General features: G+C 36.0%; 1 protein-coding gene and 1 pseudogene across 1 annotated transcript; one reads left to right on the top strand and one right to left on the bottom strand.

Moving 5' to 3' along the window:
* Nucleotides 1-26,524: 26,524 nt before the first annotated feature.
* LNPK (lunapark, ER junction formation factor) lies at nt 26,525-120,209 on the bottom strand. Its single transcript, XM_036879426.2, has 13 exons — nt 120,062-120,209; nt 114,741-114,829; nt 113,175-113,216; nt 112,175-112,362; nt 95,861-95,919; nt 88,938-88,978; nt 82,468-82,551; nt 82,336-82,387; nt 48,158-48,370; nt 37,661-37,766; nt 36,342-36,412; nt 35,303-35,467; nt 26,525-27,537 (listed from the first exon to the last, which is right to left on the bottom strand). The coding sequence occupies exons 2-13, from the start codon at nt 114,765-114,767 to the stop codon at nt 27,302-27,304; spliced, it is 1,284 nt and encodes a 427-aa protein (XP_036735321.1). The 5' UTR covers nt 114,768-114,829; nt 120,062-120,209; the 3' UTR covers nt 26,525-27,301.
* Nucleotides 85,115-87,315, top strand: LOC118909191 (U6 snRNA-associated Sm-like protein LSm3; annotated as a pseudogene).
* Nucleotides 120,210-144,179: the final 23,970 nt, after the last annotated feature.

Here is a 144,179-nt window from a genome sequence, read left to right as displayed (position 1 = left end):
CTAAAAAGAAACTAAGCTGATATTTGTAAAAGCAGGGTTAGTTACATATACTCTGCCTATAAGCAAAGAGGCACATTTATTTGACTATGTAAATTTTTTTATGCAACTGTAAGAACAAAACCTCTATGTCCCATTTATTTTTAGGAGAGCCAATATATACAATACAAAACAGTGTCGTGTTGCTGAGGAAGGGTGCAAGGAGATTGCAGACACCTGGCTGGCTGGTCAGGGAGTGTCTGACCAGAAATACAGCATTCGAACTGCACTTTGAAAGGTCAGCAGGATTTCAATAACACCAGGACTGAAAGAAGAAATGCCAGGTAGGATGGCAGAGGCAATACCAACAAGAGAAAACTGAGGTGTGCATGTTTTCAGTCATCTCCCCAAAAGTGATATTCTCTGTTCTGCTAAACTCTAAAAACATGGAAACAGAGCAGCCACACCTAGTGCTCACAGGACATGGGGAGAGCAGCCACAGCACCCTGACCGACACAGGGTGTCAGTGTTTTCTGCCTGGGCTGCAGTAAGCAGGCAGAGGAGCAAGCCTGGGTGTCTGGCAGAGCTGGGGGCTTGCCTGCTGAGAGAGTAAAAGGGCCAGCCAGCAGAAGGAGAAGCATATACAGAGACACACAGATTCTTCCCGTAGAGTTTCTTTTTCCGATATAAGTATGAGAATAATAATAATAATAATAATAATAATAATAATAATAATAATAATAATAATAATAATAATAATAATAATAATAGTGGACTGTCTTGCCAACAGGTTTCAGCCCCAGACAAGCTCACTACGGATTCAATGAGACCGAAAAATGAAAATGGAACTTTCGTGGGGTGAAAGAGTTTATACCCAACTTTATTCCCACGGTGGCAGGTCAGTCTCTAGAACCCTATACACTCAGAGCGAGTCTGCATGCAGCAAGCCCATCTCTACCTCTGAGCCTCTTGGCCCTGCAGCTGTCTCAGTCTCTGTCCTCGACACTGCCACTACTCCAGCCTCTGCTCCCCTGCAGCCATGCAGCCCAGAGCACTGGGCAGAGCTCTTTATATAGAGTCAATACCAACATATTGCCCACACATGGGCAGTGAACAAGCCAACCAGGGCCAGGTGAGAATCCTGGAACCTTCACTTTCTCCACATGGACATTTGTTAAGCTCTTAACTACTTTCAGGTGCAGGTCAGAAACTTTGTTGAATCCTCAGATATCCTTTGAGGCAGGTACTACCCACATTTAACAGATGAGAAAGGTTAAGCAACTTGGGTCACGTGGCCAGAAGGTTGGATTTCCAGTAGGGGGGTCCTGCTCCAGGGCTCACATCCTTAACTGCAGTTTCACCACAGATGACCTAGGTGGTAAAGTCAAGGAAATGTAAATTTGCTCTTACCAATTCTATAGTTTAGGGAACAGTTGTATGTTTCAAGCCCTAAAAGTTATCTGGGAAGCAGTCAGTCTCAAACATGGATTGAGAATTCAGAACATGCTACTTAAGACACTACTTACTACCTCTATCCCCGGGGCACTTGTATTTCTGGTCGGAAATTGTGGTGAACTGCCACCATGTTTCCCACCTAAGACCTCCCTTCTCTTGAGAACTTCTGTCTCCCTCGACTTTCTTCTTCAACCCAGCATCCCAGGAGCCAAGTTCTTGTATGGCCTCCCCAGCCGTAGTTGTTGGGTCTAGAGGTGTGCCCATCTGGGCTTGACTGGCCTAGAACTGGGAAGTGACAGCTGCTGAAATGAGTGGCAGGAGCTGTGGATGCGAGGCTTGGCGTTGTTGGCCATGGGCTCTGCCATGTAGAGGACACTGCGCCACAGCGGCCGAGGGCAAAGTCAGATAGGCAGAGAAGAGCTCCAGATGTCTAGATCCTGTGGTCCCTAAGGTCTAGCCACATGCCTCCCCTGCCTGGATTTAGGTCATGCAAGATAGACCTGTAGACTTCCAAAATATTCCCCTCTTTCTTAAGCCAGTTGAGTTTGGCACTTACAGTCAAAAAGGTCCTAACACAAGCATAAAGAATTAATGTACATAAAAATACTAAAAAGACTTTTATAAAATAACCTGCAAGCAAGGCTGCTGTATCACTGGTCAAAATAGCACATAAATATACTTAGCAGAGAGAGATCAGGGAACATGCTCCTGAAGGTAGTGGTCAGGAACAAACAACTCAGTGAATGCTGCCAAGTGGCTCGGCTTCATCCACAGTTCTTGAGACCATCCCTATTCTCTGATTCCAGAAATTTTAGGTGATCCTATGTACTTTAACCCATGGCAGCTTCCAACAGTTTCCTAGGTTCTTAAGGGTTCTGGAAGAGGTGAGTTTCTGAGTCAAAACAGTATAGAAGATAAGACTCCACTGTAAAGTAACTGATTTTAAAGTAAATATGCCAGAGTTGAACCAGTAAGGATGGCTACCAGCCAAAAGACAAACAACAACAAATGTTGGCGAGGTTGTGGAGAAAGGGGAACCCTCCTACACTGCTGGTGGGAATGTAAATTAGTTCAACCATTATGGAAAGCAGTATGGAGGTTCCTCAAAAAGCTCAAAATAGAAATACCATTTGACCCAGGAATTCCACTCCTAGGAATTTACCCCAAGAATGCAGCACTCCAGTTTGAAAAAGACAGATGCACCCCTATGTTTATCACTGCACTATTTACAATAGCCAAGATATGGAAGCAACCTAAATGTCCATCAGTAGATGAATGGATAAAGAAGATGTGGTACATATACACAATGGAATATTACTCAGCCATAAGAAAAAAAACAAATCCTACCATTCACAACAACATGGATGGAGCTAGAGGGTATTATGCTCAGTGAAATAAGCCAGGCAGAGAAAGACAAGTACCAAATGATTTCACTCATATGTGGAGTATAAGAACAAAAGAAAACTGAAGGAACAAAACAGCAGCAGAAGCACAGAACCCAGAATGGACTAATAGTTACCAAAGGGAAAGGGACTGGGGAGGATGGGTGGGAAGGGAGGGATAAGGGCGGGGAAAAAAGAAAGGGGGCATTATGATTAGCATGTATAGTGGGGGGGTCATGGGGAGGGCTGTGCAACACAGAGAAGACAAGTAGTGATTTTACAGCATCTTACTATGTTGATGGACAGTGACTGTGAACGGGGATGTGGGGGGGACTTGGTGAAGGGGGGAGCCTAGTAAACATAATGTCCTTCATGTAATTGTAGATTAATGATACCAAAATAAAATTTAAAAAAAAAAGAGAGAGAGAGAAAAATGCCAGAGTTGAAAGCCTGAATATGTGTTTTTTTCCTTCAAAGCCATCAGCCTAGCAGTTGGTCTATGAGGCTACCATTTCTCAAAACAGCGTTGGTACTCCGGTTTGGGGATGGCCTTCAGAGCTTACCACCTGTGCCTCTGAATATTCTTCACCACTGAACACAAGCCTAGACTTCTGGAATGAGCCAAGGTTGTTGATTAAAGCAAGTAATCAAGCTTAGGAAACTACTTGGCATCAGAAATAATATTTGGATATAAATAAAGAGATAGAGTTTTCTGTCATTTACAAACTGCCTCTGACAGGCTCTTTTGTTCAGCTATGTACTGTTATAATTTATAATAGAGCTCACCTACAAAATAAAATTTAAAAATCTTATTTATATATTTATCTAATCAGATTCATAAACAAGGAGAAGGAAAACCTCTCCTCCCTAAGTCCAAGATCTTACAGTAAGAGCAAGAGATATGCCACCAGAAGTGTTTGGACTATTGTGTAAACTTGTTTGTTTTTTTAAAAAAATTACTTTGGATTTTATAGAATCTTTCATTCTATCCTCAACAATCTTGAGTTATCTGGATTATCATCTAGCCACTAAGGGGACATTGATTACTTTGAGGGATGAGAAGTGACAATATGCAGAAATTCTTTACTCTAAATGTGATCATTTTCTGTTTGAAAAACCTAGCAGTTGAAATATAAACAATGTTTCTCATTTTCTGCCTTTTAGAAAGTTTTTTTCTCTATAAGCTATTCTTTTCACCTGCCCTATGAGGTCAGTGAGTCTACTGAGGACTCCCTAAAGGTCCAGGAGACAAGGACATCAAAGGATTCTCTTCACATCTTCAGAAATGTTGCCCTCCACAACATTTCCAGAATCTTCTTTTTTACATTATTTCTCTGTGAAATTATAGAACAATAAGCATTATGAAACAATCTCTCACATTTCCCAGTAAATAAATACGTCTGATTTGGAAACTCTTACATCAGTGAGATTGTGCAAATATTATTTGTACTGGTTATTTATTGAATAAATAAATTAATAAAAGCCCAGAAAATCTTTTTAAGACATCATCTCAAATGATACAAATAGAAATGTGTCACGCATGGCACGGCTGTCTGTTTTACTGGTACTGTTTTACTATTTCATATTCTGAGCCAACAGAGAGGCTATTTTCCCCCAAGGGTTCAGGAGGGCAGACGATTTCATTTCTTCAGAAAATTGTTTCTCAAGATTTCAATCTTCTTAGCTGGAGATGACAAAACATAACATCAGAAACACTTATGCTTTTTATCTACTATATTTTCAAAGCATAAATAAAAGCTCAGTATACATTTAAGAAGGGTAGAGGCAAACAGGGACAGATCATATACATATTGTAAAATAATTTTATAATGTAAGAACATTTTAACTTTAAAATGTTTAAGAAAAGAGCTAAAAAAAACCTAAGCCCTTTAACAATATTTTTCATTGTCACTCTTATTTTACTTAGGTAGCATTCAATTTTCTAAATCTTGGGGTTAATGAGACAAGTAATAAAAAGTTAAATTGGATTTTTAGAAAAAGGGATTCAAATGGGCAGCATTCAGCCAACACTTCTCTTTTCTATTTCTATGCACATTGGCAAGCACTGTTTTGGTTTTCAACCTCATTACACTTCTATTCATAAAGCATGGTATAAAAACTTGAAACCTCAAATGTTTTAAGAATAAAACAAATCAGGCATCTATGAAAAGATGAGCATAATGGCTTTTTTGTAGCATGTCTAGTGCACTTCCCAACTGGTCTTGCACAGCATTAGCTGAGCAATTCCCATTAGCATTAGTATGCTCTTAAGTTTCTACCCTCCTATCATTTAAGCAATAATTTGAGGATCAACTCAATTTCATGGGAATTTCACTATTCCAGGCCAGCTTTGTGGCTTTGTGACATAGAGAAATTTAGTTGTTGAAACATCAAAGCTTTCATGGTCTTTTGCAGAGTAACTGAACACACACATGTCATTAAACTAGTGTCATGGATAAAACCAGTTATAAAGTAAGGTAGCTTCTGAGAGGCGGATTCCCATATGCCTCCCAAGCCCCCTTCCCTCAGCTCCCTGCTTGTTTGTAGGCACTATAGTGAATAGGTCATACAGCGAAATATGAGGATCGGTCCCTTAAGAGATTTAAGAGAAACTTAAAAAATACTCAAGTCTGTATTCCATTCCATTGCTGTCATGGGGTGAGGCATTGCCTCTAAGAGGTCTCTGGTAAGACACCGATTTCTGACAGCAACTCACTGGCAGAGCTCCCTACGTGTAGTAGGTGTTCAATATATGCTTATTGAATTGAAAGAGCACCTATGAAATCAGCCCATGTGACTTTTCCAATTAGTAATGGGCAGAAGCATCAGAGGACAGAACAAGAGACCTGGGTGGAGGACAAAGGAAAGAGCAAACAATACAAATCCCACTGGGGAATTCAGAATTCTTATGTAACTGAGAAAGGTTTAAAAGGCCGCTTCATTGTGTGCTGATCAAACTGTATTCTTGACACCAAAAATAGTTTCTAGTAGTTGCAAGAAAGTTCAGAGAAGTCACCATTATAAGCTCAGTGACTTTTATCTTCTCTCATTCACTGGAAGTAGGAGAGGTCTGAGGAATAAGAGCATTGCGCTAAGACTGATAAGTTCTAAGACCTACTGAACTTTGACACTAATGAACTTACAAAAATTTCAGCAAGTGTCCTGTCTCATCTTTGCACCTCTTACTGTTAATGCTCTTTATAGATAATCCTGCTTCAACCTTGGTTTAGCTTCCTAGGACACGCCTGGATGGGATCACTTATAACAGCCACATGACATGCATTAAGGAAGTGAACAAGGCTCTTCGGCTGTAAGAGAGACGCATTTCAGAAATGGCTTGCATTCTGCAAAATCACAGGACTTAACAGGAAAAAATTGTGTTAGAAGCAGATTCTCAAACCCAAACAACTTTGTAACAGAAACACTGACAAAAAATAATAAACATAATAAAAATATTGTCACAGTTAAAAAAAATCAGGTTAACTTCCTGATTTAAAAAGGACTACTGTAAACACAGGAATTTATTCCTTTAAAAAAGAAGGTATATTTTTACCACAATAAAGAAAAGATAAATAAATATAGAGAAGATAGCTTAAAGGAAGGGATAAAATGAAGGACTGAGGCTGCTGGTTTGTGTAGACAAGAGCGAAAGACCCAAAGCTTGGAGAGGACGACACAACAAGCAACCAAAACAGGGCACAAGTCTGCACTGTTCCTACACAGTCTCCTCCTTAACTTGGTTTGCCTGTGGGGTCTAGAGCCATGTTCTTCCCAAGCTTGCTGCATTCAGCACCTGTTGTTCAGGGGTGCAAAGCCTTAATGATCTGAGAAAAATCAAACATGGCCAACATGACTCCTAAGTGCTACTGGACTCATTCTCCTATTTACCAGTTGCATACCAGCCAATTCATGTTATAGAAGCAGACTACAGACTATAGGAAAAGTTGTTGCCTCAATGTTGATATGGTATTTTTTGAGAAAATAGAAGACATCTAAGTGTCCTGTATGCATTACTCTTTTAACACTCTAAAGGCAGAAGCCAACACTAAATCACCTCCAAGACCCATCTAGCTCTTCCATTTTAGGAATATTATTCAGTTCTACAGACTCAAGAGCAATTTAATTTTTTTAATGAAAGGTAAGTGACAATAACTGTAGATGATACAGATACAGATGTAGATATCTACAATAAATGTGGATACTAACTGGCAGGAGGCCATTGCCTAGTATCTCAAGTAGAAGAGAGATTTTTCATAGAGAGTTAGTGATTTTGATATTCCATCAGAACAAAGGAGCTCAGTCAAACAGGACAGTTAATCAAATCATCCATCAGGCAATACTCATGCCTTGGGAAAGTGCCCAAGGTCGATCAGGGTTTTCAGATCCGGGAAGGATGTCTTCATTTCCAGCCCTTTGAAGACACACTCATGAAGTCTTTCTCCACCCTTTGAGCCTGTTCAGTTAATGAGTGGCCAACATGCTGTATTCTATTGCTTTTCACCAAAAAAATTTACCCGGATCTCTTTCTTTAGGCCCTTCTTGATGCTAAGAAGCTTGCCCTTCTAATCTGCTTTATTCAGCACAAAATATGAAACAAAATAAAAGTTATGGTTGACTTCTAGAACTGTCTTTTGCTTTCCCTTTTTGGCCCTCCTTTGCCCTATTTGAATAGCACTGTATCTCCTTCACATTCCATTCTTAATGAGGTTATTTACCTTGCATCTCCAATGAGATTGTACCTTATATAATAAATTTTCTTCTTTGAGATATGTCTTAGAGGGCAGCCTATTCAACTATTAAAAGATTAACCTTTTAACTGAGAGTCGTCTTAAGGCTGGACACAACTTTCATACTGAGCTTTCAATTACTTAAAGATGTCACCATAGCATACAGAGGTGTTTACATTTACATACTAGATCAGCCTTAAAAATAGCCACTCACTAACTTTGCAAAATAATTTGCAAATAAAGCTCATTTGCCACTATGTGTGTATTGTTCTTATTTATATGTGTTAATGAAATACATGTGTGCTAATAATGTAAGCTGGGAAGTTAAGAATATCATTTTTAATGCATTAGTATTGCTATCAATTATGTGCGCTCCTGAAATACATGGAGGTACAGTCCACATGGACCCTTCAAATTTCCTTTTAGCCGATAATTGTTCTTTTTACCATAAGAGATAACATTGACTACCTTACTTGCATCTTTTTATATTACCATCCGAGGTGGAAAACATACAGAGAAATGGCCAAAAATCTAGAAACAGAAAAAGGAATGAGGAAAAAGCAAATAGCTTGAATAATCCACTCTGTGGGCAATGAATTCAGCTTTCCCTCATCAGTGGGGTGGTGGGAGAGGTGACAGGGGAAGTGGCTGGAGGCTAGAGGTTAGGGAAAATAAGAAAAATTTTTTTCAATTATCTAGGCTTATATACGTCATTGCATTCAAAGGTGATATTTAAAAGAATTTTCATAAATCTTTTCCTCCAAAATCCAGTGGACGTCTGCATTACAGGATATCTCACTCTCAGATTCTCATGACCATCACCACCTGGTCTGCTTGCTTTGGTGCTGTGCTGACCTAAAAATTATCTTGTTAGAGTGGTGTCCAAGGTGCTGAGAGAGCAACTCTCTTAAGTCAAAACAATTTTATCTCTATTCTCAGGAAAGGAGTAACTGAAGGGAGAATCTCCTCTTGAACATAAACTACCATGTCCAGCTCTCTGAAAAAGTCCTGGGAAGATCTAGCCAATTACTAATGTTCTGGGGCTCATGGAGATTTCAAATGTGAGTGATAATCTACCAACTGCCAGGCACTAGGAATACAGCAGGGAACAAAACATTCAGAAATTTCTGGCAACATGAATTACTTTCTACTGCAGGGAGGGGTATAACAAACAAAGATGCAAAATATTCGGTATGTTAGATGGTGATAATATTGCTGTTGAATGTTGGTAATAATAGAGAAGTTTCAGACAATTTTAATGGAGAAAAAAATCAGGAAAGGGAAATGGAGGGATATTTTAAGGAAGGTGTTGTTAGGTCAGGGAAAACAAGCTGATATTTGAGTAAATACCAGGGGTGGGTCCAACTAAGCAAATGTGTTTAAGGCAGAGAGACCATTAAGAGAAAAGGTTCCCACGCAGGAACATAGCTGGGAATGCCAAGGAGGCCAGGGAGGCTGAGGAGAGATGGGGTAACAAGATCAGGAGCACCACACAGGGGCTGAGGGTGGGTAGTGTGGGCCATTGAATGATGTGGGCTTCTACTCTAATCAGGATGGGCAACTGTGGAACTATGTGTCTGTCAGTGGGTGTATGACTAAAGAAGATGTGGTACATATACACAATGAAATATTATTCTGCCAAAAAAAGAAAGAAACCCTGACATTTGTGACAACACGGATGGACCTAATTGAAATTGATGTTGAACTAAGTGAAATAAGTCAAAGAAAGACAAATAATGTATGATCTCACATAAGTGAGATTTTTAAAATCTGGAATTTCACTTTTAAAATGTGGAATTTAAAAAATACAAACTCAGAAACAGAGAGCAGAGTGGTAGTTACCAAGGGTTGTGGGATGGTGGAAATGAGATATTGGTCAAAGAGTACAAACTTCCAGTTATAAGATTAACAGTTTTGGAGATCTAATATATAGCATGTTGATTATGGCTCATAATACTGTGTCATGAACTTGAAGGTTGTAAAGAGAGTGGATCTTAATACACACAAAAAAAATGGTAACTATGTGTGGGATGGAGGTAATATTAATACTAGGGTGGAAATCACTTCACAGTTTATAAATGGACCCAATCAACATACTGTGCACATTAAACTTAACACAATGTTATATGTCAATTGTATCTCCATGGAGCTGGGGGAAGAACAAAAAACAAAACAACAAAAAGAAGGAGAAATGACAGGGAACCATGTGGAAAGCATATGAGGAGTGATGAGACCCTAGGAGCAGGCTCACTCTGGCAGCTGCTGGGAGTGGGTGGTGAGACAGAGGGTGCAGGCCCGCAACAGTGACCAGGCGAGAGATGAAAGGGGCTTGGCTCTGACAGAAGAGCGGGCAGTGCCTGGACAGCATGGGTGAGGATAGAGGCTGCCTTCAGAGACAGTCAACATCTAGGTAACAAATGAATTTATTTTACAAATTCTAATCATAACAATTATTAGGAAATCAAGCCATCAGTGAGAACACAAATTAGTGGCCTCCAGCGTTAAAGCATGTTACAAAATACGTTTGTGTGGCATTCTTTAAAGTCACTACATATACTTTTAAAAAACTGAGTCAAATATTTGGGAATGACAGAAGGACCCTTGTGGCATCTAGGGCTTCTATGGAGCCCAGCAGGAAAACTAGAGCTCCAGGGGCTGCTGGGAAAGATGCCACCGGCACCTGTGGGGACGGATGAAGGGGGCCCGGTACTGCTCTTGGGAGGCATCGGCAGCGGTGGGGGCTGTCACAACACCTGGAAGCAATAGGACAGCCCCACTCACCATCGCTCTCCTGGGGGCCTGAGCCTCACAGCCCTGAAGCACTTCCCTACCTACCTTCCCAAATGTCTGGCAATAATGTTTGACAGAGAAATGCGTTAGTAGAAGTTTATAGAAAGTGTCACCTTTGTAAATAAGACCATCACGATGCATGAATTGCATATATATAAACAGGAGTCATGAAAACTACATGGACAAGCCATAAAGGACTAACAGGAAGGTTGACACCCAACCCAGTTCAATAGAAGGACATGTAAAGTACCTGGGATGCTGGTGCTGGGTGGGCCCAAGATGATCACAGGGAAAGGATGTGAGAGGAAGAAGGGGGACGAGAGGCCAAACAAAGCTGCTGACTAGTATGAGGTCCTTCATGGGGCCAGTGCCTCTAACCAAAGGTTAAGTGGAGAAAGGCAGCCAGTTCCCATGTCTGAACCACTAGGTACAGCCCAAGGGGTGGAGAGCAGCAGTCCACACCCTTCCCTCCCTGGCTTCCATGGACCTAGAGGCACAAGGAACTCCAGAATCAAGGTTTCTTCAGCCTGTGTAAGAATCCCAAATTTCAGAGAAGGTAAGCATCTGTATCAGAGCCACAGTGCCCTGCTAAAAAACAATTCGATTCCACGAACGTACATGGAGACCTACTGTTTGCCAAGCACTGTCCTAAGTGGAGAGTTGAAGGTATCTAAGAGACAGTCCCTTCAGCGAATGGCAGTCCAGGAAGAAGTCTGCATCCTTTGTACAAATCAAACCAGCACTTGACATGTGCTCAGAAAAACACTGTGACAGACAAGATATAGATATTTCTCAGTGCTTTCAGTGAAAATCTCATCGGAAAGACAGTTTTTTAAATGGCTCAGAATCAAAGAATTTAGATGCTTGTTTTATAAATTCACTTAGTACAAAGAAAGGTAATTTCTATATGCAACAACTTACAATAATCTTTTCTGCTATTGTCACAAATCAACTCAACACTACGTGGTGTCACGGAAGAGACACAGCCAACAGTGGAAGTGGAAAGGATGCACCCTTCTCCTTCCTAAGTGAAGAATGAGCCAGCAAACAGTATGATATTCTTTTTCAGCTTCTAAAATAACAGTAACATCTCCAGTGGGGTTCCACAAAATCAGGACAACCTAAGGAGTGGTCATCTGGCTGAAGGGATTCTTTAAGACATTCCTCAGAATTTTGAACAAAAATATTACTATGAAACATTTTAACAGGATATTTTAATATTTAATATTTAATATTTAATCACTTTATATAAGGAAAGAGAGTGTTGCTGATAAAGAGCCAACCTTAACAAACAGATAAGATTCAAGGTGGTGTGCTGCACTGAAGCATTTATGGACCAGGCTAAGTTCAAGCCCTGCCTTTGCCACTTACAGCTGTGTGATCTTAGATGAACTACTGCATTTTTTCAAATTTCAGTTTCCTTATCTATAGGATGGAGATGAAAATTACCTGCTTCAAAGAACCCTAAGGATCAAATGACACTGTGTGTGATGTGAGATGTCTTCTAGCAGGTTGGGTATGAGTAAGCATTCAATTACAGTTTCCCCAACAGGACACCAGCCCATGGAAGTGTCTCCAAGGACACTGTTGTATGTAACTAGATATTTAAAATAACCACCCCAAAGCTAAACATTTCTAGAAAGCCTTACATGGACTCTGCATTTACCTATCTAATCTTCTAAATCATGTAATTCATTCTCATCTCTATCACAAGTCATCACACGCTTTCCATTTGGGAAGCCCAAATCAGATTCTACTGTATTTGCCATCACAAGACAACCACAGACAAAACCGCACTGAAGCAGTTCTGCATATTGTACTGTGATTATTTCCAGATGTTTTTCAGAACCCAGGTTTAGGAAATTATTTGAATATCCATAAGAAGCAGTCTTGATAGGAACTTAATTGTGAGATTCCAAAGAAATATATTAAGAGAAGATCAAAGATTATGGCACCATATTGCATATAACAAAGCAACTACTTACTAGAAAAAAAAAACCCTTTGATTCATTCCTCTTGATTAAAGAAATCAATGAGCTGTGTATGTCTATATATGTGCACATAAAGGGAGGTGGAGAAAATATGTAAATGTGTGCAGGGGCTTTCAGACCATTCTACAAGCTGAGAGCACTTAAGCTGCCGGAAGAAAAAAATATCTGAGCTTCTCAGGTTCCTTCTTCATTTTTAAGTTCATTATAATTAGTAAAGCATTCATTTCTCTTCTTTATTCCAAGGTAACCAAGGTCTTTCTATTTGTACTGCTCAGATAAACTCACTTTTTTCTCTTCCTTCCCAAATTAAACTTAAGTCAACTCTTTCCCAAGACTAATTTGGCAATAACTGAACTACTAACTTAGAAATATTTCTGTAACACAGTCATTAATTGTAAATCATTCTTCTAGATTTATAATTTTTTACCTTAAAAACTAGAATTTCTAAAAGTAATACACATTCTTAATATTCAATTCAGAAAATTCAGGGGGGAAAGGTAAAGAAAACAAGTAATCCACATCCTATAATCCAAATATAATTGGTTAAAATTTATTGTATTTCTTTCAGTCTCTTTTATATATATACATATGTGTATATCCTTGCATAGAAGACCCAACTATGTATACTGTATAAATTAATATTCACCTTGCTCTTAATATTAAGTCATGAGCATTTTCTCACACTATTAAAAATACTTCAAAAATGTTTAATATTTAAACACTCCTCATTCCTGAACTTTTTGATCATGTATTTTTATGCTACCATAAATAATTATGTGATGAACCTCATTTTACAACACAACAGGTTTAGACCCACAATGTACCAACTCAAACTCTAGATATATGTATGCTAAAGGAGAAATGAGGAGGAGATATGCAGAGAAGGACTGAGGAGACTGGGAATCCAGGTCCTCAGCCCAAATTTACCAGAGTGTGAAGGGAAACACCCATTACCACCTGGACAGCTGCTCAGGGGTCTGTAAAAAGTGCAGGGTCTGACCCTTTCCAGCGAGCGGATGTCCATGGCTTCAGGTACTATGGAACGGTCAGTAATTGACTCCTAATTTTGACAGCGACAGTTCACGTGAGAGAAGCTACAGGAGGCAAGTGGGACCCTGCACAGAGCACCTCTCAGACACACTTTGGTTTAAGAATACAGCTGCATACGTATCAATTTTTAAAGCATATAAACTAGGGGGATTAGGCTAAAAGTAGCCTAAGGAAGAGAAAAGTTAATGCACTTAATGATAGAATTCAGCGAAATAATTTTTAAAAATCTGTCATTATACTTTGCATTTCTTATACTGCGTTAGGAAAGGAGAGAGAGAAAAACAGGTATTTGTGAAAAATACTCATTGTATGACATTGTCACATGGGCAGGACGTTCCGGGGCAGGGGAGGGAGGTGGCAGGCAGGCAGCGACAAATAAAGAACAAGCTGGAAGTGGGGAATGGAACTGTAATATCTGTAGTATCTGAGTTTGGATATTGTGATTCCTTACAATACTACCATCTTATTTTCAAAATTCAGCTTCACAAACCTGACAAGTGTTAATTAATTCTCATGTCTCAAAGTGATCATTGATAAAGCTCTCAGTCTAAAAACACACAAGATCCACACAATGAACTATAGTTCCAGTTTTATACTGATTTTGTCACTGGCGTGGCCTTGCTACTCTACACTGGCATATAGCTTCTGGTCATTAGATAATTTGAAGGCTTTTTCTAATGCCCAAAGAAAAGATACTTTTTTTATACCATTACACACAAATATTAAAGTAGTATTAAGTAATATATTTGACAATTAGCTATTCTCCTAGAAGACAGCCACAGAATTCCTGTTCTACTGACTCATAGTCCCCTTTGAAATATAGGTGAGAGCTGTGTATTCTCTCCCTGAAGAAATCTGCACACACACATACAAAATTCTGCAGCAAATTGCTGGAGGCCCTGGGAATTCCTGAATCCCTATCAACCTCTACACCAGAGAAAGAGGAATGTGTAGGGAGAGAGCAAACTGGCTGGCTGGGAGGTGTAGAGGCTGCTAAATGATGGGAAGTAGAGAAGAAAGTTCCCAGTTCTAGAGATGGCATGGATGCCCCTTATTCTCCACTCTCCTTAGCATCTATGTGTGCTACATAATATTTTTCCATAGTCGAGAAAACTAAGGTTAGAGAGGTTCTGTAACTTCCCCACAAAGTCACACTGCTGGGAAGTGGCAAAGTCAGAATGCAACCTGGTCCCTGAGATTTTTAGTCCAATGTGCATTTTACTTAGCACTTACTAAGTCAACCTACTGCTTTTTCATCTTAGGACTTCCCAAGATAGAACCAAACTATTGGACTAAACACATCAACTAGACTGTGAACTCCCTGAGAAAAGGATCCGTGTTTCATCCTTTTTATATTTCTTGTGCTTGACACATAGAATGCACTCTCTGAAGGAGAAATTAATGCATAAATTAACACACAAGGGCAACAGTCCCATAGACAGCGGCAGAAGCTCTATGCAGCTGCATGTTGCCACAACATAAAGGTCCTTGTCATCACTAAATATTCCTTTAGATGACCATTGGGAACAGTTTTTAACATATTTTAAAAAGCACAGGTAAGTCTGCTGTGCAGAAACAGCACTTAATCCTTTTGAAAAATAACCTGTTCATAAGACATGAAGTAGCTTTAGAACAATTTGCCCAATAATATGAACATTTTTTGGTAGCAAACTACTGCAGCTTATGAAAACAAACTCATGTTGAAAATAATTGCTTAAATTAGGACTATTTCTAAAGATACTTGATTTTACCAATTTGAAAGTAAGAACTTAAATGCATTTTTGTTTTGGCAATAAATGTTCTGAATATGAAAACTAAAGCACCATTTCAATGTAGAAAAGGTAATTGCTGCACTTATTGCTCATGTCATGCTGATGTATGACTGTGTATCAAAGGTCATCCTTCAGTACTCGTACATTATCAAATTTGAAAGCACAATGTTTGATTCTGACCAACCTTTAAACTGCCCACAATGTGTGTAAAAAATAGATGGAGTTCTACCTTGGGTTTAAAAAAAAAATGAACCCATGTTTCGGAAGCAGAAGGGTCAAGAAGCCAGTGGCAAGGTGAGATGTCAGCACTATGAATCTCATACAGTCTTAGCTTATCAATGAGGTCTAGTACAATGATCACAAGCTAAAATTGCTCTACTAATGAAGACAAAAGTCTAAAAAATTAGGTAGCACAGGCCTTCTGACAGAGGGCAGTACCTTGTAGACAATAATGCAGAAATAAGAACATAAATCACTCTTTTTTTTTTTTTTTTTTTTATTGAAGGGTAGTTGACACACAGTATTACATTACATTAGTTTCAGGTGTACAACACAGTGATTCAACATTTATATACATGATAATTCTAGGTACCAGCTATCACCATACCAAGTTGTTACACTATTTTGACTATATTCCTTATGCTATATATTACATCCCGGTTACTTATTTATTTTACAATTGGAAGTCTGTATATATATATATATATATATATATATATATATATATATATATATATATATTGTGAGGGCATCTCTCATATTTATTGATCAAATAGTTGTTAACAACAATAAAATTCTGTATAGGGGAGTCAATGCTCAATGCACAATCATTAATCCACCCCAAGCCTAATTTTCGTCAGTCTCCAATCTTCTGATGCGTAACGAACAAGTTCTTACATGGAGAACAAATTCTTACATAGTGAATAAGTTACATGGTGAACAGTGCAAGGGCAGTCATCACAGAAGCTTTTGGTTTTGTTCATGCATTATGAACTATAAACAGTCAGTTCAAATATGAATATTCATTTGATTTTTAAACTTGATTTATATGTGGATACCACATTTCTCTATTATTATTATTTTTAATAAAATGCTGAAGTGGTAGGTAGATACGAGATAAAGGTAGAAAACAGAGTTTAGTGTTGTAAGAGAGCAAATGTAGATGATCAGGTGTGTGCCTGTAGACTATGTGTTAATCCGAGCTAGACGAGGGCAATAAACATCCATGTATGCAGAAGATTTCTCTCAGAACAGGGGGGTGAGGTTCTAAGCCTCACCTCTGTTGATCCCCATTTTCTCACCAGATGGCCCCCCTGCGACTGTGCCTGTCTTAGGTTGTTCCTCCCTTGAGGAATCTTACCCGTCTCTGGCTAACCAGTCATCTTCCGGGGCCATACAGGGAAATGTTAAGTTGGTAAGTGAGAGAGAAGCCTTATTGTTTGAAAAGGTTAGCTTTTTACTTCTTTGCATCATAAATCACTCTTTAGAGACAATAAAACCTATAATGCACAAACTGAATTGTTTACATGTCTATTGGAGGCATTGTTAAAACAGAAGCCGCCATACCTCTTGTTACTCATCTGAAACACAGCCACCCTCAATTCAGCTTCTTTACTAGAAGGCAAGTCATCTGTTTCCCAGTTGTCCTCTTGCAACATCAAATACACAGCACTACTGTCTGATACACAGTTTAGTATTCTTGTGGGCCCTGACCTAAAAGGAGTGCTGGACATTCCCACTGGCTTCAAATTATCACTTACAGTTGTTCGCTGGGTGGATGAATTGGTCTTATCAAAACCTACTAAAACCTGAACATCAGCTGCTCTGCCCTTTGATGGTCAGTGAGTGTAAGGTGGGTAGCATGGCGAGACAGGAAGAAGGAAAGAGAAAATCCTCACTCTTCAGTAATGATGTGGTTGTCTTGAAAGAAGTAAAATACCACTTCATTTCATCAAGTCCCGCTATAGGAGATTGCCTTCTTGAAGAAAAGGAAGACCATATAAACATGCAAAAAGAATCCACAAACATACCAATTTTATTTCAGCCTCTACTCAGTTTATTCTATAAAATTTACAACATCCTATCCTGAAAATTCATATGTTTTTTAGCTGTGTGACCACTCATAATTGAGAATACAAGTTCATTTTAAAATTTGATTCCTTCTTGTTCCTAGGAAAAAGATGTTTTAAAAAGCAAACGACTATAATTTAATAAAATGTGTCAACTCTTGGCAGGTAGGCAAAGCCTTTAGAATTCTTGCTGCAGATAGTAAGGATCAAGTAGCCTGTTTCAATTTTAGAAAAGAATAATGAATTACTTTCCTGTAATTCATAAAATAGACCACACTTGTGCAAGTTTTAATTATACTTGCTATGTATAGTAACACTTTGACTTTTAAGGATTTTTTTGAGGCAAGTACTTGCCTATAAGGTCTGAATTCCTATATTCTGGAAGAGGAAATAGTCTTAAATTGTATTGCATACATGTATGTGTATGAATATCCAGGATCCATCAGATACAGTCTCAAAAAATAAGCAATTTAATCCATAAAATCCCTAAATTAAGGTCAGTTGTAACATTAAACAGTTCAGAAATGAGATAATGAACAAAAATAGACAAAAACAAAAAAAGATATTTTTGAATATCCCATTTCAAAGGTAAGTAAAACATGAGATCAGGAGTAGGAGGTGTAGGGGTCTTCAAGAATGGGAGTTTGTTACACCAACTCAAATTATTTTATACAATTTAGAGACCTTACCTGTGTAATGGATGCATGTGGATCACGGAAGAGCTCTGACACTGGCATCCCACCTCAGCCCATCGGCTCTTAAGTCACCTCCAGTTCAGTTCCTCTGGTGACTGAGCTCTCTGTCGGGCACTAAGAATACAAAAATTAATGAAACCTCCCTACCCTCGATGTCTTGGTTTCCATATTCTCCTGCCTCGAGCTACTCCTCCTTTTCCAGCCCCCATCACTTCACTTGCAGGCGTTTCAGATACAAGTAGTGCAGCACCCACCAGTGCTACCAAGTCAGGCCCATCACTCGGTTACTGTAGGAATCCACTCTCTATACACACACATGTAGCAGACACCATGCCAGGCTTGAGTTTTATTTATTTTGTGTTGTTTTGTTGGAGGAAAGCAAGAGGGAGAAAATTGAGAAACATAGCTTATCTTCAGTGTTTGTGCGGGAGGCAGACAATAACAAAAGGTCAGGAGACTACAAGGTACATGTAGTGTGTAAAGGACAGTGGGAACAAAAAGCAAGTAACTGCTTAGGAGAGGTGAGGAAGGCATCACTCAGAGTGTTACAGAGAAGGCTGGGTCTTAAACGAAAGAGAGTTCAAAGAGAACAGCATCATGAAAGATCAGCGCAGCACATCTCTCAGAAGTATGAAGTCCTCGTGTGGTCAGGGCAGAAGGGAGAGTTGTCAGAGAGAAGGCTGGAAAGGTGACTTGATTCTGAAGAGCATCCTTATGAGTCACCTAAGGAGTCAACCATATGCATATGAGCCTTGGTGGATATTTTAAATTTTGTGTTTTACAAAGCTCCAACAGCAATATAGACTATGAATTTAAAAAAAAAAAAAGGAGTCAATTGGAATTTGCCTAAATTGTAAGAAACAAGTTACCTGGCCTCTTCCATACTCAATAATACATATAAATTGAGATTTGCAAAATTCTCACTGTAGAATCTGCCCTAAGACTACAGCAGTCTGCCCGTTCTGTGTGTGTGTGGTGTGTGCATGTATGGTGTGTGCACTCATTAACAGATAATTTATTGTGTCTTCTGTACACCAGACACTAGAAATAGAAGCACAAACAGGCATGGCCCTGCCTTCAAGGAGTTCATAATATGGTGTGGGGAATATTATGAAAGAATTTCCAGGGGAGAGTGTGTATGAGGAGTCTGACAAGTGTTAGTCTAAGACAAAACTTCCGTGTAGTAACACAAGTTACCACAAAAATGAGAAACCCAAAAGAGCATTAGTCTACTTCTTTTAGTCACCAAAGCAGAGGGCACATAGGTAACAAAAACAACAAGGACTTAATGATCCTAGGTTCCAATTCCATTTACAACATCCATAAACTAAGTGGTCTTGGAAATTTAGTTCCTGCTCAATAGGATTTCATCTACACAGTTGTGAGAACTGTGAGTGTGTGTAAAAGTGCCTAGACCACAATGCCTGACCAAGTGTAGGTATTCAAAAAATGCTCATTTAATTCCCCACTTTCTTCACCCCTCAAAATCAGACAGATAGAAATATTTATTTTTGCAAATAAATGATTTTTCCCAGGTTTCCTAAATCATGTGCCAGTGATCTGGTCTTTGGCAGCTGAGAATTTGGCTTATTCCCATATAACCCTGGAATAAAAATTTAAACTAATTTATGAGGGAGGTGTTTGAGGACACTTTTTAATCTTCTCAGAGTGCTTCCAACTTCAATCAATTTTGCTGCCAAATAAAAATGGAGGGTATGTATGTATTTTTTAACTGAACAAAAATGCAAAAAGCAGAAACCTAGGTCTTAGAAAACACCAGTATAGAACCATGTAAGTGGGTAGTGTTTTCTTCTCTTAAAGCCCATGAGTAATATAAATTAAATGACATGTAACAGGACCTCTGGAAAAGAAAGGATGGAAAATTAAAGGGAATCTGTTTCACACAAAAGGCAAACATAAAGGGAAAAGGGGCGGACACCTACTATCCAGGGAATTCAACAACTTTTTAAAAGACACTTTAAAGTAGTATTAAAGGGGAAAACATAGATTTGTTTCTGAGAAAGAAAGATACTAGGCTGAGACAAATTAATACTTTATGGTTTTACAATAAGGTTTTAATTTTGTGCTCACTTTAATTTTTGTTTGTATCCTAATAAATGTACTTTTCTATATTTATATATTTGTCTAAAGTCACAGCCTGAATGTAATTTACTTATTAACTTGGTAGAGTTAATATATTTCATCTTTATTTTGGAACAAGTCAAAGTACAAACTATAAGATTTACTATATCATTGATTCGCAACCATCTCTATTTTGATTCACCTTTATTTAAATACTTAAAAAAATTTTTTTAATTTATTATTTTATTTTAGTATCATTAATATACAATTACATGAGCAACTCTGTGGTTACTAGATTCCCATTATCAAGTCCCCAACACATACCCCATTACAGTCACTGTCCATCAGTGTAGTAAGATGCTATAGAGTCACTATAGAGTCACTACTTGTTTTCTCTGTGCTATACTGCCTTCCTTGTACCCCCCCACACACATTATGTGTGCTAACCGTAAATGTCCCTTATTTCCCTTCTCCCTACTCCCCAGTCCCTCTCCCTTCGGCAACTGTTAGTCCATTCTTGCTTGGGTTCTGTGAGTCTGCTACTGTTTTGTTCCTTCAGTTTTTACTTTGTTCTTATGCTCCACAGATGAGTGAAATCATTTGGTACTTGTCTTTCTCTGTCTGGCTTATTTCACTGAGCATAATAGCCTCTAATTCCATCCATGTTGTTGCAAATGGTAAGATTTGTTTTCTTCTATTGACTGAATAATATTCCATTGTGTATATGTACCACATCTTCTTTATCCATTCATCTACTGATGGACACTTAGGTTTTTGATTTCTTGGCTATTGTAAATAGTGCTGCGATAAATATATGGGTGCTTATGTCTTTCAAAACTGGGCTCCTGCATTCTTAGGGTAAAGTCCTAGAAGAGGAATTCCTGGGTCAAATGGTATTTCTATTTTTAGTTTTTTGTGGAACCTCCATACTGCTTTCCACAATGGTTGAACTAGTTTACATGCCCACCAGCAGTGTAGGAGGGTTCCCCTTTCTCCGCATCCTGGCCAACATTTGTTGTTCCTATTCTTTTCTGTTGGCCATCCTAACTGGTGTGGGGTGATATCTCATTGTGTTTTTAATTTGCATTTCACTGATACTAGCAATGTGGAGCATCTTTTTATGTGCCTGTTGGCCATCTGAATTTCTTCTTCGGAAAATTGTTCATATCCTCTGTCCCTTTTTTAATAGGGTTTTTTGCTTTTTGGGTGTTGAGGCATGTGAGTTCTTTATATATTTTGGATGTTAACGCCTTGTTGGTTATGTTATTTATACATATATTCTCCCATACTGTAGGATGCCTTTTGATAGTGTCCTTTGCTGTATAGAAGCTTTTTAGCATGATGTATCCCATTTGTTCATTTTTTATTTTGTTTAAAGAGATTTTCACCTCTATTTTCTTCTAAGTTTTATGGTTTCATGACTTACATTCAGGTCTTTGATCCATTTCGAGTTTACTTTTGTGTATGGGGTTAGACAATAATAGTTTCATTCTCTTGCATGTAGCTGTCCAGTTTTGCCAACACCAGCTGTTGAAGAGGCTGTCATTTCCCCATTGTATATCCATGGCTCCTTTATCGTATATTCATTGACCATATATGCTTGGGTTTATATCTGGGCTTTCTAGTCTGTTCCATTGGTCTATGGGTCTGTTCTTGTGCCAGTACCAAATTGTCTTGATTACTGTGGCTTGGTAGTAGAGTTTAAAGTCAGGGAGTGTAATTCCCCCCGCTTTATTCTTCCTTCTCAGGATTGCTTCAGGTATTCAGGGTCTTTTGTGGTTCCATATGAATTTTAGAACTATTTGATCTAGTTCATTGAAGAATGCTGTTGGTATTTTGATAGGGATTGCATCAAATCTGTAGTTTGCTTTAGGCAGGATGGCCATTTTGATAATATTAATTCTTCCTATCCATGAGCACAGGATGCATTTCCATTTATTGGTTTTTCTTTAATTTCTCTCATGAGTGTCTTGTAGTTTTCAGAGAATAAGTCTTTCACTTCCTTTGTTAGGTTTATTCCTAGGTATTTTATTGTTTTTGGTGCAATTGTGAATGGAATTGTTTTCCTGATTTCTCCTTCTGCTAGTTCACCATTAGTATATGGAATGCAACAGATTTCTGTGCATTAATTTTGTATCCTGCAACATTGCTGAATTCAGATATTAGGTCTAGTAGTTTTGGAGTGGATTCTTTAGGGTTTTTTATGTACAATATCATGTCATCTGCAAACAGAGACAGTTTAACTTCTTCCTTGCCAATCTGGATGCCTTTTTTCTTTGTGTTGTCTGATTGCCGTGGCTAGGACCTCCACAACTATGTTGAATAAAAGCGGGGGGAGTGAGCATCCTTGTCTTGTTCCCAATCTTAAAGGAAAAGCTTTCAGCATCTCGCTGTTAAGTATTATGTTCTCTTTGGGTTTGTCATATATGGCCTTTATTATGTTGAGTTACTTGCCTATTACACCTATTTTGTTAAGAGTTTTTATCATGGATGCATGTTAAATTTTGTCAAATGCTTTTTCAGCATCTATGGAGATGTTCATGTGGCTTTTGTCCTTCTTTTTGTTGATGTGGTGGATGATGATGGATTTTCAAATGTAGTACCATCCTTGCATCCCTGGATAAATCCTACTTGATCATCATGGATGGTATTTTTTATGTATTTTTGAATTTGTTTTGCTAATATTTTATTGTGTATTTTTGCATCTATGTTCATCAGGGATACTGGTCTGTAATTTTTTTTGTGTGGTGTCTTTGCCTGCTTTTGGTATTATAGTGATGCTGACCTCTTAGAATGAGTTTGGGAGTATTTCCTCCTCTTCTACTTTTTGGAAAACTTTAAGGAGGATGGGTATTAGGTTTTCACTAAATGTCTGATAAAATTCAGTGGTGAAACCATCTGGCCCAGGAGTTTTGTTCTTAGGTAGTGTTTTGATTACCAATTCAATTTCCTTGCTGGTAATTGGTGTATTCAGATTTTCTGTTTCTTCCTGGGTCAGCCTTGGAAGGTTGTATTTTTCTAGAAAGTTGTCCATTTCTTCTAGGTTATCCAGTTTGTTAGCATATAATTTTTCATAGTATTCTCTCATCACTCTGTATTTCTGTGGTGTCCTTTCTCATTTCTGATTCTGTTTGTGTGTAGACTCTTTTTTTCTTGATAAGTCTGTCTAAGGGTTTATCTATTTTTTTATTTTCTCAAAGAACAACTCCTGGTTTCATTGATTCTTTCGTTTTATTCTTCTTGATTTTATTTATTTCTGCTCTATTATGTCCATCCTTCTACTGACTTTGGGCCTCATTTGTTCTTCTTTTTCTAGTTTCATTAATTCTGAGTTTATACTGGTCATTTGGGACTGTTCTTCTTTCCTGAGGTTCGCCTGTATTGCAATATACTTCCCTCTTAGCACGGCCTTAGCTGTATCCCACAGGTTTTGTGGTAAGTACTTATTACTTTTAATAGTTCTTTGGGAGTTCATAAACTGTATCTAAGTCTCTTGCATAATTTTTTTAATGAATTGAAGTTATAGTAGATAATAATGTAATACATTTTCTTCCAGTGTTCTAAGGAGCTCCATTTGCAGTGATTATTTCAATTTCCATAATTCCATAAATTATCCCCATTGTTTGACCCTTTGACTAATTTGTATATAATAAAACAGGTAATATTGTAGAGTAATATTAAAAGAAAAAAAGCTTTAAGAGTTAAGTAGTTGCTACCAGCTGGACATTGAATATGTTACATTTTTAAAGTAATCTTAAACTCTTAACACCAAAATTGTTTGGCAGTGTAGAACTTTGGTGGTTCAATATAAAGCACCCTGAATTAAGAGTTGAGATCTGAGTTCTGACATGGCTCAGATGTCAGCTATCCCTATGAACTTGTATAAATCATTTAGCTTTCCTGACACTCAGCAGTAAGTTAATGATAATCACTGTATAATTAGAATCTCCCCCTCATGCTCTCTCACATACACACACACACACACACATGAAGCTATAAGCTGTCCTAATGCAATTATGTTCTCCATAACAATAATGATTATGTGACTACTGCAAAAAATGAGAAAGACCTTATCAAGAATAAAAGTCATAGCTTAACAACTTGCAAAATTTCTGACTTGAATAGTGGCACTATTTGTACAATGACAAATACAGGTCTGAAGGTCTTGAAGGTTTGAAGGGAAAGACGTGTCCTTTTTAAGTATGTTGATTGTGACACATTCCAGCAGGCAGGTGACTCTTGCTCTGAAGTAAATGAAACACACCAAGGCTGAAGATTTGAGAACCAGAGAGACAGATAGTAAGTAAATCCACGAAGGTTGATGGGAGCCTCTAGAGAGAGAATATGCAAAGTGAAGAAATGCTGGCACTAGTTAGAAGCTATGGACACTGTCACTTAAAGAATGCACAGGGGAAGAGAAGCTTCCCAGGCACACTGAGAGAAAGGTACCAGAGAAGAGAACAACAGTGTAAGAACTCAAAAGAAAAAAGAACCCAGGAAAAAAGAGGGGGTTCAATGAAAAGAGAGCACTCAACCAGTGAGAAATAAGCCAAGGACTGAGTTTTCATTGGATTTAGCAACAAAGTTATCATTCACATAATATGTGTCATGCATTGTGGGAGGCCCTGGAGGCACAGAGGTAAATAAGACAAGAGCCTTGCAAACATAGACTTTATGTTGTAAAGACAGACAGTAAACTGGCAAATAAATACAATACTTATAAATTGTGGGAAGGACTTTTAGTAGAGGTGAAGTGACAATGATAGATAGGTCAGCTTTAGCTAGGGAGTTTGGGAGGGCATCTCTGAGGCAACACTGGAGTTGAGACCTAAGGCAAGAAAGGATTAGCATGATCAGAGAAGTCAGAGGCTCTTGAGGCTACAGCATAACAAGAGACAGAAGTTGGACCATGCTTGTAATCACACCTAGCGCATAGTAAGAAAAGTTTAGATGATAACCTATTGAACATTAGTAAGTAGAGAAGTTAAGATCACTCCAGCTAATAGCATTTAGTAGTTTGCTTTTTCATTTACACTAGTCTTAATCATCAGAGTGGAACATTTTACATTCTTTCAACCATCAACTTTTATATTGTATATTGTGTATTACAATATCAGAATAATCTTTCCTAGTTTAAAGGGTACTACATAATTACAGCACGTTACCTGTTCCATTAATTTTACTAATCCCTGTTAACCTTCTTTCATATTTCTTGCAAAGATATTTCTCTTAATATCTGCTTGATTCTATTATTAAATTACATTTCTCCGAGGTACTCTTCCAAGCAAAACTGTAGCAGATTTGAATGTTTTATTATAAGAAGACTCAACAAGGTTTTATTAATTGTTTATGGGCCAATAACACATAAAAACCTGGTGGGATTCATCCCTCTAAAAAAGATCATATTCTGTAGAGATTGTATTCCATTGTTTCAGGTCCCTATTTCCTTATCTATGTCTTTATATATATGTCTATGATAGAGAAAAGTTGATACAGAAAACTTTGGCTTGATTCTGGCCAGCTGAATTATATTACATATAATTCATTTTTTCATTTCCTTTCTCAAGAGGAAGAATTTATAGCACTTTCATATTTTGTAAAGACATTAGTAATATAAAATGCTATTTACATAATATCTATTCATTATCAGGCAGTGAGCTGGGCACATTAAATTTTTTTCATCATCCTCATACCCCAAAAGGTATTATTACTCCCATTTTACAGATGAAACTCTCTCAGTGAGGTCAGGTGACTTGCCCATGACTGCAGAGCTAGAATTTAAGTTCCATTCTATAATCTCAGAAACTGAAGTTACTATACAATGATGCCACAGACTATTAACAGGTTGGGTTCTTTAAAAATACCTATCAGATATAAGATATCAAATTATAAAGATGAATTTTTAAGTAACAAATGTTATTTTATTAAAATTTTAATAAACTATGTACAAGCTTAGAAATATTTGCCATATACACCATTCCTATATATTCTTCCCCTTTGCATAACTTGATATACAATTTTTTAATAATGGAGAAGACACATAAAAGAAAAGATGACACCACACTGAAGGTCTTTTGTAAGGTGTATAGATGTAGGATCACTCTGTCGTACACCTGAGACTTGTATATTATGTTACGTATGCTTCAATTTTAAAAGTTAATTAATTAAATTAAAAATAAAAGTATCATCTGGGTCAAAAATCTTCCCAGTTAATCCTTAATACATGTGTTAACTCCAATACTACCAGTAACTGCCTATTCTCACGAAACTTATTTGTCCCTCAAAATGTAAAATTACAAATGGCCTAAGGTTTCCCTGAGTCAGAAAAATGTAATCTCTGATGCAAACCTCTAAATATCATTATTTCTCTGAATTTCAAAGCCAACAATTCTGAATAAAAGCATCATAATTTGCTCTCAGCAGAATCCATAGATTAATTGTACTGTGAACTCTTTCTACTAGGGTTTTTCAGGTAGACAAGTAATCCACGAAGATACAGTCTGAAGAAGTTTAGGTTTTTAACAAAAACAAACTATGGCCAGATCACTTTATTTTCCTTAACAAAATACACACAAGAGCACAAAATTCACTTATAATATCATCATTATTTTACAAATAAATAATGCTCAGAATTCAAGCACAGTCAAGTGCAGAGATATTTCCTATGTTTTAATATGTAAACATATTCTAATTATGACATCTTGTGCCTTTGGCCCAGCTTCAAAATAGAGACAGCAAAAAGAAACACTGCACCTGGCTGTCCAATTGCATTCTGACTGAGAAGTTGTACCAATGCCTGTATAGTTACAGTCACAACTTTTATACTGCTTAATGTAAATGGCTAAGCAGACATTTTTCCCCTAGCAAGTATATTAAAAATTAAATTCTATCCATTTTTAATAAGTACTAAAAATCTTAATTGAGTTTCATTCCTTAAAACAAACACTATTAGAACTTACTCCTAACCAAAGTTCTTCCTATGTCAAAATATATATTATTTACAGGTCACACATATAGAAAATAAGAAGGCTATCATGTTTGTTTACTTTCAGAATGGGAAAAAAACATCTAAAAGCTAAACAGTGTGGGTCTTTATACATACAAAAAGATCCTACTTTACCGATATCACTTGCTTTTAATTTTAATAGCCAGTAGATATAACTTTGACATACTGAAATAGCTAGGCAGTCTGAATTCACATGGTATCAAGCATATCCTTAGAGGGGGAAAAAAAAGAAAGCACCACCTAAAAAGCATTAACTGACACCAATAGGACTACAAATATCCAGTTGAAGGCACATGGAAGAATTTACTACATTGTCATCACAGGTTCCCCACTTAGTTCAGGATGAGGAGCAGAATCACCCTTGGGAACTGCTGATTTGGCTTCAGTCACTGGGGTTTCCTCACGCTCGGTCTCCTCTTGTTTCTCCTCTGGTTCCTTAGGGCCAGATGCTTTTTCAATCACTTGGTTTGTCTGCTCTGTATCTGCTATTTTGTCATCTATCTGCTCTGTATTGTTATCAAGAACATCTTGTTCTAAAGATTCTGAAAAGATAAAGAGTCAAGACTTTAGGAATACCCAAGCATTAAAACTGCTAAATAAGGTAAGCAAAAGATAGGCACACACATATATGGACTAAGAAACAGCATTAACCTTAAAATCTTTCAAAATATGTACTTAACTCCCTATAGCCTACCATATATGAATCGGTATGAATGAAGTACAGAAAAACGATTTGGGGGGAGCAAACCCACAAATTCATTTTTTTGAAAGCTCCATATTTTCATAAACTTTAGAAACTTTCATAAAATTTAGGAACTTTACTAAAGATGTATTTGAAAGTTGAATGTCCAAATATATCAAAGTCACAACAGAATTATGCGCTTTATATAAGATAACAGTCCAGCAAACAAAGCAAATGTATTAACTCCTAGCTTACGTTTCCTAAAGGGATTGTCTCCCTTTGCACCCGGGAACGCTGTGAGCTGTGGGTAAATGTGCACCGTGTGTGCAGGCAGCACTGGTTCCCACACTGACTCACATCTCTGTTAACCAAGGACTGGGGGGGCCTGGATCCACCTTTTCTAAAAGACATGACAAATCGCCCCTCACCACTCTGCAAGACAAGTCCTCCGGATTTCAGACTCCGGGACAGAATAAGCTACGTAATAAGAACGTTAGGGAGAGAAAAAGAAGAGGCTCTTCTCCAGCTCCCAGCAAAAGCATTAAATAAGGGTCTTGGTCACTTCCTGAAAATTTACTCCCTTTAAATTCACCTTTGCTTTTCACTAAATTTAAATGCCTTAATTAATAGTTTAATTGTAACAATAATTTTATTAAATAAAGTCCCTTCAAGTCTTTAAAGTTGAAAAACTGTGATGGGGGAGAGAATGACAGGAGCAGGAAACTCTGGACCACCTAAGTTTCAAGTTAAAGATAAAAAACTAGCTTTGAAGTGTTTCTTTGCTTTGTTTTTGTAATAAATAGCAACTGATACTCTTGCTAGAAGAAATGTGGTTAAACCACATCAGGTAAACAAATAAGCAGACCTTCCTACCCTCACAGAAGATCCCTTATAATCCACTATGTTATTGATTCAAAAAACATGGAGGAAAGACCAGTCTACATTAGTAAAAGTTCTACTTTAGTTTCTTGTATAATACAGGCCAGAGTTCTGCTAAATAAATAAAAATTAATGGCTTTGCAAAGAAATTATGTGCTATTGTACACATATGTGACATGGAGGTCTTACAAATTCATGGTTTTACCAGATTAGTCTTAATAAATAAAAATTATCTGTATCTACACTCTATGCCAAGACTTTAAAAATATTTTAAAATAATTATTTCTTTAAACAGTTACCTTAAACTCTAGTTTACAGAATTAGTTACAACTTCTTTATTTTATATCTAGAATGAAAAGCTAAAATTCTGCAGTTAGGAACATCAAGGTTAATGAGGTTTTACTGTATGAAAAATTTTTCAGGATCACAAAAAGTAGGAAGGAATGTTCACAAAACATATTTGTGCCAAATGTCACAAAAATGCTATTTTTTATCTTAACAGGAACTTAAAAATGGCACTGCTGTACTACTGGGAATCCTACAGAAATCAAGGTAGAAGAGCAGTGTAGTAGGTCACCTCAGTTTTGTTATTTGAATGCATCAGTGCACAAAGGAAAAGCAGAAAGTGCAAGTGAAACTCTATGGACACACAGATCATTTCTGCTATTAACGGCAAGTTCTTCAGTGAAAAACTTGAGGTATCACCAACCATTTGCAATTCTACTCTCACAGAATTTATCCATGGCAGATTTTAAGAGTAATGGTTTTCTACACTCTCTGGCCATAGAGAGATACTTAACTTGCCAAGGGATTTATAATTTGTTTAATTTATAAGCCTTCTAAAAAATACCAAGAAAGCAAAGAACTCAGGATCCAGAACTGAACTCACAATAAACGTGTAACAGTGAACACAGGCCCAAAGAGTCTGCCATATTCTGTCTAACAGGTTTCTCCACTACTGAACTTAAACCAGTGAGGTATCAAAGTTCATGGTTCATCATATTGAAGTTTTGTGATATAACTATTTTAAAAAATAGACACATCACTAGTCAAATCCAATTTTAAAATTCTGGGTTCCTAGCGAAGCAGTTAATGCAAAGAGGAGAACTACATACAGCACTACAACTAAATGTTTAATGTCTGTAAAGGTGAATTCTAAGAAATACCATGTGTTGTCATAATTAGAAAACAACATCATACCCAAAGCTTGTCAATACTGTATTGTATTTCAGAGGATGTATGGAAGAATAAAAATTGGTATAATGATGAGTAGGGCTTTAAAACAACCAAAAAACCTATTAATGACTACTTTTCCAACCCCAGGTTAATTTGCAAATTTGCATTAAAGTAGTAACAGTAGCAGTAACACTACAAAACACCAGTATGTGTCATGGTGCCCGAAACACAGACACCTGCTAGTCTAAGTGATGTGGGTTGTCAATGCTTAGGTGCCAAGGCCATTCTGTGAGTTAAGTCATCCAAACAAGACTTAAATTAACTAGGTGTGCAAGATTAAGAGAGAATTATATATCAGTTTAATAACTACTGAAGATTATAAAATGCATTTGAAAGTATACTTTATTTCTATGAGGGAGAATCAGCTGCCTATTCTAATAAAAACAATAAATTCTTTCTGAGAAGTTGTAGATTAAAATAGCTTGATAGTATAAAAATACATTAGAAAAGATGTCAATACTTGGGCATAAAATACTAAAAGAGAAACCAGCCTTTGCGTTCACACTAATTACACAGGCCTACTCTCCCTGGTGCAGCACCAGTTTAAGACTAAAATTGAAACAAAGTTTCATGAATGACCTAATTCCATCTGTAAGATAATTCTAAAAATCAACTTTGGCATCTGTAATGGCAAGAAAATAATGTATCACAATATAATATAACAGAAATGACCCATGGAATTTGTTCCTTTCCCCACTCCTGCCCCCAGCCACACTCCCATCCAAATATTCTTGAGAAAAAAGCTTTTTACCAAATGTAACAAGCGAGTGTAATTGTATAATGAATACCACTGCCTCACCTATAAACCACATGCATGCAAAAATATGTAAGAACATCACCTTACCTTTAGGTTTTATTCGCTCTCTTGGAAGAATAATTTTCTAATTAAATAATAGTCTAGCAAAACAATTTCATGTATTTCCAAAGAGAATACATAATTTCCATGTAAAATACATGATTCTATTTAGATTATGCCTTTGAAAACCCCTGGTATTTTTGGTGAATTCACTTATAGTCTTACTTTTTATTCCTCTTTACAATAAAAATAACAACAAAAATTTTTCGTTGCTAACATATCAGTACCTGCAATGTGTGTAGACTATAAAACTTACCCAAAAGAAATTGTTAAATTAAAATTGACAATTTGTCTTTGAACACACAGCATTTTTTTAAAGATTTATTTGTTTGTTTGTTTGTTATTATTTTTTGATATCGTTAATGTACAATTACTTGAACATTATGGTTACTAGACTCCCCCTATTATCAAGTCACCCCCACATACCCCATTACAGTCACTGTCCACCAGCATAGTAAGATGCTACAGAATCATTACTTGTCTTCTCTGTATATACTGCCTTCCCCATGTTCCCCCCCTACATTATGTGTGCTAATCGTAATGCCCCATTTTCCCCCTTATCCCTCCCTCCCCACCTATCCTCCCCATGAACTCACAGGTTTTAAATAAAGCAGTTTTAACAAGATTTTTCTGGCTTAAATAAAATGGCCAACTTAAGGAACAAAGCCATGATTTTATCCCCAAACTCAACTCAATGACTCAAATAAAACTCAAATAAATACTAACCACCTATGAGAAGATAGGTCATAGTCAACACACAGAATACTGCTTATTTATCTATCACTGGTGAACAAATCTATTAGATGAGTAAGAATGTCATTATTAAGCAATGATATAAAACTATTATTAGGTGAAGGTGTTTTAGAAAAGGGAATAAGAAGGCCAAAAGATCTCTATGCGTAAAACAAACATGCAAACACATTCTACAGGCAAGTTTACATCTTGAGGAAGCTTTACATAATCAAACATAAACAAAGGCATAAGCTTTTTGGATGTGGTAAACACAGAATTCAACAAAATTTACATTATCAAATAGTTCCATTTCCTAAATCATCATTACAAACAATACTAAAAATAGAATTTTGCCTAATACAACATAACCTAATGGTGACTGTACATTGCTTCAAAGAAAGGAGAAGAGCTAAAATTACATTACCAAGATTTGATAATATTGATTAGATGCCATGCATTTTACTATTAGCAAGTTATTTCCAGTTAAATAAGAGCTATTTTCTACTAAAATAATTACATAAGATCTAGACAAATACAACTGAGCACCAAAAACAATATTAACCTTTCTCAAACATGCTAGCCCAAAATCACCATACTGGTATACTAACTATGTAGAAACCTCATACACTAATTATCATCATATCTAACAAAAAGAATGTTATATATCAAGTATTTTGGAAAGCACATTTTTAAAAATGCAGAACTGATAAACTTCTTTAATGTGGCTTAGCAGAGATTCAAGTACTAGTCTATTACTCATTTAACCATAAAAGAAACTGAGAAACCTAATTTCTTGGGTTTCTCTAATACTCTATTACCAAAGTATCTACATACACGGTTCTTTAAAAATCCTAGCAATTCAAATGAACAATAAATAGGAGAAATTTCTTCTAGGTCTCCTCCTTTGATAAAAACTTTCCAATATTTCTGTGTTGTTCTAAAGAATGGTCCAAATATTTCAAAAGCCTTATGCCTCATCCAACATGCAAAATCTTCCAGTAGCAGAATCAAGACAAAACTTAATTTCAAAGTCTTGCATCACAGATTGAAAAAAAGGTTTCTTCTACTGATTCTAGATTGTTTCATATAAATGGTTATAGGATATTCATTGAAAGATAGATTCAGATGGAAGAAAGTTACCTTTTGGTTCCACCTGTATATTCAATAACCTAATCTCTGCAGTTTCTGCTGCTAGCAAGGAGCTATTTCAATACTTTAAAAAATATAAAAATTCATGAGGAAAATTTTTTCAGATCTCAAGTTTCTGTATCAAGAATGTAGAACTCAGTATTCACAATAGCCAAGAAATGGAAGTAACCTAAGTGTCCGTCAGTAGATGAATGGATAAAGAAGATGTAGTATATATACACAATGGAATATTATTCAGCCATAAGAAGAAAACAAATCCTACCATTTGCAACAACATGGATGGAGCTAGAGGGTATTATGCTCAGTGAAGTAAGCCAGGCAGAGAAAGACAAGTATCAAATGATTTCACTCATCTGTGGAGTATAAGAACAAAGCAAAAACTGAAGGAACAAAACAGCAGCAGACTCACAGAACCCAGGAATGGACTAACAGTTACCAAAGGGAAAGGGACTGGGGAGGGTGGGTGGGAAGGGAGGGATAAGGGGGAAAAAGGGGCATTACGATTAGCACACATAATATAGTGGCAGGGGGACACGGGAAAGGCAGTATAACACAGAGAAGACAAGTAATGATTCTATAGCATCTTACTATGCTGATGGATGGTGACTGTAATGAAGTATATTATGGGGACTTGATAATAGGGGGAGTCTAGTAACTATACTGTTGTTCAAGTAATTGAACATTAACTATACCGAAATTTAAAAATTTTTAAATAAAAATAAACAAAGAAAAAGAATGTAGAACTCAGAAATCTAAGCCCTCAATTACATTGGTTATCAGCATAGAGAATAGATGATTGAGAGGATATAATGTTATTTAATAGTACAATTTAATCATAAAGGTATGCCAAGCATTCAAAACAAATGCAGCTTCATCTGTTCATCAAAAATATTTCCAGTCCTTTACTAAATGAATCCAGCTTGGAATTGAAAACTGTATGTCACAGTGTTGAGTTGAGACAGTAGTCTTGGAGAAAAGTTTCAGTCTTCTGATAAGCCAAAGAATTAAAAAGTGCTCATAGCCATTTTGATGAATCCAATGAGAAGTATGAAAAAGTTACTACTCTAGAGACTTTATCTTAACCCAATGGAAATACCGTTTCAGTTTCTAGCACTATAGAGGTATCAGACACTGCCTCAAAGTTTGTCTTCACCTGTTAACATTACCTTATTAGGGTTGAGTTTGAGTCAGTTAGACTTCATTCCAGAGATCTCAGACATAAAATGAGACATCTGGATATTGCTCCTCCTAGATTTGATGAGAAGGAAAGGTATGGCTGGGTGGTGTTTGCTAACTATCCATCTTGACTAGCAGAAGATATAAAAGCATGGACTCATCATCAAGCTTTTTACTTTGTTGGCTGTTTTTCTTTTCTTTTTTCTTTTTTTTTTTGTCCCTACCATTGATTTCCCAATATTCACTTTAGCTTTCATAAACAAGGCTACTATAGAAAGAACTCAGTTTTTCCTCTAGGCATCTTCAGTATGCAATTCTTTAACTTTCAATTCCAAGAGGCTGCAACGGCCTGGCGCATGATTTGCATGTGGCAGCATGCAGCTCAGAGCATGACTTCAGCCAAACAGAAAACTTTATACTGTGTTTGGAGTTGATGTTGCACAGTTGGAGAAGATGAATGCACTGATTCAGTGTTGGAAGTATACAGGCCTCTTATCATGGCTGTCTGTATTCAAACTCATTTTGATATTTGTTAGTAAGCCTAAAGCCAAGTCATTACACATATTTTAGGTTCACTTTTCAAAGTTAAAAAAAAAAAAACTTAAATGCTCATACTAAACTTCTGATAGCTGAAAATTCATTACCTCTATATTATTCGTAAAAGCAATTTTTTTCACTAAATACTTTTTAAAGAAGAAATCTAATTTATGTACATACTTCCTAGAAATTAAAAGGATGAATGCTGATTAAACTATATGAACTAAACTTCCAATGTGGATTTTTTTCTTTCTCAAGTATAGCACAAAAATATCATGGCCTGTGTCATAATTTTAGCAATCTTCACACTTCGGAGCTGCTTAACAAGCAGCTCCTCACCTACTATTAACAGCAAGAAATAGCTGGCAATTAATAGTCAGGTCTTCCATCTCATTTTTTCCATGAAACTTCCTCAAGAATTCCTAAAACAGAACTGCAAGACGAGTTCTAAAACCCAATGAATTCTGATAAATTCTGTTTCTCTAAAGTAAGGTTACATCAAGGCATACATCAGCAAGATTAGTCTCATGGACCTCAATAAAGTGTTTGTTTCAAAGGAACACCAGTCCTACCAACATAGTCACCTAAAGAAAGGATGACTTTCCAATACCAAAGTTTTCCCACTTTCTAGTAACTTCTATCAATTCAAGTGATAGGACAAATCTATTTTATCAATATTAATTTTAAATCTTATAAGAATTTTACCCTTATAAGTAGCTGTTTCATAATTCTCACAGTCTGCTTCATTCAAATAAATTGAAAAAATGATTCTATAAAAACATTACTAGTCAAATCTCCAAACAGTTATTAGAAGAGGTCACTCCATAAACAATGTTTACCTAGCTGTTGCTAGATGCTGCTTAACACAATATAATCTGCATTTTAAAACTGAAACACATCATACCAATCACAAAGGAGGCTATATATCAGAGCAATAGCTGATATATGCATGCTTTAAAATCTGATAGACTAATCCATTCTTATCTAAAATCATTACACTTTTATTGTTGAATAGCAAACATTATTAAAATACAAGACTTTTTAATTAACATAGTCCTACCTTCACTGTTCTCTGATGAAATCACGTTTCCGGAGGGCAAGGAGCCAGCCGAACTCGAGTCTTCCACCACCTGCCTCTTCTCAAAACTAAACTCTGGAAGCCTTGGAGCCTGGGGTCTGGTTTTTCTTGCAGGATTCAAGAAAAAACAGTAGGCACATCGAAAAGCTGCAGGAAATTTAAAAAATATATAAAACCACAAAGAAAATTCAAAGACTAATCATATAACTCTCAAGATTACTTTTGCAAATAATCAAACAATCCTTCAAAAGTTTTATCCCTTGTATAATTACATGAGGTTTTAATAATATTTTGGAAGGTGTTCCAATAAAGCATACTTTCTAATTATTATTAGAATTAGAGTATTAATTTGAAAGCAAAAAAGAGTAAGTCACATAGCAAGTTAATAGCAAAACAATATTAATAATGGTCTAATATATTACAGAAATTACATTTCTGGTACCAGAATCATTAGGTCTTTAAAAATTCAGATCCTCACTCATTTGCCCAAGAAAATGTTATATTTGAGAAGGATAATTAATTTAGTATTGTATTTTTTTCATTAGTGACTGCACATGAGAATCACCAGAGGAGCTTTAAAAAACATGCTGATGCCTGGACGACCCCACCCCAGATCAACTAAAGCAGACTCTGTAAGTGGGTCCTGGGCTCATTTTTTTTCCACTTAATTTTTTTTTTGAAATATTGTTACTATACAATCTTACATTAGTCTCAAATATATAACACAGTGGTTCAACAGTTACCCCTTTAGCGCAGTAACGAGCTGTCAACACAGAAGATGTTACAAAACATTGACTATATTCTCCATGCTGTACTACTATCCCCTGGGCTCATAATTTTTAAAAGCTTTTCAGGTGATTCTGATGCATAGTGAAGTCTGAGAACAACTGGCCCAGAGGTTGTATATTATGTGAGGGACAACACACGCCTGTTAACAATAAAATAACATTACATGGGGATTAGCATAGAATTAAGTATTTAAGTGTGAAGTATTAAAATTTAACTGCCCAACAATTCTTACCAATATATTCAAATTCTTCTTTCAAAGCCATGCCATTATGAGAAAAACACTGCTGACATATAAGGGCATACCTTCACCAAAAGAAAAAGTAAGCAGGTCAGTTACAAATACAGACAATGCCTGCATGGGAAAGGCTACTTAGCCATTACAGCTAATTTATATTTTACCATAGCTAAATGTTGTAACAAACTGGATGTTACTTAGTAAACAATGAACAACACTCTTTACATAACAACAAAAATTTCAACGATTTTAAAGTATAATTCATATGTCAAGTTAAAAATAAACTAAGCAACAGTCAAATGAATATATCCTTACTAAGTTAGTAGAAATAATTTGATAACAAAACACTTAAAGTTCAATGTTTCCTAACATATACTCCTGGGGATGATAGACCCCAAATCTGCCATCACATAAGAGATGGAATCTTTTAGAGATTCATGATTAATATTAAACTTCTGAGAAGTCTTGCAGTAAAAAAATTAATTTAGTTTTGTTTAGTCCACTCCAAAGGTTTATTTCTGTACATTGTGATTACTTTATCTATACTAGTTATATTTAAACATCTTATTTATATACTTCCTGTTAATATAAATGTATATAAACATTTTATATTTATATACTGTCCTGTTTATGTACTTAATACTTAGTCATATCAAACACCACTGTTTTGAATAACATACAATTTATTATATAAACATTAAATTCTAGTCCCATTATTAAAATGATATTAAGCAATAATCTGTCAAATATCTACTATCTTAAGAATTTTTTTAAAGTTTATACTATGACAATTGTTCTCTTAAGCCATACTTACCTTCCTACAGTTACTGTAAGGATAAAATAAGATAATTGGCAAAGCATTCTGAGAACTGTTAAATGCCAAACACATGTAAATTGTTCTCATTGTTACTAAAATTATCACCACCACCAAGTCCACTACTGACATCTATAAAACTCCATTTCTTACAATCTACCAAGTTTTTACTATTTCTCTACTCTTGAAATTTTAAGTTTCAATGTAATGATTGTTTTTCTAAAAATAATTTTATAGTAGGGTTATAATATAGTCGGGTTACAATATTTTTTGTTATAAATATATAAATATATTTTTTCTATGTTTTATCTAGATGCTTTATCCACTCCTACTGAAAAACAATTGAATATGTACTTTTGCAGGGCTATAAAATACTCCATTATATTCTAAAATCAGAAGCTACAAATATAAAGTATCTAGTGCATACATGCACACACACACAAATTCTGACTAATAAACTCTTTCCTCACTTTCATTTATCTAACACCTGAATAAATATTACCTGTTCTGGGGACCATCACCAACTAAATATTCAACAATTCTATCCAGAGCACCTCGTTCTCGGGGGAGAATGGGTCTTGCTAAAGGTGGACCTGGAGGGTGAAGACCTAGTAAATAAACAAATACATATAAAATTTATATGTATAAAATATCATTGAAATTAAATTTTAATTCAGTCACTAAGAACAACCTTTGTTTGTCAGAACTTTTTAAAGATTTTAACAAAAGTAAATACTAATTCTTATAAATCTCTGTAGAACATTCAAATTTTCATTAAAAATGCTTCACTACAAAAAATGTTTAAATATGTGCTATATCAGAACCACCAACATGCTCTATTAAGAAATGAAACAATGTTGGGTTCTATACAAACTAATTTTTAAAATGCCCAGACTCTTAAAAGCTTATCATAAATTAGGGAGCTTCCACTTTCAACATAGCTTATAATAAATTAGGAAAGTTCTGCTTTTCAACATAACAGAGCAACAGGGATCAAACTTACCTTCCCACCGAAAACAACTAAAATATTATGCAAAATATATGATGCAAAACAGTTTTAAGACACTGGATATCAGGTAACATAGGGCAAAGATCTCTGAAAAATAAAAAGCAAGTAAGATGAGCCCTCCAACTGCTCCCCACCTGCTGCCCTCAGAGTTCCCAGGCAGCAGCTCGTGGGGAAGCCCTAGTGAAGTGCATCAGTCTCCTAAGCTGAGGAGATATAGCTGGAATTCTGGGTAGGGACTCAAGGCAGCTTAAGTTCACAGGATAGAGTGGATGGAATGCACAGAACAAGAACACTAAAGATCTACAGAGGATCTCCAAGACTGTTCCGCAGAGTACCGACTGGTGCATGCATGTGAAGAAACTACATGAGGACATAGAGAGAACAACCCTAGAAATATTAAAGGTCACAGTGCTCACATGGGGCCAAAAATATTGCATGTTTGCACCAACTAGAGTGGAAAACTGCATAACTCACAGTTGTTGGCTAAGTATTCAGAGGAGTTTTGTACAGGAATATAAAAATACCCAGCATCCAATAAGGTAAAATTCACAATGTCTGACATCTGATTAAGAGAATATCTGACATGCAAACAAGCATGAAAAATACAACCCATAATGAGAAAAATCAATCAAAAGTGACCCAGAAATGACAGAGATGATAGAATTAGTAGACAAATATATTTAAACACTCATTATGACTGTATACTGTTATGCTTGAGAATTAAGAGTAAAGATCCAACATGTTAAGAGAAATGGATAAATGTTAAAAGAACCAAATTAAACTTCTACAGATGGTAACTACAATGTCTTGGATGAAAAATCCACAATGGGAACATCAGCAATTAGGTCATTACAGAAAAAAATGAGTAAACTTGAGTATATAGCAAGAGATGCCCTACAAAATAAAACAAATAAAACACAGAAAAGACCAAAGATTTTTTAAATGAACATTTCGTTAGCCAGCTGTAAAACAACCTCAGGTAGCCTAATGTATGTATAACTGGAGTCTAAAAGAAGAGAGAAGAGAAAATATTTGAAGAAATATGGCATAAATTTTTTCCAAAATTGATGAAAGCTATAAACACATAGATTCAAGAATATCAATAAACCCTAAACACAAGAAACATAATTTTATATGACGACACAGCATAATCAAATTGCTTAAAACCAATGATAGAAAAACCTCAGAAATAGAAAAAGATACATATATACAGAGAAACAGAGATAAGAATGACAGCAGATTTCTCATCAGAAAATAGCAAGCCAGAAGACAGTGAAACAGTATCTTTAAAATTCTGAAAGAAAGACTATCAAATAGAATTCTGTATTAGTGTAAAGATGTTTTAAAAATGAATGCAGAGATTCAAAATGGCAGCGTGAGAGGTAAGATGGAGAATTCCTGCCAAAACCATAGATAGTATGAAAATGTAGTTAACTGATACAACTAACCCTAAAACAACAATAAGAAAGAAGGCTGAACCGGACTCCACACAGACCTCACTAACAGAGCAGACCTCACGAAACAGGGTAATGTACAAAAGCCTTTATCAGGCGGGACCCAAGCCCTTCCCCCACCCCAGCTCACTGGTGGGAGGAAGAGAAACGGAGCCAGGTGGGGGTGGAAGCCTGAGACTGCTGAACACCCAGCCCTGGAGGTCTGCTTTGGGAGCAGAAAACTACACTGTGTGGTGTGCTCTGGACGTTGGGGAGCTCACACAGGTGGAGTGCTTGAGACACAGATTCCGGCCATTTGTGGAGGATGGGATCCACACCCAGCTGCTCTGGAAGAAGGGAAAGGCAGGCGGTCTGACAGGCTTCCTAGCAGCAAGAGGACTGCTGAAGGGGCGGGGTTTGCACGGAGCTTGCTACGCGGGGGAGGGGAGAGCTGGACAAGGTTGTCTGGGTGCCCTCTGCCCAGCTGGTTGGGAACTTTGTGGAGCTCTAGGCAGGCACTCCATCCCCGTGGCTGCCTGCACAGTTCCAAAGTTCCCCACTGTGACTCGCAGCCTACTGCACCTTCCTTCAGGCCTGCCAACACCTGTTCACAAACCGGAAGTCACTGTGCTGGCATCAGGCCAGCCAGAGGGAAGCCACGCCTACAACATCTAGAGATGCAAAGCACAGAGGCTTACACCTGTGTGCTTGGCCAACTGGCTGTAACACCGGAGACAAGCACCGCAGATCTTTCCTCCCCCCAAGCACCAGCGCTGCTCCCCTACGAACCCCAACTTCACTCTAGGGGCTGAGCAGCTCCACAGACTGAAGCTTCTGGGCACTAGTGGGCACCACACATAAATATGAAATGTCAAAGAACATGGTTCAGACCAAAGTCTCACAAACCCCAGAAAAAGGGTCAAATGAAACTGAACTCACCAATCTGCCTGAAGCAGAGTTCAAAATAAAAATCATAAACATGCTTATGGAGGTACAGAAATATATTCAAGAAGTCAGGAAGGAATTTAAGTTGGAGATTCAATTATTAAGAAATTCCATAGCTGAAATGAAACATACAATGGAGGCAGTTAAAAGCACATTAGAAATAGTACAGGAGAGAGCAAATGGAATAGAAATTAGAGAAGAGGAATACAAAGAAGCTGAGGCACAAAGAGGAAAAAGAATCTCTAAAACTGAAAGAATATTGAGAGAATTGTGTGATGAATCCAAATGGAATGATATTCGTATTATAGGGGTGCCAGAAGAAGAAGAGAAAAGAAAGAGGGATAGAAAGTGTCATTGAGGAAATACTTGCTGAAAACTTCCCCACTCTGCGGAAGGAGATAGTCTCTCAGGCCATGGAGGTGCACAGATCTCCCAACACAAGGGACCCAAGGAAGACAACATCAAGACATATAATAATGAAAATGGCAAAGACTAAGGATAAAGACAGACTTTTAAAAGCAGCTAGAGAGAGAAAAAAGATCACATATAAAGGAAAACCCATCAGGTTATCATCAGACTTCTCAACAGAAACCTTACAGACCAGAAGGAAGTGGCAAGATATGTTTAATGCAATGAAGCACAGGGGTCTTGAACAAAGAATACTATACATGGCAAGGATATCATTTAATTTCAAGGAGGGATTAAACAATTTTAAGATTTAAAAAAGTTGAGAGAATTTACCTCCCACAAACCACCTCGACCGTGCATTTCGGAGGGACTCCTACAGATGGAAGTGTACCTAAGGCTAAATAGATGTCACCCAAGGGATAGACAAAGAGTACAGAATATGATTCATAACATACAAAGAATGGAGAAGGAAGAAAAAGGAGGAGGAAAAAAAGAACCTTTAGGTTGTGTTTGTAATAGCACACAAAGTGAGTTAAATCAGACTGTTAGATAGTAAGGGAATTACCCTTGAACCTTTAGTAACCACGAATCTAAAGCCTGCAATGGCAATAAGTACATACCTATCAATAATCCCATTAAATGTAAATGGGCTGAATGCACCAATCAAAAGACAAAGAGTCACTGAATAGATTAAAAAACAAGACCCATCAATATGCTGCCTATAAGAGACTCACTTCAAACCCAAAGACATACACAGACTGAAAGCAAAGGAATGGAAAAAGATATTTCATGCAACTAACAGGGAGAAAAAAGCAGGAGTTACAGTACTTGTATCAGACAAAATAGACTTCAAAACAAAGAAAGTAACAAGAGACAAAGGACATTACATAATGATAAACGGGTCAGTCAAACAAGAGCATTTGACTGTTATAAATACCTGTGCACCCAACACAGGATCACCTACACATGTGAAACAAATACTAACAGAAGTAAAGGGGGTAATACAATGCAATGCATTCATTTTAGGAGACTTCAACACACCACTCACTCCAAAGGACAGAGCAACCAGACAGAAAATAAGTAAAGAGACAGAGGCACTGAACAATGTATGAAAAAAGATGGACCGAACGGACATCTACAGAACACTCCACCCAAAAGCAACAGGATACACATTCTTCTCAAGTGCACATGGAACATTTTCAAGAATAGATCATATACTAGGCCACAAAAAGAACCTCAGAAAATTCAAAAAGACTGAAATTGTACCAACCAGCTTCTCAGATCGCAAAGGTATGAAACTAGAAATAAATTACACAAAGAAAATGAAAAAGCCCACAAACACATGGAGGCTTAATAACATGCTCCTAAATAATCAATGGATCAATGACCAAATAAAAACAGAGATCAAGCAATATATGGAGACAAATGACAACAATGATTCAACAACATAAAAAAATCTGTGGGATGCAGTGAAGGCCATGCTAAAAGGGAAATATATTGCAATACAGGTGTACCTCAGGAAAGAAGAACAATCCCAAATGAACAGTCTAAACTCACAATTAATGAAACTAGAAAAGGAAGAACAAATGAGGCCCAAAGTCAGTAGAAGGAGGGACATAATAAAGATTAAAGCAGAAATTTAAAAAATTGAGAAGAATAACACAATAGAATTAAAGAAAGCAGGAGCTGGTTCTTCAAGAAAATAAACAAAATAGATAAACATCTAACCAGACTTATCAAAAAAAAAAGAGAGTCTACACAGATAAACAGAATAAGAAATGAGAAAGGGATAAACAGTACAGACACCACAGAAAAACAAATAATTATGAGAGAATACTATGAAAAATTATATGCTAACAAACTGGATAAACTAGAAGAAATGGACAACTTTCTAGAAAAATACAACCTTCCAAGGCTGACCCTGCAAGAAACAGAAAATCTGAAGAGACCAATTACCAGCAAAGAAATTGAATTGGTAATCAAAAAACTACCTAAAAACAAAACACCTGGCCAGATGGTTTCACGGCTGAATTTTATCAAATATTTAGTGAAGACCTAACACCCATCCTCCTTAAAGTTTTCCAAAAAGTAGAAGAAGAGGGAATACTTCCAAATTCATTCTATAAGGCCAACATCACGGTAATACCAAAACCAGGCAAAGACACCACAAAAAAAGAAAATTACAAACCAGTATCTCTGATGAACATAGATGCAAAAATACACAACAAAATATTAGCAAACCAAATTCAAAAATACATCAAAAATATCATCCATCACAATCAAGTGGGATTCATACCAGGGTTGCAAGGATGGTACAACATTAAAAAATCCATCAACTTCATCCACTACATCAACAAAAAGAAGGACAAAAACCACATGATCATTTCCATAGATGCTGAAAAAGAACTTGACAAAATTCAACATCCATTCATGATAAAACCTCTCAACAAAATGGGGATAGAGGGTAAGTACCTCAACATAATAAAGGCCATATATGACAAACCCACAGCCACCATTACACTTAACAGTGAGAAGCTGAAAGCTATTCCTTTAAGATCGGGAACAAGGCAATGATGCCCACTCTCCCCACTTTTATTCAACATAGTTCTGGAGGTCCTAGCCATGGCAATCAGACAACACAAAGAAATAAAAGGCATCCAGATTGCAAGGAAGAAGTCAAACTGTTTCTGTTTGCAGCTGACATGATATTGTACATAAAAAACCCTAAAGAATCCCCTCCAAAACTACTAGATCTAATATCTGAATTCAGCAAAGTTGTGGGACACAAATTAATACACAGAAATCTGTTGCATTCCTATACACTAATGATGAACTAACAGAAAAATCAATCAAGAAAACAATTCCATTCACAATTGCATCAAAAAGAATAAAATACCTAGGAATAAACCTAACCAAGGAAGTGAAAGACCTATACCCTCAAAACTACGGGACACTCTTACAAGAAATTAAAGAGGACACTAATAAATAGAAATTCATCCCATGATCTTGGCTAGGAAGAATTCATATTGTCAAAATGGCCAACCTGCCTAAAGCAATCTACAGATTCAATGCAATCCCTATCCAAATACCTACAGCATTCTTCAACCAACTAGAGCAAATAGTTCTAAAATTCATATGGAATGACGAAAGACCTCAAATAGCCAAAGCAATCCTGAGAAGGAAGAATAAAGCAGGCTGAATTACACTCCCTGACTTCAAGCTCTACTACAAAGCCACAGTAATCAAGACAATTTGTTACTGGCACAAGAACAGACCCATAGACCTGTGGAAAAGAATAGAGAGTCCAGATATAACCTCAAGCATATGTGGTCAATGAATATATGAAAAAGGAGCCATGGATATACAATGGGGAAATGACAGCCTCTTTGACAACTGGTGTTGGCAAAACTGGACAGTTACATGTAAGAGAATGAATCTGGATTATTGTTTAATCCTGTACACAAAGGTAAAATCAAAATGGATCAAAGACCTGAATGCAAGTCATGAAACCATAAAACTCTTAGGAAAAAAAACAGGCAAAAATCTCTTGGACATAAACATGAGCAACTTCTTCATGAAAATATCTCCCTGGGCAAGGGAAACAAAAGCAAAAATGAACAAGTGGGACTGTATCAAACTAAAAGACTTCTGTACAGCAAAGGACACCATCAGTAGAACAAAAAGACATCCTATGGTATGGGAGAATATATTCATAAATGACATATCCAATAAGGGGTTGACATCCAAATTATATAAAGAGCTCATGCACCTCAACAAACAAAAAGCAAATAAACCAATTAAAAAATGGGCAGAGGATATGAACAGACACTTCTCCAAAGAAGAAATTCAGATGGCCAACAGGCACATGAAAAGATGCTCCACCTCTCTAATCATCAGAATGCAAATTAAAACCACAATGAGATATCTATCACCTCACACCCATTAGGATGGCCACCATCCAAAAGAGAAACAAAAACAAATGTTGCCAAGGATGTGGAGAAAGGGGAACCCTCCTACACTGCTGGTGGAATTGTAGACTAGTTCAACCATTGTGGAAAGCAGTGTGGAGGTTCCATAAAAACTCAATATAGAAATACCATTTGACCCAGGAATTCCATTCCTAGGAATTTACCCTAAAAATGCAGCAGCCCAGTTTGAAAAAGACATATGCACCCCTATGTTGATCACAGCACTATTTACAATAGCCAAGAAATGGAAGCGACCTAAGTGTCCATCAGTAGATGAATGGATAAAGATGTGGTACACATACACAATGGAATATTATTCAGCCATAAGAAGAAAGCAAATCCTACCATTTGCAACAACATGGATGGAGCTAGAGGGTATTATGCTCAGTGAAATAAGCCAGGTGGAGAAAGACAAGTACCAAATGATTTCACTCATATGTGGAGTATAAGAACAAAGGAAAACTGTAGGAACAAAACAGCAGCAGAATCACAGAACCCAAGAATGGACTAACAGTTACCAAGGGGAAAGGGACTGGGGAGGATGGGTGGGAAGGAAGGATAAGGGGGAAAATGGGGCATTACAATTAGTACACATAATGTGGAGGGGGGACATGGGAAAGGCAGTATATACAGAGAAGACAAGTAATGATTCTATAGCATCTTACTACGCTGATGGACAGTGACTGTAATGGGGTATGTGGGGGGGAATTGATAATGGGGGGTGTCTAGTAACCATAATGTTCAAGTAATTGTACATTAATGATATCAAAGTAAGTAAATACATAAATGCAAAATGAAGACATATCGAACTGAAAAAAGTCATCAATAGCAAAACAATCTCTGAAAACTGAAAAAGAACTACTTGATAGTGATACTGTAATTTGAGAGACAACACACAGATGGCACTAAGAAAGCGAGAAAATAAAATAAATAAGATGTGGTATTTGGCTTTGTAAAACAAAGCAGGATTAATGTAAGAAGAAGATGGGCCACAGTGGAGGTTTACATAGAAACCTCATAGAAGATTTTTAAGCAAAATGAGGCCTTGTTGAAACAAACCCTGCAATACAAGAATACAAGGTTTCAAAACAACTTTGACAAAAACTTAAGGGCTTTAGTGTATCAATACTATATTCATACTTTATAGGATAAAAAAAGAGATTTGCTTTGTAAATCAACACAATCCTAAAGGCTGTTACATCTAATAAAGGTCAAATTATGTCAAAATTACAATTATTATTAAATGAAATTTGGTTCTAGAATAAGTTCTTAGTATTATAAATCCAGTACATCTTTCAGATTTCATCAACTAAGTTATTGGCTTACTTGTGTCAACAACATTCAATCATTATCATAAAAAATATAAACTTGAATGCAGACATTAAGTGTCATCCTTCATTTTCAAGTTTTCAACTTAAACAAGCATGCCAAATTAGATTTCAAAAGCGTTTAAGCCAACTTAACTTTTGCTGGAGCATTTTACGTCTACATGTTTAAAATTAAAGTGTCTATAAAGGAATTTGAATACATAAAATAACAGATTTCATAAAAATATCTTAAACTCTTTAAATACTATAACTTTTGGTAACAGCAATTAATACAAACATCAAGAGCCATCATTGTAGGCAAACTGGTCATTTTTGCACACCTTGGCAAATTATCAAGTACCTGCTGATTATTAATTTTCAAACATATGGGAGCCCTGTGGTAATACACATTAAATTACCTTCCACAAATATGGCATAATGAAAAATGAATTATTAATCTTCTCTGTAAGAAATCACTTAACTCATTCATATTTTTTGGCAATGCATAACTTAAATACAGTCTTTTACACAGAAACAAAAGAAAAACTTTAGTAAAATATGTTTTATTTATATGATCATGAAATTTAAGTCATTGTTCCTCTATAACCCTATTCTTACATGTACAATACAATTTTTATTACTTTATGTAATAAAAGTTACTAAACTTTTATTTCTTTAAAATTAGATAAGTACACAAATGTATGTAACTGATGCACTCAGAAAAAAAATTCTTTCATTAAACAACTAAGAATTTTACATTACAAATCACTGGTATATCAAATCAACCAGATAACAACTGAAAGATGAATAATTTTCAATTTAATTTTTCTCAATTTCACAAAATATACGGCTGCCTTAAGTGACACCATTGTATGCCAAGTTTAAAAGTATTTTTTCAATAAGTATTTTAAAAGTTAAGATTTGTATACAGTTCATTTGTAACCAGCTTTCTTAAGTAGTTTATAAATTACAGATTTCTAGTTTTCTAAAACCTTATGCTGCTTTTTCTGAAGGAAAAGCAGGAAAAATTCTATTGCAATAGTAACATTTAGATTGCTTATTGATTTTGCTACGCCCTGAATACCTGTTATCAAAATCATGATAAATTATATGTTAATAATTAGTCATGAAAAACCAAAGTAATCTAAATTAGAATTAAATACCCTAAAATAGGATAAATAACTATCATACTCAAGAATCTGACGTGGAAATCTACATAAAATGTGACCTGCTGAAGTAGTGGACACTTATGTCCCAATCACACTCCAAAAGTAAGTTGCAGAGTGATATAATCTATTACAGTCCAAAAATGGGATCTTCACCTAGAGATTTACCACACTAAAAAAAGAAAATCCAAAGAAATGAAAGAGTAATAAAGGCAGTATGTTAACTTAATAGGACTTTATGCTAAAGTATCTGTCAGAAAATACTAAAATTTTATGGCTTAGAAAGACAAATTTACCAGCTCATATTAACAATAGTAGTATTGTATACCACAATGCAGGAATATTCTTCCTGGAATATGTTAAGTAATTGTCGTTTAAAAATATATGTGAAGGGTTTAACAAAAAGCATGAATATATTCCAAAAGTGTTCTCTTCTATCCTCATTTTATATAAATCTGGAGCCACTCAAGATGAATATAAAAAGATATGCTACACTGTTGACTACAAAATACTACAAAGTTTTATTGCCATTTAAACAAAGAAGCCATAACAGTTAAATGAGCTCAAGAAATAGGTTTCAGTATCACAAGGTGCCAGCTGTAAAGAGTTATGGCTAATTGAATATGGAAATCCTGCTTAATCAGATAAATGCTCTGCTATTTCCAAATGAAATGCCATTTCCATACTGTCTGAAAATGGCCCATTTTATTGGTAACCAGAGAAAACAATATAAACTGTAAATAACATTAAGTGCTCTGTTTACCCATTCCAGACACTGAAGTAGCAGGGGACCCAAGACGTCTTGATAACACATTTGATGTTAGGGCTGGAGCAACAGCTCTCTCTGGGGGCCCACCAGGGGCTGAAGTGTCCTTCGGTGTTCCAGGAGATACTGGAACTTGTGGAGCAGGGCCTGGGCTAGAGCTTGCTGGTGTTGGAGAGAGGTTTCTTTGAGCTGCAGTTCGCTGACGAATCTCTGAGAATAAGAATAAAAAGTATATATTAGATTTAATATCAAATATACCATACTAGCCAACCGCAATTATATACATTTAATAAAGTTTTGTGGCACAAGGGTGCATCTGTATGGTCAAAACTGCCTGTAATAAGAAATCTATAAAATGTAATATTGAAAACTGACTTAACAGAGTACTCCATTTCTGCACCTATAATTCAACTGCATATATTTATACAAGTCCTGATCTAAGTCTACGGATATCATTTTCCAAAATATTCAAATAAAATAAAATCATCACCCAATTATGTGTCATGTCTTTTTACAGTAATCCTTCCTAAATTATGATAAAGGAAAGAAAGCGTATCAGAGTTAGTGAATACTCTAGTGAAAACTGCAGATTTGTTTTTTCAAGATTTAAAAAACATGGTAACTTGAAGAAATGAGTGAATTAAGTACCTTCTGGAATTATTAAATAATTTATGAGGTTATTAACCTAAGTTGTCATAAAAATGTTGAAAAAGTAATCTTTACTATTAGATACCATTCCCATTCTCCTTTATACTACTGATATATCTTTCGTACATTCCTTTTGCCAGTATATTCAATAAAGAAAACTTTCCACTTGGCATAAACAGTGTAATAAGTAAATCTTGTATTTCAGTTGCAGAAATAACAAGATACTCTGTAATGGCAGTTCGCAAATGTGCCAAATCCAGGCTGCCACCTCTTTTTGTAGATTTATTGAAAGAAGACACTCTTGTTTACATATTGTCTATGGCTGCTTTAGAAGAATTGAGTAGTTGCAAAAGAAATCATATGGCTCCCAAAGCCATTTACTATATATACTAAATGGCGCTTTACATAAAGTTTCCTGATTCCCTACTTACTAACATACAATTCAAATTTTTTTTTTGTAGATAATTATTTTTTATTGAAGGGTAGTTGACACACAGTATTACATTAGTTTCAGGTGTACAACACAGTGATTCAAAACTTATATACATGATAATTCTAGGAACCAGCTATCACCATACCAAGTTGTTACAATATTTTGACTATATTCCTTATGCTATACATTACATCCTGGTTACTTATTTATTTTACAATTGGAAGTCTGTACTTTTTTGTTGTTGTTGTTGTTGCGAGGGCATCTCTCATATTTATTGATCAAATGGTTGTTAACAACAATAAAATTCTGTATAGGGGAGTCAATGCTCAATGCACAATCATTACTCCACCACAAGCCTAATTTTCATCAGTCTCCAATCTTCTGAAGCATAACGAACAAGTTCTTACATGGAGAACAAATTCTTACATAGTGAATAAGTTACATGGTGAACAGTACAAGGGCAGTCATCACAGAAACTTTTGGTTTTGCTCATGCATTATGAACTATAAACAGTCAGTTCAAATATGAATACTCATTTGATTTTTATACTTGATTTATATGTGGATACCACATTTCTCTCTTTATTATTATTATTTTTAATAAAATGCTGAAGTGGTAGGTAGATACAAGATAAAGGTAGAAAACATAGTTTAGTGTTGTAAGAGAGCAAATGTAGATGATCAGGTGTGTGCCTGTAGGCTACGTGTTAATCCAAGCTAGACAAGGGCAATAAAACATCCACGTATGCAGAAGATTTCTCTCAGAACAGGGGGGTGAGGTTCTAAGCCTCACCTCTGTTGATCCCCAATTTCTCACCTGATGGCCCCCCTGCGACTGTGCCTGTCTTAGGTTGTTCCTCCCTTGAGGAATCTTACCCGTCTCTGGCTAACCAGTCATCTTCCGGGGCCATACAGGGAAATGTAAAGTTGGTAAGTGAGAGAGAAGCCTTATTGTTTGAAAAGGTTAGCTTTTTACTTCTTTGCATATTTATGCCCTGTGGCTTCTATGCCCAGCATTTGTCTTGAGGTATCTTTACCAGTTGGAAGAATTATGATACTCGGTAAATTTGATATGAGGCACGAATTCTATTTAAGGGTTGTAATTAGGAAGGAAGAAGAAAAGCTATAGAAGTAGCAGGCAGAAGAAAACATGGGAAGATTGATTATTTTTTGACATATCTTCTTGTAGAGTAACTTCAGCATGTATAGGTTTTAAACTACTAATGAAATTGCGCACACACATTAACATAATAGGAGTATAGTTACATGACCAAAGCATACCTGTAATTACCAGCCATCTCCAGTGAAACCAAGAAAACCAGTTAGGCACCTTAGGCATTTGTGAAAACTTATCTATGATATGGTGGATATTGTCCAACTGAACTTGAACAGTCTGAGAGAAATCAGACAAATTAAAACAACCCATTCCTGGGGTATGTTCACATCCCATATGTTCTTTTAACAGTAAATAGTCGGTAGTTGTAAGATTTTGGAGCGCTACAATTTGCACTTCTCCTAATTCTTGTTTGAGTTCCAACTGTATAGATCCAGTCAAACTTATTGTTTTACTGTATGCACAGGCCAGTTTAGATATCTCCTTCTTCATTCCCATGGCAAGTCCAGGAACTGGTGGGATGAGTGCATCTACAGCTGTAGCAGTGCATGGATCTTTGTTGGGGTTTTTTGATGATCAACTTCTGCCATGAGTCTTTCAGAGAGTGCTGATGTTGGAAGTTCTTTTTCATATCGTATCTTAGTTCATTTTCGCGGTAGCCCAATTAGGCTTTGATCCTCTGTATAAACACAAACAGACCCTTTGCCTACACTTTTATATGCCCTTTATACCCTTGTATAGGACTCATTGGAGGTCTCCACACAGGAACTGCCTTTTTTTTTTCTTTTTTTTTGTTTCATTAATCTACACTTACATGACGAATATTATGTTTACTAGGCTCTCCCCTATACCAGGTCCCCCCTATAAACCCCTTTATAGTCACTGTCCATCAGCATAGCAAATGTTGTAGAATCACTACTTGCCTTCTCTGTGTTGTACAGCCCTCTCCTTTCTCCCACCCCCCCATGCATGCTAATCTTAATACCCCCCTTCTTCTCCCCCGCCTTATCCCTCCCTACCCACCCATCCTCCCCAGTCCCTTTCCCTTTGGTACCTGTTAGTCCATTCTTGAGTTGTGTGATTCTGCTGCTGTTTTGTTCCTTCAGTTTTTCCTTTGTACTTATATTCCACAGATGAGTGAAATCATTTGGTATTTCTCTTTCTCCGCTTGGCTTGTTTCAATGAGCATAATACCCTCCAGCTCCATCCATGTTGCTGCAAATGGTAGGATTTGCCCTTTTCTTATGGCTGAGTAGTATTCCATTGTGTATATGTACCACATCTTCTTTATCCATTCATCTATCGATGGACATTCAGGTTGCTTCCAATTCTTGGCTATTGTAAATAGTGCTGCGATAAACATAGGGGTGCATTGGTCTTTCTCAAACTTGATTGCTGCATTCTTAGGGTAAATTCCTAGGAGTGCAATTCCTGGGTCAAATGGTAAGTCTGTTTTGAGCATTTTGATGTACCTCCATACTGCTTTCCACAGTGGCTGAACTAATTTACATTCCCACCAGCAGTGTAGGAGGGTTCCCCTTTCTCCAAAGCCTCACCAACATTTGTTGTTGTTTGTCTTTTGGATGGCAGCCATCCTTACTGGTGTGAGGTGATACCTCATTGTAGTTTTAATTTGCATTTCTCTGATAATTAGTGATGTGGAGCATCTTTTCATGTGTCTGTTGGCCATCTGTATTTCTGTTTTGGAGAACTGTCTGTTCAGTTCCTCTGCCCATTTTTTAATTGGGTTATTTGTTTTTTGTTTGCTGAAGCGCGTGAGCACTTTATACATTCTGGACGTCAAGCCTTTATCGGACCTGTCATTTTCAAATATATTCTCCCATACTGTAGGGATCCTTTTTGTTCTATTGATGGTGTCTTTTGCTGTACAGAAGCTTTTCAGCTTAATATAGTCCCACTTGTTCATTTTTGCTGTTGTTTTCGCCCATGTTTTCTTCCAAGAGTTTAAAGGTTTCATGGCTTACATTCAGGTCTTTGATCCATTTTGAGTTTACTTTTGTATATGGGGTTAGACAATGGTCCAGTTTCATTCTCCTACATGTAGCTCTCCAGTTTTGCCAGCACCATCTGTTGAAGAAACTGTCATTTTGCCATTGTATGTCCATGGCTCCTTTATCAAATATTAATTGACCATATATGTCTGGGTTAATGTCTGGATTCTCTAGTCTGTTCCATTGGTCTGTGGCTCTGTTCTTGTGCCAGTACCAAATTGTCTTGATTACTATGGCTCCATAGTAGAGCTTGAAGTTGGGGAGTGAGATCCCCCCTACTTTATTCTTCTTTCTCAGGATTGCTTTGGCTATTCGGGGTTTTTGGTGTTTCCATATGAATTTTTGAATTATTTGTTCCAGTTCATTGAAGAATGTTGCCGGTAGTTTCATAGGGATTGCATCAAATCTGTATATTGCTTTGGGCAGGATGGCCATTTTGACGATATTAATTCTTCCTAGCCACGAGCATGGGATGAGTTTCCATCTGTTAGTGTCCCCTTTAATTTCTCTTAAGAGTGACTTGTAGTTTTCAGAGTATAAGTCTTTCACTTCATTGGTTAGGTTTATTCCTAGGTTTTTTTTTTTTGATGCAATTGTGAATGGAGTTGTTTTCCTGATTTCTCTTTCTGTTGGTTCATTGTTAGTGTATAGAAAAGCCACAGATTCCTGTGTGTTGATTTTGTATCCTGCAACTTTGCTGTATTCCGATATCAGTTCTAGTAGTTTTGGGGTAGAGTCTTTAGGGTTTTTTATGTACAGTATCATGTCATCTGCAAATAGTGACAGTTTAACTTTTCTTTACCAATCTGGATTCCTTGTATGTTTTTGTTTTGTCTGATTGCCGTGGCTAGGATCTCCAGTACTATGTTAAATAACAGTGGGGAGAGTGGGCATCCCTGTCTAGTTCCCGATCTCAGAGGAAATGCTTTCAGCTTCTCGCTGTTCGATATAATGTTGGTTGTGGGTTTATCATAGATGGCCTTTATTATGTTGAGGTACTTGCCCTCTATTCCCATTTTGCTGAGAGTTTTTATCATGAATGGATGTTGAACTTTGTCAAATGCTTTTTCAGCATCTATGGAGATGATCATGTGGTTTTTGTCTTTCTTTTTGTTGATGTGGTGGATGATGTTGATGGACTTTCGAATGCTGTACCATCCTTGCATCCCTGGGATGAATCCCACTTGGTCATGGTGTATGATCCTTTTGATATATTTTTGAATTCGGTTTGCTAATATTTTGTTGAGTATTTTTGCATCTACGTTCATCAGGGATATTGGTCTGTAGTTTTCTTTTTTGGTGGGGTCTTTGCCTGGTTTTGGTATTAGGGTGATGTTCGCTTCATAGAGTGAGTTTGGGAGTATTCCCTCCTCCTCTATTTTTTGGAAAACTTTAAGGAGAATGGGTATTATGTCTTCCCTGTATGTCTGATAAAATTCCGAGGTAAATCCATCTGGCCCGGGGGTTTTGTTCTTTGGGTTGTTCTTTGGTGGTTTTTTGATTACTGCTTCAATTTTGTTGCTGGTAATTGGTCTGTTTAGATTTTCTGTTTCTTTCTCGGTCAGTCTTGGAAGGTTGTATTTTTCTAGGAAATTGTCCATTTCTCCTAGGTTTCCCAGCTTGTTAGCATATAGGTTTTCATAGTATTCTCTAATAATTCTTTGTATTTCTGTGGGGTCCGTCGTGATTTTTCCTTTCTCCTTTCTGATACTGTTGATTTGTGTTGACTCTCTTTTCCTCTTAATAAGTCTGGCTAGAGGCTTATCTATTTTGTTTATTTTCTCGAAGAACCAGCTCTTGGTTTCATTGATTTTTGCTATTGTTTTATTCTTCTCAATTTTATTTATTTCTTCTCTGATCTTTATTATGTCCTTCCTTCTGCTGACCTTAGGCCTCATTTGTTCTTCTTTTTCCAATTTTGATAATTGTGACATTAGACCATTCATTTGGGATTGTTCTTCCTTTATTAAATATGCTTGGATTGCTATATACTTTCCTCTTAAGACTGCTTTTGCTGTGTCCCACAGAAGTTGGGGCTTAGTGTTGCTGTCATTTGTTTCCATATATTGCTGGATCTCCATTTTGATTTGGTCATTGATCCATTGCTTATTTAGGAGCGTGTTGTTAAGCCTCCATGTGTTTGTGAGCCTCTTTGCTTTCTTTGTACAGTTTATTTCTAGTTTTATGCCTTTGTGGTCTGAAAAGTTGGTTGGCAGGATTTCAATCTTTTGGAATTTACTGAAGCTCTTTTTGTGGCCTAGTATGTGGTCTATTCTGGAGAATGTTCCATGTGCACTTGAGAAGAATGTGTATCCTCTTGCTTTTGCATGTAGAGTTCTATAGATGTCTATTAGGTCCATCTGCTCTACTGTGTTGTTCAGTGCTTCCATGTCCTTACTTATTTTCTGCCCAGTGGATCTATCCTCTGGGGTGAGTGGTGTGTTGAAATCTCCTAGGATGAATGCATTGCAGTCTATTTCCACCTTTAGTTCTGTTAGTATTTGTTTCACATATGCTGGTGCTCCTGTGTTGGGTGCATATATACTTAGAATGGTTATATCCTCTTGTTGGACTTAGCCCTTTATCATTATGTAGTGTCCTCCTTTATCTCTTGTTACTTTCTTTGTTTTGAAGTCTATTTTGTCTGATATTAGTACTGCAACCCCTGCTTTCTTCTTGCTATTGTTTGCCTGAAATATGTTTTTCCACCCCTTGACTTTTAGTCTGTACATGTCTTTGGGTTTGAGGTGAGTTTCTTGTAAGCAGCATATAGATGGGTCTTGCTTTTTTATCCATTCTATTACTCTGTGTCTTTTGATTGGTGCATTCAGTCCATTAACATTTAGGGTGACTATTGAAAGATATGTACTTATTGCCATTGCAGGCTTTAAATTCGTGGTTACCATAGGTTCAAGGTTAGCGTCTTTAGTATCTTACTGCCTAACTTAGCTCGCTTATTGAGCTGTTATATACACTGTCTGGAGATTCTTTTCTTCTCTCCCTTCTTATTCTTCCTCCTCGATTCTTCATATGTTGGGTGTTTTGTGCTGTGCTCTTTCTAGGAGTGCTCCCATCTAGAGCAGTCCCTGTAAGACGTCCTGTAGAGGTGGTTTGTGGGAAGTAAATTCCCTCAGCTTTTGTTTGTCTGGGAATTGTTTAATCCCACCATCATATTTGAATGACAGTCATGCTGGATACAGTATCCTTGGTTCAAGGCCCTTCTGTTTCACTGCATTTAATATATCATGCCATTCTCTTCTGGCCTGTAGGGTTTCTGTCGAGAAGTCTGATGTGAGCCTGATGGGTTTCCCTTTATAGGTGACCTTTTTCTCTCTAGCTGCCTTTAAAACTCTTTCCTTGTCCTTGATCTTTGCCATTTTAATTATTCTGTGTCTTGGTGTTGTCTTCCTTGGATCCTTTCTGTTGGGGGTTCTGTGTATTTCCGTGGTCTGTTCGATTATTTCCTCCCCCAGTTTGGGGAAGTTTTCAGCAATTATTTCTTCCAAGATACTTTCCATCCCTTTTCCTCTCTCTTCTTCTTCTGGTACCCCTATGATACGGATATTGTTCTTTTTGCATTGGTCACACAGTTCTCTTAACATTGTTTCATTCCTATAGATCCTTTTATCTCTCTCTATGTCAGCTTCTATGCGTTCCTGTTCTCTGATTTCAATTCCATCAATGGCCTCTTGCATTCTATCCATTCTGCTTATAAACCCTTCCAGAGTTTGTTTCATTTCTGCGATCTCCTTTCTGGCATCTGTGATCTCCCTCTGGACTTCATCCCATATCTCTTGCGTATTTCTCTGCATCTCTGTCAGCATGTTTATGATTCTTATTTTGAATTCTTTTTCAGGAAGACTGGTTAGGTCTGTCTCCTTCTCTGGTGTTGTCTCTGTGATCTTTGTCTGCCTGTAGTTTTGCCTTTTCATGGTGATAGGAATAGTTTGCAGAGCTGGAACAAGTGACGGCTGGAAGAACTTCTCTTCTTGTTGATTTGTGGCCCTCCTCTCCTGGGAGAACAGCGACCTCTAGTGGCTTGTGCTGGGTAGCTGCGCGCAGACCGGGCTTCTGCTTCCTGCCCGGCTGCTCTGGATTTTATCTCCGCTGTTGCTGTGGGCGTGGCCTGGTTCGGGCCTCTGCTCCAAAGTGGTGGAGTTGCGTTGGAGGGGGAGCGGCCTGGAGGCTATTTATCTCTGTAAGGGGCCTCCAAGCTCCCTGCAGCCCAGGGGATTAGCTTGCCCAGAGATCCCCGGATTCTCTACCTCTGGAATACGTGTCCCGGCCTGCCCGTTTAAGACTTCCAAAAAGCACCCGCCAAAACAAAACAACGACCACAAAAAAAGAAAAGGAAAAAAAAATTTTTTTTAATTAAATAAATAAATAAATAAATAATGGCCGCTCGTTTTTCTTTATTCTCCGGCGCCAGCCTCAGGCATCTGCTCACCAGTCTTGCTGCCCTGTTTCCCTAGTATTGGGGTCCCTATCCCTTTAAGACTTCCATAAAGTGCTCGCCAAAACAAAACAAAACAAAAAAATGGCTGCTCGCTTTTCTTATGTCCTCCGGCGCCAGGCCTCCGGTACCAGCTCACTGTTCTTGCTGCCCTGTTTCCCTAGTATCCAGGGCCCTCCGTGCACACTCTGTGTCTGCGTTATGGCCCGGATGGCTGGGGCTGGGTGTTCAGCAGTCCTGGGCTCCGTCTCCCTCCCGCTCTGCCTGCTCTTCTCCTGCCGGGAGCTGGGGGGAGGGGCGCTCAAGTCCCGCGGGGCCGGGGCTTGTATCTTACCCCCTTTACGAGGCACTGGGTTCTCGCAGGTGTGGATGTGGTCTGGATGGTGTCCTGTGTCTTCTGGTCTTTATTCTAGGAAGAGTTGTCTTTGTTATATTTTCATAGATATATGTGGTTTTGGGAGGAGATTTCCGCTGATCTACTCACGCCGCCATCTTCAATAGATCTCCATACAATTCAATTTTATCATTCCCCATTCCCACCAATATCTTACTTGAATGTCAATGGTTAGATCTCAAGTAAATAAATGCTTATAGTTTTTTAGTTCTATATATCACATTAAATTATTACAGATCCTGAAATAGTAGGCTGAAACAAGTTAAATTTTAATTGGCATGACTGGTAAAAATGCATACTTCTACAAGCAAAATCTTTTTAGATTTGAACTCTGTTTAACAGTTAAAGATTTTCATGAAAAGGTCATTGTAATAAAAAATACAGTTCTGGCATCAGATTTAGTTTACTACAATCTACTCTACTGGTTAAGAATCTGGGCCCTGTGGTCAAAAAGGTTTGGTTAGAATCCTGGCTATACCTGTAGCTACATGACCTCAGATGGATTAACTTCACTAAGTCTGTTTCTTTATCTGCAATATTAGGATAATAATATTCTTGACTCATGGAATTATTATGAGGATTAAATAAGATAATTTCCAGAAATTGATAGCTCAACATTTATTGAATACATATTATTTCAGAAGACAGTGTTTTCACACAAGTATTTTCAAATGACCATTTAGCTAAAATTACTGGAACCAGCTAATTTTCCACTGTTTCTTAACTGAGTCCCTAACCTAGGCACTGCAATAATAAATGACAAGCAGGTCATCGTTATATAAAGAATTGTCTCCATAAGTGGCTATTTTCCATGCAGTGTGAGTAAAATTGTAATATTTCCAGAATATCTTGCCTGACTTTAGTGCATTTGCATATCAACAGGCATTCCTCAGGGGTGGATAGTGCAGTTCATCTCCATATCAATGGGTAATCCGCAACCAAGGGCTTATCTGAACCTGAGAGGTTTGGGGGAGGTCCTGATTGCTTCTGCTGTAGCAGGAAAGAGAGGAGGCCCCAGACTGTAGTTTGTAAGCAACAAACAGGTTTTAAACTTTACTTCTCCCTTTGACTGATTTTGGTTTTAGAGGTATTTTGCCTTGGGATTTCCTCTCCACGGAGATGCAGCAGTTATATAGAAAATTTCATAGGTTACCTGGACTAACTGTATCCTAATATTGCATGCAAATTAAAGGGTCACTTAATTATCTTTTTCCCACAAGGAACACCTTAAAAGGTGGTTTCACATTGGGGAAGCCATTAAATGCTGCAAAAGGCATTGAGATCAATGAAATTAAGTTTGGTCATTTAAATAAATTTTTAAAAACAAGGCATCAAATACTGTAAGCCATTTTTTATCTGGTAAAAACATAACTCAAAAATGACATTTTTCTTCCAGATAAATAAAAGTTTAACATTTATTAGACTATATAAAAAGTAGCTATTATCCTTTCACTTCTTGAGCAAAGATGAGACCACTTCCTCTAAATGTGCAGTTACCCCCTGTCCATGACAATTAACTAAAGCACTCTTGACTATCACTCATGTGCTATTGAAAGGTGAGGTCTATAACTAATGAATTAACAAAGGCTACCATATCTAGCATTCCATGAAAGAGACCTGATTTTATAATTTCTAAATCTTAACTTAGGCAGACAAAAGGGAAAAGTGATATAGAAGAGTCAGGAAAGAGAAAAAACATAGTTAAGTTTTCAAACGAAAAGAAGGTAACAAAGAGTTACAATAGCAATGAAAAGAGCTATCAATATAATACCAAATCTATATGTAGTGATGTAGTATGAATTCTGGTAGTCTCAATTTAAAATACCTAACACTTATTTATTTTTAGTCATTTGCTATTCACAAATGCTTTGTATTATGATTGCTCTAGAAAAGTTTCTAGTAAGCAACAAAGTAATAATATTGGTTATAGTCAACATTTCCTGCATTTAAATGTAAAAATACCATCCCTCAAAAAAATTTACCAAGCATTCTACATCAGTCTGGTAAAGTATCATCAGGAGTGTTCCATAAGGTCAATTCTTGACTGAAGGATGTTTTAACATTCTCATCAGTGATCAATCACTGATTCAATAAAAATCACACTAAGCAAGTATGAGGACATGTTTATATTTTTTAATTCAAAATGAAGCAAGTAAAATCAAAATGAGATTGGTTACTAGATGTACATGTAAGTCTTTTCCAAGTTGATGACATCTCTCAGTTCATCTTTCTCATAAGAATATTTACCTCTTACAGTTGTTATAAAGATTAAAAGAGATAATCAATGCAGTAGCTTAGCCAGAGCCCAGGAAAATAAGCAATTACTACTAGTATACATCTATATGTTTGAGATAACAATAAATCAAAAGCATTCTAGAATTTTTAAAGAAATTTTTAAAATGGATATTTTACAAATTAAATTTTTTCCTAAGGTTGTTTGTGAACTTGTTTACACAATTCAAAATTAATGTAAAAACTTAAATCTATAATTCTAGCTTGCTATTAAATAATTCTTGAGGGGCATGCATAGACTATGATAAAAATGATTCTCTCTTAATTTAACATATTTTTAAATACTGATTCTTTACATACTGATGGTAGCTTCTGTCTTTGTTTTGGTATTAAGCTGTAGTAGAAAGAACACCATATAATAGTACAGAAACCTGAATTTTCATCCTCACTAATACCACCAGTTCCTTATGTGAACTTTTATGTGAACTAAAAAAGTTTTTTATTCAGTCTGGGTTTCAAATTTCCTTATAGAATGTTGGCAGAACTACAAAGACAATCCTCATATTTTCCCTAGCACAAGTCAAAGTTTTTCTGAATATTGTGTACAGTTAGTTCTAAGCCTCATAAGAAAAAATTTCAGTAACTAGGATTTTAGTAATGAGGAGAAAAAAATATTTAAATCTATGGATGACTCACATATGCAGATTGTGGAGACTTAAATTTAGGACGTATTGGGCTCTTTATGTATGAAATGTACTTAGGTGGAACATGAGGATATATCTTCAGAAGAGTTTCTATTTTTGAATCTGCATAAATTCAGGTCTCTAAACAATAGTTTATATAAATATGATTCCTTTAAATAATCAAAATAATAATAAAAATAAATAAAAATAAAGTAATTTTTTAAATACTATGACATATCTTCCTTTTACTGGAAAAATTTTTTAAAGTCTACATTCACTGTATCTTCTTCTTCACATCTTACCCATACTAAGCACCTTTAAATTCAGCTCCTGTCCTACTTCTCTGTTAAAATTGTTTTCTCAATAGGTCAGTGGCTTTTTATTAACAATAATTACTCCCTAACTTCTTCCTTCCCATAGAGGCAACACTCTTTGGGAAAAAAAAAAAAAGGTTGAAAAACTTCTCCACAATTCCACTCAACCCAATGCAATCTGGTTTTTGTCCTCCCTTAGCTACACCACAGGATCACTCACTACTGAAAGTATCATTCCTTTGGTTACCAACAAACTTAGAGCACCACCACTATTGTTATTACCATAGCTACTCTTTATAACATTGCTATTATCTGCTAGGAACAACACTTGGCGCTCCAGGTGATTTTACTAACTTCATCTAATATACAACACTTTGAGGTAACTCCTATTCTTAGTTTTCAAAAGAAGAAACCAAAGCTCAGAAACCAGTTTAACTTGCCAAAAGTCACACAGTAAAATAGGAGCTGGGGCCAGGATTCCCAATGCAGCTGGAGCCAGGATTCTGTTTTTATTACAATGCCCTAATGTTGTTACACAACCTGTCAGATTCAATGGCCTCATCTGTTTTCTACTTACTTTTCCTCTGCAGACAAGGACAGTACATGCTATCCCCGCTACACTTCAATTTTCTAGATACCAGTTTAGTTCTGCTTTTAAACTCTGTGATCATTTTTTCTTTTTCACAGGCTTTTCTTTCTCCATCCATCCTTAAATGTTAATGTTCCCTGGGGTTCTCCATAGGTCCTCTTTTTACTCTATTTACTTTCCCCGGGAATTTTCACTGAATCCTGAGGTTCAATAATCCTGAGAATCGCCTGTATTCCCCAATGATTCCTAAACTGTATCTATAACCTCAACTTTTTTCCTGAGCTCCATATGAAATAATCAACTACCTATTAACTGTACCACCTGGATATAACTTCCACTCACCAAATCCAAAAGCAAATTCATCATCTTCTATTTTACACAAGTCTACTACTCCAATTCTTACGTTCCTTATCTTGCTTGAAACACTAACATCTAATCAGTTACCCAAGCCAAAAACCTAGGCAATATCTTGACCCCTCCTCTCACTAAATCTAATTGCCATCAAATCCTGGCAATCTACTCTTAAATCTGAATTATCTCTTAAATCTCTTCCATTTTTAACTGTTTTACCACAACTTTATCTAGTGTAGGCCTTTTCTCTTACCTATTAGATAATATCCTAAATGATCTCCATGTCTTCAGCCTGCTCTAATCCATTCTCCATGTTACAAAAAAAAAAAATGTTCTTTCTAAAATTCAAATAATCAAAATGCAAAGACTCCAGTGGCTTTCCATGTTGTATACTGTAAGATAAAGTTCCAAACTCCACAATGCTGCCTACAAAATCCTTCATAATTTCCCCTCCCGCACATAAACCCTCTCTCCTTTTTCAGGCTTGTGGCACTGTTGGCAGTCCCTCAAGATACCAGGTTGTTTCTCTTCTTGTCTTTGCATGTGAAGTGGACCTGAAGAGTCCTTTCCCATCATATTTTCAAAACAAGTTGTTATTAAAAATTTTAATGCACTGTGATTCATGCCTACCTTCATTATGGTCCTTAGTATGTTAAGATTATTTACATGTGCATATCATTTTTAACCAAAAACTGATAGCCAGGAACTGCATCTTTGTAGCTCGAGGACATGGGAAGGTAACTGGCACAGAGTATGAGCTTAGTAACAGTCTGTGAAATGAATTTACTTTCCTCCTGCATTTCAGTATCCGATTTCCAACAGCCTATCCCCCAACCTAGTATAGTAAGCAGAGTAATGGCCTCCCAAACATGTCCGCATCCTCATCCCAGAACCTATAAAGGTTATGTTACAAAAAGGTATTAAAGTTGCAGATGGAATTATTAAGATCATTAATCGGCTAATTTATGTTACCTGAAGCATTGAGAATTCCAGCCTAACTTCAGGAGACCACCAAAAAAGCTACCTTCAAGCAGAAAATGTGCTAATAGTATATACCACTTGCCAACCTTTTGTTGAGTTTACTTTTTTTTGTTGCTCTGCTTTTTAAATTAATACACTTTGTTTTACAGTTCTTTATCTCAACATTTACTTTTTCCATCACCTTCATGATTTATTTCTACTGTACTCAATCAACTTAAAGAACCTGTACCTTGTAGTTCACCAAAGTACCATTTGGTAAATTACTGTTTTATATTTAAATAAAACTCATGAATTCTTTGAAAAGTCTCCTTTTATTTCCTTCAACTCAGCACACTTACATAAGCAACCTCTATGAGTAAGGCTGCACTAAATGGGATTCACATTTCATACAGAAGTGACAAGCAAAGATAACACAAAATTATGAAATACACTAATGCAACGTAAGCGCCATAAAAAAAGGAACCAATAAAATAGCATGGAGGGTCCACGAAGGGGGAGATTAAATTCAGTGATGGGATGAAGAAAGGGTTCATGGTAATGGTGGCATTTAGGATGCACACTTAAAAATGGATAGAGACAGAAATGCCCTTGTTACCTACATTGAGATATGTGTGGCAGTTTTAAAAGAGTCCAAAATTCTTAGATTTGCCTCCCATCAAATGGGGAAGGGAGGATATCTATGCACCTTTGAATCTGTGCTCTCTTATTGTTTGACCAAGAGAATATAGGGGTGCCAGTTTTCAGGATTACTTCCTGTCTCTTGGACTGCTTGCTCTTAGAACCAAGCCACCAAATTAGGAGCAAGCCCAAGTGACCCCATTAGAAAGGTCCATGTGAAGAGGAACCAAAAGCCAGCATCATCAGCCATGTGCATAACCATCCTGGTTGCAAACCCTCTAGTACCAACCAGGTAGCTCCAACCAGTGTGAGGCAGAGATGAGCTGTCTCCACCAAACCTTGCTGAAATTGCAAATACATGAGCAAAACAAATGAATGTTGTTTTAAGCCACTAAGTTTGGGTGGTTTGTTACACAATAGATAGCTGTAACAGTATAGGTATGACACCTCAGTACATTTAAGAAAAAAAAAGTGAATTTACTAATTTATAAGGTGTTATCCAGATTTTCTTAATCAAATGTACATAGAGAAAAAAACAGTAAAATATGAGGTATTGTTCCATTTGCAATCAAGATAAAAAATGATTAACAATTTCTACTTTAATCTTCCATATATACCATGGAACGCAAGTGAGCAAACTCTAAAAACATACTTAAATAAGAAGTTGTAATCCATTTGCTAGAGCCTCTAAATTTTTCTACAACAGTGATTGATTTCAAATTTAGCTGCAGCAGGATACAACTGACTTTTCTTTTGTTAATTGCATTACTAGAGATACAGGGTTATGTACAAAAGTAAGAGAGAATGTACAGATGGCTTCTGTTATTTTTAGTTATCAGATGGTATCCTCCAATAATCTTATCAGCCTCCCTACTTCAGTCATTCACTTCTGTGGTCATAACCTAGTTCTAAAATCTTGCCATTAAGGATAACTGCACCCTGTCAAATTTAAGCACCCTACTTCTCAAACCACACCTACTTTTCCAGCTTACTTCCTCTATTATTATTTTCAACTCCAAGGGGATCTACAATACATTAATTATTAAAGAGGCCAGCAAACTTATCTTTGTAAAGGGTCAGACTGTAAATATTTTAAGCTGTGTGGACATTTCTGCTGCATAATCATATTCTTTATTATTTTTTAGAACACTTTGAAAATGTAAAACCACTTCTAATTTCAATAGCCATAAAAAGCAATCTTAGCCCAGATTTGCAAGCTGTACTTTGCAGACCTCTATTATTAATACTACCAACACCTTTTAACTGACTATTAATCCCCCCTCATGTCCTTATGTCCTTCATGATCATCTTAGATACCATAATATATTGTTACAATCACCCTCTTGTGAACAACTTCACCTCCCTTCATCTAATCCATTAGGCAAAATCCCAACCTTAGTTAAAACTAACTGTCCGCCTACTCTCGAAACACAGCTGGAAATCACACACACAACCATGCTTTAAATTCATGACCGGTAACTTCAGGCGGACGTTAGTGTTAGCCACAATGCTTCCCTAGCTTGTGCAACAGCTTCCTAAGTAGTCAGTCTCCCTGCTTCCACCTTTGCTCCCTTTGCAGCCTCAGCACAGTAACCTTCCTTTTAAAACATAAATTAGATCATGTCAAGCCTCTGCTCTAAACAAAAAAAACAATTTTTTAAAAAAATCATTGAAAATTTAAGTTCTCACAATGGTCTATGTTCTACAAGGCTCTATACCGCACTCTCTGTTGTTCAATACAGTCCAGCCATACTGGCCTTGCTATTTCCAGAGCAGTCTGGGCATGCTCTCTAACCAGACTTGTACTTGCTAATTCCTAGGTCTGTTCTTCCCTCAGATATCTGCATGGCTCATCCCTTCACTTCTTCCATGTCCTTGGTCAAATGTCACCCTATCAATGTGGTCTTCCCTTGACAGCCCTATTTAAAAATTCAACCCACCTTCACTTGAGGGTTTCTTATTCACCATCTTTTATTTATTTTCCTCCACCTAACAAACTTTTATTATCTATTCCACCACAACAAACAAAAAGGGAAAGATTTTCTATTATCTATTTTATTCACTACTATGACCCCAGGCCCTAAAACAATGCCTGGCAGACAGCATACACTCAAGTAAACATTTGTTGAAAAAAGAAACAAATTAGAGAGATTCAGGATGGCAGCATGAGAAGTGAGACGGAGAACACCCAAAACCACAAACCGTATGAAAATATAGTTAATTAATACAACTAACCCTGAAACAGCAACGGGAGGGAGGGCTGAACCAGACTGCATACAGACGTCACAAACAGAGCAGACCTCACAAAACAGGGTAGCGTGCAAAGGCCTTGATCTGGTGGGACCCAGGCCCGTCCCCCACCCCCTCTCACTGGCTGGAAGAAGAGAAACAGAGCGGGGGAGGGGGTGGAAGCCTGGGACAGCTGAACACCTGGCCCTGGAGATCTGCTTTGTGAGCAGAAACCTGTATTATGTGGTGCTCTGGAGGATGGGGAGCTGGGACAGGCGGAGTGCTCGAGAGACTGAGATTCTGGCCATTTGTGGAGGAGGGGATCCACACCCGGCCGCTCTCTGTCAGAGGAAAGGCAGGCGGTCTGAGAGGCTTCCTAGCAGGGAGAGGGCTGCTGAAGGGGTGGAGTTTGCACGGAGCTTGCTGCACCAGGGAGGGGAGAGCTGGACAAGGCTGTCTGGGTGGCTCTGCCCAGCTGGTTGGGAACTTTGAGGAGCTTCAGGCGCCCTATCCCCCTGGCTACCTACTCAGCTCCGAGGATACCCACTGTGACATGTAGCCTGCTGCACCTTCCTCCTGGCCTGCTGGTACCAGTTCGCAAACCGGCAGTCACTGTGCTGGTGTCAGTCCAGCCACAGGGCAGCCCCACCCACAACAGCCAGAGACGAGATGCTGAGCACAGAGGCTTACACCTGTGTGCTGGGCCCACTAGCTCTGACACTGGAGACAGGCATGGCAGATGGGAATCGGGGAACAGATATTTCCTCCCCCAGGCACCAGCATAGCTCCCCTACAACTCCCAACCTCACTCAAGGGGCTGCGCATCTCCACACTGGAGCTTCTGGGCACTGGTGAGTGCCTCATGGAGGTGTGAAAAATCAAAAGAACATGGCTCAGACCAAAATTTCACAAACCTCAGAAAAAGGTCCAAATGAAACTGAACTCACCAATCTTCCTGAAAGAGAGTTCAAAATGAAAATTGTAAAAATGCATATGGAGGTACAGAAAAATATTCAAGAACTCAGGAATGAATTTAGGTCGGTGATTCAATCATTAAGAAATTTGTCATCTGAAATGAAATATAAAATGGAGGCATTTAAAAGCACATTAGACATAGCAGAAGAGACAGTAAATGGAACAGAAATTAGACAAGAGAAATACAAAGAAGCAGAGGCACAAACAGAAAAAAGAATTTCTAAGAATGAAAGAATGTTGAGAGAACAGTGTGACCAATCCAAACGGAACAATATTCGCATTACAGGGGTACCAGAAGAAGAAGAAGAGAAAAGGGGATAGAAAGTGTATTTGAGGAGGTAATTGCTGAAAACTTCCCCACTCTGCGGAAGGAGATAGTCTCTCAGGCCATAGAGGTGCACAGATCTCCCAACACAAGGGTCCCAAGGAAGACAACATCAAGACATATAATAATTAAAATGGCAAAGATCAAGGACAAAGACAGACTTTTAAAAGCAGCTACATAAAGAAAAAAGATCACATACAAAGAAAAACCAATCAGGCTATCATCAGACTTCTCAGCAGAAACCTTACAGGCCAGAAGGGAGTGGCATGATGTATTTAATGCAATGAAGCAGAAGGGCCTTGAACCAAGAACACTATACCTGGAAAGGTTATCACTGAAATTGGAAGGAGGGATGAAAAAATTCTCTGATAGGCAAAAGCAGAGAGAATTTACCTCCCACAACCCCCTCTACAATGCATTTTGAGGGACTCCTACAGATGGAAGTATTCCTAATGCAAAAGAGATGTCACCCAAGGATTGACAAAGAGTACAGAATATGATTCATAACATACAAAGAATAGAGAAGGAAGAAAAAGGAGGAAAAAAAAGAACCTTTAGGTTGTGTTTGTAATAGCATACAAACTGAGATAAATTAGACTGTTAGATAGTAAGAGAATTACCCTTGAACCTTTGGTAAACGTGAATCTAAAGTCTGCAATGGTAATAAGTACATACTTATTGATAATCACCCTAAATGTAAATGGTCTGAATGCACCAATTAAAAGACATAGGAGGGGCGGAAGATGGCGGCGTGAGTAGAGCAGCGGAAATCTCCTCCCAAAACAACATATATCTATGAAAATATAACAAAGACAACCCTTCCTAGAATAAAGACCAGAGGACACAGGACAATATCCAGACCACATCCGCACCTGAGAGAACCCAGCGCCTCGCGAAGGGGGTAAGATACAAGCCCCGGCCCCGCGGGAGCCGAGCGCCCCTCCCCCCAGCTCCCGGCGGGAGAAGAGCAGGCAGAGCGGGAGGGAGACGGAGCCCAGGGCTGCTGAACACCCAGCCCCAGCCATCCGGGCCAGAGTGCAGGGCCCCCGATCCTGGGAAAACAGGGCAGCAAGAACAGTGAGCAGGCACTGGAGGCTGGGCGACAGAGGACATAAGAAAAGCGCGCGACCATTTTTTTTTTTTTTTGCTTTTTTGCTGCTTTGTTTTGGCGAGCGCTTTTTGGAAGTCTTAAAGGGACAGGGACCCCAATACTAGGGAAACAGGGCAGAAAGACCGGTGAGCAGAGGCCTGAGGCTGGCACCGGAGAATAAAGAAAAACGAAAGACCACCTTTTTTTTTAATTAAAAAAAATTTGTTTTTTTTAATTAAAAAAAAAAAAAAAAAAATTTTTTTTCTTTGTTTTTTTTTTGGTCGTTGTTTTGTTTTGGCGGGTGCTTTTTGGAAGTCTTAAAGGGGCAGGGCGGGTCACTTAATCCAGAGGTAGGGAATCCGGGATATCTGGGCACCCTAACCCCTGGGCTGCAGGGAGCAGGGAGGCCCCTTACAGAGATAAATAGCCTCCCAGCAGCTCCTGCTCCAACGCGACTCCACCATTTTGGAGTAGCTGCCCGAGCCAGGCCACGCCCACAGCAACAGCGGAGATTAACTCCATAGCAGCCGGGCAGGAAGCAGAAGCCCTGTCTGCGCGCAGCTGCGCAGCACAAGCCACTAGAGGCCGCTGTTCTCCCAGGAGAGGAGGGCCACAAACCAACAAGAAAGGAAGTCTTTCCAGCCGTCACTCGTCCCAGTTCTGCAGACTATTCCTATCACCATGAAAAGGCAAAGCTACAGGCAGACAAAGATCACAGAGACAACACCAGAGAAGGAGACAGACCTAACCAGTCTTCCTGACAAAGAATTCAAAATAAGAATCATAAACATGCTGACAGAGATGCAGAGAAACACGCAAGAAAAATGGGATGAAGTCCGGAAAGAGATCACAGATGCCAGAAAGGAGATCGCAGAAATGAAACAAACTCTGGAAGGGTTTATAAGCAGAATGGATAGAATGCAAGAGGCCATTGATGGAATTGAAATCAGAGAACAGGAACACATAGAAGCTGACATAGAGAGAGACAAAAGGATCTCCAGGAATGAAACAATATTAAGAGAACTGTGTGACCAATCTAAAAGGAGCAATATCCGTATTATAGGGGTCCCAGAAGAAGAAGAGAGAGGCAAAGAGATGGAAAGTATCTTAGAAGAAATAATTGCTGAAAACTTCCCCACACTGGGGGAGGAAGTAATCAAACAGACCACGGAAATACACAGAACCCCCAACAGAAAGGATCCAAGAAGGGCAACACCAAGACACATAATAATTAAAATGGCAAAGATCAAGGACAAGGAAAGAGTTTTAAAGGCAGCTAGAGAGAAAAAGGTCACCTATAAAGGAAAACCCATCAGGCTCACATCAGACTTCTCGACAGAAACCCTACAGGCCAGAAGAGAATGGCATGATATATTAAATGCAGTGAAACAGAAGGGCCTTGAACCAAGGATACTGTATCCAGCACGACTATCATTCAAATATGACGGTGGGATTAAACAATTCCCAGACAAACAAAAGCTGAGGGAATTTGCTTTCCACAAACCACCTCTACAGAACATCTTACAGGGACTGCTCTAGATGGGAGCACTCCTAGAAGGAGCACAGCACAAAACACCCAACATATGAAGAATCGAGGAGGAGGAACAAGAAGGGAGAGAAGAAAAGAATCTCCAGACAGTGTATATAACAGCTCAATAAGCGAGCTAAGTTAGGCAGTAAGATACTAAAGAGGCTAACCTTGAACCTTTGGTAACCACGAATTGAAAGCCTGCAATGGCAATAAGTACATATCTTTCAATAGTCACCCTAAATGTTAATGGGTTGAATGCACCAATCAAAAGACACAGAGTAACAGAATGGATAAAAAAGCAAGACCCATCTATATGCTGCTTACAAGAAACTCACCTCAAACCCAAAGACATGTACAGACTAAAAGTCAAGGGATGGAAAAACATATTTCAAGCAAACAACAGTGAGAAGAAAGCAGGGGTTGCAGTACTAATATCAGACAAAATAGACTTCAAAACAAAGAAAGTAACAAGAGATAAAGAAGGACACTACATAATGATAAAGGGCTCAGTCCAACAAGAGGATATAACCATTCTAAATATATATGCACCCAACACAGGAGCACCAGCATATGTGAAACAAATACTAACAGAACTAAAGGGGGATATAGACTGCAATGCATTCATTCTAGGAGACTTCAACACACCACTCACCCCAAAGGATAGATCCACTGGGCAGAAAATAAGTAAGGACACGGAAGCACTGAACAACACAGTAGAGCAGATGGACCTAATAGACATCTATAGAACTCTACATCCAAAAGCAGCGGGATATACATTCTTCTCAAGTGCACATGGAACATTCTCCAGAATAGACCACATACTAGGCCACAAAAAGAGCCTCAGAAAATTCCAAAAGATTGAAATCCTACCAACCAACTTTTCAGACCACAAAGGCATAAAACTAGAAATGAACTGTACAAAGAAAGCAAAGAGGCTCACAAACACATGGAGGCTTAACAACACGCTCCTAAATAATCAATGGATCAATGACCAAATCAAAATGGAGATCCAGCAATATATGGAAACAAATGACAACAACAACACTAAGCCCCAACTTCTGTGGGACACAGCAAAAGCAGTCTTAAGAGGAAAGTATATAGCAATCCAAGCATATTTAAAAAAGGAAGAGCAATCCCAAATGAATGGTCTAATGTCACAATTATCGAAATTGGAAAAAGAAGAACAGATGAGGCCTAAGGTCAGCAGAAGGAGGGACATAATAAAGATCAGAGAAGAAATAAATAAAATTGAGAAGAATAAAACAATAGCAAAAATCAATGAAACCAAGAGCTGGTTCTTCGAGAAAATAAACAAAATAGATAAGCCTCTAGCCAGACTTATTAAGAAGAAAAGAGAGTCAACACAAATCAACAGTATCAGAAACGAGAAAGGAAAAATCACGACGGACCCCACGGAAATGCAAAGAATTATTGGAGAATACTATGAAAACCTATATGCTAACAAGCTGGGAAACCTAGGAGAAATGGACAACTTCCTAGAAAAATATAACCTTCCAAGATTGACCCAGGAAGAAACAGAAAATCTAAACAGACCAATTACCAGCAACGAAATTGAAGCGGTAATCAAAAAACTACCAAAGAACAAAACCCCCGGGCCAGATGGATTTACCTCGGAATTTTATCAGACATACAGGGAAGACATAATACCCATTCTCCTTAGAGTTTTCCAAAAAATAGAGGAGGAGGGGATACTCCCAAACTCATTCTATGAAGCTAACATCACCCTAATACCAAAACCAGGCAAAGACCCCACCAAAAAAGAAAACTACAGACCAATATCCCTGATGAACGTAGATGCAAAAATACTCAACAAAATATTAGCAAACCGAATTCAAAATTACATCAAAAGGATCATACACCATGACCAAGTGGGACTCATTCCAGGGATGCAAGGATGGTACAACATTCGAAAGTCCATCAACATCATCCACCACATCAACAAAAAGAAAGACAAAAACCACATGATCATCTCCATAGATGCTGAAAAAGCATTTGACAAAGTTCAACATCCATTCATGTTAAAAACTCTCAGCAAAATGGGAATAGAGGGCAAGTACCTCAACATAATAAAGGCCATCTATGATAAACCCACAGCCAACATTATATTGAACAGCGAGAAGCTGAAAGCATTTCCGCTGAGATCGGGAACTAGACAGGGATGCCCACTCTCTCCACTGTTATTTAACATAGTACTGGAGGTCCTAGCTACGGCAATCAGACAAAATAAAGAAATACAAGGAATCCAGATTGGTAAAGAAGAAGTTAAACTGTCACTATTTGCAGATGACATGATACTGTACATAAAAAACCCTAAAGACTCCACCCCAAAACTACTAGAACTGATATCGGAATACAGCAAAGTTGCAGGATACAAAATCAACACACAGAAATCTGTGGCTTTCCTATACACTAACAATGAACCAACAGAAAGAGAAATCAGGAAAACAACTCCATTCACAATTGCATCAAAAAAAATAAAATACCTAGGAATAAACCTAAACAAGGAAGTGAAAGACTTATACTCTGAAAACTACAAGTCACTCTTAAGAGAAATTAAAGGGGACACTAACAGATGGAAACTCATCCCATGCTCGTGGCTAGGAAGAATTAATATCGTTAAAATGGCCATCCTGCCCAAAGCAATATACAGATTTGATGCAATCCCTATGAAACTACCAGCAACATTCTTCAATGAACTGGAACAAATAATTCAAAAATTCATATGGAAACACCAAAGACCCCGAATAGCCAAAGCAATCCTGAGAAAGAAGAATAAAGTAGGGGGGATCTCACTCCCCAACTTCAAGCTCTACTATAAAGCCATAGTAATCAAGACAATTTGGTACTGGCACAAGAGCAGAGCCACAGACCAATGGAACAGACTAGAGAATCCAGACATTAACCCAGACATATATGGTCAATTAATATTTGATAAAGGAGCCATGGACATACAATGGCAAAACGACAGTCTCTTCAACAGGTGGTGCTGGCAAAACTGGACAGCTACATGTAGGAGAATGAAACTGGACCATTGTCTAACCCCATATACAAAAGTAAACTCAAAATGGATCAAAGACCTGAATGTAAGCCATGAAACCATTAAACTCTTGGAAGAAAACATAGGCACAAACCTCTTAGACATAAACATGAGTGACCTCTTCTTGAACATATCTCCCCGGGCAAGGAAAACAACAGCAAAAATGAGTAAGTGGGACTATATTAAGCTGAAAAGCTTCTGTACAGCAAAAGACACCATCAATAGAACAAGAAGGATCCCTACAGTATGGGAGAATATATTTGAAAATGACACATCCGATAAAGGCTTGACGTCCAGAATATATAAGGAGCTCTCACGCCTCAACAAACAAAAAACAAATAACCCAATTAAAAAATGGGCAGAGGAACTGAAGAGACAGTTCTCCAAAAAAGAAATACAGATGGCCAACAGACACATGAAAAGATGCTCCACATCGCTAATTATCAGAGAAATGCAAATTAAAACTACAATGAGGTATCACCTCACACCAGTAAGGATGGCTGCCATCCAAAAGACAAACAACAACAAATGTTGGCGAGGCTGTGGAGAAAGGGGAACCCTCCTACACTGCTGGTGGGAATGTAAGTTAGTTCAACCATTGTGGAAAGCAGTATGGAGGTACATCAAAATGCTCAAAACAGACTTACCATTTGACCCAGGAATTCCACTCCTAGGAATTTACCCTAAGAACGCAGCAATCAAGTTTGAGAAAGACAGATGCACCCCTATGTTTATTGCAGCTCTATTTACAATAGCCAAGAATTGGAAGCAACCTAAATGTCCATCAATAGATGAATGGATAAAGAAGATGTGGTACATATACACAATGGAATACTACTCAGCCATAAGAAAAGGGCAAATCCAATCATTTGCAGCAACATGGATGGAGCTGGAGGGTATTATGCTCAGTGAAACAAGCCAAGCGGAGAAAGAGAAATACCAAATGATTTCACTTATCTGTGGAATATAAGAACAAAGGAAAAACTGAAGGAACAAAACAGCAGCAGAATCACAGAACTCAAGAATGGACTAACAGGTACCAAAGGGAAAGGGACTGGGGAGGATGGGTGGGTAGGGAGGGATAAGGGGGGGAGAAGTAGGGGGGTATTAAGATTAACATGCATGGGGGGTAGGAGAAAAGGGAGGGCTGTACAACACAGAGAAGGCAAGTAGTGATTCTACAACATTTTGCTATGCTGATCGACAGTGACTGTAAAGGGGTTTATAGGGGAGAGCCTAGTAAACATAATATTCGTCATGTAAGTGTAGATTAGTGATAGAAAAAAAAAAAAGGGCAGTTCCTGTGTGGTAACCTCCAACGAGTTCTACACAAGGGTATAAAGGGCATATAAAAGTGTAGGCAAAGGGTCTGTTTGTGTTTATACAGAGGATCAAAGCCTAATTGGGCTACCCCGAAAATGAACTAAGATACGATATGAAAAACAACTTCCAACATCTGCACTCTCTGGAAGACTCATGCCAGAAGATGAACATCAAAAAACCCCAACAAAGATCCACGCACTGCTACAGCTGTAGATGCACTCATCCCACCAGTTCCTGGACTTGCCATGGGAATGAGGAAGGAGATATCTAAGCTGGCCTGTGCATACAGTAAAACAACAAAATTGGACTGGATCTATACTGTTGGAACTCAACCAAGAATTTGGAGAAGTGCAAATTGTAGCACTCCAAAGTCTTACAACTACAAACTATTTACTGTTAAAAGAACATATGGCATGTGAACAGTCCCCAGGAATGGGTTGTTTTAATTTGTCTGATTTCTCTCATACTGTTCAAGTTCAGTTGGACAATATCCACCATATCATAGATAAGTTTTCACAAATGCCTAAGGTGCCTAACTGGTTTTCTTGGTTTCACTGCAGACGGCTGGTAATTACAGATATGCTTTGGTTATGTAACTATACTCCTATTATGTTAATGTGTGTGTGCAATTTAAGTAGTAGCTTAAAACCTGTACATGCTGAAGTTACTCTACAAAAAGATATATCAAAGAAATAATCAATCTTCCCATGTTTTCTTCCGCCTGCTACTTCTATAGCTTTTCTTCTTCCTTCCTAATTACAACCCTTAAATAGAATTCGTGCCTCATATCAAATTTACCGAGTATCATAATTCTTCCAAGTGGTAAAGATACCTCAAGACAAATGCTGGGCATAGAAGCCACAGGGCATAAATATGCAAAGAAGTAAAAAGCTAACTTTTTCAAACAATAAGGCTTCTCTCTCACTTACCAACTTCACATTTCCCTGTATGGCCCCGGAAGATGACTGGTTAGCCAGAGACGGGTAAGATTCCTCAAGGGAGGAACAACCTAAGACAGGCACAGTCACAGGGGGGCCATCAGGTGAGAAATTGGGGATCAACAGAGGTGAGGCTTAGAACCTCACCCCCCCTGTTCTGTGAGAAATCTTCTGCATACGTGGATGTTTTATTGCCCTTGTCTAGCTTGGATTAACACATAGTCTACAGGCACACACCTGATCATCTACATTTGCTCTCTTACAACACTAAACTATGTTTTCTACCTTTATCTTGTATCTACCTACCACTTCAGCATTTTATTAAAAATAATAATAATAAAGAGAGAAATGTGGTATCCACATATAAATCAAGTATAAAAACCAAATGAGTATTCATATTTGAACTGACTGTTTAGAGTTCATAATGCATGAGCAAAACCGAAAGTTTCTGTGATGACTGCCCTTGTACTGTTCACTATGTAACTTATTCATTATGTAAGAATTTGTTCTACATGTAAAAACTTGTTTGTTATGCCTCAGAAGATTGGAGACTGAGAAAAATTAGGCTTGGGGTGGATAAATGATTGTGCATTGAGCATTGACTCCCCTATACAGAATTTTATTGTCGTTAACAACCATTTGATCAATAAATATGAGAGATGCCCTCACAAAAAAAAAAAAAAAAAAAGGACAGAGTTCCAATGGTAAAATAAATAAGTAACCGGGATGTAATGTATAGCATAAGGAATAAAGTCAAGATATTGTAACAGCCTGGTAGGGTGATAGCTGGAACCTAGAATTATGTATATAAATGTTCTACCACTGTGTTGTACACTTGAAACTCATGTAATGTAATACTGTGTGTCAACTACCCTTCAATAAAAAATAATTATTTAAAAAAAAAAAAAAAAAAATTAAAAGACATAGAGTCATTGAATGGATTAAAAAACAAGATCCATCAATATGCTGCCTGCAAGAGACTCACTTCAAACCCAAAGACATACACAGAATGAAAGTAAAGGAATGGAAAAAGATACTGCATGCAACTAATAGGGAGAAAAAAGCAGGAGTTGCAGTACATGTATCAGACAAAATAGACTTCAAAACAAAGAAAGTAACAAGAGACAAAGAAGGACATTACATAATAATAAAAGGGTCAGTCCAAGAGGACATAACTATTAAATATCTATCCACCCAACACAGGATCACCAACATGTGAAACAAATACTAACAGAATTAAAGGGAGAAATACAATGCAATGCATTCATTTTAGGAGACTTCAACACACCACTCACTCCAAAGGACAGATCACCAGACAGAAAATAAGTAGAGACAGAGGCACTGAACAACGTATTAAAACAGATGGACCTAACAGACATCTACAGAACACTCCACCCAAAAGCAACAGGATACATATTCTTCTCAAGTGCACATGGAACATTTTCAAGAATAGATCATATACTAGGACACAAAAAGAACCTCAGTAAATTCAAAAAGACTGAAATTGTACCAATCAGCTTCTCAGATCACAAAGGTATGAAACTAGAAATAAATTACACAAAGAAAAAGAAAGAGCCCACAAATACATGGAGGCTTGATAACATGCTCCTAAATAATCAATGGATCAATGACCAAATAAAAACAGAGATCAAGCAATATATGGAGACAAATGACAACAATAATTCAACAACACAAAATCTGCGGGACGCAGCAAAGGCCGGGTTAAGAGGGAAATGTATTGCAAAACAGGCGAACCTCAGGAAAGAAGAACAATTCCAAATGAACAGTCTAAACTCACAATTAATGAAACTAGAAAAGGAAGAACAAATGAGGCCCAAAGTCAGTAGAAGGAGGGACATAATAAAGATTAAAGCAGAAATTTAAAAAATTGAGAAGAATAAAACAATAGAATCAATGAAAGCAGGAGCTGGTTCTTCAAAAAAATTAACAAAATAGATAAACCACTAGCCAGACTTATCAAGAAAAAAACAGAGTGCACACAAATAAACAGAATAAGAAATGAGAAAGGAAAAATCACTACGGACACCAAAGAAATACAAAGAATTTTGAGAGAATACTATGAAAAATTATATACTAACAAACTGGATAAACTAGAAGAAATGGACAACTTTCTAGAAAAATACAACCTTCCAAGGCTGACCCAGCAAGAAACAGAAAATCTGAATAGACCAATTACCAACACAGAAAGAATTAGTAACCAAAAAAATTCCTAAGAACAAAACTCCTGGCTAGATGGTTTCACTGCTGAATTTTATCAAACATTCAATGAAGACCCAATACCCATCCTCCTTAAAGTTTTACAAAAAGTAGAAGAGGAGGGAATACTCCCAAACTCATTCTACGAGGTCAGCATCACTCTAATACCAAAAGCAGGCAAAGACACCACAAAAAAAGAAAATTACAGACCAATACAGAACATAGATGCAAAAATACACAACAAAATATTAACAAACCGAATTCAAAAATATCATCCATCATGATCAAGTGGGGTTCATCCCAGGGATGCAAGGATGGTACAACATTCAAAAATCCATCAACACCATTCACTACATCAACAAAAAGAAGGACAAAAACCACAGGATTATCGCCACAGACGCTGAAAAAGCATTTGACAAAATTCAACATCAATTCATGATAAAAACTCTCAACAAAATGGGTATAGAGGGCAAGTACCTCAACATAAAAAAGGCCATATATGACAAACCCACAGCCACCATTACACTTAACAGTGAGAAGCTGAAAGCTTTTCCTTTAAGACTGGAAACAAGACAAGGATGCCCACTCTCCCCGCTTTTATTCAACATAGTTCTGGAGGTCCTAGCCATGGCAATCAGAAACACAAAGAAATAAAAGGCATCCAGATTGGCAAGGAAGAAGTCAAACTGTTCCTGTTTGCAGATGACATGATATTGTACACATAAAACCCTAAAGAATCCCCTCCAAAACTACTATATCTAATATCTGAATTCAGCAAAGTTGCGGGATACAAAAATAACACACAGAAATCTGTTGCATTCCTATACACTAACAATGAACTAGCCAAAAGAGAAATCAGGAACACAATTCCATTTATAATTGCATCAAGAAGAATAAAATACCTACGAATAAACCTAACCAAGGAAATGAAAGATCTATACCCTGAAAACTACAAAACACTCTTAAAGAAATTAAAGAGGACACTAATAAATGGAAATTCATCCCATGCTCTTATCTAGGAAGAATTTATATTGTCAAAATGGCCATCCTGCCTAAAGCAATCTACAGATTCAATGCAATCCCTATCAAAATACCTACAGCATTCTTCAATGAACTAGAGAAAATAGTTCTAAAATTCATATGGAACCACAAAAGACCCCAAAAAGCCAAAGCAATCCTGAGAAGGAAGAATAAAGCTGGGGGGATTATGCTCCCTGACTCCAAGCTGTACTACAAAGCCACAGTAATCAAGACAATTTGGTACTGGCACAAGAACAGACTCATAGACCAGTGGAACAGAATAGAGAGCCCAGATATAAACCCAAGAATATATGGTCAATTAATACACAATAAAGGAGCCATGGATTTATAATGGGGAAATAACAGCCTCTTCATCAGCTGTTGTTGGGAAAACTGGACAGTTACATGTAAAAGAATGAAACTGGATTTTTGTCTAACCCCACACACAAAGATAAACTCAAAATGGATCAAAGGCCTGAATGTAAATCATGAAACCATAAAACTCTTAGAAAAAAATATAGGCAAAAATCTCTTGGACATAAACATGAGCAACTTCTTCATAAACATATCTCCCCGAGCAAGGGAAACAAAAGCAAAAATGAACAAGTGGGACTATATCAAACTAAAAAGCTTCTGTACAGCAAAGGACACCATCAGTAGAACAAAAAGACATCCTACGGTATGGGAGAATATATTCATAAATGACATATCTGATAAGGGGTTGACATCCAAATTATATAAAGAGCTCACACACCTCAACAAACAAAAAGTAAATAATCCAATTAAAAAATGGGCAGAGTTGCTGAACAGACACTTCTCCAAAGAAGAAATTCAGATGGCCAACAGGCACATGAAAAGATGCTCCACATCGCTAATCATCAGAGAAATGCAAATTAAAACCACAATGAGATATCACCTCACACCAGTTAGGACGGCCACCATCCAAGAGACAAACAACAAGAAATGTTGGTGAGGATGTGGAGAAAGGGGAACCCTCCTACTTGGCTGGTGGGAATGTAAAATAGTTCAACCATTGTGGAAAGCAGTATGGAGGTTCCTCAAAAATCTCAATATAGAAATACCACTTGACCCCGGAATTCCACTCTTAGGAATTTACCCCAAGAATGCAGGAGCCCAGTTTGAAAAAGACATATGCACCCCTATGTTTATCGCAGCACTATTTACAGTAGCCAAGAAATGGAAGCGACCTAAGTGTCCATCAGTAGATGAATGGATAAAGAAGATGTGGTACATATACACAATGGAATATTATTCAGCCATAAGAAGAAAATAAATCCTACCATTTGCAACAACATGGATGGAGCTAGAGGGTATTATGCTCAGTGAAATAAGCCAGGCAGAGAAAGACAAGTATCAAATGATTTAACTCATCTGTGGAGTATAAGATCAAAGAAAAAACTGAAGTAACAAAACAGCAGCAGACTCACAGAACCCAAAAATGGACTAACAGTTACCAAAGGGGAAGGGACTGGGAGGATAGGTGGGGAGGGATAAGGGGGAAAAAGGAGCATTACGATTAGCACACATAATGTAGCAGGGGTGTGGGACACGGAAAAGGCAGTATATACAGAGAAGTCAAGTAATGATTCTATAGCACCTTACTACGCTGATGGACAGTAACTGTAATGGGGTATGTTGAGGGCACTTGATAATAGGGGGAGTCTAATAACCATAATGTTCAAGTAATTGTACATTAATGATAGCAAAATAAAAAATAAAAATAAATAAAACAAATTAATAAACCAGAAATAAGCGCACAGTAGTCAAATTTATTCCTATTGCTAATTAGAACTCTGAAAATAATTGAATTTTTCACCATCCCCAAATATCAAGTGTTTTTATTCTACAGAAGCTATTCAGGAATTTATACTGTGGCAAATTCCATTTTTCACTAAATCCAAGGTTTATTACTTTGTAATCCAGTAATAATATATAAAGTCTTTCCATCTCTCAATCCATGATTTCTACAAAACCAGAATGCTAATCATCTAACACCATATGATTCTATTCAGTGTATGTATGTATAACATATACATCAATATTTTATGTTCATTTACTCCTTCATATCAAATGATGATACTGATTCCCTAGGATTAAGCACTCACTGATAAAAATTCCTTATAAAAAGGAGTCAGGACTACGCTGTCAAGATTATCAAAAACAAGGAAAGTATGAGAAACTGGCACAGCCATAAGTTTGAAGTTTATGCAATTGAACTAAATGCAATATGGTATCCTGCATGAGACAGAACAGAAAAAGGACATTAGTTAAAAACTAAGGAAATCTTAGTTTAACTAAGATTAAACTATGGACTTTAAGTTAATAATAGCCACTATTGGTTCATTAATCCTGACAATAGTACTACTATGTTAACGTAAAGGGTGTATGGGAACGCTGTACTAGCTTTGCAATTTTTTTATAAATCTAAAAACATTCTAAAAGATTAAGTCTGTTAAGAAAGGGGGAGAGAGCCAGGTTAATATCATGTCTGGTAAATATTATACTCCTTTTCAGTGCTAAAACTAAACAAATCAAAGAACACAATTTTCATATTTTACAAGCAAATAAAATTAGGAACTAAGTAATAAAAAAATGAAAGAAAGATATCTACTACATATGAAAGTTCTGACTCAATCATGCAAGAAAGCAAGTAAAATAAGGACACCACAATTAGAAGAGCAGATCTACTCAAGCACATATGTACATAAATATTTAGTACTTTTTTCCACTTTCTATTATACATTCAGAATCAGGTGAAAGAAAGAGGAGGGAGGGAGGATGGAGAGAGACAGAGAGGAAGGAAGGATAAAACAAATGAAATGTATGACTAAGTCACCTATGAAATGATAAGAACCTAACATATTTGAAAGGATTAGATTAAACAGCAAAACTAAATTGTAATTGTCAAAAAGTAGATTCATACTGAGATATAGTTTAGAATTTTTTAAAATAAGGAAAAAATTCCAAACAGCTGTTAATTACTACAGACCTGGAAGAGCTAGAATTACTAGAATAGTACACGTCAAAACAAACATTTTTTAAAAGAAAAAAAAAATAGGTTATAAACTTCTTAAGGTCAAAAACCATGTTATATTCATCTCTTTATTCCCCATAGTGTCTGCACAGAAGAGTTATTTAACACATTCTTTTAAATGAATGATTCATTTATATTACAGCTAAGGGTTAATTCTTCCTAAAAGAATATTCAAAGCAGTACCACAGGAATCCAAAGCAGATAGACCAGCAATGGTTTTTTTATGATTGTGATATGACATCAGAAGGAAAAAATTCATTTGGGTTTCATGCTTCCAAGAAAAGATAAGTTTAGTTTCTTGAAGGAATTTATATTACCTAAATATTAATAAATACTTAAAGTGTCAGTAAAAGGGACCATACATCTATTCTTTATTAATGAGAGTACATAATAATTTTTAAAAAGTAACAACAGCTTTCTATAAAATATCACATTTAAAAAATATATTCACTAGTTATTTTTAACATATTTTTGAAAAGTTAGTAATCAGTTATACAAAATACTATAAAAATTATCATATCAAAACCTGACCTATAAGACAAACAACTTTTTAATAATTACTAGAAAGAAGTATAAGTTGTAGAAAAATTTAAACTATGAATAAGAGTTTCATTTCAAGTGTCTATGCCTAATTTTTTTAAATCATCTGTAAACTTTTAAATTTATCAAAAGAGCAGGCTAATATTTCTGTAAACCAAAATCTTACTTATAGGAGAATGGGGAAGGGTGGCATTCCTCCCACAGAGCTAACTTAAAAAAAAAGCTAAAACTATGATGGCTTATTTAGTATCCATGGTCTTTAGATATTTGTAAAAGAATTGACTTCTTAAAGTTCTAAATGTCACACTAACTTTATAAACCAGGCTACAAATCACTGTAAGAATAGAGGCTAATTTTTTTAATAGTTTATTCTATATACACTGCAACAAAAGCTTTACAAACTATATTATTATATTCTAGAGAAGAGAACAAAGAGAGAAACCAATTCAAACTCAAAAGTATCTTTTCACATGTGCCTTGGGAAAGTTTTATGTAACCACTTAAAATAATGAATTTTTAAATTTGCATAATATTTGCATATGTAATATGATAGTAATGGTTTCACTAATAATCTGGCAATATAACCTCAAAAAGAGTTAATGTGTTACATAGCAGTAATTCAATTTTTTTCCTATTTAATGAATTATTTTCTCTTGCAAAATATGTTATTCTAGAAGAAACTTCAAGTTTGACAAAAATCTTTATTGAATTCCTCAAAAATAAAACTTAAAAATTTAGGAATTTTCATAATAACAGATATTCTAAGAGATTATTATTTGAAAGGGGAAAACATAAAATGTAGGTGAAAATACTTAAGTCAAATGATTACAATCAATTATATATTTAATCTCAACAGATAATATCTTATCAACATATTCCTATAAAATCAAAATGAAATAAATGTATTGCCATCTACTCCAAGTCATATCCCAAATTACCAAAGATAAATTAACATGAAAGTATTACATAAGTTTTTACACACCTCTATCACACTTTTGAACTCACTTGGGTGATCTTCCCAACAGCAGCAGCAGTTTCTACAAAGTTATTTACCTTGTCCAGGTCTTGCAGTTACAGCTGCTCCAGCAGATGGCGGCTCAAACTCCTGTCAATTACAAGAATGTTATTGCAGTAACCTATTACAATGTGCAATTTATAATAAAATAGTAGTGATATCAGTCTTACCTTTGCTTTCTTTGAGTCTGGATCAAATCTTTCAAGAATCAATTTAGCCGTTTTATAAGTTTCTTTTTCCATGACCTCCTCAAGCTGTGAACAAAAATTTTTACAAATTGTCACATTTTAAAACACATGCTACTTATTTCTCTAAGTCCTATTCAAGAAGTGCTCCAAGTACAATGTTTAAAATAAACAGCACACAATATGTCCAGATCACATTAAAGACTTCCTACATTCAAATAATTAAAATCCAGATTTCAAAATGGCTTCTAACATCTAATATGTTACTTGTATTTAACAGCTTTACTGCAAGGAAATACCAAATACTGCTAATTGTTTACATATAATGAGGAGAATAATTACATGCACCAACTTCAATAATGGAATGTGCAAAAATCTATCAGCCACCATTATTGGAAGTTATTAGACATGACAAGCAAATGACAGGCAATTCCTCAGATTTATTTCCTCATAGCACTTAACGCTATTAATTTAAAGAAGGTCGTTAGCCAAGAGCTTTACAAACTAAAATCTCTGTGCCAATTAACTGCTGTCAGCATCGATTTTAGATTATTTATTAGCAGAAGCAATTAGCTTGCTGCAAATGCAGTGAAAACTCACTAACTGGGAGACCAGCCATGGAATTTACTCAAATGACTTTAAAAGCTGAAGCTCCCCCTTTTATATAAATTCAAACAACTTTAAAGGGAGAAAAACTGAACATAGTAAGAATTTAAGTAAAAATTTTACTGAGTTCTATGCTCATACTAGGGACTGTATGTAATTAAAACTTCATTAATTATAGCATTTTATTTGCAATGCACTCCCATCACTTTATAGCTTAATACAGGGGTTTAATTTTAAAACTAATCACTAGTGAAGTATCATTTTAGCAGTTACAGCCCAATATCAGAAAAAGTGTAACTTTAGTACAAGACAGTCACAGTTACAACAAATAGCTAATGTGTAGAATAAAATACATTTACAAAAAAAAAATGAAAAGAAGCATTTCCCTTCTGAGCAAGCACAAATAACCAATTAGATGTATTAAACGTCTTATTTATTCCAAAGGGCGTTTATTTTAAAATTCAATGCAGAGCACATTTACCAAGTTAAAATTCCAGTTAAAAATATGCTGCCACAAAAGTAAGTCAATGGATTCCTCATTAAAAACAATTCAACATTTAAGAAGCTAAGCACTTAGATGAATTACTTATTAACCTTGGTTTAGTGAAACTAAAACATTTTCCTATTTCAAAATTATGATAAATTTTCAAAATAAGCAAGTTTAATTTTCTGATGTAAAGAAAATGTTCATAATATTACTGTAGAGTTGGGGAAAAACTGGGAATGGAGGTAGAGAGAGAACATGACAGAACATATCCTCAAACTAACATAATCTACATGGAACACCAAAAAACTGAATCCCTGATCTCTAAAAATTAATTTTTGATGTTTTAGACCAGTGTTGTGGCAATAGAGCTTTATGTAATGATGGAAATAGTTTATACCTGCACAACACAGTACCCAAGCCATATGTGAAAAATGAGCGCTTTAAATGTTGCTTGTGCAACTGAGGAACTGAATTGTAATTTTATTCCATTTTAAGTAATACAAATTTTAAAAGCTACATGGAGCTAGTGGCTACTTGATTTAGACAGCAAAGTTCTACACTAAGACTATTGCTAGGCTTAAAAAGAAAATTAGATATAACTGTAATCTTTAAAACAACACACAAAACTCAAAACCAAAATGCCACTTCATCAGATGAATGCAATTCCTGGTACACCATTCAGTGAATATCCATGTTTGTATCTATGTACATATAAAAATCTTAAATGAAATCATGTTTAAAAGCACTAAAAAGCACAACCCATTCTCCTTTTTACATTTATTTAAAAATTTTTTTTCACATAAGAGCTTAGTTAACACACTTATCCATACAACATTTTAAGTGAGTAACTTGTTTTTAACAGACTTTCTAATCAGTGGAAAGATCACGAACTTGAAATGTTGAAGTCAGAAAAAGTCTGGGTTCAAAGCAAACCCTCATTCTTAATTTGCTAGAAAGACTTTGAGCAAGTCTGTAACGCTAGCTTTTCCTTTTGTAGACTCATTAATACTTTCTTCACAGCACTGTTGTGTAATTTAAATATAATAATATAGGGGAAAGGGCCAGAACAGTACCTAACACAGTAACACATAATATTCAGTGATACCTCAATTATTCAAAATGGGTCCAAAACAAGTATTTCCAAATAACCAATACATTAATCCCAAGATTTGGAAATGAGAAATTGGATTCTCAGAATTCCCTAAATTATAAGTTACTCTGTATTTTTCATAATATTTTATATATTTTAAATAATAAATAACAGTGAACTGTTTTTCTGTGATGTGATTTTACTGTTTCAGAATTTTTTTATTAAAAAGAGAAAAACATTTATTGTGAGTCAATATTAATGAGGTGTATTTCAGTAACATGTAAAAATTATTTCTACCTGATAGACATTTCATCATAGAGAATACTAAAACACTAACACAAAATAAATGTCAATTTTTTTAATTTTGAAAGATAATTCTACAAATATTAAATATTTAAACTATCATTCTTGAATTAAAAATTTAAAACACACAATGCATAATTGTCCCATCCAATATTCTTGACCTTTGTTTCATGACAAGTATTTCAAATATAGAAAAATTTCTTTCATTTTGCTTTAACATTGCTCAAATTAAGAGTAACAAAAAGTATCTTCAATTCAGAACATTAGGGTACATCTTGCATCATTTAAACTCATCCTTTTACAGTGTGAAAATATTGCCTCTTATCCTAATTTTGGTTTTGCTGTTGAAATCAATATTGTTTTTACTAGTTCAGATTTTATATCACTTTCTGATCTCATACAGGAGTATCCCACAATGAAGTCACACCTTTTCTCTTTGCATTTCTTCTGTTAAAATATTTAGAAAAACATGTAGCCTACAGTGAATATTCAAAGACTTGAAAACATCAACAAACATTATTTGATAATATAAAACATGTAACATTTGAAACTTCTAGTGAGGTTGACAGCCCTACACAGAATCCCATACTGAAACTTCCAATGTAAAGACTTCTTTCGCCTCCAAACTTTATTTCATGGAATAGCATTCATAGAATTTCATATACTATGTGTGTAAGCTTATTAATATTTATTTGTAAGAAGAGCTCACCATTAAAAGACAGGACCAAAAGAGCGGAGGGTTTGAAACATGGCTGACGACATAGAGCAGCAACAAACTACCTACACCGTAGAAGAGCCCCTGGATCTAATTGGGCTCAGCCTAGATGAGCGAATTTATGTGAAAATGAGAAATGACAGGGAGCTTCGAGGCAGATTACATGCTTAGGATCAACATTTAAATATGATATTGGGCAATGTGTTAGAAACTGTGACTACTATAGAAACTGATGAAGAATCATATGAAGAGATATATAAATCTACAAAACAGAATATTCCGATGCTCTTTGTTCAGGAAAATGGTGTTGTACTAGTTGCACCTCCATTGAGAGTTGGCTGAAACAAAGAATTTGCCCTGTGTGGAATATAGGACACTTTGTATGATTGCCTCTTTAAATGTAGAAGATACTCAAAAAGAGAAACCTGCATAAATTTTGATATTAAGAAATGACCAAGGATCCCTCCACTCCTGAAAGGAGTTGATTTGCATATAACTTACAAATTTCTTTAGATGTTATTTTAATTTTTCTCCAACCCTTTCAAGAAATATGATCAACAAGATGCAAAAAAATAAATAAAAGACATGGGCCCTAAAACACACCTAAACATGACCACAACAGCAAGACTATTAGACTGTGCCTTCTCTTTTACATGTTCCTGGCCTGTTACCCATTAACCTACTGCTCAACATACTAGCACTTCTTGCTCTTGCTTTAAACTGACAATAGTGGATTCCTCTGAACCAGTAACATTTATAGTTGATTGTTAAGCTTTAATTCTCAGAGAATTATAGCACCTCTTCCCATGTTCCCAATTTCTCAACTGATTTTTCTCATAATTTAGAAAACATGAATTTCCTGAGAAATGCCAGAAAGGAATTACTGCATAGAAATACTATTCTGGAAAAAGCACAGCAGTCATGAAGTCACTTAAAGAGGTCATTCTGATTCATGTTTTAATGGATCTTAATTTTGAACTGTTTTGATGGGATGTTCATGGATGCAGAGAGATTATGAACAGTGATTTTTTTTTTAACTGAAAAAATTTTTTTGAGACCACAAAACATATGTGAGGGCAGAATGCATCATATGAAGACTTGGGAATTCTTTAGCTAACTGAAGATTAATTCCTTGCTTTATTTTAATGAGTAAATACTTACATTAAGATCTTACATTTAAAACATTGGTCCTTTCTAAGTAATTTAACTTTTAAATCAATTGATAATTCATGTTCATTGTTACAAATTACACTTTTACAAATAATATTACAAATCTATATAGATTAGAGAGATGCATCCTTAAGGAAACCACCTTTAATAAAATGTTGGGTAGTAAATATAACTTGTATTAATTTTGTTAATGGAAGGGTTACAAGTTGGATAATATTAGTTTGTTATTTTTCCTGCCAGCATTTCAACTATAAAAGTATTTTTAAAGCTATAACTGTATAATTTAAACTTAAACATCAATGAACAAGATCATTTTTTATTACATTTAGCTTTTGCTCAAAAGCAACATCATGACTTTTCCTCTCTTAACCAGCATAATCACTAGCTAGCACTGTGCTCCTTACTAATTCGCCCTTAACACCTATTGTTCTAAACAAAGTGCAAAGGTACTCAAACTAAACAGCTGCATAAAGGCCCACAGAAGAGTTCCCAGTAACAACAGTATTATAACAAGTCAGTGCAAATTGTGTTCCCCGATCAATTAGTTACAGTAGCCAACTTATTTTTCTTTAATCATACTACAAGATAAATGCCATACTGAACTACTCTGTAACATTGAAGCCTCATGAACCATTTGTATACTACAACTATTGAACCCTGAACTGAATTTCCCAATGGTCAGGCCTACATAGAGGAGCATCTTTTATACTGTGATTCCTTTAAGGGCTATTAAATAGCTTGGCTTGTCCTTTCACAGAACTTGAAAAGTCTGCTCTGTTACTCTACTGATACAGTTTTTCCCCAATCATATGTTCTCCAAGGTTCTGTTTTCTGGTCATGTGATTACACTGATATTGGGCTAGCTTCTCATCACTTATAATTTTTCATTTTGTTCTATTTTTTTCTTTTGTCTTCCTACGTGTCTTTTCTACTTTAATCAGTGTTTCTCCATCTTGGTCCAGCTAAAGTTGGCTGTGATCACCACTACCAGCTCTCCTTATTTACCATATCAGCAAACCAAACCAATAATATCACATTTTCCTCTGAGAACCATCAATGTTTCAATTTAGGACCATCAAAATGTCAATATAATTTTGATAAATACCTTAAAGAACACCGAAGAAGCAGCAAACAAAAAAGACAAGGAATCCTTTCAGAATTAAATCCCTTTATTTTTCAGGTACTTAAAACCCTTGAGACCAGTGTCTTTTATTACCAATTCACAGAACAATTTTTTACATGAATCTTAACCTTCATAATTTTTATTAGTCACATATATAATTGTTACTTATTACATTACACTATAATACATTGAACTGGTCATTTGCAACTGATCAAATTTCATTAAATAAATTGCCACATAACATGGAAAGCATATATAATGATATAGTTATCAATTATTATTTTTATACTTCAAAAATAATTACATAAAAAAACATGTAAATTAAAGTCAAACACCAAGTTCGATTCACTTAATAGAGACTATTACATAACAACCTCTAAATATCTAGGGACCCTCCTCTCTTAATCTTGGCCCTCCTTCCAATATATCCAAAGGATGCATTTAACTTGCCCCACAACTAGATACTCATGTTATCAGAGTTGCTGGCAGAAAAATGGAAGAAACTAAAGAAAAAGATTCTTTCTCTTTCCCCCTTTCTCCAGCCTTTTCAGGTTAAATTTCTTTTACCACCCATCTTCTGGATTTCCTCTCTCCTAGGCCTTATTTTGTCAAGAAAAACTGAGAACTAACATATGTGAATGGTCCTTTTTTGGCTCTAATTATCAATCTGGACAACCTACCTTTTTATCCCTCTGCCTCATTTAATCTTCCAATATGATTCATTTACTTACTTCTCAGCTTCCAACTGAAATGAATTCTTAGAATCTCAAAAGTCAATCTAACTACTTTTTCCTGTCAATCATTATTAACTAGCAAAAATATTCATAATTTAGCTTTATTATTAAAATGCTATCTAAAAGCATACTTGTTTTTTGGACAGTCACTACTTACAACATATAAACATTAACTATTCGGTTCTTAATTTATTAGTTTTATATAAATTAAATAAAAGTTAACTTACTATTTTTTTCTTCTGAGATTTTAAATCATCCAATGCTTCGTCTAGAAAACAAGATGTAAATAAAAACTGAATCAGATATTAAGATACTTAGATATAAGAAAAAAATGATACCAACTGATATACATTAAGTGACTATAAGAAAACTGTTTCATTTTAGGATTTCTTACTGGTATGTACAGACAAAAATCATCTCAATCTTTACCTATATACATATATTTTAGCCTACATATTACCACCTAAATAGGGGGAAAATAGATTTACATAGAACACCTATTGAATTTAAAAATATATATATTTTCAAAGATTTCCAGAAACATTACTTTCTATTATCTCTTTTCAAAAGCCCACCCATATTAATTTATAAAATAGCTAATCTCTTTTTATACATCAGTAATAAAAATGTTCTGTTTATAAGAAGTGCATAATTTACGGTTATCCAACTGTCAGATACTGAGCACTAATAAAAGAAACTTTTTGAAAATCTATAGTATTATACTTGAGGAAGGACTTGAAGAGGAAGGGGATAATAATTACTTTTTTCAAAATTAAACTTTTCTAATATTTGCCTACTTATTTAGGTTGGCATGGCAGAACATGAAAAATCACTTCAAAGAATATCATTTATGAGTGTCAGTGTCTGCTTTACAAATTTATTTTAGGTTTCCAGTTTTCCTCTGGAAATATTTAAACTATACAGATAAGAATATTATTCCAGCTAGAAAGAAGACTTATATCTTGATTTAAACATCTTGTCACATAGAATTTAAACAATTATTTTTTAATTAGATTTCTAAATAAAATTATCTCTTCATTGAAGTTCTGGGGTAGCAAACATCTGAATACATAAGTCAAAGTACATCATTTATATAAAAATCCAAAGAAATAGAAACTTACAAAAAGAGGATTTCCCGATAAATTTTTTTTCAAGATACATTTAGTCTTTATTGTGCTAGCAGACTTATTACTGAAGGGGGGAAAATCTGCTAATATCTTTAAAAGAGAATAGTCAACTATAGTTAGATAAGATGGCGCCAAATATATATATATTCTTTAAACCAGAGGTCACCAGACTTTTTCTGTAAAGGGCGAGACAGTAAATATTGTAGGCTTCATGGGACAAAAGGTAAAATCAAGTTGGTACTTCTAAAGCAAAAGAGAAAACAAATTTCCACAAACTTTTTATTGACAAAACATAATAAGTGAGTTCACTTTTTGGAACATAGGTCTACCATAAAAGGAATGGAATTTTTTCTTTTCTGTTGGGGGGGGATAACATTTCACTATAAATGAGGTTCAAAGTTGGTGTTCCTCATCATCAAACTTGATTGCAAGTGTTAATTTGTTAATGTCAATCTGTAATGACATTTTACACATTTGATTTTGGAAAATGTTTTTTCACAAAGACAGGTGCTGCTAAATATTGACATCAATCCATAAGCACATATTTTATTTGAGCATATACATTGTTTGGAAGGCATTTATAGAATTCTTTAGATTCTTCTACTAGTATTTGCCTTTTATCTCATTATTACATCACAAATTAGTCACTTCCAATTGAAGATTACTGGTACTTCCTGAACTGTACAATTAAATGGATTTTGAAATATTCAAAACTTTCTTTGCACTTGTGTGAGTCTAAAAAACAGTTGGAACTGTAATTTGAGCTCAGATCACATATCTGATGTGAATTTTTGTGGGAATAGAGATCTTGCTTCTTGTTTTAACTTTTCATAGCACCTTTTAAAAAATTACTTTCTGTCATTACAATGTTATTTGTTTTCTAAATGACTTTACAGCATAAAGATTCCACATATAAGGATTCCTCTATCTTGTACTCTTAGGTTGATTCATTAAGACCCACTATCAAGCTCACAGCAAAAGTTAATTTCCAAAGCCAGTCAAGGGTTCAGTCACAGTGGTTGAAGGTGGTTCTTCTCATTTGGAAATATTTCAATCTGGGCTCTGAGCTCAAAATAGTACAACAAAACTTTACCACTGCTAAGACATAAAACTGCTGTGGGATAGGTCAGGCCAAGATATTCAGCTTCTATTTCTGATGAAAGTTCACGTAACTGATGACATTTAAGTCCATGAGAGCAAATGAAGTTCCCCAATGACACTATTAGTTTAATAACAATAGGTTCAAAGATGTTCTGCAAAGTACCTGCTGTTGAAAACACAGTGAATACCACAGAATTTAAACACCTTACAGTTTCCCAGGTTTTGTAAATTAATCCAACTAAGCCTTTTTCTGCTTCACACATATTTTTTACCACCAACAGTTGTAATACATCTTAACAGATTCCATTTCAGGTTGTATTGAATTTTTATTTATTTTCAATTTCTTTGGAAACACTCTCTCCTTCCGCTGCTCCACACAGATTTTTCAGAGGCTAAATTTTTCAGTCACTTCAAGCTCAGTGTTAACTCCTCCAATAAACACAACTGAGCAATATTATTAAAATATGTCAACTCAGAAGATTGGAGACTGTTAAAAATTAGGCTTGGGGTTGATTAATGATTGTGCATTGAGTCCCCTATACAGAATTTTATTGTTGTTAACAACCATTTGATCAATAAATATGAGAGATGTCCTCTCAAAAAAAAAAAAAAAGAAAGAAAAAGAAATTGACACACAGTAACTTCTCAAAATTATTCAAGTAGTAATTAAACTCAATATTTAAACCCAGACAGTTTAGTTCTAAAATCAGTTTGCTTAAGCATACACACATTGCCTCTCATATTTCATTTATTGAATTAACACCATCAGCAAATATAATTTCTAAACAATCTTGTAGATGAGTGTGGTGTTAGAAATTTTTCAAATTTAATCAAAACAGCCCTAAGTGTTTATGTTTATTTATTATGAAAAAATGCATGTGCTTAGATCTAGGAATTCAAATAGATTTCAAAAATGTTTGACTATATATGAATTTTTAAATAAATTTGTATTAGAACATCGTTATTTTTGTTATATTTTAATGTAGTTTTTAAGTTAAATAAATAATTTAGTGTTGAAAAAAAAAAAATATGTCAACTCATCAAGAGCCAAGGAAGATCACTTGAAATCATTTGTTCTGTTTTTAAGTTTACTACGTTGCTTCCAATATTCTCAATTCTTCAAGCAAATGTTTTTGCCAAAAAGCTACTAGTCAAGCAAGTATTTTCTCTGAGCACATTTTTTTAGCTGCTGCAATCAAACACAATTTAATGAGCTCACCATTGGTAAATGGCTTTCTCTGCTTCACAAATAAGCCACTCAGCAACTTACTTTGGTTGAAGATCCATTTTCACTTTTTATTTTTATGATGAAATTCTGCTAAAATGAGATATTTCATTTTAAATGTTCCAACTTTGTTGACCATTACTATCCGGTGAGTTGGGAATGTCATGATGAATACTTAGTATAGTAATGTCAATGTATATTTGCATTTTTATAGCACATCTATAATGTCATTGCTAATAAACACAACGCTTTGTGTTTTGATAACAAAATAGTCCACCCTCTATTGTGCCCTAAAAGTGCAACATTCAAAGTCTGACTTTTCTCATTTTCTTGTTTTTACATGATGAATAACCACTGGTAACTTTCTAAAAATAAAATTGGCATAATACAATATACATATGGCACTTGAAATGCTATCATACTATTACTGTGTCACCATGATTTGCTGTGCATGCTGCAACAGTCTGAAGTGTTGAGAACACCACATACAGTCTGTCACAACTACTTAACTCTGCCATAATAGAATAAAAGCAGCTATAGAAAACATGTAAGTGAATGGGCATGGCTGTGTTCCAATAAACAAAGAAACTTGAATTTCATATAAATTTAACATGTCACAAAATGTTACTCTTTTGAATATTTTTCAATGATTTAAAGTAAAAACCATTCTTAGATCATGAGCTATACAAGATGCTGAGTAGGACTTGGCTCACAGGCTGTAGTCTGCCAACCCTTACTTTATTCTAGCTCCAACTTGTTAAACAAAGGAAGTAAAACTAATACAGACAAAGAAAAACAAGACACAATCAATAGCTTCAGTATATAGTATACATAGTACCTGACTTTATGCTAAAAACTATAAGTGTGTAAGGCTGGCTGCAAGACAATCTTTTATGAAGTCTATTTAAAATGCATATACAATACCTATTCAAATGAATTAATAAATTCATTTTTTAAATTTATGTGAAAATTTAAACATTTTAAAGCAAAGAATACCTTTATATAATAACAATATCCTGATGTGTCTATTGGTAAGTTAAAATATTCACACATTTGATTTCCTTAGAAAGTGATTTCAAGGACTCTTAATGTTTCTTATATTTTTCACTTAGTCCCATAAGGTGAGAGAACATATTTTTAATGTTCTTCCTGTCCCCCAGCATCTAGTATATTACTAAACATCACTGAAAACAATACCATAAGCTTAATTTCTTTATCTCATAAAAATTATCAATTTTTTTCAAACTATAGCAAACATCGCACCTAATGGTAAAAATTTTAAGGTTTTCCACTGAAATAAGGAACTAGACAAGGGTATCTGCTATTCCCATCTCAATTCAATATTATACTAGGCTCTAACCCAAAATAATAAGGATTTGGGGGGAAAAAATCAGTACCATCAGTCCACATGTGTGTAAAACTTTCCAGTTTTTATGTTTTCCCATATAGTTTATTATGTGAAATACTAGTAACAGTCCTGCCAAAACAATATTTGTTTCCACTGTACAATTAGGAAACTAAGGTTCAGAGAACTTAAACTGGTAATATTTGTTTCCACTGTGCAATTAGGAAACTAAGGTTCAGAGAACTTAAACTGGTTTGTAGGACAAAAAGATGGCCAGTGTGGCTGGAGCAAAAACGTAAAAAGGAGAATGGAAAGAGGTGAAGTTGGAGAAATGGACATAAACCAATAAAGCCGGGGTAAAGAATTCAAATTTCACTCTGGTTGCAATGGGAAGCCATTAGAGAACTGTAAACAGAAGAGACAAAAGATTGGATTTATAGCTTTAAAATATACTAATTAGGAAGCCATTACCATCATGCAAGCAAGAGATGATGAAGGCCTGAATCGGAACTGTAGTAGTAGTAAACAAGGTAAAAGTGGCCAGAGTCAAGATAATTTTGGAGGTAAAGACTATAGGACTTTGAAGGGGAAAGAGAAATGAATGATAAATTAAAGGAATATGGTGTCAGGATAGGGTTTTCCCCCCAAATTATTGTACTGAGGCAGGATTATATGTCAACAGAAACAATCCAGTAGAAACAATGATGCCAAAGAGAGGATAACTACAGGAAGGACTAACTGCAAGAGCCAAGTTCTTGAGATGGCCAGTGTCTAGAATCCAGAACATAAATGTAGGGCTAAGCCACAGATGAGATCAAGGTCAGTCTTCCAGAAAACCATGACAGCATACTAAGTAACAAATGGAGTCAACTTAATGTATTTGGGTGGTGGAGTAGCTCTCACCTGTTTATAACTATTTTCTCCATAAAGCTCTGAAGACTATCACGTGAGAGTGGCCAACCAAGTAGATTTTGTGGGGTTTGGTTTTTTTTGTTTGCGGCTTTTGAATTTTATTTGGTTGGTTGACTGGTTTATATTCATTTGGCTTTCGGTAGGAAGGCTGGTATTAGTGACTTGATACAAATGGCCTCAAAGAGAAACAGGTGAATTTACTAGACAACTATAACACAGGCCTGTGTAGCAGTGTTGAATGCATACCTGACACTTGCATCACAGATTTTTTAATCTGGTCAGCACGTATGATTTTCCTCTAGCAAAATTAGCTTTTCTCATACATTAAACATTTAAATGTTTTTAACCAGGTTGGGGTTTTGCCAATCATTGGGTAAGCATGTGCTTATATTTGAACAAGGCATGGTTTGCCAGACAAGTAGGATGGGAGAGGGCCAAAGGAACCAAGGGTGTCTGCAAGAGATTGTCGTTGCGCTAGACTAAATTTAGATCCTAAACTGGGTAGAAAAGTCGTGAGGAGGGCAGTCTGAAAGTCATATATGTATATGGCCCTTATTTGGATCCTGAGTCAAAATATTTTTTTAAGTGAATGACATTTATGAAATAATTGGGAATTTATTTTGTTTATATTTAATATTTTATGATATTAAGAAATCTTTTTTAGGTATACTAACGTATTGTGTTTATGTATTTTCTAAAAGTCTGCTGTGGATAGACGTATGTGGGATATACTTTCAAAATAACACAGTAGGTAGAGAACTGGATGAGGGTAAAAATGAAACAAAACTGACCATGAGTTGATGACTGTTTAGGTTGTGTAGGAGGTAGGAGATGATTCATTAGACTACTCAATCTACTTTTGTATATTTTCTATAATGAAATTTCTATAATGAGAACTTAAAACAATAAAAAAGCCACATGTAAAGTTCATTTAAAATGAAATTTGCATATTTTTGGTTAATTTAACACATAATTTTATGGCCCATAAATCTTATTTAAAATCTGTATATATGTAGGATACAGAAGGAGGTTATATCATAATTTGCATATTTCAATAAAAATAAAAGCCTAAGGGCTGTGAGGTTAAAGACAATAGTGTAACTAACCGAACAAATCAAAGATGTGAAACTATATTTTACTCCATAATAGTACAAAATTTCTGTAGTGATTAACTTAAATAAAATTTGTCTTTGTTTAAAGAAATGAATTATTTTGTTTTATGTAAACAAATTCTAAATGAGCAACATAGAAATAACACAAATGAAAATTGGAACCATCCTGATTATTCATATAACCTTCTTTATGCTTTACAGTAAACAACTCTGCAATATTTATGTCATTGCAGTACACTATTTCACAACCTGCCAATTACAAACCAATGCACAAAACCAAACATAGGTTTTTTTAAATGTACTTATAAAACTTAAAAATTACACTTACTATTTCTTTCTGTTCTCTTGGAAAAGAAGAAAATAAGCACTGTTCTAATTGTCCAGATGCTACAGAGGAAGCAAAATTCAGAAATAAAAACCATCATTAGGACAAGTGAATTAGAAGCCACATAAAATGAAAACAATTTCCAATTAGACTTAGGTAGTCCATTGTTTCCCTTTGTATTTTGAAAATCAAAAAGTACTCCTTTCAGAGACCATTAGAACTCTACCTGTGCTTTCTAAGAAGTAGTTCTCAATTTAAGAATCCATGGACCTTCTGAAGGTCCCCATGAATTGAAATTGCTTTTGTGTGCATAAGTGTATTTCTTTGGTGAGACCATTGCTTTCATCATTCAAAAAGTGGACTATGAACCTCCCAGAAGAATAAGAACAAATTACAGAATCCCTTCTTACTAAGTAAGCATCAACTCCAAACATGTCTATTCCCATGTATTGAGGGAAAAGCATGTTTTACAAATCCAGACCATTATACAAATGTAAGTTGTATAACTCTTTCCCTATTATATAACATTGGAGGGATCTTCTCTATTAAGTAGAATAAACTATTTGGAGAAAAAAAACTTTTTTACCTTCAAATAAATATTTGATAAGTGAACTTAGCTAAACATCCCCTTCCAAAGATTTTATAAGGATAATTCTTTAGGCCTTGTATTTGTAAGACATCAAAGATATTAAAATAATTAAAAGAAAATCAAAGAATTAATCCTAAACACAAGCTTACCAAGATCATCGCTTAAATTCAATGTTAGTATAACAAAAAACCTCTTTCTGCAGAGAACATGGCAAAATAAGTATATAAACATTCAGTTTTTAAAAGAAAACATTGTATCTGTACATATAATACAAATTCAGATAATAAGTATGAAAACACAATAAATCCTGGATCTTAAGGAAAATTCTAGATATCTTGTAACACAGAAAGACATGCCTCCTTATTCACACAAATCTCCTACAAATAACTGGACCAAAGTAAACATATCACATAGAGATTTATATATTTTAAGTTTTAAAAACCTAAAGTAAAACACAAAATTATGTTTCAAAACTTAAGCCATCTTTCATTGCAATATATGTAAGTGAGCTAAACAAGCAAAAGAAAAAGACTTTCAGACTGGATCATAAAACAAAACCCATACACACACACACACACACACATACACACACAAAACATATAATATAAACTGAAATCTAAAACTAAGTGTTGTTGAAGGTTGAAAATAAAACAATGGACATATGGATACTAGACAAATACAAACAAAACAAGAGTTGTGATCTTAATATCCTACAAGTTTGAATTCAAGACCCCCCAGGAAAAGTTTTAAACTAGAAAAAGCATGTAGTTTTATATTGTTAAAAAAAGATGTAATTCCTTTTCCAAGAAAAGGTGCTGGAGCACTTGGGAATTCACAGGCAAAAAAAAAAAAAAAAAAGAATCCAAATGTGAATGTCACACCTTACATAAAAACTAACTCAAAATGGATTATGAATTTAAATTTTAAATGTTAGAGGGAAAAAAAAAAACAAGGAAGAAAATCTATAGGATATATAGTTATGGAATGGTTCCCGACAAAAAAGTACTACCCACAAAAGGAAAAATTAGTAAATTTTGCTCTGCAAAAGACCCTATTAAGAAGATGAAAAGACAAATTACAAATTGGGAAAAAAATATCTGCAAACCATAGATCCAACAATGAACCTGTTATCTATAATATATAAAGAAATCTCAAAACTCAACAGCAGAAAGACTAATCCAATAAGAAAATTAAACAAAAGACATGAAAAGACATTTCACTGAAAAGGAGATACAGATGGTAAATAAGCACATGAAAAGATGTTCAACATCATTAGCCATTAGGAAAATGTAAACTAAAATCACAATGAGATATCACTACACACCTATCAGAATTATCAAAATAGAAAACAGTGATAATACAAATGCTGGCAAGGATGCAGAGGAACTACATCATTTACACATAACCAGCAGAAATGTAAAATTCTACATCTACCCTGAAAAAATGTTTGGCAGTTTCTTATAAAACTGAACATGTACTTACCATATGAATATGACCCAGAAATTGTACTCTTGGGTATATTCCCCAGAGAAATGGAAACATGTTCAGACAAAAACTTGTACACAAATGTTCATAACAGCCTTATTTGTAAAAGCCAAAAAATGGAAATTATCCAAACGTCCTTCAACAGTTGTAAGGTTAAACAAACTGTGTTACCTTAAACCATGGACTACCACTCAGCAATAAAGGAACTACTAATGCAGTTAACATCTTGAATGGATCTCAAGAATATGTTGAATGAAAAAAGTCAATTTCAAAAGGCTACATGCTATGTGATCCCATTTTTTAACAAATTATACAGAGAGATGGAAAACAGATTAGTGGAAGGCAGGGTTAGAAATGGAGTAGTTGCAGGAGGGCTGGTATGACTACAAGGGGTTAGTGAAAAGAAGCCCTGTGGTTTTAGAACAGTTCTGGATCTGAATTGTGGGGTTGTGACATAAAGCTAAACATTGATAAAATGATAAATTCAGATAATAAGTATGAATATAAAACATACACAAATGAGTGCACATAAAACTCGTAAAATCTGAATAGGTTGTGTAAATTAAACAAATGTAAATTTCCTGTTGTAATATTTTACTACAGTCATGCAAGTTGAGAAAAGCTCGCTAAAGAGTACATGGGACCTGGTAAACACCTTGGATTTTGGGGTGTTTTTTTTTGAAATTTTGTGTAAAGCTAAAATTTCAAAAAGTTTCTTCTTAAAGAATGTGTTTACAATGAAGATACAACAATTAGGAATATCTACTCATCAAAAAGTAAAACATCAACATTCATAAAGCAAATTAAAGGAAATACAGAGAGAAGTAGAAATATATTGTTATTAGGATATCAAAGACATATATGACACAATAAGGAAGTTCTCACTGAAATATTAAACACTGTTTATCTTAAAAGAAAAAAATACATGTTCAAGTATTCATGGAACACAATTTTACCAAACAAAATGACAAAAAAGTCTCAATGAATTCAAAGAAGTAGAAATATTAAACATTCTCTGAAAGCAACACAATAAAATCAGAAGTGATAACTAAGCCAAAAATCAAACACACATTTGCCACATGGAAATAACTGAAAAACTGAAAAAAAAAAAAATCATCATCTAGAAAATAACCAAAGTATATTACTACATACTAATACCTATCAGATAAAACTAGAACAATGGTCAGAAATATCATGACCTGAATACATGTACAGTATATTGTGTTAATAAGTAGGAATGAAAATAAATGTTTTAAGCATACAATTTAAGCTACAAGAATAAAATAAGCCTAAGGAAGAGAAAAAGAGAGTAAGAAATATTTTTTTTTTAGTTGATTCCTTGGGAGAAAAAAAGGCATATGGCAAACAGCTAATAAAAACAAAAAAGAATATAGAAATAAATAAAACAAGATACAAAGAAACAATAATCATAGATACAAAGAAAATTTTTAAAAAATCAATGAGAGACAATGATGACTACTGTTACAACACCATGAAAATACATTTTGAAACTGGAGAATGGGATATATATATATATATATATATATATATATATATATATATATATATATATTATTTTTAACAAAACTAACCTTGGGAGTGAGAGAAAATTTAAGATTAACTACTATTGAATTTTAAAAGTTAAGAGCTACCCTCTATAAAAAGCATCCAAGCCCAAAAGAATTCAAACAAAATACTACCAAAGCTATAAAGGACAGATAGAGGCAGTACTATTTAAAATAAAATTTTTTTTAAAAGCATTAAAAAATAAAGAAAATAAAGAGAATTAAAAAATAAGGAAAAGCTGCCACATGTTTTTATAAAACGATTACAACCAAGAAAGTAGAAATATTTCTGTAATTCGAGGTTTTAATATTGGAATTTGTATTTGATATTTAATATAAGCCATCATACCAAGATATGTAAGATAAAAAATAATTTGGCTACCTCTACAGATAATGAAACAGCATTTAACAAAACTCAACAATCTTTCTTGATTTAAAAGAAAACCAATAAAATATGAACAGCTGGAAATTTACTTAATATGATAAAATGTGTCTCAATCCTAAAGTCAGAATAATGCTAAAGAGGAAAATACTTAGAAGCATTCCCAAAGAACAACTCAAGGATGTCCACTATTTTTCTCATAACTTAACATCGCCCTTAAAGTATTGTCCAAAACAGTTAGCCAAGAAAAAAAAAATTAGACAAAAATTCTAAAAGGTGATGGCAAAATTGATATTTACAAATGATATGATTGCATACTTGGAAACTCTCAAAGAATCCACTGGAAATCTTATTGGAAACAGTTAAGACAATGATTGCAGTTGAATACAAAATTAGTAGAGAAAATCAGTATGTTCATAAATATAATCAGTTCTAATAGGACACACTAAAAACCTTTTCTTAACACATTCATCAAATCATTTCAGCTATCTTTTCTGAATGACACTGATGCTATTTGAAAGAGTATAGCATGAATTTCCCTTAAACATAATTTAGGAACTTGCACTATAAAATTATAAAGGTAAAGCGGAGGGGGAATAAGAAGTGAGGCAGAAACTTCCTCCCAAAATCACATAAAACATAAAAATACAGCAAATACAACTAATCCAGAAAAAGCGACCTGAAGAATGCAAAACAGACTGCCTACATCTGGGGAGAAAGAGAAGACCTCACAGAAAAGGGCAAATTAGCAATGCTGTGATAATGCTGCGATCCGGCCGGACTCAAGCCCTCCTCCCACCCCAGCCCAAAAGCGGGAGGAAGAGAATTGGAGCAGGGAGGGAACAGATGCCCAGGACTGCTGAATACCCAGCCCTGGAGATATGCTCTGGGTGCACAAACCCACAGTACAGGCTGCTCTGGAGATTAGTGGAGTGGAAAGCAAAGACAGGCAGAATACTTGGAGATTGACATACCAGCTGCCTGTGGAAAACAGGTATGTAAAAATTGTGCCCCTGTGACAAAAGAAAAGTGGGCGGTTTCAAAGAGTTCCCAGTATCAAGAGGGGTGCTAAAGGTACAAAAATTACACAGCGCTCACTGCCCAGGAGAAAGGGTAGGTGGACAAAATCACCCCAGCATGCTCTGCCGAACAGGTTGCGAACTCTCAGGAGATTCAGAGTGCTCCATCCCCCTGGCTAGCAACGCAGCCCCAGGTTCCCCACTGTTGAACACAAACTGCCACTCCTTCCTCTCGGCAGGCACCAGTACCACTCACCTGCTGCCCCTTGCCATCCTGCCAGGCCAGCTGGAGCGTTGACCCCACCTATGGCAGCTATCGGGGTGTAGCAAGGAGGCTCCTCCCTGCACACTCCAGCCAATGGATCTGGCAGTGGAGGCAGGGGTTACAGCCAGGAAGGCAGAAAACCCTCCCAGTTGAGCTCTGCCCTGCCAGCAGGCACTTGTTCCTGCTGCCTGCGACCCCATCCACTGCTGCAGGTGCTTGGCAGCTCCAGAGAGTAGACCTTCTGGGCACTAGAAGACACCGCCAACACAAAGTTATTATTCCATAGGGACACTAAAAAGAAAAATGAAATGGCAAAGGAATTTGGTCCAAACAAAACTACAGGGGAAAAAAAAGCCAGAAAGAGGGCTCAGAGAAACTGAAATCACCAATCTTCTTGATAAAGATTTCAAAATAAAAGTCATAAACATGCTCACAGAGCTACAGAAAAATATTCAAAATCTCAGGGAAGACTTCAACAAAGAAATAGAAACTTTGAAAAATACAGTATCTGAAATGAAACATACAATGGAGAGATTTCAAAGTAGTTTAGATGAGGTAGAGGAGACAGTAAATGAAATATAAATTAGAGAACAGGAAAACAAAGAAGCTGAAGCAGAGAGAAAAAAGGATCTCTAGGAATGAAAGAATAGTAAGAGAACTGTGTGACAAATCCAAACAGAACAATATTTTCATTATAGGGGTACCAGAAGAGGAAAAGAGAGAAAAAAGGATAGAAAGGGTATTTAAGGAAATAATTGCTGAAAAAAAATCCCCAGTCTGGGAAAGTAAATTGTCTCTCAGGCCATGGAAATGCACAGATCTCCCAACACCAAGGGACCCTAGAAAGACAACACCAAGATATATAATAATTAAAATGGCAAAGATCAAGGACAAGGAGAGAGTACTGAAAGCAGCCAGAGAGAGAAAAAAGATCACTCATAAAGGAAAGCACATCAGACTATCAGCACACTTCTCAGCAGAAACCTTACAAGCCAGAAGGAACTGGCATGAGATATTTAATGCAATGAAACTAAAGGGCCTCCAACCAAGAATACTCTTATTTGGCAAGATAAGAATGTTTTAAATGAAAACATTTAAAAATTTGAAGCAGAGATTAAATACTTTCCAGATAAAAATTGAGGGAATTCACCACCTAGAGACTGTCTCTACAGTGTATCTTAAAGGGACTGCTATAGATGGAAGCACTCTAAAGGCTAAATAGCTGTCACTAGAGAAAATAAAATGACAGTAAAGGAAGTACACCCATTACTAAACAAATGCAAAATTAAATCAACTACTTACAAAGCCAGTCAAGGGATACACAAAGAGTACAGAATATGACACCTAAATTAGTAAGAGTGGAGAAAGAAGGAGAGAAAAAAAAGGACCTTGAGATTGTGTTTGAAATAGCATAATGAGTTAAGACAGGCTGTTAGATAGTAAGGAAACTACCCTTGAACCTTTAGTAAGCACAAATCTAAAATCCACAATGTCAATAAGTACATATTTATCGATAGTGACCCTAAATGTAAATTGAGTTGAATGCACCAATCAAAAGACAGAGAGCTACAGAATGGATAAAAAAACAAGACCCATCTATATGCTACCTACAAGAGACTCACTTCAAACCCAAAGACATACACAGACTAAAAGTGAAGGAGGGATGGAAGATATTTCATGCAAATAATAGGGAGAAAAAGCAGGAGTAGCAGAACTTGTATCAGACAAAACAGATTTCAAAACAAAGAAGGACATTGCATAATGATAATGGGGTCAGTCCAACAAGAAGATATAACAATTATAAATATCTATGCACCCAACACAGGAGCACCTACATATGTGAAACAAATACGAACAGAATTAAAGGAGGAAACAGAATGCAATGCATTTATTTGAGGAGACTTCAACACACCACTCACTCCAAAGGACAGATCAAACAGACAGAAAATAAGTAAGGAGACAGAGGCACTGAACAACATATTAGAACAGATGGACCTAACAGACATCTACAGAACACTCCACCCAAAAACAGTAGGATACACATTCTTCTCAAGTGTACACAGAATGTTGTCCAGAATAGATCACATACTAGGCCACAAAAAGAGTCTCAGTAAACTCAAAAAGAGTGAAATTGTACCAACCAGATTCTCAGACCACAAAGGTATGAAACTAGAAATTACACAAAGGAAACAAAAAAGCTCACAAACACATGGAGGCTTAACAACATGCTCCTATATAATCAACAGATCAACAACCAAAATAAAACAGAGATCAAGCAATATATAGAGACAAATGAAACAACAACTCAAGAGCCCAAAAGCTCTGGATGAAGCTAAGGCTGTTTTAAGAGGAAAGAATATACGAATAACAGGCTTACCTCAAGAAAGAAGAACAATCCCAAATGAACAGTTTAAACACACAGTTAATGAAACTAGAAAAAGAACAACAAATGAGGCCCAAAGTCAGTAGAAGGAGGGACACAATGAAGATCAAAGAAGAAATAAATAAAATTGAGAAGAATAAAATAATAAAAAGAATCAATGAAACCAGGAGCTGGTTCTTTGAGAAAATAAACAGAATAGATAAACCCCTAGCCAGACTCATCAAGAAAAAAAGAGAATGTACACACATAAACAGAATAAGAAATGAGAAAGGAAAAATCATTACGGACACCACAGAAATATAAAGAATTATGAGAGAATACTATGAAAATCTATATGCTAACATACAGAACAACATATAGAACATATAGAACAACAAATGAGGCCCAAAATCAGTAGAAGGAGTGACATACTAAAGATTAGAGCAGAAATAAATAAAATTGAGAATAAAACAATAGAAAGAATCAATGAAAGCAGGAGCTGGTTTTTTGAGAAAATAAAATAAACCCCTAGCAAGACTTATCAAGAAAAAAAGAGTGTCTATACATATAAACTGAATCAGAAATGAGAAAGGAAAAATCACTATGGACACCAAAGAAACACAAAGAATTATGAGAGACTACTATGAAAAATTGTATGGTAACATGATAACCTAGAAGAAATGGACAACTTTCTAGAAAAATACAACCTTCCAAGACTGACCCAGGAAGAAACAGAAAATCTGAACAGACCAATTACCAGCAATGAAATCCACCTGGTAATCAAATAACTACCTAAAAACAAAACTCCTGACCCAGATGGCTTCACAGCTGAATATTATCAAACATTTAAAGAAGAGATAATATCCATCCTCCTCAAAGTTTTCCAAAAAAGTAGAACAGGAGGGAATGCTTCCAAACTCAATGAGACCAGCATCACTCAAATACTAAAACCAGACAAAGACACCACAGAAAAAACAAATTATAGACCAATATCCCTGATGAACATAGATGCAAAAATACTCAACACAGTATTAGAAAACTGAATTAAAAAACACATCAAAAAGATCATCCATCATGACCAAGTGGGATTTATTCTAGGGATCCAAGGATGGTACAATATTCAAAAACCCATCAACTTCATACACCATATAAACAAAAAGGACAAAACTCACATGATCATGTCAATAGATGCTGAAAAGGAATTTGACAAAATTCAACATCCATTCATGATAAAAACTCAACAAAATGGTTATAGAGGGTAACTCAACATATATGGCCATATATGACATACCCACAGCAACATCATACTTAAAAGCAAAAAGCTGAAAGCTTTTCCTCTACAATTGGGAACAAGAAAAGGATGCCCACTCTCACCATTTTTATTCAACATAGTACAGGAGGTCCTAGCTACAGCAATCAGACAACACAAAGAAATAAAAGACATCCAGATTGGTAAGGAAGAAGTTAACTGTCACTGTTTGCAGATGACATATTATATATAGAAAACCCTAAATATTCCACCAAAAATCTATGAAAACTAATAAATGAATTTAGCAAAGTTTCAGGATACAAAAGTACTACACAGAAATCTGTTGCATTCCTATATACTAACAATGAATTAGCAGAAAGAAAAATCAGGAAAACAACTCCATTCACAACTGCATTAAAAAGAATAAAACACCTAGGAATAAACGCAACCCAGGAGGTGAAAGACCTATACCCTGAAACTACAAGATACTAATAAGAGAAATTAAAGACAGCACCAATAAATGTTAATACATCCTGTGCTCATGGATAGGAAGAATTAATACTATCAAAATGGCCATCCTGCCTAAAGCAATCTACAGATTCAATGCAATATCTGTCAAAATACCAACAGCATTTAGAACTAGAACAAATAGTTCTGAAATTCCTATGAAACAACAAAAGACCCCAAATAGCCAAAGCAATTATGAGAAGGAAGAACAAAGCTGGGAGAATTACACTCCCTAACTCCAAACTCTACTACAAAGCCACAGTAATCAAAACAATTTGGTGCTGGCACAGTAGCATACCCACAGATCAATGAAACGGAATAAAGAGCCCAGATACAAACCCACACCTATATGGTCAATTAAGGAGCCATGGATATACAACTGGGGAAAAACAGCCTCTTCAACAAATGCTGTTGGCAAAACTGGACAGCTACATATAAGAGAAAAAAATTGGATTATTGTCTAACTCCACACCCAAAAGTAAACTCGAAATGGATCAAAGACCTGAATCTAAGTTATGAAATCATAAAACTCTTGGAAGAAAACATAGGCAAAAATCTCTTGAATATAAATATGATCAACTTTTTCCTGAACACATCTCCTCGGGCAAGGGAAACAAAAGCAAAAATGAACAAATGGGACTACATTAAACTAAAAATCTTCTGTACAGCAAAGGACACCATCAGCAGAACAAAAAGGCATCCTACAGTATGGAAGAATATATTCACAAACAATTTATCTGATAAGGGTTTAACATTCAAAATATATAAAGAACTCACATACCTCAACACCCAAAAAACAAATAACCCAATTAAAAAATGGGCAGAGGATCTGAAAAGACACTTCTCCAAAGAAGAAATTCAGATGACCAACGGGCACGTGAAAAGATGCTCCACGTCGCTAATTATCAGGGAAATGCAAATTAAAACCACAATGAGATATCACCTCACACCAGTTAGGACAGCCAACATCCAACAGATAAGAAACAATAAATGCTGAGGAGAATGTGGAGAAAGGAGAACCCTCCTACACTGCTGGTGGGAATATAAATTAGTTCAACCATTGTGGAAAGCAATATGGAGATTCTTCAAAAAACTAAAAATAGAAATACCATTTGACCCAGGAATTCCGCTCCTAGGAATTTACCTAAAGAAAACAAAGTCACAGATTCAAAAAGACATAGGTAATCCTATGTTTATCACAGTACTGTTTACAATAGCCAAGAATATGGAAGCAACCTAAGTGTCCATCAAGCCAGGTGGAGAAAGACAAGTACCAAATGACTTCCCTCATTTGTGGATTATAACAACAAAGCAAAACTGAAGGAATAAAACAGCAGCAGACTCACAGACTCCAAGGTCTGTGGGTGCTGGGAAGAGAGCGAGAAGGAGATTAAAGGGATTAAAGGGAATGCACTATAATTAGCCATCACAATATAGGTAAGTCACAAGGAAGGTAGTAAAGGCAGTACAGCACAGAGAAGACAAGTAATGAGTCTATTAGCATCTTACTACACTGATGGACAGTGACTGCAATGGGAGGTGGGGAGGTGAGGACTTGATAATATGCGTGAACATTGAAACCACAATGCTGTTCATGTGAAACTTTGTAAGATTGTATATCAATGAAACTTTAATTTTAAAAAATGTATAAAGGTGTATTAATAGGAAATACTTGGAGCCTGAATATAAAAGAACCACACTTTAAATACAGTGAACATTTTTAGTCCTTAATATTCAGTGATTTACTGTACCAAGGTAAAAATGCTAAAAGTTAAAATATAGAATACCTAAAAATTAACAAATATAATCAAACCTTCCTCATACTTTACACTAAAGGATTAACATTCCATAAACCCATGATGGTTTTCCACCAACCTTCATATGTGAAGCACTTTTTACTTTTCATCCTTTCTGCCAAACTTATTCTCCTTCCAACCACATAAATCCTATCCAATTTATTGAAATGTTTACAGATGAGATTAGTAATATACCAAGTTAAAAATAAAAAGACATATGGGTCTCAATATTTATAACTATGTAGACTATTTTGTCCATTTATTTAACCATCAAAGGCTTGAGCAAGAATTACCTTCACATTCAGACAAATAGCAAGGATTTGTTTTGGTATAAGGAATAAGGCAGAAATCAAGCTTTACTTTATTTTATCATCTTTTGAGTTTTAATAATAGTTTATCTATTTAGTACAAACTTTTCTGCTTTGTCAAATGCGTTTGACTCACAAGCTTTGGGACTTAACCCTATAAGATAACCAGTCAACAGTTGTAATTATGAGTTAACTTAAGAGAGTGAAAAACAAGATCTGACTGCATTGCTACATGTCCACGCACACTTATCAATGCTGTTTCTCCCAAGTCTAACTTTGGGATGGAAGGGGGCCATTTCTGCCTAATTTCTTTTCTTTTAATTTTTTTTTTATCTTTTTTTTTATATATATAATTCAACACAATTTTCCCCCAATGATTTGAAGTGTTATCTTTATCATATATTAAAAAAAAATACATAAAAACCCTTTTGGGATTTATTTCTGGATTCTTATATCCCTTTCTTTGGTCTGTTTCTCTCTTTAAAGACTATATCCAGCTTTAAATTAATGAAGTTTTATTATGCATTTGATGGCTTATAGACCTCTTCTTCTCCTCCCTCTCCTTTTTTAGAATTTTCAAAATTATTCTTATGCGCTTATTTTTCCATTAAAATTACAGAGTAAGTGTGCCAAGATTTTTAAAGTATTGTTGGTATTTTTATTGTGAGCACACATTTTTAGATGAATTTAGGGTGAACTGTTCTCATTACAATCTGAGTTATCCCATTCAAGGATAGGATTTGTCTCTGAATTATGTCTCAGTTCAATAGTTCTTTAAGTGCAAAAATCTGCCAAGTGAATATCTACCAATATTTAAATATCTAACAATATTGGAAAAGAGATGCTTGCAAAATGCTACCAAAACTAAAAGTATGCTCCCTGAGTATCAAGAGATGTTCACAGATACCTTCTCCTTTGAAAGCCACTATAGTTGATGAGAAATACTTTATATTCTTAGCAGTACCATGAAACAAATGTTTAACTTTCCTCTAAAGTTACAAATTATGTTTATCAACCTAGCTGGATTGAGGAAATAGCTATTATGAGTTATTTGGAAGGAGGGGGAGGGATAGGCATAAAAATGTTTAAGATCAAAGCCCTATCCGCAAACGGCTTTCAATTTAAGCAGAAAGACAAGAAAACATAAGAAACAAGGACACCTTTCTCAATTCCTTTGCTTAAATTTTTCCCCCACAACCCCATTAAGAGGCAAACACAGACACGCAGGGAAAATATGGCGAAATCCTCTTGGAAGTGCTATATTTTATGCTAACAGTTTCTGAAATAATCTTTAGATTATTTAGATCATCCCATTCTAGAGACTGGAACTTCTATAAAGTTATAATCTGTCAGAATAAGATATCCAGGAGTAGAAGTCTATAAGATTGCTTGTAGAGTTAGTTAAGGATAGAGATAAAGCTTAATGGTTGTTCACTCTTAGAAAATGAACCTACTCCCAAGGCAATGCATAATGCCACCCAAACCTTCCCTCACTATGGAGCACAGCCTTAATGACTCCTATGAAATATGTTTAGCATTTAAATTATAATTTCAATTTCAGAGGGATATAAATATATTATTGAATCTGAAAGGCAGAAAAACAATAGGTTGGAATCACTCCAAGTTCCTCTGTATTACATCCTGAAAAGAAGACAAATAAAATCTCAAAGCATCCTATATAGAGTATTGATATTCTACCATAAAAGATTTTGGAATAGTTATGATTATGAAATAGTTATACAAGTTTTTGGAATAGTTATGATTATGCAATATATGCTCAGTCCTCAATCCATAAAACCTCTCTGTCCAGTAAAGGCATTGGGGAAACTTGGAATGCAGTGATAAGCAGTCATTTTTTGCAGTTATTACATAGATTTTTAAGCTTTATAATCAATGTAGACAGTGATCAGTACAAAGCAATACATTATAATGCTCTTTCTGCCTCTATTTCTTTACATAAACTGTTTCCAAAAGAAAAAAGTCCAGGGATAAGCCTAGGCAATAGATCACATTACACACAAAAGAAAATGTCCTGTGGTAAGTCTTCCTTCTATATACAGCACTCACTTTCACATTGTGTATTTTATTTCATGCTTTTTTGATTGTCATCAATCTGAAGGACAATTCTATTCTTTGTTGGATAACTGGTCTACTCTTCCAAAAGCGAAGAGCTCACTGAAATACAAGCTGCAGCAGTTGAGAACCAGGTCACAAATGTGAATGAGACAAAGTGAGAAATGGTTCTGTAGCTTAACAAGCCAAGAAAAACTAGATGCAGGTGACGCAAAACAGGCAGGAAGATACAGGAAGGATAATAAAGTTTCCTTCTGAAAACAGTAGATCAAACTGAATTTAAAAATATACCTAACACTAAACACTAAACAAATAAAAAATGTTTACTATAGTAGTCCCAAAGAAAAAGATCCCACCCCTGCCAAATGTCAAACCAAAAAACCTAAATATCACCCTGATTCCTTCTTTCCCTTTACCTCCCATTCCCTCCCTTCAAGTTGTCTGTTTTACATTCAAAATATCTCCAAGTTATCTATTCATCTCCACCACTAAATTGAGAAGTCCAATCCATCTTCATCTTTAAATTTCTACAACAGCCTGCTAGCTGAGCTATTTATACACTGTCCTCTTATTCAGTCTCCACAAGGCAGCACAAGTGATCCTCTTAACTTAAATCTCATGCCATTCTTTGACTAAAACCTTTACAAGCTTACCATTTCACCCAAAATGAAATTCAAATTCCTCACCATGACCCTCCACTATCTACATCCTGCCTGATTCTGCGAGCTCACCTTGTTATCACTCTTTCCAACCATCACACACTCCACATATACCTACCTTCTTGACCCTAGAATAAATCATGCTCTCAACTACTTTAGCCTTTGCATTTTCTGTCCCCTCTTCTTAGTTGATCTTCCCTCAACTCTTGGACTTCTGTTTTGGTTTTTAGGATTTGAAGAACACATTGATTAAAAAACTCAAAACAATACCAAAAAGTATATGGAAAGAAATAACTACTTAAAATCATACCACATAGAATTACCATTAATATTTAGAGGATAATCCTTTCCTACATCTCTCTATGGATATATATGCTATTTTATAGCATATATGTAAACACTTTCCATAAATTCCAAGTCTTTCCATGCTAGTTCTTTTTCATAATTTAGCTATCAACTCAAATACCACCTCCTCAAAAAAGGTCTTCTTGGACCATCCTAAAGTAGATAATCCCTCTCTATTGCATCATCCTGTTTATTTTTTCATTGCACTTAACTCTCTCTTAACTATGTTTATTTACATGTCTCTCATTTTTTGTCTGTCCAAGCCCAACATAAGGTAAACCCCATGAGGGGCAAAGATCTTGCCATTACTTTATCAATCACTAGGGTCTAGCTCAATACACAATATACTGAAGGTATCCAATATTTACTGAATGAATAGATGATGGCTGATTAACATTTATTAACTGCCAAATCCTAAATTTATATCTCCCATTCAAACTCCTCTCCTTAGCTTCATACTGCTTAACCATCCCACTTGGCAGCTCTACCTGGGAAGAATACAGGTATTTTGGATCAGCAAACCTGTGACTCACCAAATCCTCCTCATGTTGTTCCCTGTTTAGATCCTCTGTTTATATAATCAAACAGTAATCTAGGCACTGATATGAAGGAACTTTGCAGATATGATTAAGTATTATTATTAAGTATCAGTTGATTTTTAAGATGGAGAGATTATCCTGGTGGGTCTGATATAATCAGATAAGTTCTTAAAAGCAGAGCTTTCTTCTGGCTGAGGACAGAATAGGAGGTCAGAGAAATGCAGCACAAGTTGGTGAACAACCTGATTGAGCCTAGGAGAATACTGCTCCCCCAGAGACTCCAGGTAAGACCCCAGGCCAGCTGATAACCTTGACTTAGGCCTGTGAGATCCTAAGCAGAGAACCCAGTCAGGACTTCTGACCTACACAACTATGATATAATAAATGGATATTGTTTTAGCTATTAAACTTGTGGCAACAATAGAAAATGAATACAAAGACCCTTCCCTGAACCCCACCTCCACCCCAGGCTGTGTTAGGGCCCCTATTAAATGCTCGCATAGCATCTGGCACTTCTCTTTCATAATATTCATCACACTTATTAATGTATGCAGTCAAAGATCTACAGGGATTTTTTTTTATTTCTGTGTACCTTATGCCATTATAATACAATGTCTACACAACTGGTACCCATAAACAGTACCAAAATGATTTTTGACTGAATGAACACATTTTTTATTCAATTGTCTCTCAAAATTGTCCATCACAGCACACCTCTGGTGAAATACTAAATATTAAACTGTCTCTATCAGGGTCAGTTGCTTTATAGCAGTGATCGAAAAGAGGGGAAAAGAGGCGGGATGAGTAGAATATACTCAGAATCACTGAAGCAGTTGTTCTTTTTCTTTTACTTGCCACTACCCACAATTGGAAATGCCCACTCCTTGCCTAATACCCCTAGGGGAGCAGGACCATCTCTTAGAGAACCACAAAAGATTGTGATACAGAGCCATTATTTTCAATGTCACTGGGTTATATTCCTCAGGTATGCTGGGCTGTAAGTAAAGACTTAAAACAATTGTTTTACTTTTTTAAAGAAATATTTTTTAAACTGCAAAAAAAAATGCAAATTTATTCAATCTGAGAAATTACTATTTCATACTAAAAGAGACTGAATACATTAAAAATATCTGGTCAGAAGGGGAAAAGTCAACAAAAAGAACAATTTACTTACATCAGTGGGAAAGCAAAAAATGGGAGTGTCATGGCAAGTCTCGCCGTAAGTTCATCAGGAAGATACCACAAGTATACAATTAAACATGTAAACAGATAAAGAACTGAAGAGTAGAGAATTAATCTTCCAACCCATAATTTTTGTAATCTCTGATTTTTTTCCCTAAATTCTTCCAATACTTGAATTTCCTGTTAAGAAAAAATTGTTCTATATTATTAAATCTCAAAGTTCATAAGGAAATAAAAATGTTAACAACTTTCAACATGCTAGAGAGAAAGACCTTTACATAGGAAGAACTTCACATAGAAATAACTCTTAAAATTCAATGAAATATAACAGCTTAATATTTAAAACAGAACATAATATGAAAAAGAAAACCAAAACTAAAGTTTCAAATATATGAAAATGCCTATTTTTACAAACTGCTTTTTAAATACAAAATTAAGATACTATTTTTAACTTAACAATTTGCAAAGATCAGAGGTATGAAACTGGCATCAATAAACAGTATTTAAGTCAAACAAGTAATACTTCTCCCTGTATACCCTAAAAAAATATTAACTACAAAAAGAATTAATAAAACTTGAAACAGTGATCCATACTAAGTTATTTCAACTTACTTATCACTCTCAAATTCCCAAAAATAACCATTTTTGGTAATGACAGAAAGAATAAAAAGCTGTCAAGTTTGCCAACTGATAAAAATTGTTGCAAATTATTTTATGAACTACTTTATCCTATCTGTAACATTGATTCACAACACTCAGTAGATCTAATTTCATTCTAACAGGCTCTATTACTTGATACAGACTTCATAAGTCACTGATGTTGGATTTTTTTGAGATCATGCAACATTAAAGTTCTCAGACTTATTCTATATCATCCAAAAACATATGGATCTAAATTCGTAACAGATCGAATCTCAAAAATAATATATACTAAAATAATATTTATATAACACCTAAGATGATTTAAAACACCCCAGAGCCAAAGAACATACCTTTTCTATATTTTCCAGAACTTCCACTGTCGAAGGTTTTGTCTGTTACAGAAATAAGAGACAGCATTAAAACTTGTTACTGCAAACTTAGAAACAATTTGATTTACATTATAATATTTTAATCCAAAATAAATTTTTTTCAAATGCTGTCAAGCAGAATGTATTCCTATTCATTTATAAATGAGATTTAGATTTGAATAAAAACTACAATTATAAACAGAACATAAGATTAAATAAACATTTTCCTACTTAGTACTTTCAACTCTGATAGCTCAATTTCTACCATTCTTAACCCCAATAAAATACATTTTTATAGAAAAAAACAAATTTTCTTCTAAGAAAAAGTTTCTTAGATATGACTATTCAAAAGAATTCAAGTATTAAAAAATTCAAAACTGAAGATGATCTGATTTGCTATTGCTAAAAGTTCACTTAGGACCTGGAAGTCAAAATCAATAGGCTAACTTCATTCTGAATTCCTAAGATACTTCTCTGAAGAGCAGATTTTAAAATAGCATCTAAGAATACTCCATTATAGCAGAGCTTGTTTGTCAGATATTTTTATACCACAAAGAATAAAAACCGGCCAAAATGGCTCATATAACACTTGAGAAAATATTTACCAATTATATACTCAACAATGTAAGAGGTAATGAATATCAATTCATTTTAGTTCCCACAAGAGTTGTTAACATTAGGTTGAACCATATGAAATTGCTGTTTATGTAAGTCAAAGCTGTTGGATATTGGCAATTTCATATGGTTCAGCCTAACAAGAAAGACAAAGGAAGAATAGATAAATTTGATCCTCAGACAGAATAGTAATAAGGTTTTAAAGAGGAGTGGAGGTTAATATAATGCCGATTCAAAACAAAGCAGTCCCAGAGGTAGTCCAAAAACTAGATCATGTACTAAGTATTGCTAGATTCCATTACTATGGTAAAAAGGAGTAAAAAAATAAGCATAGTAGTTGGTTCAAAACTACATTATCTCCTCTTATATTAGAAAAAAGCATTTATCAATATATTTTACATTGTCTAGCTCTAAATACTTCCTCTAAAGGCCTAATCGATAAAATCAAACTGCATTTTTAATTCTGTTAAACCTATAATTTCTCAAAGAATATTTAGTGTGACTTCAGTAAATATTTGTGAAAAGCTTTAGGCTGGAACATACAGCCTATAAAAACATGAGTATTGTACAAAAAAGTACTTAATTGTAACCATACTTCAAAACATTTCAAAGATTGAAATTTAGGCAGTATGAGAAGAAAACAAGAAAAGATAGCCATTTGTATACAAATACCTATAGAGAGAAATAAAAATAATTCATAAGTCAAAGTGAAATAATTCTATTGAACTGATACATTAAACACCTATATAGCAAGAAGAACTATTACAGTCCAAATAAAAAACTAATTCATAAGGAAGAAAAAAATTAAATAGAGTTAGGGATAATATCTTACTACTACTTAAGTCTACACTACAAAGGAGACTTTTACAAATATAGCATTACGTGACACTTTTATATTAAACTAAGAATAGGCTGTAAAGAAGAGTAGCTTACCCTCCATCGAGAAAATAATCCACCCATCTTTTATTTGTAGAAACTGGGCACAGTGATAAATATCATCAATTGTCCAAAGGAATTCACAGCTAGAAATAAAGCAAGTATTTAAAAATTTTAAGTTATACATACAGCATACCCACTATAAAATGTAACTGTTGCAATACTGCCTAAAATACTATAAAATATTAATTTCCTTGGACTCCATTACATGAAATTTTAATTCAAACAGTTTTGGGATAGAGTCTACCTTTTATGAGATCCTTTCTTCCAAGCCAGGATATATTTAAAAGTGAAAATAAAACTAGAAAGGCTTTTTAAATGGCAAGGCATTTTAGAAGTGTATATTCTTACTACTTTGCAATTTTCTATTCTTTAAAGTAAGACTCCTATGTTGTTCTTGTAAGAAAAGTTTTACTTACAACTTTCATTCTACAAGCTTAAATACAACCATTTCTACCATTCAGCTATGTCCCATCGAAACTAGTTATTTGGAATAAGGGATATTTTACAACGTTTAGAATAACATCACCTCACAAGCAATAATAGAAAGCAAATGGAATTTTGAGTAAGAAAATAAGGGTGACAAGGCTAACTGTGACCCTGAGCAAATCGCTTAATGTTTCTGAGCCTTAACTTTCATTTCTGTAAATTAGAATTAATAATGGTACCACTTTGCTCAGGATAATCTTCATTATTAACATTTTACAGATGAGAAAATTAAATGAAAAAAGGTTTAGTGATTTGCACATTGCTCAGAAGAAACATGGCCCAAAACCACTCTATCTTCAGACTTCTGGTCTGTTCACTACTTTTCAACACCCAAATAAACATTTTTCTCTGAAATTTTGTCTAAGTCCCTCAAGTTAGTTGACCTTCACGTCAGCTAGCTGTATATCCCCTTCTTCCAGTTGTTTTTCTATGACTGTCTAATGTGTTATAATTTTATGATATGTATGAAAATGTATCAGCAATATTACATTATTAATCAATTTACCAATCAATAACTATATAAACTTTTATTCTCTTAAATTGAAAGAGTAAAGTATACTTTCAAACTTACATATTTTTACCAGGTTACATATTACACCAGTAGTCTGTCAATGTATAAAACTACTTCATTTCCACACAAAAAAGTTAGGCCATAATTCTTACACATTTTTTAAACCATAAATGTAATCACTAAATAATGTCACTTTCAACTAAGTACACTCACTCTGCAACATTATTTATAGATTGGAATTAACATGAGGCATACCTACCTTGGACTTTCTCGGTTAGAGAAGTAACAAAGAGCATAATTTTTAAATACTTTCACAAAGTGATTTTTTTAGGAACAGAAATACCTATATCTATCCTGAAAACATCTAAAGTTTATAAATATAATGAATATCAAAAGCCACAGTTAAGTTGCAATCTAATTATTATTAATCATTCCATATTAATTCAGTATTCAAATTTCTAAAATGCAGTTGGAAGAAATTCAGGAATTCTAATGAATAAAAGTATATATAAATTTCTGAGTTAAGAAAACCGTATCTTAAAATCTTAAGATGCTAAAAATAATCACCAAGAAAGGTGATCGGGGAGGGTAGATGAATCTCTTAAAACTATACATCATCCATTGCTTGTGGAGCTTTTATTTGTGTACTGGGTCCTTTTATATGTCTTATCATGAGTTGACATAAAACATTTTGATTGGTTAAAATAAAAAAAAAGAAACTATACATCACCCCTCTATTTTGTAATTAATGCATGGTGTCTAGCACAATATTTTGTACACAACTGACATATACATTTTGGTTTATAACAAAGCTACATGACTCCAAGTTAAGTTTGTAGCCATCACAAATCAGATTTTTTTAGTATATGAAATTAATGATGATAACACCAGTTAAACACTTGATAAACATTTTATCTCTAGCAGGCCTTAAAACAAATGTTTTACATGAATTTTACCATCTAGATACTAACATGACTCCATTTTACAAATAAGGAAACAGACTAGGGAAGTAGTTTGCTAGGATCTCAAAGATGTTAAGTAGCAGAGCCAGACACAACATTTTAGTTTTTATTTATTATAAAGCAACCAGTTATTCCCAGTAATACAAAATCAGAAATAAACTGTTTTATATAGATTAGATTGGAAATTTACATATTGAATGTATAAAAGTACCTTTGACACTTTCAAATAGCTGGTAACAGAGCTACTGAAGTGGAAAGTGAGTTATAAACACAAGAGACAGTGTTAGTACGGTGCTTCATATAGCCTAATTCCTTTATTTGAATGCTTAAAACTGCACGGTAGAGAAGCTAAATGATTTGTCAAAATCATGTAGCTCCAGCTAGGGGCAGAACTATACTAGAAGTTTTCAAGTACTGCTTTTACTTGTTTACTGCATATCACTTTTTAGATAAGTATACGAAAGATATGCATAATATTGCAATTAATACAACTTTGACATTATTTGCTTGGAGAATTGTTGTGGTGCTAATGAAACAAACTACAGCTTCACCTTTAAGATCCTTGAAGCAGAGGATTGATTATGCTTACAATTGTCCTCTAAAATGACATTAGGGTAATAGTCATTAAATGCCATATCCATGCTTTGAGGTTCATAATCAAAGAACTCGTCAACCCTTATTGTTCCAGTAATTTTCCTATCAAATTATGGAATTTGTTAAAGAAACTGATGTACGGTAATGCACCTGTAACCATAGTACTTTCTAACAGGTAAGAAAGTATAACAAAATTAAATAGATCAACTATTTCTTTATAGCTTTAATTTCATACCTCTTCTATTTTCAAACACTTTTTCCCCCTTCCCACCCAAACATCTTAACTCCAATTCCTGTAGCCCATTAGCTACTATGAAACCATGGGCAAATAAGTTATTTAACTTCACAGTTACTCAGTATCTTCATCTGCAAAAGAGGGATAGTTAAGGACCGTCTTAAATGGTGAAAGGCAAAAATGACATTATGCACTCTAAAGTATTTACAACAGTGTCTGACAACTACTGATTTCCCAATACAAATTGCTATTCTGACTGCTGTGGTTCTTACTATTTTCTAGACCCTCTTCCAACATGTGGAAAATGCATGGGAGTCAAAAAGCTAGCATATCTTTCTGAAGCACAAATGAATTTTTTTGCCCTTGAGTGGACAGATGGCTCAATCTCAGGTGTCTTACCCCAAGAACTCTTCCATGAACATGGGTAGAGGCTCTTCCACTCTGATATCACAATGGAACCTGACATGACCTTAAGAGCTATTGTGTTTTTCCATGAATAATAATGCCCACCTTTATTATTTAAATGTTTTCTGTTAATTGCTATTCACACTCAGTTTTGGGTGTCAGAATTTAAAATTCTGGGGCATGTTATTGTTAAATTTTCAGCTCACTTCAATTAACATTAAAGTAATGGTGAAAAAAGGGTCTGGATTCAAAATATGGCTCAAGCACATATTAGTTATGTGATCTTGGATAAATTAAATTCCCTAAGTCTCAGTCTCTGCATTTATAAACTGATGAAAATACCTACACTTCATAGAAGTGTTGTATAAATGAAATTATGTATCATTTGGCACAATATCCAACAAAGAGTAAGTACATAATAAATTGTAGCCATTATTATTACTATTACCAGAAAGTATATGTAGTACAGACAATACTTCTCATATGGAACATATTTCTAAGTTCTTATAAGAACCTGTTTCATAGTTTTATAATTGGAAAACAAAATTACAGTTTGTATTTTAGCTGAAATTGTATTGCTCTCATTTCTCTAGAATAAAAATATAAAGCAAAATATTCTGTAGACTCTTCCTTAACCTTGTAGGTCTTTAACAGCAAAGGAAGTTTAATTTTTGTTTATCAAGTTCCAAACAAGTAGAAACTATTCAATTCCCATCAACAGTATCTCCATAACATATTGCACTATTCAACTGAAGATTAAAAGTGACATGTTTTAGAACTCTTTCAAATATCCTAATTGAAAAGGCAATTCTGAAATATTCCGAACCACCATATTTATCGCTCAAAATAAAATTACTGTAAAGAAGCACCTCTAAAAGTACTTTTATTATATGATAATGAAGTTATGGTCTTCATGGTATGTCAATGTTCACTCTGAACTAAATACTACCAAAAAATGACTATTTGACTAGAAAGACTTCTATATGAAATCATACGTTTGATAGTCATATACCTTCTTCCTTTTCTTAAATTCTCTTTCAAGTTAATAATATATAAACACTGTATATTTAGTAACAGCATCTATTGATCTCAGAAGATGACAGAGAAACTTAAAATTCTTATTTTAAATGTACCACTCTTTTTTTAAAAAATGTGTTTAAAATCAACTTAGTCCTCCTAAAATGGAACTATGGGGGCTGCTGAGGACAAGTGATTAGCATTCCCTGCCAATCTGAATATATGCCTGTAACCAAGCTGACTTCACACCCACACAAACCGCTGCTGCCCAGGCCCCAGAGAAAGGCGGTAACAGTCGACATTAGAAACAACAAACCAGGAGTCAACTGGGAAAAGCAGAACACGGAAAACAGTGAATCACAGGTTTTAGTGCTGTGAGGGCACCATCAGCAAAACTGAGTTGACCAATCCCAACTCTCTCTCAATCCCCATACACAATATTAAAGAATTAAAACTATTGGCAGTTTAGATATGCTCTTCTTCTGCCATGCCTGTGGCACCTACGAAACCACGCCCTTCTCTCCACCCCTTTTACTCCCCACCGACCCTCAAACAAGGACAGCGGCTGGAGGCTTCTCTAAATAGCACCTAACCCACGCCCGCACGCCTGGGCCGAGCAGCATGACACTGACAGTTTTCGGTCGCTCGCGATCTTTCCAACTCGTGGCGCCTCCGCATTACTCAGGGAAAGGAAAGGGCAGAACACTCACAGCGATAGTTTAACGCCGGACCTTTTGCCTCTTCGCTACGACATAAATGGGCCAAAGAACCGATGCTCAGCCCAACCCAGTCACCACCCGAAACTCCGAGAACGGAGCTGGGGAACCACCACCCACTGGGGGGTCAGAAAGGGGCCTCTACCACTCCAGAGCCACCCCTGCCACTGTGCTGGGAAACTAAGGGGACCAGGCAGCGAGGTTGGGTCAAGGCGCAGCCCGACAGCAGTTCGAGCAGCCGCCGCCCCACAGCCCTTAGGCCACTCGGCAAGGGGCGGAGGCGCCTGCAAGAGGCGAGCGCGGGAACCGGGAGCGTATTTCCAGGAAAAAGCTCAGCGCGCATCCCCTCTGCCGAGCCCTCCCAACTGTCCTCAATTGGAGCACTCTACCTTCAAGCAGCGGGCAGAGCCAGGCGCTGGCGTCCACCTCTGCCGGCTCCGGCGGCCACCAGGCAGCCTGCTTCCGAAGCAGGCAGCAGCCGCCGCTGACGGAGCTTTGGGCCCGGCCACCTCCTTCCCATCAAACCCCGCGCTCGCACCGCCAGCCAATAGTCGCCACCACCGGCGCGCCGCTCCCCCGTCACGTGACTGAGACCAGGGCGGGCAGTTGGGATCCGCGAGTCGGGCGTGTATCTGGAGGTCCCTTCCCCTCTGGCATCCACTGCCAAATACGGCGCTCGTCGTTGCTTCTGAGGTGTACTGACATTTACCAGGGCTCTTACAATACAGTTACTTCGTACTCTTCCTCTGACTCCTTTTCTTTTAAAACCTGTTCTGCCAAGTCTCACTGGAGAAAGAAAACCCTGAAATTGATCCTGATGGTCCCAGACCACGGAGAGAGAAGAGTGGGCTTGAGGGTGGAGATGAGTGTCTGGAAAGGAGTCCGCCCTGAAGAGTCCAGAATCAGCTATCATCCATCCCGGCAGCAGAGCATACACTACACAGCTTAGAGGAGAGCAGTCCCCAAACAAGCCAGTGGAGAGAATTCAGCCTATAACTCCAGGAACGCTTGCGGCTTTGTGGACGTCAAAAAGGTTACGTGATGACTGGACGCTTACCTCACCGGTGTGTGCTAAGCTTCAAATGCCAACTAATGTTGATTTCAAACCCATGGATAACTACATAAGCTGAGTTTTCATAAAATTCGTACTTCAAGAATACACACTCCCTTTACGTGGGCCCATGAATAAACTTCCTAGGCTCTATTTCCCTACAATTTGAAACATTGGCCAACGAGCACTAAATTTCCTAGTCAACTGAGAATGACAAATCTAAATAACCAATGATACTTATACCATGCAAGATAACACGGAGTAGGGCTGAGAAACTTGAGCAAAAGTTTTTATCATGTTTTATCCCTGTGACGTATTTTAGCCCTGTGTGCAAACATTTTTCATGGAATTTTTCTGTTTTATCTATTTACATAAAACATTTTAAAATAAAATTTTGATGACTTTTAAAGAGTATAACCGTTTTGATAATGCATCATTTAAACTTAGACAATGCGAACAGTTAAAATAGGAAAGGAAACAGCACAGTTTCTAGTTGGTAAGAGTAATTTATACTGGAAGGTAACACATAATTCACTGTAAAGTTGTTTGTCCTAACTGCTAAAATTTTTAGTTACAGCTTTGTAAACCTGAAAGGATGAAAGGAAGAGAACCAAAGTTTACTTATGTACCTGCTAGGTCTTGCACTTTACAAATCTAGAAGAAAATGAAAAAAATATTTCACCTTTTTTGATATGGAAGTTTAACCATTTTTTTACATTTGCTATTTCAAAATATTTTTTTAAAACTGTGCAGTTAGGCAAATGCATCTTCTCAGGAAGATCTCCTTTCCTAAGAAAACATAGAAGAAATGTTTTCCATTTTCCAATGTTTTGTTCTCTAGCTTTAAATGAGCCATCAAGGACTATTGTAAAGGGCAACAAGCAAACAAACAAACAAAAAAAACAGGAGGGGGGATAACAGAGATGAGCTAGCTGGGTGTAAGAGATTCCAAAAACCTAATCCTGAGACAAAATTTCCTGGGTAACTGCTCTAGAAGAGGAGTTGGCCTGGCAAGGGGAGGGAGAGAAGTATTGAATCATTAACTCTTTTAATCCAACAACTTTTTAAGGTATCATTTTTCAAATGAGGAAATTGAAAAGTAGAAAGATTCTGTACATTGTTGAAGGTAACACTATACCATTGCCTCCCTTATACCAAGTGTTGAGAGTTTGTTGGGCAAGGTGAGGGAAGGCACTGAGAGCAGAGATATCAACATATGCACCACATGGCTACAGGGGTCTTTCCAAGTATTTATTGAGAACAAGACCCTGTGTGAAGGACTGACGATACAGAGATAAGGAAAACAGCTGCCTAAAGAACTGGTACTAGTGAAAGAAAACTTGAAAAAAACAAACAAAAAAATACAATATAGAGTGAATAATTGCTGGATAGAGGCAAATGTTCAAGAGATTGGAAAATGATAAGGTAACAGCAACCAGGAGGGATGTGGGAAAGCCAGTGGAGATGGTGCTTCAGCTGAATCCAAATATTAAAGAACCATTCCCTACTAACCCCAAAATTGTTCTGGTATAGATCCTAAGGAAGTGCAATTGGAAGAACACCAGAGAGGATGGGAGAGGAAACAAACTACTCCAGCCACAGGAATTATAAAAGATCTAATGCAACAAATAAGTGAGCCACATTTATTCAGAGAAACAAATGAAAGTTGCGAGGCATATGTACCATGAGAGTTTGCAGTAGGGTCATTCATTGATCTGATCAGAAAGTTAGGGAAGGCTTTTTTGAAGTCACGCTGGAATGGAAACCTGGAGGATGAGGAACTGAGGAAAGGAGAAAAGGAAACAGAGGAAACAACACGTGTAAAGCCTTTTGTGAGGAGGGAACACTGCAAGTCTGAGGGACTGAACAGAGACCACAGTGGTGCTAGAACATAGATTGCATGGAGAGAGTGCTGTGCTATGAAGCTGGAGACCAGACTAAGCAGGATCTCTTTGGCCATACTGAAACCCTTCATCTTTTTCTTGAGAGTGGATTTGTCCTGATCACGTTTTTCAAAATGATCATTCCAGTTGCAGTGAGGGAACATAAACAGGGCCAGTGTTGGACCAATCAGGATCTAGAGGCTGGTGGTTATTGTTGGTAGTAATTTCAAGTGGATTGGGGTAGTAATGACGATAACTAGTGGGTAAAATGGAATAATTTTGGAAATTAAATGAGAGATCTTATCAATAGAATTGAATTTGGTGAGGTCGAATGGGGATGGAAGAAAGGGGAGAAGTCTGAGATGGCAGGATTTCTGGAAGGCCCAGAAGATGGATAGTAATGCTATTGCTGAGATGTGGGGAACTCTGAAAGAATCAGAAGATTTTTCAGTTTGAACATACTGAACTTAAGATGTTTTTGTGACTTTGATGAGAGATGTCAGGTAAACAGATCTACAGGTCTGCAGCACTGAGAAGACTGGATTCGAGAAAAAAATATTTTACAGTTTGCAATCTTTTTCATGAGGTATTTATTTTTTCAAAATGCAAGTATCTTCACTTATTATAAATAAGTGTCTTGTTTTGTTAAATACATTGCAGAAAATAAAAAGTGGGAGTCCCCTTTTCTCAGACTTCCCTGTGTATCACCTGGGGCCTTTTTTAAAAAAACAAATTTTCAGGTGCCTTCCCTGGACATTCTGATTCTACATGCCTGGTATGGGGCACAGAAATTTGGACTTTCAACAAGTGCCACTGGTGATTCTTTTTCTCAGGCAGTTTCTTTGGGCAATGGTACTCCAGTGCCAGAGGCCACCTGAGTGAGAGTTACCCTTGGTGCTTATTAAAATATAGTCTGTTCGGCTTTGCAGACTAAAATCTCAAGGAGTAGGAGCGCAATGGGAGGAATGGAGAGAGGAGGATGGTACAGTACCAGGTGGTCCAAAACTTCACCCTCCATCTTTGACAGAAGTGTCCCAGGCTCTCCACCAGGCAGTTCAGAGGAAAGCTGGATTCCTTTGCTGGACAATGCCTACACAGGCAGCAGGCAACCCTCACAGGCTGCTGTGATAATGGCTTTCCTGGCTTCTTAGCCAGGGCCTCTTGCCTTGTGCCCTAAAATGGCATTCTTCCTACTCTGATGCTCTTTTTCCACCACTCTTGTAAAACCTCATCCTTCCCTCCCTGGCCCCCCAGTCTTCTTCAGTGTTATGCTTTATATCCTGCCGGTTCTAAGTGGATTTTTTTAGCTAATCTTGCCAAGGTTCAGGAGAAAAGTTCAAGTGCTATGGTTTACTCTTGGCAAAGCTATTTTATTCTCAAGAACCTACTTTGGAATTGTTTTTGGTTTTAAAGATTGAATTGTTTGTTCTCTTTGTAGTCTTGCTCTAGCAACTCTTAAGTCTGAGGCACTGTAAGTGCTTCTAACTAGAGGAAGAATTGGGAAGTATGGGTAAAAAGAGAAAGTTAGGTTTTTTTTGAGATGGGAAATAAAGCAAACACACAGAAAAGTTCATAAACAGAAGTGTACTGCTTAAAGACAATAACCCAAACACTCATGTAATCCCACTGGGCCAAAAAGTGAAACATTACCAACACCCCAAAAGGTCCCAATGTGTCCCTTCCAGTGCAAGTGCCTAGAGATAACCACCATTATGATTATTAACATATTCACTTCCTTGATTTTTATAGTTTTACTGCCTAATTACTCATTCTCTAAATAATATAGCTTAGGCCTGTTTTTAACTCTATATAAATGTAATCATAGAGGGTTTTTCTCAAGAATGATATTTTTGATCAATGTTATTTTTTCAAGATTCAGTCATGTGGATGTTTCTGTAGTTTATTCATTTTCATTGCTATATGTTACTATATTGTATGGATATACCATGATTTATTTATCTATTCTACTATTGATGGACATATAGGCTTTTCCAGCTTTAGGCTATTTATAGGCAGTGCTATTGTGAATGTATGTGTGTGTGTATGTATGTATATATCCTGAAGCACATAAACACAGACTTTTATAGTCTTTGCCTTGATAGGGTATTCTTAGTTCACAAGGCATGTTTATCTTCAGCTTTACAAGACCATGCCAAAATTTTTTTAATGATTGTAGCAATTTATATAAACAAAAAATAATATATAAAAGTTCCTGTTGCTCTACTTCCTCACTGACACTTTAATTGTCCAACATTTTAATTTTTGCCAATCTAATGGATGTGCAGTGCCAACTTATTGTGCCATTATTTTTCATTTCCCTCATTATTAATGAAGAATAGCATCTTTTCATATGAGCATTGGCTCATTGTTCAAGTGTTTTCTTATTTTGGATTGTTTGTCTTTTTCTTGTTGATTTGTATTCAGTGATTATATAATGTAGAAATAAATCTTTGATTGATTATACGTGCTACAAATATTTTTTCCTCTTTGTGGCTTACCTTTTCACTCTCTTAATAGTGCCTTTTGATGAAAAGAAATTCTTGGTGGAGTCAATTTTATCATTGTTTTCCTTTATGTTTTGTCTGTCTCATGTTAAGAAATATATTCTTATCTAAGGTCATTAAAATATTCTCTTACATTGTCTTCTAACATTTTATTGTTTTGTTTTACAAATTTGGTTTTAAGCAGACCTGAAATTAACTTTTATATAAGGACAACAGGAAACATCTGTAGTCTTCACACCCCATTCCCCTCTTAATGTGGGAAATTAAAGCAGCACCATTTGTTGACAGGTTGTCCTCTCCACCTGAACCTTCAGTGCTATCTTGATCATAGACCAAGTCATGGATATGTTTATTTGTTTCTGACCTTGCTACTCTGTTCCATTGGCCTATTATCCTCTTTATATTGCTGGATTCAATATGCCTATATTTTGCTTAAGATCTGGTGGATTCATATTTTGTTAAAGAAATGAGGAAAGAGGAAAAAATAAGATACAGAGGAAAAAACTTGCTGCTGTGAGATATGAACCAATACATGAGAAAGAGTGAGATTGACCTGTAATTTCTCTTTCTGGTAAAGTCTTCTTTGGATTTGGCATCAAAGTTTTACTAGGTAACTTCATAAAATGAGTTAGGGAATATACCTTCTTTTTCCTACTCATAATGTCACTGTTTTGATCCCTTATTATTCTTAGTCATTGGAATTAAATTGTCAAGAACCCCCCAAAAACCCACTTAGATTTTATAACACACTATTAAAATTTCTTTAATGGTGTACATTAATTTCAAGGACAATAATATCCTTCCATGAGTCTTCTCTTTACGGATATGTTATGACTCTACATTGATTCAAGTGTTCTCATATGTTCTCTGAAAACCTTTACTGTCATCACTTCTCATTCTCATACCTTAGAGTAGACAGAATTTTAAAGATGTCCCTGCAAGATGCCCATTCCTTGGTTAGTCAATAAAACACTAATGTAGGTACTACTGTAAAGGACATACTAAAGTTATAGATTACCCTGGATAATCTAGGTGTGCCGATCTAACCATCCAAGGCCTTACAAAGAGAAATTTCTCTAGCTGGAGTCAGTCAGATGTAACAAAAGAGGAAAGCTGAGAAGAGATGAGGCAGAAGAGGAGATCAGAGAGATTTAAAGCATAAGGAGGCTTGACCCTTTGTTGCTGACTTTGGAAATGGAAGAAGAGGACCACTAGCCAAGGAATGTAGGCATGCTCTTGAAGCTGGAAATGCCTCCTGGTTGACAGCTAGCAATCAAGTGGAGAACTCAGTCCTGAAACTGCATGGAACTAAATTCTGTCAAAAACAACTGGAATGATTCTCCTGTGGAGTCCCCAGAAAGGTACACAATCTGCTCATACCTTGATTTCATCCTTGTGAAACCCAGGGCAGAGAACCAGCTAAGCCACAATGTGCCTGGATTTCTGACCTACACTGCTGTGAGATAATAAATGAGTGTTGCTACAAAAGGCTAAAGTTGTGGTGATGTGTTATAGCACCAAAAGGAAACCAATACATACCTTTCTTTTTAAGCAAAAGCAGTTGTGGCAGCTCATCAAGTAAACCTTTACTTTGATTGGAAGGATAGCAGGAAGGTCTCACTACTCAGATCCTGTGGCTGAGATCGTTTCACCTTTTAGAATCCAGACCAGAAATGCACATACATCTAAGGGAGGTGGCAGTTGAACATGCTCTCAGCTGCCTCCTAAAAGTGAGTTTAGTAGACAAGATAGATAGTACTTGGGAGGAGAGGAACAAGAAATAATGGAAAGCATATCCCCAAAACGTCCCTGAATGACATGAACTCAGGATGCAGGGAAAAAAGCAGTGTGGCTCCTCAATTTCTGTTTGATCAGATCTAGGCTCGTCCATCACACCCTCTGAAGAAATGCGTGCTAAATTTGGTTCCCATGCTCCAATAAAAAAGTGAGAAAATAAAGTTTAGACTGCTGTAAAATAACTTTGGAAATAGCAAAGTATTTTGATATTGACATTTATCAAGTCTAACATTCTGTTATCAAAAATAATGTAAAATTCCAGAGACCATTTGTGTCTGAAAGGCATGACTTAAAATTAGAACGCAAGGGATACCCACCAACCAGAGGATTCAAGATGGTGGCGTGAGAGGTGAGACAGAGAACTCCTCCCAAAACCACATAGAGTATGAAAATATAGTTAATACAACTAGCCCTAAAACAGCAATGGGAAAGAAGGCTGCACCAGAGTGCACACAGGCCTCACGAACAGAGCAGACCTCACGAAACAGGGTAACGTACCAAAGCCTTGATTGGTGGGACCCGAGCCCTTCCCCCACCCCAGCTCACCAGCGGGAGGAAGAGAAACGGAGCGGGGAGGGGGTGGAAGCCTAAAACTGCTGAACACCCAGCCCTGGAGGTCTGCATTGTGAGCAGAAACCTGCATTATATGGAGCTCTGGAGGTTGGGGAGCGGGGAGAGGCATAGTGCTTGAGAGACTGAGATGCCGGCCATTTGTGGAGGAGGGGACCCACATCTGCTCTGGGATGAAGGAAAGGCAGGTGGTCTGAGAGGCTTTCTAGCAGCAAGAGGGCTGCTGAAGGGGTGGGGTTTGTACAGAGTTGCTGTGTGGGAGAAGGGAGAGCTGGACAAGGTTGTCTGGGTGCACTCCATCCAACAGGTTGGGAACTTTGAGAAGCTTCAGACACCCCATCACCCCGGTTGGCTGCTCAGCTCCGAAGCCCCCCACAGTGACATGTAGCCTGCTGCACCTCCCTCCTGGCCTGCCAGGACTGGCTCGCAAACTGGCCATCACTGCACTGGCATCAGGCCAGCCAGAGGGAGGACCTGCCAACAACAAAAGGAGAACCCAAGCACAGAGGCTTACACCTGTGTGCTCAGCCCACTGGCCCTGACACTAGAGAAAGACACTGCAGCTGGAAAGCAGGAAACAGCTCTTTCCTCCTCCCCAGGCACCAGTGCCACTTCCCTATGACCCAGAACCTCACTCTAGGTGCTGAGCACCAGAGACTGGAGCTTCTGGGCACTAGAAGGCACCACATAGAAATATGAAATGTCAAAAGAACCTGGTTCAGACCAAAATCTCAAAAACCACAGAAAAAAGCCCAAATGAAACTGAACCCCCCAAACTTCCTGAAAGAGAGTTCAAAATAAAAATCATAAACATGCTTATGGAGGTACAGAAAAATATTTAAGAACTCAGGAATGAATTTAAGATGGAGATTCAATCATTAAGAATTCCATATCTGAAATGAAACATACAATGGAAGGATTTAAAAGCAGATTAGATGTGGTAGAAGAGATGGTAAATGGAATAGAAATCAGAGAAGAGGAATACAAAGAAGCGGAGGCACAAAGAGAAAAAAGAATCTTTAAGAATGAAAGACCATTGAGAGAACTATGTGACGAATCCAAATGGAACAGTATCCCCATTATAGGGATACCAGAAGAAGAAGAGAGAGAAAAAGGGACAGAAACTATTACTGAGGAGGTCATTGCTGAAAACTTCCCCAGTCTGGGGAAGGAGTAGTCTCTCAAGGCACAAAGGTGCAGAGATCTCCCAACACAAGAGACCCAAGGAAGACAACACCAAGACATATAATAATGAAAATGGCAAAGATCAAGGATAAAGACAGACTTTTAAAAGCAGCTAGAGAGAGAAAAAAGATCAGACACAAAGGAAAACCCATCAGGCTATCATCAGATTTCATAACAGAAACCTTACAGGCCAGAAGGGAGTGGCAAGATATATTTAATGCAATGAAGCAGAAGGGCCTTGAACAAAGAATACTTTACCCAGCAAGGTTATCATTTAAATTTGAAGGATGGATTAAACAATTTTCAGATAAGCAAAAGCTGAGAGAATTTACCTTCCACAAACCACCTCTACAGTGCATTTTGGAGGGACACCTATAGATGGAAGTATTCCTACGGCTAAATAGATGTCACCAAAGGGATAGATAAAAGAGTGCAGAATATGATTCATAACATACAAAGAATGGAGGTAGAATAAAAAGGAGGGATAAAAAAAGAACCTTAAGGTTGTGTTTGTAAAAGCATATAAAGTGAGTTAAATTAGACTGTTAGATAGTAAGTGAATTACCCTTGAACCTTTGATAACCACTAACCGAAAGCCCACAATGGCAATAACTACATACCTATTGATAATCACCCTAAATGTAAATGGTCTGAATGCACCAATTAAAACACAGAGTCACTGAATGGAAAAAAAAAAAAACCCATTTATATGCTGCCTAACAAGAGACTCACTTCAAACCCAAAGACATACACAGACGGAAAGTAAAGGAATGGAAAAAGATATTTCATGCACTTAATAGTGAGAAAAAAGCAGGCATTGCAGTACTTGTATCAGACAAAATAGACTTCAAAACAAAGAAAGTCACAAGAGACAAAGGACATTACCTAATGATAAATGGGTCAGTCCAACAACAGGATATAACTATTATAAATATCTATGCACCCAACACAGGATCAACTACATATGTGAAACAAATAATAACAGAAGTAAAGGGGGAAATACAAAGCAATGCATTCATTTTAGGAGATTTCAACACACCACTCACTCCAAAGGACAGATCAAACAGACAGAAAATAAGTAAAGAGACAGAGGCACTGAACAATGTATTAGAACAGATGGACCTAACGGACATCTACAGAACACTTCATACAAAAGCAACAGGATACACATTCTTCTCAAGTGCACATGGAACATTTTCAAGAATAGATCATATACTAGGCCACAAAAAGAACCTCGATAAATTCAAAAAGATTGAAATTGTACCAACCAGCTTCTCAGATCACAAAGGTATGAAACTAGAAATAAATTACACAAAGAAAACGAAAAGCCCACAAACACATAGAGGCTTAATAACATGCTCCTAAATAATCAATCAATGACCAAATAAAAACAGAGATCAAGCAATATATGGAGACAATTGACAACAAAAAATTCAACACCGCAACATCTGTGGGACACAGTGAAGGCTGTGCTATGAGGGAAATATATTGCAATACAGGCCTACCTCAGGAAAAAAGAACAATCCCATATGAACAGTCTAAACTCACAATTAATGAAACTAGAAAAGGAAGAACAAAGGAGGCCCAAAGTCAGTAGAAGGAAGGACATAATAAAGATTAGAGCAGAAATAAATAAAATTGAGAAGAATAAAACAATAGAAAGAATCAATGAAATCAGGAGGTGGTTTTTCAAGAAAATAAAATAGATAAACCCCTAGCAAGACTTTTCAAGAAAAAAAGAGAGTATACACACATAAACTGAATCAGAACTGAGAGAGGAAAAATCACTATGGACACCACAGAAATACAAAGAATTATGAGAGAATACTATGAAAAATTATATGATAATGTGAAAACCTAGAAGAAATGGACAACTTTCTAGAAAAATAGAACCTTCCAAGGCTGTCCCAGGAAGAAACAGAAAATCTGAATAGACCAATTACCAGCAAAGAAATTAAATTGGTAATCAAAAGTCTACCTAAGAAGAAAACTCCTGGACCAGATGGTTTCACTGCTGAATTTTACCAAACATTTAGTGAAGACCTACTACCCATCCTTAAAGTTTTACAAAAAGTAGAAGAGGAGGGAATACTCACAAACTCATTCTATGAGGCCAACATCACTCTAATACCAAAACCAGGCAAAGACACCACAAAAAAAGGAAATTGCAGACCAATATCCCTGATGAACACAGATGCAAAAATACACAATGAAATATTAGTAAACCAAATTCAAAAATACATCAAAAAGATCATCCAATATGATCAAGTGGGGTTCATCCCAGGGTTGCAAGGATGGTACAACATTCGAAAATCTATCAACATCATCCACCACATCAACAAAAAGAAACACAAAAACCACATGATTATTGCCATAGATGCCGAAAAAGCATTTGACAAAATTCAACATCCATTCATGATAAAAACTCTCAACAAAATGGGTATAGAGAGCAAGTACCTCAACATAATAAAGGCCATATATGACAAACCCACAGCAAACATTATACTTAACAGCGAGAAGCTGAAAGCTTTTCCTTTAAGATCAGGAACAAGACAAGGATGCCCACTCTCCCCACTTTTATTCAACATAGTGCTGTAGGTCCTAGCCATGGCAATCAGACAACACAAAGAAATAAAAGGCATGCAAATCGGCAAGGAAGAAGTCAAACTGTCCCTGTTTGCAGATGACATAATATTGTACTCAAAAAACCCTAAAGAATCCTCTCCAAAACTAGTAGATCTAATATCTGAATTCAGCAAAGTTGCAGGATACAAAATTAATACCCAGAAATCTGTTGCATTCCTATATACTAATGGTGAACTAGCAGGAAGGGAAATCAGGAAAACAATTCCATTCACAATTGCATCAAAAACAATAAAATACCTAGAAATAAACCTAACCAAGGAAGTGAAAGACTTATACTCTGAAAACTATAAGACACTCATGAGAGAAATTAAAGAAAAACCAATAAATGGAAATACATCCCGTGCTCATGGACAGGAAGAATTAATATTATCAAAATGGCCACCCTGCCTAAAGCAAACTACAGATTCAATGCAATCCCTATCAAAATACCAACAGCATTCTTCAATGAACTAGAGCAAATAGTTCTAAAATTCATATGGAACTACAAAAGACCCTGAATAGCCAAAGCAATCCTGAGAAGGAAGAATAAAGTGGGGGAATTACACTTTCTGACTTCAAGCTGTACTACAAAGCCACAGTAATCAAGACAATTTGGTACTGGCACAAGAACAGACCCATAGACCAATGGAAAAGACTAGAAAGCCCAGATATAAAACCCAAGCACATATGGTCAATGAATATACAATAAAGGAGCCATGGATATACAATGGGGAAATGACAGCCTCTTCGAAAACTGGTGTTGGCAAAACTGGACAGCAAGAGAATGAAACTGGATTACTGTCTAACCCCATACACAAAAGTAAACTCAAAATGGATCAAAGACCTGAATGTAAGTCATGAAACCATTAAAGTCTTAGAAAAAAACATAGGCAAAAATCTCTTGGACATGAACATGAGCAACTTCTTCATGAACTTATCTCCCCAGGTAAGGGAAACAAAAGCAATAATGAACAAATGGGACTATATCAAACTGAAAAGCTTCTGTATAGCAAAGGACACCATCAGTAGAACAAAAAGACATCCTACAGTATGGGAGAATATATTCATAAATGACATATCCAATAAGGGGTTGACATCCAAATTATATAAAGAACTCATGCACATCAACAAACAAAAAGCAAATAAGCCAATTAAAAAATGGGCAGAGTTGCTGAACAGACACTTCTCCAAAGAAGAAATTCAGATGGCCAACAGGCACATGAAAAGATGCTCCACATCGCTAATCATCAGAGAAATGCAAATTAAAACCACAGTGAGATAACACCTTACGCCAGTTAGGATGGCCAACATCCCAAAGACAAACAACAACAAATGTTGGCTAGGATGTGGAGAAAGGGGACCTCCTACACTGCTGGTGGGAATGTAAATTAGTTCAACCATTGTGGAAAGCAATATGGAGGTTCCTCAAAAACTCAAAATAGAAATACCATTTGACCCAGGAATTCCACTCCTAGGAATTTACCCTAAGAATGCAGGAGCCCAGTTTGAAAAAGACATATTTACGCACCTCTATGTTTATCGCAGCACTATTTACAATAGCCAAGAAATGGAAGCAACCTAAATGTCCATCAGTAGATGAATGGATAAAGAAGATGTGGTACATATACACAATGGAATATTATTCAGCCATAGAAGAAAACAAATCCTTCCATTTGCAACAACACGGATGGAGCTAGAGGGTATTATGCTCAGTGAAATAAGCCAGGCAGAGAAAGACAAGTATCAAATGATTTCACTCATTTGTGGAACATAAGAACAAAGCAAAAACTGAAGTAACAAAACAGCAGCAGACTCACAGAACCCAAGAATGGAGTAACAGTTACCAAAGGGAAAGGGATTGGAGAGGATGAGTGGGAAGGGAGGGATAAGGGGGAAAAGGGGGCATTATGATTAGCATACATAATGCAGTGGGGGAGGCCACAGGGAAGGCAGTACAACACAGAGAAGGCAAGTAGTGATTCTATAGTATCATACTATGCTGATGGACAGTGACTGTAATGGGGTATATGGTGGGGACTTGTAAAGGGGGGAGTCTAGTAACTATAATGTTCATGTAATTGTACATTAATGATAGCAAAAAAAAAGAAAGAAAAAAAACATACCCACCAAACTGACAAGTGTTACCTTTGGGAAGGGAACTGGGTTTGGAGGACAGTGAACAAGCTAGGGCACCCTACTTTTACTTGTAGTTCCCTAGTTTTATATATATATATAAGTATGTGAATGTTAAACTATTTTTTAACTTTAAGAAAAATAAAAAGCACTGTTCATGTAAAAAGAAAATTAGAACGCAAGGTATCCTGGCATGTAGACAATTCTATGCACACTCAATCCAGTTATAGAAAAAGGAGAATTTCCTTCTTACGTTGGAAAAAAAAATTTTGCTTTTTCTGGGAAAAAAATTAGGTAGTTAGTGTCAAAATTGAATTGAATTTGTAGGACCCCAGTTAATGTCCAGAAAGTTGGAAAATTGGTTGGTGTAAGGGAAAAACCTACACATCTGTTGTCAGAAGTGCTGTGAGCAAAAACAGTTCACCCAAACATGAGCAAGTCAGTGGTGAGGCCAGCATTGTGCTGGTTTGTCACAAAATTTAGGGATCATCGTCTCCACATTTCTCCCTCCCAGGATTTCCTCTATAATCTCCAGCCCACAAGGGTCCTTTTTCCTAATCTTCTGGCCAGAAAGATGGAATTCTCCTGGGATTCCTAGATGCCCATGCTGCTTCCCAGTCCCCACACCTGGGGCCACCCATAGGACAAGGCAGAAAGGAAAAAGATTAAAAAACAGGAATTCTCCCTACCTTCCCTGGCCCCCAGGTCCCTTTTTTTTATTCCTCTGGACAGAAAGACAGGAAACCCACTGCTTTAACTCCATTCTGTACCAGCCCTCTGCAAGCCACAAGTGAATAAAAAACAAAGATGTAAAGGAAAAAAATATTACTCCCACACTCTCTGACCCACAGGAATCCCCTATTCTGCCTGGTCTTCTGGACCGAAAGTAGGGTTTCTCTGAGTTTTAGCTGTCTGCAATATGATCTCTGACAGGGGCATACTCTTGGCTTAGGACAATGAGAAAAAGAGGGAAAAAATGAGAAACTCACCCCAAACAGCCCACTGCTCCAAGTTTTCACTCTCTTCCCCAGTCTACCTTCTTTTGTTTTCCTTTACTTTTCAAAGTCCTCAGACAGTTGCATTTCTTTTATTAAAGTATCATTGATATACAGTCTTATGATGGTTTCACATAAACAACACCATGGTTTCAACATTCACCCATATAATCAAGTCCTCTCCCCCTCTGTGGCGGTCACTGTCTATCAGTGTAGTAAGATGTTATAGAGTCATTACTTGTCTTCACCGTGCTGTACTGCCTTCTTTGTGACTTACCTATATTGTTATTGCTAATTATAGTGCCCCTTAATCCCTTTCTCCCTCTCCACCCACCCTCTGCAACCCTCCCCTTTGGTAACCACTAGTTCCTTCTTGGTGTGCTATTTTTTTCCTCCAGTTTTGCTTTGTTTTTGTACTCCACAAATGAGTGAAGTCATTTGGTATTTGTCTTTGTCCACCTGACTTACATCACCAAACATAATGCCCTCTAGCTCCATCCATGTTGTTGCAAATGGGAGGATTTGTTTTCTTCTTATGGCTGAATAATATTCCATTGTGTATATGTACCACCTCTTCTTTATTGATTCATCTATTGATGGACACTTAGGTTGCTTCCATATCTTGGCTAAATAGTGCAGCAATAAACATAGGGGTGCAGGTGTATTTTCAAATCAGGGTTCGTGCTTTCTTCAGGTAAATTCCTAGGAATGGAGTTCCTGGGTCCAATGCTATTTCTATTTTTAGCTTTTTTATGAACCTCCATATTGTTTTCCACAATGGTTGAACCAATTTACATTCCCACCAACCGTGTAGGAGGGTTTCCCTTTCTCCACATGCTTGTCAGCATTTGTTGTTTCTTGTCATTTGGATGTTGGCAATCCTAACTGATGTGAGGTGGTAACTCATTGTGTTTTTAATTTCCCTGATGATTAGCAATGTGGAGCATTTTTTCATGTGCCAGTTGGTTATGCAAATTTCTTCTTTGGAGACGTGTCTGTTCAGATCCTCTGCCCATTTTTTTATCAGGTTATTTGCTTTTTGGGTATTGAGGTGTGTGAGCTCTTTATATATTTTGGATGTTAACCCCCTATCAGATAAGTCATTTACAGCTATATTCTCCCATACTGTAGGATGCCTGTTTGTTCTAATGTTGGAGTCTTTTGCTGTACAAAGATTTTTAGTTTTGATGTAGTCCCACTTCTTCATTTTTTATTTTGTTTCCCTTGCCTGAGGAGATGAGTTCAGGAAAAAGTTGCTCATGTTTATATTCAAGAGATTATTGCCTATGTTTTCTTCTAAGAGTTTTATGGCTTCATGACTTACATTCAGGTCTTTGATCCATTTTGAGTTTGCTTTTGTGTATGGGGTTAGACAATAATCCAGTTGCATTCTCTTACATATAGTTGTCCACTTTTCCCAGCACCAGTTGTTGAAGAGGCTGTCATTTCCCCAATTGTGTATCCATGGCTCCTTTATTATATATTAATTGACCATATATGCTTGGGTTTATGTCTGGGCTCTCTATTCTGTTCCATTGGTATATGGCTCTGTTCTTCTACCAGTACCAAATTATTTTGATTACTGTGGCTTTGTAGTAGAGCTTGGAGTTAGGGAGTGTAATCCCCCTAACTTTGTTCTTCTTTCTCAGGATTGCTTTGGTTATTTGAGATATTTTGTGGTTCCATATGGATTTTAGAACTATTTGCTCTAGTTCATTGAAGAATGCTGTTGGTATTTTGATAGGGATTGCATTGAATCTGTAGTTTGCTTTGGGCAGGATGGCCATGTTGACAATAGTAGTTCTTCCTATCCATGAGCACAGGATGTACTTCCATTTATTGGTGTCTTATTTAACTTCTCTCATGATTGTCTTGTAGTTTTCAGAGTATAGGTCTTTCACTTTCTTGGTTAGGTTTATTCCTAGGTATTTTATTCTTTTTTATGTAAATGGAGTTGTTTTCCTGATTTCTCTTTCTGCTAATTCATTGTTAGTATATAGGAATGCAACAGATTTCTGTGTATTAATTTTGTATCCTGCAACTTTGTTGAATTCGTTGATTAGTTTCATAGGTTTTTGGTGGAGTATTTAGGGTTTTCTACGTATAATATAATGTTATCTGCAAATAGTGACAGTTTAACTTCTTCCTTATCAGTTTGGATGCCTTTTTATTTCTTTGTGTTGTCTGATTGCTGTGGCTAGGACCTCCAGTGCTTTGTTGAATAAAAGCTTGATCCTGATCTTAGAGGAAAAGCATTCAGCTTTTCACTCTTAAGTATGATGTTGGCTGTGAGTTTGTTGTATATGGCCTTTATTATGTTGAGGTACTTATGCTCTATACCCATTTTATTGAGAGTTTTTATCATGAATGGATGTTGAGTTTTGTCAAATGCTTTTTCAGTATCTATTGAGATGATCATATGAATTTTGTCCTTTTGTTTTTGCTGTGGTCTATGATGTTGACTGACTTTTGAATATTGGGCCATCCTTGCATCCCTGGAATAAATTCCACCTGGTCATGGTGGATGATCCATTTTAATGTATTTTTGAATTCCATTTGCTAATATTTTGTTGAGGGTTTTTGCATCTTTGTTCATCAGGGATACTGGTCTGTAATTTTTTCTTGTGGTGTCTTTGTCTGATTTTGGTATTAGAGTGATGCTGGCCTCATAGAATGAGTTTGGAAGTATTCCCTCTTTTTATACTTTTTGGGATACTTTAAGAAGCATTGGTATTAGCTTTTCTTTAAATGTTTGATAAAATTCAGCTGTGAAGCCATTTGGTCCTGGAGTTTTGTTCTTAGGTGGTATTTTGATTACCAATTCTATTTCATTGCTGTTAGTTGGTCTATTCAGATTTTCTCTTTCTTCCTGGGTCAGTCTTGGAAGGTTGCATTTTTCTAGAAAGTTGCCAGTTTCTTCTAGGTTATCCAATTTGTTGGCATATAATTTTTCATAGCATTCTCTAATAATTCTTTGTATTTTTGTGACATCCTTTGATTTTTGCTTTTTCATTTCTGATTGTTTATGTTTGTACACTCTTTTCTTGATAAGTCTGGCTATGGATTTATCTATTTTGTTTATTTTTCTCAAAGAACCAACTCCTGGTTTCATTGATTTTTTTCTATTATTTTATTCTTCTCAATTTTATTTATTTCTGCTGTGATCTTTACTATGTCCGTCCTTCTACTGACTTTGGGCCTCATTTGTACTTTTTCTTGTTTCATTAATTGTGGGTTTAGACTGGTCATTTAGAATTGTTCTTGTTTCCTGAGGTAAGCCTGTATTGCTATATACTTTCCTCTTAGAACTGCCTTCACTGCATCTCACAGGTTTTTTGGGCTATTGAGTTGTTGTTTTCATTTGTCTCTATATATTGATCTCTGTTTTAATTTGGTAATTGATCCATTAATTATTTAGGAGTATGCTGTTAAGCCTCCATGTGTTTGTAGGACTTTTTGTTTTCTTTGCATAATTTATTTCTAGTTTTATACCTTTGTGGTCTGAGAAGCTGTACACTTGAGAAGAAGGTGTATCCTGCTGCTTTTGATTGGAGTGTTCTGTAGATGTCTGTTAGATCCATCTGTTCTAGTGTATTGTTCAATGCCTCTGTCTCCTTACTTATTTTCTGTCTGGTTGATCTGCCTTTTGGTGTAGATAGTTGCTTTTTGTATTTTGCCTAGAGTTTTCCATTGTAATCAGCAGAGAGACAGGCTTTAGCATGACTACTCCATCTTGGGCCACATCAGAAGTTCAACCTGCACACTTTATAATTGCCTCTTCATGTGACAATGATTTTGTAATATCATTTAACATAAAAAGTAGAAAAATAATGCAATCTTTTTCATAGATAAAAAATTTTTTTTTACAATTTAGGAAAATATTTCAGCTTTGTGTTAATATGTAAATTTTTAGAATGACTGTCAAATGTGGGGAAAGTGCTATGAGGTTGTGAGTTTTTTCATAACTATTTTAAGATATCAGGGCTTTTCAAGTTTCCTTGTGTAATAATTAGTCTGAAATATTCTTTGACTGGATGACAGTTATTACCCATCCTTGATGACCTTGTAATGGCATATTATGAGTTTCTTATTACTTTTTTCAAAGTTACCATTTTATGTCAAATCAACAAGAACTTTAAATCCTTTTCCAGTGCATTCATATGATTCTTTCCTTTCATTAACTAGAGCATCAAATAATCCAATCGTTTATTCACTACTTCTATTTGAAATGTAGTTTTTCCTTCTTGTGAATTCCCGCTTTGGTGATGATTTGAAATTTTTTTTTGTTACAAATACTTCTTGACATCAGAATGATTTATATTGTATTAATTGCTTATCTGTTTCCACTTTTCTTTCATATTCCATTAATTTTTACCTGAATGTTTTCTCAGTTCTTTACAAATAGATTTAAAGATGACAAAAGATGATCCTCTCATATAATTCAAATAAGGTGATTGCAATTTCTTAAATGTTTTATAGAAATGTTTCAAAGTGTCTTTCTGACTTGCACTTCAAATGATGTGTTCGATTTTTTTCAACTTTTTGAGTAAGCTTTTGCTTTTTTTGTGTTGGATTTTTTTCTTCCAAATCTTTGAAAAATATATTTTGGAGTCTCTCAAAGACCTGAACCATTATATAATGACTAATCCATACTACTACAGTAAGACTTTTTTTATCCAAGGTGATATGTGTATGTAAAATACTTGATTTATGAGAGGATCCTGGAAGGAAAATAACTTTTGGAGATGCCAACATGGTGAACAACTGTGGAGGCCATGTTTCTCTCAGCAGATTAAAGGAATGAGCTGCACATACTATACATTCTGCACACTTATTAATATCTTTAAGGAATGTGAGGAGCCCTTTTCTCACCTTTCATAGAAGTCACGTTGTTGGACAACACTCGTGAATGTTTTCAACCACAGGTAACTATTGTCCAAAAGTCATTTCACATTGTTTAATAAAGCCACAGGCTGGTTTTCAGTTGGTGAAAAAGTTTAAAACTATGCAGAGAGTTTTCAGTCACGAAAGTAGAGCACAATAATAGCCAACTAATCAGTGTTGGGAACATCCATCACAGACTCTATGATAATGAAGCAGTATTTGGCATCTGTTTATTTATTTGTTAACCTTTTCATTATGTACCTATTTTCCCATTGTTTCTATTCATTCCTCATAAACCATTACTTTTTTTTTCATTTTGGACATTTTTCCAAGTTCTCATGCAAAAATGAGTTAAATTTAACTATTATTTCTAGAATTCCCATTGAACTTCTGATATTTGAGTCATGATGATTATATTCATCATGATCTCTGAAAATGCAATAACCCCAATTACTATTTGTAGCACTTCAAAATAATATAGAATGTTCTTTCTTAGCTGTATTTTTATTTATGTGTAACCTAAGAAAACATAGTTTACCTGTGCTCCATAAACTAGTCATAGATTTTGAGGGCTTTCAGTACATTCATTAAGCCTGAAAACCTATCCAATGTGAGCAATGTCTGTCTTCTTGAAAATAATTTACAAACAAAACAGTATCTGTGACCATTTCTTTACCTTAGACTAATTAGCTAGAATCTCATAAGAGTATGACTATTGGAATTTTTTTCAAAATACCTTTTTGAGAAGTACCTCTTTTTTCCATTTTATATTCTGTTTGATGCTATACAAATATTATTTGAATCACAATTTTGAAGAAAAAAGTTGTCTTTAACCAAAGTACTGAATGATATTATTCCTTTTTGTAACAGGCCATAATGAAAGACCATAGTCCTTATTAAAGTCAATAAAGTCATCAACATGAAGTTGCTGCCAACCCTTGTTGACTATCCAAATTGTATTTTGCTTTACTATTTTCTATTTCTTCTGCTTTTTCATTTCCTCGCTTTGAGTATCCTGATTTTCATAATCTTTTTCTCTTCTGTTGCCATTTTAGTCATCTATATTTTCTTGGCTCTCATGAATGTTTTCTTTTCTTCACAATTTTGACAGTTTTAGTGTACATTCCAATACAAGAAAAGAGTTTTTCATTTTTTGAAACTTTTGTGATGCTTCCACTTAAAAATGTTTGGCTTCTAAAAGGATACTTTCTTCCAGATATGTTTCAATATTAAAATGATCAATGATTCTGAAATTATTTTTTAAGAATCTGAAATTAAAGCCCGCAAAAGAATGATACAAATGCATTTTTAGATTTTTTTGCTATATTGTAATGAGCTGGAAAATCATATAACTAAATCATTTATATTACATATATTGGTTTATTAATGAATAGGTACAGAATATTTGTCATTGGAATGCTTGTCTGCTCTGACTATATCACTGTGTTAGTGGCAGCTTTGCATGCCTAGTCCCCTAAAACATCAGACTTTGGCAGAATAAGGTGTGTTGGTTTGGCTAAGATACTTAATAATATATTAGGATACAGAAAATACACAGAACATTCATTGTTTTAGTGTTGCTATAGGTATGTACCCTGCAAACACAGGAACTCTGGTAAGGTATTTTGCACAATTCCTATCAAAGAAGAATAACCATGTGATTCATATATAATTGCATGTGCTGCCTTATCAAGTAAATTCCTGATAGAAAAAAACTTTTAATTTCACTAGATATTAATGAGAACTCAGTCCTCCACTTATAATTTAACTCATCTGGTGATTGAAAAAATTTTACACAAACTAGCTTCTGCCTCCATACATTGTAAACCTTGTTTCCACTTCACTAGCAACCTATTCCCATTACCCAGTTACCATTCATTTTGTGAGAGCCTCTGGCCTTGCACCTACCTTCGTACCTCCGTGCCCAGTGAGTCAGCAGAATGGGCTGCTGGATTATACCTAAGATATATTCTTACTCTGAGAAGGTTAGCAATAATCACAGGAGTGGCTGTAAATCATGTAAATATATCCCACTAAACCAAAAATAGCATATCTCCAAATTAGCTACCCTTAAGCTGGATCCGGAAAATGCCTGAGCAATTGCAAAGCCATCTAACACAAAGGGACGTGTGATGGAAGGAAAGCCAGAAAAGAAAAGACAGCAGCAGTCAACACTGATTAGAGTTACAGTATCTTACTTGGGCAAATTTTGCAAAAATATATAACCTTGTGAACACATTGTTTTAGAGTCCCTATCAAGAAGCTTTGTAACTCTCTCTTTCAAGGAGTCCTGACAGATCAAACTCCTTATTAGCTTCATGGTAAATCTGCCCCTGGACATTACTTCCAGGCTTTATCTGTAGATCCCCCCCACTGCCTGGAATGTCTTTTTCCTTTTACTACTTCTGAAAAATCCTTATTTAAATGTCAATAATTTCCTGAGAAAGAACCGAGGTTATTGGAAAGAATTTGGGTCTTGGTAAAATGCAGATCTAAGTTTCATCTTGGCTGGGTCACATGCCCTTTGTGTGTCACAAGCAAATCACTAACTTCATTGAGTCTTAATTTCTTAATCTATAAAACAGGAATGAGAATATATGCCTTGCCGACTTGTGAGGATTTTTTTTAAACTTAGCATTTCATCTTATTTTTCTCATCTTAATATCTCTCTATAGAATATTGGAAACATTGAAAAAAGGGTACTGAAGAGAGGCTTTAAATTATTTATTTCTCTTCTAGCATCATTTCATTATTTAGGTAATCAACAGGGCTGGAACTAGGATGAAGTAAGGAAGGCATTTGTCTCAGGTCCAAATATAGGGGGAGGGGTATCAAAAAATTCAGTAATTGATATAAATAATAGTTTAATTCAATTTTTTTTAAAAAGTCAGTGCAAAATGTTAAATAAAGACAGGATCAGTATCACTAATTTTTCCTTTTGCCTAAGGTTCCTATATGGCTCATGTTGGTGCTAGTGATCAAATCTTGATGGAAGAATTTAGAATGTTATTACACTTTATAGTTATTCATAGTAAACTGGAATTCTCTTTATATTCAGTTGTTTTTACAGATGCCATCTTTCAACACCTCCAATATTAATTTTTCTAGCCTTAAAGCTTGGCCCTCCACAACAACTGAATATAAGCAAATTATCTTTGTTTTATCTTGGAAATATTGTTTGTGCTCTTGAAAAGCATCTTACTGTTTTGGAAATCTTTTAACAATTTCTATTGAGACAACTTCACTCTAGAGGGATCTACTCCATTTTTTCCTACACTGAAGCTATTTAAATTTCACTCTCAACCTTTTGCAAAAGGCTCATTTCAGAGTATTCCAGAGACCTTATACTTCCTTTAGGAATTCTACCTATATATCAGTAAGTTATTTTTCATCTAAATATTCTACTTGAGATGTGCTCTGTAATGTGTATTTGTATATTGTTGGTGGAAGTATAAATTGGTAATTGCTTATGCCAGTTTGAAAACAACGGTCAAGTTTGAAATATTCATGACATGTTACTTTTTTAATTTAAAAAATAAATTAAAAAATAATTTTTTTGAGAAGTGGTTTTTTGCATTCTATCCTTCTAAGTGAAAGAGTACAGGGTCCCTGACTTCAAAGATCTAGCGGTCTAAGGGTGAAGAAGAAAAGAATGATGACTTGTGACCCACACATAGGGCAGTATCTTTCAATTGATTAGAAGTGGGTTTTCATATTTTAAATATCAATTATAACCACAATTACCATCCACTCAGAAGGTGTGAACAGTCTAAAAATGTTAGAACTGCCTTAATTCTACACTTTGAAACTGAAGATAATTGTATATTAAATGTAAAAAAAATTCTCAAACTAATAATATATGAGTTTTATACTATTCATAGTATTTCTTTTTAAATTATTTTGTTTATTTTTTGAGTGGGTATATATGCATATGATATAAAATTCAAAATTTGCAAAAGGGCATAGCATGAAAATTAAGTCTCTCTGACACCCTGTCCTCAGGATTCATAGTTTAACCACTTGTCATTGCCATTTCTTGGGTAGGTTTTCAGATATATTTTGTGAATATATGGATATGTTTCTCTGTCTCTTTTTTTTTGGAGCAAAGAGTAGTTTGTTCTATACACTATTCTGAATACATCTTAAGAATTAATTCTTAGTCTTTTTAGCAACTGCATCATATTCAATTGAAAGGATGTAGCATTCATCTAGTCTTCTATAATATTTAGATATTTTTCTGGTCTTTTGTGATTACAAACAGCACAGCAGTCTATAACTTTGTATATGTGCCATTTCTTTGTGTGTCAATACACATCTGTAAGAAAGAATTTCTGAGAGTGGAATTGCAGGGTTAAAGATGACAGATGGTGCCAAATTACTGTCCATAGACATTGCACTAAGTTACATTCCCACCATGAATGTGTCTCTTTCCTCGCCCAGAACAACACAGTATATGATCACATTTTAAAATTTGTGACAATATGATAAGTTTTTAAAAATTGGTATCTCATTGCAGCTTTGTATTTTCTAATTATGAGGGAGGCCAAATATCACTTTGTGTTTAAGAACAACACTCACTTTCAAGATTTATTACATAGAGCAATCGATATTTCCTTCTAAATTGACTAGATTTTTCCATCTTGGTAAAAAAAACCCTCTTTCTGAGTTGTAATTTTATAGCCTCTATTATTTAAATAAATAAATAAGACACTGTGACAGCTTAGAATATGAAAGCAGGGTTTCTCCACCTTTCTAGAAGAATTCAAAAATTCATCATTGGACTTGTAACAGACATGTAAAGTTTCACTAAAATTACCAATTAGTAAAGTTGGAAATCCCCACAATATGCAAATACTCAATTTTAATTGTTTTTTAGAAAC

This window comes from Manis pentadactyla, chromosome 6, assembly GCF_030020395.1.
Source record: "Manis pentadactyla isolate mManPen7 chromosome 6, mManPen7.hap1, whole genome shotgun sequence".
NCBI lineage: Eukaryota > Metazoa > Chordata > Mammalia > Pholidota > Manidae > Manis > Manis pentadactyla.
This window is presented reverse-complemented; position numbering and strand designations above follow the sequence as displayed.

What these genes read in the sequence shown, in the direction of transcription:
- LNPK (XM_036879426.2), bottom strand. Translation starts at nt 114,767, where the DNA reads ATGGGTGGATTATTTTCTCGATGGAGG. An exon ending in TTCTGGAAAATATAGAAAAG is followed by an intron (nt 112,363 to 113,174) that starts GTATGTTCTTTG and finishes TTTTCTTAACAG; the next exon opens with GAAATTCAAGTATTGGAAGA. An exon ending in AATCTCAGAAGAAAAAAATA is followed by an intron (nt 82,552 to 88,937) that starts GTAAGTTAACTT and finishes TTTTGTTCACAG; the next exon opens with CTTGAGGAGGTCATGGAAAA.